Source organism: Cinclus cinclus, chromosome 9, assembly GCF_963662255.1.
Source record: "Cinclus cinclus chromosome 9, bCinCin1.1, whole genome shotgun sequence".
In the NCBI taxonomy this organism is placed as follows: domain Eukaryota; kingdom Metazoa; phylum Chordata; class Aves; order Passeriformes; family Cinclidae; genus Cinclus; species Cinclus cinclus.
The window spans coordinates 7,759,148-7,903,326 of NC_085054.1; the positions used below are offsets into that span (position 1 = coordinate 7,759,148).

Below are 144,179 nucleotides of genomic sequence, written 5' to 3' on the forward strand. Positions count from 1 at the left end.
CCAAACACTGATTTCTGCTTTGGCCCCTGTGACAACTGTGTTGTTGTGGGAAAGATCAGACATGACCTTTGGATGAAACTTCGTGGATTTAGCCTCTTAACCTGGGGGAACAAGAATCATTAGTTAACCTGGCATGAAAGCAAGAAACAAAGCTGGGGAGGGACAAGAACATAGTGCTGAACTGTACTTTTCTCTTTTTTTCTTGAGGAAAATAAAGAATTGTAATTGTCTTCTCTGCCTTACTTCAAGGGGCACACTGCAGACCAGGAGGGAGATCATATAGCATAACAATGTGTGATGACAGCAGCTAAAAGCTTCTTTTGACATGTTTCCAGCTCATAAATTGGGCTATATCATTCAGGGGAAAAGACCTATTAGTCTTCTCATTTCTTAAGCCTTTGAAGGAATACACCAGGATGCTGGATACTGAGGGAGAAGCTTTGTACCCTAGTTTTAAGGATATCAACACTGGAAATATGAAATGCTGTATCTGTTTCAACATTAGATGAGATTTTATGTTATAGGATTTATTTTTCAGTTGAAAGCATAGATTTACAGAAACAGGCAGATGTTAGAAAAGATGAAATAAGAGGGTGCATTATAAAGACAGTTAAAAATGACAGACATCTTGTTTAGTTACTCCAGTGTAGCCACTCACTAGCAAGGTTGCCTAATTAGCCTCCACCTCTTACCCCAGGGAAGAGAAGCTCTGAGAGCTGCTGCTTTCCTGCTCTTCCTCTTCGATGTGACAAACAGAAGCAGCCAAAGCAGCTGCTCTGAGCCACTGGCTCCTTCAAAGGTGAGAATAGAGTGAACACCTTCTACTGCTTGTTTACTCCTAGCTTGCATATAATATAGCTTATATTTTATAATTATATATATTTTTGTCCTTTATCTCTGAAACATCTCGATTACCATTGCTACTGAGTACTTTAAGGCATAGATCCAGGCCTTTTGAAGAGGTTTTGGAAGCCTTATGTTTTATGGTATGAGAAATATGAAAGCTTCTTAGTAGATTAATGACTGTTTCTTTCTAAAAGTTTTATAGAAAGAAGAATATTATTATTCTACTACTAATTCATTTCTGAATGAGTTATTCAGATTAGGAAATTTCTAAGAAAAATTTCTCATTAGTTTTAGAAGGAGGTCTTTTCAGGTCCTTTCCCATCACAATTCAAAATTACTTTGCAGGACAGATCTTGCTGAACTGACAGTCAAACCATGAATTTTTAGGTATGCAAAAATCATGTAATACTCAACATGTTTGATGTCATACTCAAGATGTTAGATGTAATACAATGCTAGGATAAAGTTTGTTTTAGCTATATGATAAAACATTACAATTAGAAAACACTTGGTAGCAATATAGAAAATTCACAAATATTTACAAATGCACACAGGCGACACAAATCAGACATCCCCTTTTTAATTTACACGTGCATTGGTGTTTTTTTAGACATCATATTACCATGCAGTAAAGCAGCCCAAATGACTTATCAAAAACTGCCAATGGAAAAAACCCAGATTTGTCACTTTGCTTGTGGTCTTAGCAGGTAAAGCAAAATTGCCACTATATATCATCCTTAAAAGAAAGACAATACCAAAGGGGAAGCTGCCAGGAGGTGCCATTTTCAGATGTCAAGATAAGGGATGGACATCGGAATTAATGCAAGACTTGTTGCATGTTTTCTGTAACAGACAACCTGGTGCTCTGCTAAAGGAGACAGTGATGCTTGTGCTTGGATGCATTTCTAGGGTGTATAACTGAAGGAACCTTAAGGAAACAAATACTAGTCATGGTATTCCTGGAGGTAACTGCTATGTGTTCCTTATGGTGCTGTAAGCTGTCCTTTTAAAGCTGTATGGAGAAACGAGGCAGAGATTGTATCCTGGGGGTAACAGTCCCTTGGAAAAAACCATTAACCCTAAGGGTATAAATTGAGAAGCCACCTTTGGCCCTCCTGGGACAAGGCCTTCTAGGAAAGCATAACTGGTGTCTGTGTTGTGCACAGACTGTGTAAGTACTGTGTGTCAGATACTGAGGGTGGGAATGCTGCTGCCATTAGCACAACAACTGAGTTAGCAGGCGTTGCAAGAAGCAATGACAGTAATGTAAGAACTACAGTGATCCTAGGGACGGGTGTTTCCTTGGCAAAACAAGTGCCCTCTAGGGCTGAGGTGGGTTTCTGCACATCAGGAAGCACAGGTCTGGAGGGGTTTTTTGTATGAGGTATAAATGTGACAAGATTACAAGAAGCACTTGTCTACAAAGCTACCTCTGCTCTTGGAAGTAAGGAAAACACCTTTGTGGAAGCTGCAATGCAGACTTAGGTTTACCTGGGTTTGCATGTAATAGCTTTCTGAACCTTTCTGTATGTCGTTAGTGCTTGAGTTTGCTGGACTTGAATACATTAACCAAGACAGTCTAAATCCTCAGCTGTGTTTGAGGGTAGATTTGCATCTATTAGGGAGTTCTGAAAATGGATGCAGATTAATCAATTTCATTTTGATGGGAAAATATGTTCCTCTGAGTGCCTGAGAAGTTAGAGTTAATATCATTTTGGCCATGAACTTTTCTAAAAAGTTAGTGTCCGACAATCCAAAGCCTCTTGAATGTATCATTCTTAAACTGAAGAGTCTGTCTGTACTGCTTTCCTTTCCTATGTCTCTACCTTGTTATATTTTCAAGTTGTTGTTCTGTCGCCAGAATTTTATTTCTGGCACAAAAAAAAAGCCTGATGCCAGCTGGTCCCCTTTGCTGGAGTGTCCTCATGGCAGAGCCATAGGAGCATGGAGTCTCACCAAGTTCTCTGTGTATCTCATTTTATTTAGAGAGATGAAGGGTCCAGAGCAGAGGTATGTTTGAATGGGACACCTTGGTACCCTGGAGCTCAGACCTGCTTCACCACAGCACTGCAGAGCCAGCAGGAACAGGACAGTCACATGCCATAACTGTAAAATGTCCTGTGACTCTCCTGCCAGTGTTAAGGCTGGTATTTCTGCAAAGCCGTAATATGTTTTTTCAAAATTAATTTAAAGAATTACCATCTCTTCAGTAAAACAAGTGTAAATCCTGAAAACTCCTCTGATACTGGGAGTTGTGGCTGAGTTTGTCTGTACTGAGAGAACTGAAAGCAGAAAGCAGAATTTAAATGTTAGTCATATTCTTTCACCTGCAACCATGCTTCGTTTGGCCCTAAAGTCAGCTTCAAGAAGAGAGTGTTGTAGTGTTAAATATAGTTAACTGCTGAATCTTTGAATTTTCACTGGTCATGTACAAAGCCAGAGTAATACCTGAATTACATTTCTACTGACTTACACTCTTCATAAAAGAAAGCTGGTGAGATGACTTGCTAACTCATGCAGTAATTAATCTTCAAGAGGGTAAAAGTACAGCATTAAATTGGAGCTCAGGTTACAGAGATGAAATCAAATGAACAAGTTCAGTATCTCTAACATCTTACCACTTATTCCACAAGCTGTCTAAGTACATCAAGAAATTTAATTAATTCAAATATTCCCTGATCAGTTGTAGGGTAAAAAAGACAAAACACAGAATATGGCAAAAGAGTTCTAATCAGACTGACCTTCTACATGGCACCAGAATTATCAGTGTACTCTGTATACATGCTGCATATGATACACTGTCTCTGTATAAGACTGTGCTGAGATTCAGACCTTCTCCACAAATTCCAGTACTCAGAAGGGCATTTGGAAGAACCTGAGATAACCTTAACTGACCAATTTGTCAAGTTAAAAACATTCACCATGAGAGTTTAAATATGAACCAAGTTTCTCACAAAAATGCAAGACACTCCCAGCAAGTAAAAGCTCTTTCTGTGGATTAACTAAGATTTCTGTGCTGGCCACTCACTTCCCCAGCACAAACCCTGTAAAAGCCAAGCCCTGCAGACAGCTCAGGCCTCTGTGGAGGAATGAGTGAGGCTTGAAACTGCCCCAAGTGGGAAGGAAAGACCTCTTCCCTGCACTGTATCTAACTAGACAGAAGGGTTTTCCCTGTCTGTGGCCAAGAGCTCAGCAGAGAGTGGTGTCACCTGCTGGGGTCTGTGCCTGTCCTGCCCCAGGGGAAGCTGCCTGAGCACCATGGGAGCAGCAGGTCAGGTCTGGCTTGGGGAAGCACCTTCAGGTTCTGGTCTAATTACCTGCTCCTTTGACTTCTGCAAAAGAGTGGAAGTATTTTTTTGAGATATGGCAGGTTTAGACAGAAATCGTAGTGTGCTGGGGAGTTTAAGTGGGGCATGGCTTATTTAATTCTCTTTTTTTCACATAGCAGCTCGGCTTTGTATTCCAACTAATTTAGGTAGGAAGCTTGTTTTTATTTCATTAACTTGCAGCATGAATTTCACCAACCATAGCTGATAATAGTGACCACTGCCAGAAAGTCACCAACACATTTACGTTTGTGGATTCACAGTACTCCTTATTATGCCTGTAAAACATATACCAGTGAATCTACACTATGTATTCTAGAACAGGAACTACCTAATGCTCAACTATGCTAAAAATGCAAAAGTGAAAGAAACTTGATCTTGCCTCCATCTCTCCAACAGCTGCTGTCACTGGGGAAGAACCAACTTCAGAGCCTGTGAAAGTGTTTTCTGATGAGCTATTGGCACATTAGAGACCTACATGTTCACCTGGGGAGGAGCACACCTGTTCAGTCAGCCCATGTGCATGATAACGTATGATAATTGTGCATCAGTGCTTCTGGGGACTCTGTCATTGCACCCAGACTGCTGAGAGATCCTCCCATCTGTAATGTCAATGTGAGGTCCTACACGCAGAATAATGTTGGAGCTTGTTTGTTACTCTTTTCACATACTAGTTTTGGTAAGGAAAGTCAACAAGGTCAAAATCTAAATTCTCAATGGTCTTTTGATTTCAGAAGAGCTTTACCAATCTACAGGAGCTGAGAATTTGGCCAGCTTTCTACATCATGTTGATTGTTTAAGGACTATGCAGATTGATGTTTTTTCTTTAGAGGCTGATAAGTTCAGTCTTCTGAAGAAGCTGTTGAGTACCATTAGTGGTGGGTTCATTTGTTCTCTGCTGGACACTGTCGGCCAGCAGGGGTTTACGCTGTTGTGCAGCTCCCGGCTCAATTATTTCTCAGGGCTCTTTGTTTAATATAATGGGGTCAAATTCAGACTGTAGGTGGCTGATGATTTCTGGTCCAATTTACAATAGCCTGTCTGCAAGCCCACCTTGAATCCAGTTAATCTCTTTCATAAAATGAAGTGAAAACTCTTCGTTTTTATAATGTGAGTTACTTAGCAATTTTTCCCATTCAGAGTGGTTCTGACATGTTTATACAGCTGTGTTGACAGAGAGATTACATTTATTTCCCATATTATAATGCACTGCAATGGGAAATTCTTCTGCTGAAAGATCAAGAAATGGGAACAGGTTGACTACCAATATCTACCACTGACTGTTTTGTAAACCTCCAGTTTACAATTTATCATATGCTCCTGATCACTGTTAAGAGTGTAATTTGATTTTTAGGAGGCCACAGTGCTCTGGTTTGTCAGTATATAGGCATTGTACCTGGCCAGTTGGCTTTTTAGAGAAGATATTATGTTGCCACCTTGGCTGTCTCACAAACACTGAAAAGGTCTGTGAGTCTTAACTGCTCCAGCTCAGCCCAAATCTTTAAGGCTGGAAAACATTACTGCAGGGAGTAGGTGTGATACTTACCCCAGGGATGATGCAGAAAGCTCTGGGAATTCAAGGATCTTTGCAGAATAAACTGCTCCATTTATTTCTATGTTTTATGGAAGGGCTGAAACAAAAGGTTCTCAATCTCACACTGTCTAAACAGAGCAGCAATGAGTCTGCTTATCATCTTCTGGATTCAGGCTCTAATCCAGACTGTAACTCAGTGCACAGGGATACAGAGAGCACTTGACATTTTGTGATTTTTGCAATGAGGCAGATGATAAGACCTTCAGAGAGCTTCAGCAGTGGTGATCCAGAATGCAGGCTACACTCCTGTATCAGGCTATTTCTACTAGGAGGTACAGAGTTTAAGTTGGACCTGATGTAGTGTGTTACAAATCTTCGTTTTGCTGAAGCAACAACATCTAACTGCAGAGACAATTTATGGCAGATTTTGTGTATAGACCTAGTGATTGACATTACCACCTGCTTGCAAAGGCAGCATAGGAAGGCTTTGCAGTTTTATGGCATATAGCACCTTTTCCTCTCAAATTAGTCTTTTCTAGAGCAGTCAAAGCAGTAGAAACAACACTGTACCAAAGCAGCATTTTTGTTTAATATGAGCTAGGTGTCATAGTACCCCCCTCTCTTGCATTCACTTCAATCCATGGACTGTATTTCTTTCATACATATGCAAATCTGAGCACTTGCTAGTCTTTGTAGGGCAGGAAAAAGAGGCAGATATTTTGCTTATATTGCAGTTATCTGATTTTACTTGTTTACAAATAGAAAGGCTTAATTTTTATTATTGTATCAAGAACCTGCAGCTTAGAGATGCTTTCTAAATATAACAAAACAGTTAACAGAGTAACTTAAAATGTAAACTAAGGTAAGTATAGAATTCTAAATATATTTGATTTTTTGTAAAATAAAGTAAGACCTATTTGCTGATTCCACAGTTGGTGAGAAAAGATAGAACACCAATTCCCCTTTATTTCCCTTTGCAGGTAAACACATGAACGTTGATTCTCTGCCCATGAGATAAACCTTCCTTGTGGCAGTAATACATGCAGCTTGCAAACAGGAAAGGAGGGAAGTAAGAAAAAAACCCACAAAGCTTACTTATTCAGAAGGAAAATGAAAACATATATTTTATCTTTGAAAGTTATCTCACTATTGAGTAAATAAAATGTCAAAACTAACTGTAGTCTTGGCTCAGCTTCTGTTCCGTTCTTCCTTAGGAATATTGAATAAAAAGTTTGAAACTCATTAAAGCCTATAAGGACATGAGCAGAGGGAAGCAATTTTGGAAAAACACTGGAGAGATTTCTAGATGACTCAGTATTTAATACTTATATTTTATATGTTTTTATTTCATATCTTAATTATTATTCCTTATTTCTACACTTTACTTTGAGCATTTGTATTCAAGTTAAGTTCTAAAAACTTCTAGAGTTTTGAAGAAAAAGTAAATATTTCCTTTTTTTTTCTTTTTCCTGGATGAGAGTGCTTTTGTTGCCCTTTCACTCTCCTTCAGTTCTGAAGAGTTCTATAAGAAGTAGAATACAGTCTTATGAGAAGTTGAGACCCCTGAAGATAAAAAGCAAAAAAAGTAAACGTGGCACCATGAGTAAAAGGTGTTGAAGCAGCAGTTCAGCTAAGGTGCAGTGTCTCAGAAATGTCAATGAAACTTTGGAAAAAGAATAAGATGAATAAGAAACTGGCTAAAGAGTAGATATTTAGCTGAGCTGAAAGGGAAAGTTCTTGGAAAGAGGGTATTGGTTCAAAGGCTGACCAAATATAAAGGGCTGAAAACATGTTTTGATGACTACTGTGACACAAAACAGATGTATTAATTTGCATCACATTTGCAAATTTTGAAGGCACTGATGGTTTGGAACATGCCTAGACTATTATATAGTCAAAACTTAGGGAAATAAAAGTTTGAAATAAAACTAAATGCAGCATTAAAAGGAACTCTAGCTGTAATATGGAATTCCATCAGAAACATCAGATGAAGTGAAAGGACCCTTTAATCAGTCAGCATGTGCAAGTTCAAGCCCCAAATGCAAGAGGTGTATGAAGATGTAAATGTTCAGGGCTCCCTCTATGTTTCTGTGTGTTGTATTTCAGAATATGGACGTGCTCCAGGTGTACAGGGTCTGTCTAGCCTACTAATAATAAAGCTGAGGAGGATCTATAATTCCAGCTTTGTGTATTAAAAAAAAAAACCAGAAATAAGGAAATAAGATTCCATTAAAATATTATTCTAAATAGAAAAAGACTAATTTCAGGCCAATTTAAAATTTAAATGGAAAATGAGAAGAAGGTCCATCCAGTTTACCAGAAACCTGAGTTTTAAGGAAATCAGAATATATGGAGAGTGATTGTTAAGGTGGATCACTTACAAAGACATGATTATTATTTAGGACTTCAAAGCCCTCTGAGTGGTGTTTTCTTCATTTGACGGTTTGGCTGAATTTCAGTAGCACTTTTGGGTGCATCTTCAGCTCTTCTCAGAAATCAAACTGGCCATAAAACTCAGTATCCAGAAAAGATTGTAAAAACTCTTTTTGTCTGCACATTGTGTTGACAACTTTCTGCAAACGCACAGTCTTGCAAGTGCAGCTCTTGATATATTGACAAGTCAGTTTTACCTTTTGAATCCTCTGTTTGCGCATCTGTGCGGTGAAAAGGATGTTTTCCTGAGTTCCTGACCTCGGGCATAGTTTTCACAAATGTTTAGGCAAACTAACTGCAAGGATGACATGGCTGAGGAAGAGAGAGCACCAGCATCCCTGTGGAAGGGATGAGGTGTCACTGTTTTGCTGCTTGATCAATAGATACCCATGAGCTGCCAGAGCTTTCCTGCCTGGAGCTCTTCCTGGCAGGCACCCAAGAATGGCATGCTGTGGCTGTACACCGTGGTTTTCACACTCAAGGGAGGAAGACATTCCCCTGAGATGTCATATGTTTTCCACAGGTTTAGTTCTAGCTGAGTTGCCAGTGGCAATGCCAAACAGCCAGGGCTGCTCTTGATTCTCCAGGGTGACTGTGCAGTAGGCTGCACAAGGTGCCTTCAGCTCAGTAGAACCTTCATACCACATAACTGCTTAGAGAAACATGCTTGGAAAGATGTTGTATCAACCTTTTTTTTTCTTTTTTTCCCCCAAATTGTCAGCTACCTCTTAAGTATTTTGTATGTGTGAGTCACCCTTTGGGCACTTGGTGGAGAAAAACTTCCCAACTGTCAGAAAGTCAGAAAAACTGCTGGACCTTTTGGTACAAAAGATCATCCTCTTAAGGATATTTAATGGCTGGGTAGCAGTCTCCTGTGTGAATGTACCCAAGCAATTATAGCTTAAAGTTGTGCTAATCACTCCTAATAGAGATGGACTCTTACCCCTGCTGTGTCCCTCACTGCTCCCAGATGAGAACTATCCCAACAACTTGGGATTAGCAAAAACACTTGTTATACTATTATCTTCATAACTTTATTAACATCTTTGATTATAGAACAGATGGATGAAGGCTAATCATTCTATAATGGCAGATTAAATAGCTTACACTGTATCAATCATGTTTAAGTCTTTGCTTAATAAAACAATAATTTAACTTGGGTCATGGGTAGTGTTTGAACCCCAGGCCCTCAGATTAGCTGCCGACTTCTTCCATTAAAAGAGTAAACCCATTAGCTGCTTGCAGTTGTACACTTATGCCTGTGTACACTAGGCATTAAAATATATGACTCATGCTGTGCTGGTGGATTACACATTCAATTTTGAGATTAAGAATTCCTAGGCTCCTTTTGTGCCTCTCAGAAGGAGTTTTGCCCCCTGAAAAGAGTAGGCCATGAGAAATGGGTCAGCTAGTGATAGTGTTGTTATGTTTTTACATAAAACTGGTATAAGCATGCAGATATCAAAAGATTTTATAAAAATGTTTGGTATGGTTACCATTGGTTCAGAGATCCTTAAGAGCCAAATGAGTGTATTTGGTGTGTGGACTTTGAGATCCAGACAAAAAGAGAGTTACTGAATTCCCATCCTGTCATTATGAGCAGAATATAACTGTGAGACTACAGTAAAAACTGCAGGGATTTCTTGCAGTATACTTTTTATCATCTAATTCAGCTTAACAGGTTCACTGTAAACAAAAGTTCTTAGTGGATTGTTTTCCTTCTATGCCATTTTTTGCTGTGCTACTTAAACCTTAGGTAACCTTAGGCACTTTTCGTGACCTCCCTTAGAGTCTATGCTGATTTGCACTGACTCAGAATTCTGAGTGCCGCTTATTAAAGCCCTTTATCTGCTGCCTTTCCAGAAACAGCACATCAAACTTCACTGAAGGTGACAAATCATGCCATTGACTGGAGATAAGTTGTGTAATTCTCTGAACATTGAATGAAAGAACCGGTGGAGAAAGGCTTAACAAATCTAATGTGAATAAGAGGTCTTCAATCTTAACTGTAAATTTGAATGCAGTGTGATTACAATGCCAGTCTACAGCAGGCTTTAGTTTCATGGCTGCGTGCAGAGAACTGACTTGCTCGTTTTAGTAAATAAACAGACAATGTGTGACTTGACACTATTAACACAGAGCTACACTGCCAAAACTGAAGGCAGAGTGTGGCAAATTAAAGATCAGCCACTAATACAGAGTTTGAGAATATCACCTCTGAAAGCTAAAAGCTCAAGAGCACACTTAGTGGGAACAGAAACTACTAATTCCTCATTAAAAAAACCCCACTTCCTATGGCACCATTTGGCTTCCTTGGCGGGGAGGGGGAAGGTCTAGAAGCAGGTCAAACTCTAGTTAACTTTGTAAAGTTCACAGTAAAAAGTACAATTGCATAGGTGCTCCATAGCTGTATATTAAATCCTATTATTCTGCAAACTTTGCAAGTTTGCCCATCAGTCTTCCTCAAAACTTTACGTACCTACTTAAGATTAAAATTTTATTTGGAGATGTCATTTCACTTTACTGCGAATCAGTACCTCAGCTCTTCTATAAGTGCACTCAGTTACTCCCTGAAGAGAGAGAAACTTAGCAGTGGTATATATATTTCCTGCTTATTACACTGTAAAAACCCTTGGAGGACTGATACATTGATTAGTACGAGTCAGAAGTGCATCTTTGCCTTGATCAATACATTTGTGTGTTGTGGGCTGGCTAATGGCAAGTGTCAGAGTGCCCACCTGTTTGGAATAATTGCAGGATACAAACATTAGCCTATTGAAAGAATGCATTTATTGGGCACAAAGAAAAATTTATGATCTTCAACTATACAGCCTGTGCAATAACAGTGACTGCCAAGTAGAGAAAAGATAGTTCAGCTATATTAAAATAGCAGGTAAATCTGGATTCTGGGGTTTGCTCCAGGTATTTAAAGACCTGAGCAGAGCATAATGAAGGAACAGATGTACCACTTCAAGCCAGTCTGGTACATGAGTAGCCTCAGAGGAGCATTGGAACACAAAACAAGAAAAGAGACAACTCTGCTCAAAAATATGTATCAAAAGGCTAGGAAATACAAATACCTGCTTACAGAGCTCCTCTATATGGATCCTTCAAATTTGGATATATATATGTTGTAACTGTAATTCATGTCCTTCTCTCAGGGGAGGGTATTTTTTTTATGCTCTTGTAAGTTATTTTATTTCTTAAATAGATTTTCCAGGTGAACTGCAACACTGCTCTGTGGTCCTTTGAAGTCCTTCTTCTGATGCTTCTGACTGGCCATGTTTTCATTTGAAACACACAAAACAGAGGAGGAGCTCTCTCTTTTTTTTTTTTTTTCTTGTAATCCTGTAAACCAGGAGATGCAAAGTTTTCACTGGAGGTTAGGTTGTGTTGTTGGAATGCAAGAATTAAATATTTCCTGGGAAAACATTGAACCACAACAGTAAGGTTATTCTAAGATGACCTGCTTTCAGTATTTTCTGCTGCTACTCCATTCCATACACAGCAGGAGATAACTATTGTCTGATGGTTCCACATGTCACTTGGTATTCTAATTTTGACTACTCCAAACTACTCCAAAGAGGCATGAATTTCCAAGCAGAGCAGAGGAGACTCACAGCAGCTGAGCTGCCAAGAGCCCTGGATCAGCCTAGCCCTCTTGCCTTTCTTGGAGGGTACAAGAGATGGCTGACCACATCCTGAAGTACAAAGATGGAAAGTGAGGAACTTCCAATAAGAGGCAGCATATATTGGACTGAGATACCCTAGATATTTCATACAGTTCTAGGGATGAGCCCTGAAACTCCACAGCTGCCAAAGCTGAATTGTTTTGCCCAGGGAAACATGAATTGCAGGAAAGAATCATGTGAGGAAAGCACATGGTCAAGTGGTGGTACCCTGAGTGAGTGTCCTGACTTCCCTCGGAAGAGCCTGATACAGAAATTATTGGCTTGATCTGAAACTAGATAAATTTGTGTTGTTGCAAGAGGATCTCTTTCCATGTTGGAGCAACTAAACAACTACATTTTCCCAGTTTGTTTAATACAAACTGTTTCCACTGTTCTGTCTCAGAGGCTGTAGCACTGTGGCCTCCTCCTGTCCCAGTCAGCTGGACCACCTTATCAGGTGAGAGCAGGAAGACTGGAGCTTGTACATCCATCCAGTTTTAGTGTGATTAGGGATCAAGACCTGCACTAAGCATCAGGCATGGCTGTTTGAGATTGTTCTCTGAAGTTCCATGGAGATGAAGATACAACCTTAATCCTCTTAATTACAGGTTAAGAGCTGACACCTGAAATCAGAATCAGCACCTTGGATTTAGTCCTTGGAATAAACTCAAATAGGTAATGGTAACTCAAGAAGCTCATGTTTGAGAACTTAGTGGGGTAAGTGCTCCTCATATTAAAGTAAGAAAATAATTATTAGAAAGTGTAATGTCAGGCTTTTTCTACTCCATTTCTTTAGTGCTAAGTTTGTAGGAGAGAAAATTTACACTTCTTGGGTATCTGGGAAGTGCTTTTAAGTATTCCTAACATGTCTGGGAGAATCTGGGAATGCTTTAGTTACAAAGAACTAAAACTGGTAAGGTTTTTGGTTGCTTGTTCTTTAACTTCTGCTAGTATAGTTCTCTCTAGCCACATTGAGGTTAGTTATATAGATAACAGAAATTTTCTCTTTTATGAGAATATCAGACCACAGGGTTCTGTTGCTGTAACAGAAAATAAATGCAGTGCCATGGTTAAAGTGTGTAGTTCTCCTGCAATCCAAAAAGGTACAGGAAAGTAGGATGGATTTTCAACAGTGATTAAAAGGGAATACTGAATTAACAAAGCAGCAAAATTACTCCCTCATCCTGCAGTTTCGTTGTTTACGTGAGAAATCCTGTAAATACTAGTGTTATTTTAGCTCTATTTTCACTAACTCCAGGCTGTTGCATTCATTCTTCAGCAAAAGCCATCCCCTGAGTGCTGTGACAAGTGTCTGTGCTAATTGGAAAGTTCCCTTTGGGACCCTTCTGTGCTTGGGACAGTACACCTGCCTTTCTCAGTTCGGAGAGCTCCAGGTTTTGAGGCAGGCTTTAACCAAGCATAACATGTTTCAGGAAGGTGGCAGCAAGTAGCACAAATGGACTGGGCTGCTGAGTTAGATGACCCTCTGATACCTGCTGGAAGGAGTTCTTGTGCATCCAAGAGGAGCAGGACAAGGTAGGACACTGGTGATGCAGGTTGTGGGAGAACATTTCAGACCCACTTATTTGTTTGTGGACTCTGGCTGGTGAAATAGTCTGCTTTTGTCTTCTTGCTGTCCACAGTAGCACATCTAATACAGAAACTCTGATTTAGTTGTGCAATTGTTCATGTGAAGTTCAGTGCTTTTGTTTGGATGCTCTGCTTTGCAGTAATGAATGCAGTTTCAGGTGGGAGCTATGCTGGCCAGGTACATGTAGAATGTCATGTGTCTTCTGTATCTTAGCTGTGTCACCAACTTGCTAAAACCCCATTTTATTGGTGTCCGTGAGTGATGCCTGCCCAGGGAGAAGAGAGCCCAGGAACACAACTCTACAGCCTGAGGGGAGAAAGGGTACTAGCACCCTCTCAAAAATGCACAGGAAGGTGTTTCCTGCTTGATACTTGGGCATAGAAAAGCCTATTGCACGCAATGTAACTCCTGTAGGAGTGTATGATCCTCCTGTTTAGAGAGTTTGTCTGCAGTATTCAGCTGCTCATGTATGTCTGGACTCAACTGTGAGTCTGCACTGCAAATGTGAGCCTTGTTCAGCCTATAACCTGTAAGAGAGTCATCCATTATACTACAATTCATTGCATTTTCTTACATACCTTTTACACAACCTCCAAATTTCACTGGGTGGATGATTTCCAAGAAGCAAGATAACTTCTCAACATGGCTTTTAGATCTCTTCACCATGTGAGTCCATGCCAGTCTGCCTGATCTTCACCTTCTGAACTAGGTAAGGAAACATTGCCATAGGGATCTTATAGAGTTATAACTTCTTACTGATAATTTATGCATATTCAAATCCCTTTTGGGATATGTATGTAACAGAATCTTCCATTACATTATCTTACCTAATTTTGACGTGAAACTCCAATCCCACTGGATGTTTCCCAGGACCTGGGACAAGTGCTTAACAAAGTAATTATTGCCATAGGGGTTTTTCAGAGATACAGCTTGGTGTTGTATTCAGTTTGGAAATTGCCTTTATACTGTGTAGGCAGATAGGCAAGCTGAAAAAAGCAGACTTAATCTCAATTAATTTTGGGTACTTCTAAAATATTCTGCTTTGGAAATGCAAGACACTTTTGGAAAGATTGAGACTGTGTTTATAGAAATGCTTGAGCATCAGATGTTTAAGCTGCATGATGACTCTGAAGCACAGGTTCATAAGCTTTATTTTGATCAATTTATACATGAAGAACATAAAGAAAAGAAAATTACTTACCAAGAGGAGTATATAGCCCAAAAAAAACCCAAATCAAAGTCAATTTTAAACTTGGGGCTTCCTGTTATTGGCACATCGTACCCTTCTTTTTACAAATTTATTACTCCAACTGCATGTGTGTTTAATATGTTTGAAATATGCATAGTTGCCAAACTTTGTTTTGCAAATAGATGATAGTGAATGTTCTCCGGGATAACCTTGGTCAGGGATGCAAGTTACCAGTGCTGTTCATGTGGATGGGTTTTCAGGTTGGTGCTAGCTTTTGCTGGACATTTTCTTCCCTGCCATATTCCAGATTTACACTTCATGCAGTGGTATAGCTCTCAGTTGCACTACTGTTTCCATTTCTCCTCAGCATGAGGGAAATAACTCGAATCCTGGCTTGCAATCTGTCTCACTAATGCTTAAGCTGGTGTTCACAGCCCTCAGGGCTTGTAGGCAATCTAATTACATTCATTTCATAATTTCAAGTGATGGTATTTTGTAAACATTTTTAATGTATCATCATTAATATGCTAAGGGAAGAAATCTATTTCTGCCAAGAAAGAAGAAATAAATCTTCACTATCTCTTTAGTCCACTAGTTTATGTTTAGCATAGAATACCTTTTCTGAAAAGCTGTTGGAGACATATGCTCCCATTATTATCTCACAGTGATTTATCACTAACTCTAAAGTAAACATTATATCTAACTTACCTGCTTTCTACTGCCCTTTCTATGCAGTTTCAGAATATCTTAATATGAACTGATATGAGTTTGTTGCGTTTGGGTTTTCTGTTTTTTGCCTGCACTCTGTTTTAGTATTGTTCCCACATTTATGTTTTCAAATTTTATTAAGCAAAAGGGAAAGAAACAAAAATAGAATTGTCAGCTGAAATCCTATCTAGAGAAGGCAAACTCACACACAGAAGCCAGTGCTGAAATTTTCTCATTAGAAGGATGCTGAGTTGAAAAATTTTCACATACTAGGGGAAAGGGAAAAGTCACTAAAATATAGGGTATGCTATATTCTACAGGCTAAGAGGATCTTTTCATCTACATATTTGGGTCTGGGTGAGTCTTTGCAACCCTCAGTAGCTTGAAACAGGCACAGACCATGGTTTAAGTTGCAATTCTGCTGTTAGATGCCCAGAATGTCTGTCTCTGAAATCAGCCATCTGTTTTCCACTTCCAGCAATTTTTGCAAGCAGTAAACAACCCTGCTTGCCGCAGAGCTGAGAAGGTGATTTCTTGTAGCTGAAAGATCATGGTGACCTGAGGCATAAGACAAGTAGAACCTGTGGTTCTCTGCCTTGGCACAAGTTGCCTGCCTCTTGGTTAGCAAATCACAGGCTGTACCCACTTCAGAATTACTCTGTTGAATTATTGCTGGTTATTTATATTTGAGATAAGAGTCCAGTGATCCTCTCAGTCTATGGGATGTTATTATGCCAGACAACCAACAATAATTAACTTACAACTTACCTTGAACTGATATTCAGGAAGAGTGCATAACAAGGAAGAGGGTGGGTTGGGGGAAGTTATACTTCTGTGGCTACATTTTAAAAGAGAAAAATGACTGGTTGCTACTGGAGTACTTCCTGGTGGTAATTTTTTTTTCTTTTTCTTTTTTTTTTTCTTTTTTTTTTGTTTTGTTTTGTTTTGTTTTAAATGTTTGATCTGCATTGCAAATCCAGTTCTCACGCTCTGTACAGAATGAGAGATCAATTAAAGATTTGGCCACAGGATGCATCATTGCTCCAACTTGAAAAATGAGGAAAAAGAGGGGGGAAGGTCACTCATCTCCTTGTTACTGTACCATTTTCTCCTTTGTTTTGGTGATCGTTGTTAAAAATAGTTATGTGGGAAGCTAGCCAAGCTGAAGCATCTCTGCTCTTTCACTAAAATCTTCACCCAGTGTCAGTAATTCTTCATTTAAGCCTTTTTGTTAAATGTTTCAGGCAGTGGATTAAGCCTGAGCATTTAGGATATTTGTCTCCCTTTTGGAAAAGCTGGTTAAGGCCCACAAAGGTCTTTCACTGCAGGAAACAGTGCTGTTCTCTGCTTCCAGTTTGTTCTGAGGTTGTGCAGTGGCAAAACTGCTCTGCAGAAATTCTGGGATGGTTATTTGAAAAAATAACAAATAATTGCCATTGGGTAGAAAACCGAGTGCATTGGAGAGTACTGCTTTAGGATCATTAGAATATTACCTCATGGTTTTAAAGCATTGAGAAGAATTGCCTTTTTACCATGTTTAAATGGTAAAAACTGATGTATGCAAATTCAAAACCTGAAGGATTGCCAATCACTATTTACAAGATACAGTGTAAATAATGCTATGAGGTACTAGAGCAACGCTGCATCTTACCCTGTGGAGGCAAGCCCTGCGTTGCATATTCTTTTACTTAAAATGTTTCCTATTTTTCACCATCATCTCTCCAGTTATTTTATCGGGTAGCTCTTTAGTATAAAATATAGACACGCGGCACAGAATACCACAGTGAGTTTTTCTGACAAAAATGCATGTAGCCTCCTAGAAGACAGGAGCTGAGCTTAAAAATAGTATGTGACAGTGCAAGGTGGGGATTTGGGAGTTTAAGACACTCTAATTATTCACTAGACCAGTATGCTGCTGTCATCTTCACCAATTCAGAATAACACTTGGAAAAAACAAGTGACCCTCACTATCATACATAATGTGGCAGCTTAATTGGCAAGAAGAAGGTGAAAAGTAGGCTAGGAAAACCCTTTGAGACTGATGGAGCATATTTCAGTGGCTTCATCAAGATAATGTCCCCCAGGTGATTGAAAGCAGCAAATATTTCATCAGGAAAAAGATATAAAGGTGCTTCAACTGCAGAACCCCAAACATATTATTACAACTCCTTTTTTTTTTTTCCAGAAGCTTTTCATACCCTACATATCTAGAGGAAAAGTAGAAGAAAATGATTAATTTTAATACCCATAAATTTTGGTGCTAGTGTACCTAAAGATACCTTGCATTTGCAGTGAGATTTCACTCAGCTAGGCTCTGTGACCATGATATTAAGGGTACTTCAGTGTTATTTCTGTTCTGGACATGTGTGCTAAAGGGCATGCTATGCAGTAACCTGCACAAAAATGGAAGCAAATATATGTTACAACTGGAAATCTAACAAGAGCCATTAGGCTCACAAAAGCTCACATTTCTTCAATATCCAGTTTACAGGCAGATTCTATAAATAATGCTTTAAGTGTAAACAATGTAGATGACAAATCACAAAGTAAATGAATACTTTTTTGTTGTTGTTATGACTTTCTAGATAGCACAATATAACTACAGAAAAAGGAACTTCTGGAATTTCCTGGACACAAGTTTAAATAAATAGTCAACTTTAAATATCTATTTTAAACAAAATTCATAGTCCCATTATTAGAAGAGGTATGTGTCCCCACATAAATGTAAAGTTAATAATACATATTTTTCAGTCATATTTACTATCAAAAATACACCATTATGGGTATTTTGCTTCTTTAACATTACTAACATGGCAACTACAATAAGCAACAGCTTTGACCCAACAAAACACGCAGGAAAATGGAAAACATTCTCCTGTCATTACCTGTGCACATAATGGAGGCTGTTGCCACTGAAGGTGCCATGCTCAAATGAGCAGACTTGGTGCTCTAGAAAGTCTGGATTAACTTGGATGCAGCTTTAAATCACTTAATCATGTTCGAAATGGAAATGTGTTAGCTAGTTTTTAAATGCCAGTTAAAATAATTCCTGATCAGTAGCAACTGATAAATAAACTCAACTGAAATAAAAATATTTGAGGGTAATAGTGTTAATCCCAGTTTTTTGGACTATGTGTTTGCATCCTAAGATCACACATCCACATATATGCTCTGTGCAGAGGGAATGAGTCGAGTAGCTGGAAGGGCCTGCCTGGAGTATCTTCTTGGTTTAAGACATGTTCACAGATGGTCTGAGCATTGTTTATGCTACTGGAAAAAGAAAAAAAAATATTTCACAACCAGAAAAAATTGAAATAGGAATTTTGTCTGATACTGTAAGTACAGATATTTATGACCACCATGATCAGTGTTGAGATACAATTAGGGATATTATATTTATATTTTACTGGTTCACTGATACCTACAGCTTTGACCTGAAAGTAGACAGTGTCATTATACTGGACCATACAGGATCAGAGATGTCTCTTTCCAGCTCTATTTCTTCTAGCAATTTTCAAGGCTGATAAAATTTTTATTCCTGAATCCAATCAGTAAATAAAAAGTACAAGGGGATGTCTTAATTACACAAATCTGTCAACCCATCCAAAGAACTAAACATTTCTTAAATTGACTGCTGTGTGGTATGGTAATTAGTCATCACCAGAGAATGAAGGGCCCCATTAACAGACAGGTGCGTGTGAGACAATGTTAAAGGAATATATATGCATGGAGCCTTAAATCTAACCACCTTATTTGCAATCTGTTCCTGATCTAGAATTTAGTTAAACATCTTGAAGATGTAGAAAATCTCTTGTAGAGGGGGCACTGGCTCTTAAGTAATTGGCAGCAGTGCTACTCATTAGAATAGCCTCTCATCTGAGATGCCAAATGTGCCCTGGGTTGAGCTGTTCAATAATCAGCACCCAATCACTCCTCACATCACTCAGCATGACAACTCAGTGATATTAACCACATGGGTTAAGGCAAATGCCAGTCATTGTTTACATCTCAGGTTAGCCAGTTCTCTTTCAATCAATACAAGGTCTCTAAAAATACAATACAAATAGACTGGTGGTGTAGTCTTCATAAAAAAAAAATCACATGGTTTCTCCACATTTCAAAAACAAAACAATAAATTGTAGAAGTGCACTACAAACGGTGATATGAAACTGGCTATATTTAACTTGAAGTATGTAGGGACTACACTCCACAAAGGAACTGGTTGCTGCATTTGCCAGGTTGTAGGAAATACCGAAATCTAGAGTTTTAGAGTAACAGATTTTAAAATGTCCATGTAGAGGAAGCCCCTTAGCTTTTCTCACAGAGTCAGCCTGTTAGCAGTACATTCACCCCGACAATGCCCAAGCCCTCCTCCAAAGCAATTGGACTTAAAAGATGAGAAGCCTGGAGTGTTCTTTCTTGCCTGTGTTACTTCGCCTGGGTTAGCAGTGGATTTCAAACACTGTTGCACGTCTTGTATTTCCCTTAGTTAAGTTCCTCTCAAACTCACAGCCTTCCCTAATCTTTACATGGCTGAATAATTTAGCATGTTTTGGCTGTGTAATCTGTGCCTTTTATCACCTCAAGTGCTCACCTGTGGTCAAAGATCACTGATAAATAAGGAAAGCGATGGAACTGGTAAATCAAGCAGTACTGTCTGCTGCCTTACTGTGCCAGCCCTAGCCATGAGGGCAAGCATCTGTTTGCCCTTATCCACAGCATATTGCTGATCATCCCTCGGTCCTGGCATACAGCAGCGCTGTGCTTTCCACTCTTTCACTTCCTGACTTAAGCAACAGCACCTCAGAGAAACGAGCAATGAATCAGGGACTGAAATGTTTACTTGGCAACAATTAAATTCCATATTATTCTAGTTTTGTAAGCAGCATTGTTGGAAACCCACAAAGTACTGTGACTATCCCAAATTTAAAATGCAGATAATGTGCTTGTGTATGCATACCAAATCCTGCTGATTCTGTCAGTTGGGAAGGAGCTGCAGGCTACGTGGAGCAGGGTGATGTGCTCTGAAGTTAACTGAAAGGACATGAATCATAATTCTAAAGAGAAAAGCTGGAGAGAAGGACAAGGAAAAGTAGCCAGTAATATTAGAAATTTCTTGAGCTCTCTGTTCCTAAACAATGTGTAAGGTGTGACAAAGAGGCATTCCCCTTGTTCTGCACAAGATGTTTTTCACCTGCTGAATCTTGTCCCTGCAGCCAAAGACAGTAACATTTCAGCTCACCTACTTCAGTGCCCAGGTGTCCACTTTTAGCCAAAGTCCTGCAGCTGGTTCCATTCTGAAATGGCATCATTTTTTCTCCAGCTTTGCTTTCGTTGGTAACAATAACACAAGAGCAAGAGAGGGCTCCTCAAGTAGTGCCTGTTACAGGGTCTGGCTGCAGGCTGAGCAGTAACACAGCACTCGTTACCTGGTGGTGGTATCTCAGTGTGGCTCCTTGTCTCTCTGTTTTCCCCCTCCTCTCTCTTATTCCCTTCATTACGTATAAACACAGTCACTTGATTTCAAAAGTTTTTATAACATTGCTTTTCGTCTGAATTTTGACTTTATTTCCTGTTTCTGTTCTGTTGCACAAAGATTTTGTTATACTGCTTTTGGTTCACTCTCCACAAAAAGGGAGTAAAAATCTGTATGCCACGTTTAAGTATGTATTTCTTATTTCTGTTAAGTAGTATAGACACTAGAGAAAATAAAAGGCAGAATTTGATGCTCAAAAAAAAATCATCAAATACTCATAGGGGCTATTATTAAAAGTACATTCATCCAGAATGACAATGGTCTCCCTGAGCATAACTCCCTGGTGCAGCAAACGAAGCACTACTCTGGGAAAATGCAATGTGGAGGGGATTTTTTTGCTTATGATGGGAATAATAACATAAGAAATACATTCTGAGATGATCAGGATAGCTATTACTGTGCTGTGGCAAGCTTGGGCCTTTAAATGTCTAGCCATTTTTCTTTTTTTAATGGCTCATTTTATATACAGTTCGTCATTGTACCAGTGACCTTTTCTGTTCTGACTTGCGCTGATGACATCATGGAAGTGACAAGATTACCAGGAGCAATGGAAATAGGTGCTTATCATTGTACAAATTAGCAAAGAGCTGGCAGCAACAGGAACATGGTAGGCTGCTATGTCTGCTCTGGTGCAGATGAGAAAGCCACTTCTCAACCATCTAAAATTGGCAGTCAGAATTCAGCTAGGGACAAAAGTTCCTCTCTGTCCAGGAGCTTCTTTCATTGTGGGAGCCTCCAGATGAAAATGTGTGATTATCATCTATTACAGTATGAAGTTAAGCTATTTTTCAGCTTCAATAGATAAATAACACAATTGCTTATCAGTATCTCCCTTTTTAAATGTGGATCTTAAACATATTTTCTGGGCAGGATTTCAATAATTACTTCCACATAAGAACCTCCCCACTCATTTTAATTCCCTTATTCAGTTTTACAGTTACAGTAAGCACTGATATGCTTTAACTGTATTTCACAGTGGTTTTAAAGTTTTCATAACATAGGGTTCCTGTGCTATTATTTGAACTGCATTGATATTCCCGAGATGTTAGCCTTGACTCAGTAATATTATTAGGCTTGTAGCAAAGCTTTATTAGTAGATTCATACTCATGGTAAAATTTAGGAATGGTCTTAGTACTGTATTGAACTGGGGCCTGGGAAATATGACAGTTGATTTACTAGGATAGCGCTGCAGAGTGAATAAAATAGTTAAATAGATGTCAGCTAGGTAAGAGGATCATACAGAACCAAATACTTGTGTAGTCACACTCTGGCTGTGATGGGAACAAAAAGAATATTTTGAGTTGTGTTACCTAGATGATCTGCTGTTCTAACAAACCTCCTCTGACTTCTGTCCCTGTCACTACCATCCCTCCAACAAATCCAAACAGGAGACAAGAAAAGCAAAACTGCATGCTGTTTTCTGTTTACAAAATTGTTTCCTGTGCATTATCAGAAGTTGCAGGTAACTATGGAGTAGGTGAGGTGAGGATTAGACTGCAGCAGGTCATTCCAAGGCTACTCAGGTGCAGCTCGTATTGAGTGTAGCGATGACTGCAGGTAGAAAAGGAGATTGCAGTTTTCTTAATAGCACTGTAGTGGTTTTTTGTGGTGGTCTCAGCACCTGCTGAGAATGTTTGCTTTTTATCATTCACAAACAGGTAAATGTTTCTGTAAGAAAAGGCTTTTCCTTTATGCTCAGTATAATAGTTTTTACTACCTCAAGACTCAGACTAAGGAAGAAACCACAGTCAAATATACAGTGAAAAGAACTCTTTTCCTCAGAAGGTCACAATGAAGTAATAAGAAATGTCCTTCAGTGGTCTTTGTGATTTTAAGGTAAATAATTATGTAGTGCCTTCTGCCTTTGCTTTGTCAGAATTCCCTGTAGCATTCTTCTGTCCTGTGTTTGTACTGCTCCTGTGGGTCCTGCATGTGGTGTTAGTGAGACTGAACGAGCTGTACTGGGTAGCCCAGTGCTCTGTGACTTTGTCAACAAAAAAGGTGGCAGAACAGCACCTGTTTCTCTGACTGCAGGCACTCTGGTACTTTATCTGTATGTTCATAGCTGGAGGCTATACTAGAGGTATACTGGAGGCTGTACTAGATCTCTTTGCTCTTGTGGTTTGGTAATTCCAACAGCAGGTAGCTTTTGGCAGCATTTCATATCCATAATTGTCTCAGTGACTGTCTCTAAGTGGAGTGGATGTGCTCGTTTCCACCCATGATTCTTTTTTCCTAATTGAATAACTGGAGCTCACTGATATCCAGCATGACTCAAACTGCAGACTGGGTGATGGCCTTCAGAGCACTGTGCCACATCAGGGCTTTCCTACTGCTTTTAGATCTCCCTATGAACAGTAAAAGAAACCTATGGGCTCCCTGCCTGCGTTGTCACCTCCTTGGGAAGTGGCTCTGTGCAGCTACTTAAATTAATTAGTATACACAGGGAAGGAGGGAGCAAGGGGTTTGGGGGAAAATACCAGCTTTAATGTAGGCAGGCTCATCTTCCTCTGTAGTCAGTGAAAAGGAAAAGGTCTCCTCCATAAGCAGTTCTCGTTTTTCAAAATATTAAGTGACTATGCCAGGCATCACAATTCCCCTTGAGTTTTCAATATTTTTTTTAGCAGGCAGCTTAAAATTAGGTAGCAATGACTATGTAAACAATAATGAATATCAGCAGTCTTAGTTCAAATAAGGAATTACCAAAAACCATCAGATTACTGTCATTAAATGCAAGGTAATCATCAAATTCACCAATATATGAAAGTCAGTAACTTTCAGAAAATGTGTCCAAGTCCCTGACCCACTCATAGCTCTCTGAACTCAGTCAAATAGGCTGTTGGTTGAAGTGCTTAGAATAGCACATGTGTAAAGTTTATTGCTGAGTCTTTCAGCCTTTCATTCTGTATGTGACAGGAGATGCTTCCATTTGGGGTCTTCATTTGTCTCACAAAAGTGTGGCTGTGAGTCTCTTCCCATCACACTCCATACAAGCAGTCTCAACAGACTTGCTTCCCAGGATAGCATTAGGCTTTTGGAGATCCCTCAGTGTATTTATTTCTTGTAAAGATCCTATTGCACTGTCAGCACTTAGCACCAGATAATAATTCTAGAGCCAGACGCTCCCATCACAGGCCACAAGTCACTTCTATTGATTTCAAATACAGTGCAGCTTTTATCTCCATTCCATTCAGGAAGGAATGTGGTTGGGCCACCCTCACTATGAGAGTAACACAAGGAACACGTTGGAGGAACTTACAGGCAAAGCTGCTTTATCTTAATTTCTAGAATGGGACACATAAAAATAAGGATTTTTCTTTTTTATCTGAAAGTGAGATATTAATTCAAATAAAATATGGGAGTTTTGTTGCTGCCTTCAATATACATGGGATATGATAAATTTTCTTCTTCAACTTGTAAGTCTTTTGAGAAGCTGGTTAATAGTTACTAGGCTTCATAAGTGGCAAGAAAGAAAACGTTACATCTTAACCCCAAGCTAGCTGTGTAAAAACCAAACCATTTCAGTGAACAAGATTCTCTTTAGGAAGTCTAGTTTAATCAGGTTCCTTCACTATAATCAGAAGGAGAAAAAATGTACATGGAGTGACACAAGTACCACGCTACCACATGAGTGAGGGGGGCATATTTCAGAACTTAGCATGTGTCTTGCTTTGCAGTCAATCAGAATGACTAATGATGGGGAAGAGGGAATTAGAAGGGAATCTTTATCTATACACAGTACCAAGAAAAAAAGGGTGTTATTAAGGCACCAGTAGAATCTGAAGTTACAGACAGCCATTAGACATGGCTGCTCACAGCAGGACCCAGGTGCCCAACTAGAAAAGATACATAATGCTTCCCATAGCAGCATCTGGCTTTTTGGCAGAGTCTACACACTTGGGCATTGATGACTCTGAATTTGCTTTGTACTCTCTCAAACAGTTGCATTGCAGTGGCCCTGGGCAAAACTGCAGAACCTCTTCCTCCATAGCACATAATTTCACATAGCATTTCACAAAAGAATTACCACTGAAAATGAACATAGTCTGTGCAATTAGTCTGATAATTAAGACTTAAGTACTGGACAGAGATCAAAGTGCTTGTAATCTGCAATAAAGTTCCTAGAGTTGTAAGGATTTTCAAAATGTTAGCTCGTGCTTTATTGCACCTTCCATTTATTGTGTACCCATGATAGCAGCAAACACATTTTCCCAGTGGATATCAGCATGTATAACTGCAACACCTGTTACTACAGCAGCCTGGTATTTCTCACAATATGATTACTCTGTCAACGACTGCCATAAAAGGTGGCATCTGTATTCATCAAAAAGAGTTATCAGTAAATGTAAAGCCATACCAAAATTAGAGATCTCCAAGGAAGAACAAATCCAACCAAAAAAAAAGTCAGCGACAGTATTTAATTACTAAGATTGTTAATCAATAAAATGCCTTCATAACTTTTAATTAAATTTTTATTTGAACTGGATGTTTAGAAAATCTGATTCTTTGTTTTTGTTTCATTTAACAGTTGCACTACTAAAGTACTGGTGGCATCTGTGAACAACCTTCCTCGAGGGGACACTTTATGTCTGTAACTGCATTTTGTCACCTACAGAGGGTGTTAAGAATCTTGTTAAAAATAAAGGAAATAGTTCGGAGACATCTCACTGTAGCCATTATTATAGTGCAAATTACCAGGTAGAGTAATCCAGAAGCTGTCACAAAAGGTTAGTAAGAAACAGTGTCAGGAAATCAACCATAGAGCAATTCATCATGGCCTAACACCAGCTCTAAACTGAAAGCTTTTAAAAGGCATTGTTTTATGAAGTAAGGGACATTATCTTTTTTTTTTTTCCTTTTTTTTCAGCCCTCAATAAAGAAAACTAGGAGAGTGGTTCTCTCATGAAAGATATAAAGACATAATGATGAAAAATGTCAATTATTTTATGGCACAAGTCTGCAGGCAAAGTAAAAAACAGAGAGGTTTCTACAATTGAAGGAGGCCATTGCAATAAAATACCTCACCTTTATTTTCATTTTAATTTTGAAATATGCTGTCTGATTTTTGCAATCCTTATTCAGACAACAAATGACAGGCTTTCTGGATTACCAGTCCAACCTCTAGAGGCTCTGTAAGATGTCATGAAAACACAAAATTTGCCTTTCAGGAAGTTTTTACAAGTGCAGTCTTGATACTGATTATAACACAGATTGCCATTGTTTTATTGAGGGGTATTAGAATAGCGTGTTGCCATTTTTCTTGTAGGTAAATAAATGCTATCTGCCTCTTCCTTTGACTTCCAGGTTTAGCTAGGGAGTGAGTGCCTCCTGATGATGGCTCTCAGTCGTGGCTCTCCACTGCTGCAGTGCCACTGAGGAGGCCACAGCTGCTCTCTAAGATGTGAGATCTCCATGGGACATTGGCTGAGGAACGCCATTGCTGCTGTTTGGGAGTTTGTTGGCTCACCTTCAGAGTGATGTCAGAGCACTAGACACAAAACATTTTCCTTTATAAAGCACTACAGTTGTACTTGGGGTTAGGGGTGGAGCCAAGCACAAAAACTCTCCAAACAGCCAAAGTACTGAACCAGTGAAAACCCAATAGTTTGCATAGACCAGTAGTGTTTTCCTGGTTCATCACAGCTGGGTGAAGTGTTAGGAAGGCAGTAGAGCTTGCTGGAGCCACGCTCAAAATTTCCCTTTAAAAAGAGAAAAAGTAGACAAACATTTCCTGAAAAACTGATGTTCAGAGGCTTGGTTAGTTGCCAGCACCTCTAGGGCTCTAAAATTGCTTTATAATACTTAAGAAGCAGAACTCTGTCAGAAAAGATGACCAAAAACCTATCTTTGTATTCCATATGAAAATGTCTCAAGAAGTACCAGTAACCAGGGATTGCACTAGCATTAATAAATACATAACTGTTAAAAGACAGTTGTCTCAGATTGAAAGCATCCCATAAGTTTAAGGGATAGCTGGAAGAGCTGTGAAGATGATAAACAGAAATAGTAATGGGCAGAAGATTGTATAGGATGGCAAGTTTGATCGTACCACACTTTCCTGAAGTCTCTGAAAGGTCTTGGTAATCTATACAACCCTATGTAAAACCATGGAGAAGAATGATGCAATTATTAATTAAGATTTTTTTTTTTTTAAATGGGGCTGACTGATGCTTAGATGGCAGAAAGTTTAATTACAAGGACAAACTCACATCAAGTTTGCATTGCTGGTAAAAGGTTTTATTTATATCCAGCCTTAGTGTGCTAGCAAAGACTAGTAGTCTTCATTTGCAATGTTAGTGATATTTTCTGAGGACTTGTCAGAATGGAGCACTCACTTCCCATAGATATAAAAATATCCTTATGAACAGATAATAGCATCAATCACTTTTAGTATTTGAATGTCAGATATGTATGAAAACCCTGCTAACTACCTTCAATAAAGAACTTTAAAAATTGCTCCTCAAAATACATATACATGTATTTTAATTCACAGGAGAACAGATTAAGAGAACTCTCCTTCCATGACACATTGGATGAGAATCTGTCTTGTTGCAATGCAAAAAATTCTCAATCCGTCAACTAAATGCAGATTCAGGGCACCATCTCGTATTTCCTTGTCAAATAAATTATGCCTTATATCAAAGACCACACAGATTCCTACTTAACAAAACAGGGGTATGTCTGAACATATCATAAATGTGAAATATGAAAGAGAGCAAAATGAGACAGCCAATAAAATGTAAGATTTGTAAGTCAGATAGCATATACCTTAGAAATAATGTTACCAATACTCAGAATCTGTGATTAAAGAAATATTCATAATCTGTCATTAATTTTCCACAGAGATTGAATTTTTTTATAATACTAACCTGAAAATGTCTGAGGGAAATTAAAAGAAGAAAAGTAGCAGTTGAAATGGTGTCTAAATGTACATTTTTCTGTATTTTCATCCGTATAAAGATATTTTCCTACATTTCTCCTTTTTTTTTTTTTAATTTTTTCAATTAACAACTAAGCTGGGGAAAGGGTGCATGCTATCCAAGGACAAAGCTTGAAGATATACAATTATTGAGAATAGTCAAGTGTAAAACCATAAATAGAAATTGCCCGCAGCTGTCATAATAACTGTCTCAGTAATAAAATGGTAGCTAAAATTCAATAAGGGCAAAATAACATGGTAAAGTGTATGAAGAAATCAGCTCTGAGCAAACTACTGCCACTCAAGTAAAGCATCTTGGTTTGGGTTGCTTCATAAAACCATGAACTTGGTATTCGTTAGTTTTCATAAAGCAAACTCTGTCAAGAAAAATTTGGAAAGGGATTTCAAAGAAAATACTGATTAGATTTCTGATGTCCTTGTCTTGGATATAGCTTATTGTTCTGGTCATAGTATAATAAAAAGTTACAGCAGAACTGATCTCTAATCAACTGAAAACTACATTTATGATGTGTGCTTTCCTAACAGAATGAATGTTCTTCATTTTGTTTCCATTTATTAGGAGCTCTGCGTACTGAAGCAGCTTTCACAGAGGAAGACTCTAAAGAAGCTCTGGCTAAACCAGAAAACCAGCTATAAGGTAAGAATTCTAAAGTATGTAGATAATTAGGTAATTATTTTTTTTAGTGTTTTGGGTAATATGCTGCACTTTATGGACAATTGGCTTCTGTCAATAGACTTCCACGCTGATATTGCAAAAAAATTATCATATACATTGTTTTCTGATTAAAAATGAAGTTCTGTGGTGTATAACTGAACAATAGCTCATTCAGCCAAACCAATAAACGTCTTCAAAACTCTCTTCTTTAATCTTTATATGAATAGGCAGACATACTCATTCTCCAGGAGCTCACACAGCAATGATCTGTATTGCTCTTATTAATCCTTCATCAACCCTGCATTCATCTGATAGTACCTGGGCTCCTGCATAAAACAGGCAGTAGAAGTTCACTTAACAGTCCATGCATCAAGCTTCTGAATTCTTGGCAAGATAACCTGCTTCTTCAGGCTGACATTAAACTTGATATGAAATCTTCAGATGAAGATGGATCTGCCATGTGGAAATAGTTCCAGCATTTAAGTACCCTTTGCACTTGATTCTTGCTTCATGCTTCACTGTCTTTTCTCCAATCATTAGGTTTTCCTACACTTGTGTCTGTTTATAGGTATCAGATGTCTTCATCTGTAGATAATTATGGACCATGATCAAATTTTCTCTTAATTAACTGAACTAAATAGACTGAGCTTATTCCAAATCTCTACAGTAAGGTAGGTTCACAATTTTCAGAGGGTTTTTTTTTCCCTTAGAGTTTTTCTGAGATGTCAGCATACTTCCCAAGGGTGGGTACATCCCATGCCAAACACAGTGCCTCAGAAATAGATTTGATGTCTCATGTATCACTGTTATTACCAACCTCCACATTTTTCCCAGTATTTCCATCTAAATGTTGGAGAACCACGATAGGTCTTTCTTTGTCCTTCTGTGATATCTTTTCCAGCTGCTTTTCAGCAATGACTTCCAAATCTCCACAGCCCCTACTTTTCAAGCATTGTTTTCTGTTCTTCTAACAACTGGTGCATCACCCCCAGCTCTTCATTATTTCCTTTGTTTCACTTTTCTATTACTCCTATACCCAGAAAATAATATATGAAAAAACCAACCTTCCTGAAAATTAAAATAAACCAATATGTGAATATATGATATCTACCCTAAGTTTTTGAAATGCAGTTACAATTTCTTTCTATCCTCACCACTACAAAAATATCTTCCAGTTGAGAAGGAAGTGTGATACGAGGGAGGTATCATGGGATGGAAAAAATACTTTGTTTCTTGATTACAGTGTGAACCTTTTCTGTTTTGACAATTTCCCTCACATTTCATCCTAAGTAGATGAGCAAGCACAGCATACACATGTTTTCAAACACAAAAGAAGCATGTGAATTATATGCTAATGATAGGGGTGGTGGGAATAGAGAGGAGATGGCAGTTAATTACTTAAGTTCGTTAATCAAAACTGTTTGAGCTCCTGTCCATGAGATCTTGTGGGTCTCTTTGGGCAATATGACCTGGCTTTACTATAAGGTTCTTGTAAGAAATGGGTGATCATTTTTTCCCCTAATTTGAGATCAGACAACAGTGATAAGGATTGTACCAGCTTTGGATAATATTATTATATTGATAGCAGTAATATCACGTCTCATATTCATGCAAGTGAATGAATGAAATTGGCTAAATTGTTCAACAGTGTGCTCCACCATCCTGGTGTTTCCTATCATATCAAGGTCAAAAATTTTTGCTCAGAGAGGCAGCAATATATGCACCTATATGGTGGAGATGAAAATGGTTTATGGTATAATGCACATGTACAATTTTAGGAGCTGTCTGTCTGCTGTTTGGTCAGCTGTAGCCGATTACAGGAAGGAGGAAAGCACCATGCTCCTTCACAGAGGCTTCATTTCTGCTTTCACTTTAATCTGGAGTTACAATGCTTTGGCTGACAGAGGTGTTTTGTCTCTGTGGGGAAAAGTATGACTGAGATCTTAAGAACCTTATTGTGACTCAGTGAAAGATCCATCTCATCAGCTGCAAGTGAAGTTAAGCTGCTAAAGGAGAACATATATAGAAAAGAAACTTTTCTCTGGCTATATAAAACATCACTGTAGATAATATCAGATCCTGTATTTAGCAGCTGCAGTAAAGCTCTGAAAGCATTTTCTCTCTCATTCTTTGTGACCATTCCTACCCGAGGTAGGTCTTGCATCAAAGACAGCTGTCTCCTCTATTTCTGCTCATCCTTTCATTGCAAAATGTTATATTAATGCTGATCATTCCAACAAAGTCTTAACTACAGAAATAACAGAAAAATTAGAAAAGTAGGGCAAACACTTTCTATTTTATTTAATACAATTTCTTCCTTCTTACAACATGTGTTTGGTCATCTTGGTATATGGGCCAAGAAAAATCAATTTTCACAAAAATCTGCTGAAATTCTAGCCCAGAACTCTCCCAGTGGAGGACCTGGCTAAGTCACAGACAGGACTACAGTCTTCCATGGCATTCTCTCTTCCTCTCAATTATCTGAGTTTTCTGAAAAGCTGAGCATCTGATATGAACATGTGAAGGTGAGAACTGATACCAAGCAAAGTAGGTGTCTTTCTTGCTCAGTAAGCCTGAATAAAGGTATACATTTAGATTTAGAAGTCCTTTTTTATTTGTTTGTTTTTCCTACTCTACTCTGTGTTTCTTTTCAAAGATTGTGAGGGAAAATATGTAATAGGGACTTTCCCATATATATTGCTGAATTTTAGAAGCAGGAATGGGAATGAAATGTTTGGATCATCCCTGCTGTTACTTCTGAGTCTTGACTACTGCTGTTCACTTCCTTATCATTAATAAAAGATCACAGAGACTGTGGTGAGAAACAGCAAGTCTGTTTTGACATGAATTTCCCAGAATAATTCTCTTTCTGTATTGATGCTAAAGTCTCACACAGGGAGGTTTTCTATTGGTTGAGTATGCACCAAAGAATGTTAATAAGGGAGATGGTTGAGTTAGTAATTCTCTTTCAGAAACACTCTGGCAGTGTGCACCACTGGGGTTTTTTGGAGGGGTATGTATAGTACAGGCATGATGGACACTGATTATCTATCTGCATTGCTGCAAAGTAACTAACATTCTAGATCTGCCACATCCTTGCACAGTGAAGTATGAGTGCACCCAGTGTGCAAGATATCCATGTGCTCCCTTCGTCTCTGCCAGTGGGTGGCAATCTTAAAATTGTGAAGAGAATAAGGAGTAACAACTATAGGACTGAAAATTTCCTGAGTATTAATGAAAGGAATCAGCATACCATTTTTACCCAGAGATCTTTAAGGGACTTTTATGATCCAGTGACTCTAAAATATAGATGTACAAAGAAGTTGAATGCCTAGCTCTTTGTGGCTTTTTTGAAAATTCAAGGAAAAGGTGCAGTCAAGGTTAAGGAAAAGGTGCAGTGTTGATTTCTTGGTGTCTCTGTGAAGAACACGTGCATGGTTCCTAACCTGATTTGATGATCCCTGAAAGGTGGACATACACACACAGCACAGTGTGTACAGCACAGTGGAATATTCATCAATAAAATAGGTAAGTGTTATTTAAATTTTAAACAGCCATGAATAAAAATGTAGCAGAGGGCTCTTACAGGCTGTTGCAATCTACTGAACTAATCACCTCCTAATTAAATTTTCCATAGCTTGTCTTTGGAAAACTACCCAGAAGCATCCTTCGGTATTTGTTCAAGGCACATTTTTCTGATAAGGGGATTACATGGGATTTTAAGAAAATTAATATCAAGTAAATAATAAAATTATAAATTTAATATCAAGTGGAGATTACCAATAATAGAAATTACAAAGGGGCTTTCTCATATTACTCAACCTTGTTGTTACAGAGCTGTTTTCACAACATTTTGTGCTAGCTTTTTTCTGTTAGGATTTTTCTGCATATTGAGAATTGATGACAGCATGTTTCTTACCAAGTTGAACATTGTAAGTAGTTTAGAATCTCTGACATTTTAGCCACGTTGACCAGAAATGGTGATACATTAAAGGAACTCCATCACCTGTGGATTCACTGTAGATCACTGTCCCCACAGTCTTAGAGGACAGTGAGCCACAAAACCAATAATAATAATTAGGACTCCTAGCTGAGGTGAAAAGCTATTGCCTCATGGAACTATTTTCCAATCCTCCTCCTTCCAGCTGAGCTGGACTAGTGATGCTATAAAATAGCAATTAAAAGACTCAAGTTTAAAAATACCTTCAGCTTCCCAGGTCCCACAATGGCAAAGGTTAAGTGGATTATGTGGAGATAATTCACTCAGCTCCAGGGGGAGGGTGCTGATTGCCAGGGCTGTTGGTTACCTCCCTCTCCCCTCCTCACTTGCCAAAGCAGTGATTGTTACAGTAGTGTCAGTTTTGCCAACCTAAAACAAGAAAAGACTTGGAAAACTTTCCAAACGGACCCTGCAGTTACTAATGGGCACTGGCTGGTACTTGCAAATTTCTCTTTGATACAGCCTTGAAAGCTGAGCATGGAAGTGGACAGTAGTCCTTAGCTAACATCTTAATGCTATTGACCATTCATGCAAGTCTTCCAGTAAAAACACCCTGTTTCTTCAAGGGAAAAGGAATATGAAAAATGCTGGCCTTACATGAACAGCTACTCTCCCCCGTGCTCCAACTGAATTAAAACCACCAATTACACCTCTAGTTGTGTGGCAACACCTACACTGTGTTTCCAATTAACTTTGTAAGTTTTTAATCAGTGACAAATGCATTTTTGTAAATTCAATTTGCCTTTTATTGCAGCACCTATAAAATGTCTTGCAGCATTCCGGAACTTTGTGAAGGTTTTACTTGCTACTGACATAACGCAGCTGTCGGACCTACAACAAAGGCTAAGGTTTATGAGCAACTTGAATTAGGATGTAGGTTAAGCAATTAAAGTTCAAGGAGGGGGAGGGGGAAATGGTTTCCCAAAATTTGCACTTGCCAATTTAACAAAGCACACCAAAACCATGCTGTATACTAGGATGGGAGAAGCTAAAGTAGCTAAGGAGACTATACTCAGCTTTAGAGTTGCTATTTTGAGAGTGTTCCATATGTGAAAAGGTCACCCAGATTTCATTAATAAAGCCTCTCTGCTGTTTGTTTTCTTTTTTAATCAAACTCAAATGCATCCTGTTAAAGGGCTGAGTGATTAGATCATAAATCTGGATGTCCTTGAAGATGATGAAGAAAATGCATGTCTGTAAAGCAGTCATCATACTGCCAGTTCTATCATTTACACGTTTTTACATGTGCTGGAAAAATGGTTTAATTTTAAATAATTTGCTTGAATTTTTGGGTAAGAAAAAAAGTCTTGCAGAATTTACAGTTAAAAGAGCAACTGGATTACTTGTGGCATATGGAAAGAACCCATTACATCTAATCTTCTGTATCTAAATTCAGGGTATTAAAACAATCAATGTTCATAATAAACATGAATTAATATTTCATCTTAGTATAACTCAACTCTCAGTACATTAACTTCTGGTTCCTGTGATATGATACAATTCTCCTAAATTCAACAACTCTGAAATTATTCCATTTTAACGGGACCTGAGTATAAATTTGCTTTGCTGAGTTTTATATGGACTGGTAGAGGCGATCCAAATGAAATTACCAACTCTATTTTTGTTATATTAATGCATGGAAATCCTTGTTCTGTGGGGTCCAAACATTACATACTGTGCTAGATTTCTCGTTTCTTCTTTTTTTTTTCCTTTTTTTTCTCTTTTTTTTATTTTCTTTGCATCTTGATTTTTCCTTTGTTTGCAAAGTATTTATGCCGTACTTCTGGCAGTATATTTTTCTGTTATAAGCATAATTAGGAAATTGCTGCAACTTCTCATGTGTGCATTTGGATCTTAGAGCTGATTTGTCACTTTGCCTGAACGCAACTATGGCCAGCACTAGCAGCATATTTAGCTATTGCACTGCTAGCAGAAGTTGGGAAATGAATGTCTCTTTGGAACTTTATTAAAACAGCGGATGTGGAAAATGATTCTTGTGGATTTATAAACATTCTTACAAAAGGAATGAGATAGTGAGCATATTTTGAGGTGGGTAAACACATGTTGCAATTTTTTATCTGACTGCATGACCTGCTTGAACTTTGACATAAACCCCATCTAGTTTGATTCAGTGGAGCCATTTGCATTTCTGGAGACTTGATCCATAGAGGTAAAAGTTACAAGGTAAGTCTGTTTGGCATTGCTGCTAGTGCCAAAATGTGGCTCTGTGGAATTTAACACAGTGCACGTTATCTGATGACAGTGGATGTGTTGCATTATTTAGTGCATAGAATGTCCACCCTGCGAAGATTTATGTGTTTATTTAACTTTGTTCTGTCTGGTTAATTACAGTCACAGAAGATCCTTACATGTTTTATTCTCAAAATATTTTTAAAATTACTTGCTTAATTGTTTGTTAGTTGAAAAGGCACTATAGTAAAATCTTATTGTACTTACCAAAGGTCTGAGGTTGCTAAATTGTATTTTCCCTGTAGACCATAGTGAGCAGAGGGAGTAACAGCATCATTCTAAAATTTGTATGGATGCACTCATATGCACCTAACTTTACTTCACACAATTTTCTTTAACTGACATTTATAAACATTATTTTTATTTGCTTTGTTGTAGACCCTGCGATCCTCTCCTCATAAATGCAAACGCTAACTTAAATTGAGTTCAGCAAGCCAGTTTTGAGCTGCATGCAGAGAAGATTAAAAGAAATAGTACAAAATCCTCTCCTGGGAAAGATCAAATGGTTACTGAAATGAAAGCAGCCTAAAACTGTAGGGTTTAGCCCAGAGGGGGGGAGGGGACTTGGGCATTTAGCTATAATTAACACCTTCTACTTACACTCTCCAGTGTTTCAAACAGATTGTTTTTTATTATAGGTAGCTGCTCACAAACCTGAAAACACTTTATTAAAAAAAAACAAAATTAAAAAAAATATTAGCAACTAAAGCTAAATTCAAGTGTTCACTCTTCACACAATGGTTCTGTAATCCTCAGACTTCTATAGTTAGCCATAAAGTCATCAAGCATTAGTTACATATAAAAAAGACACTATTTCTCTGTGAATATGTGATGCAGAGAAAAATCACACTTTTTTTTCTGCTTTCCCACAGAACTTGCAGAGAAATGTTGCTTGGATGAGCACTGTATTAGTTTATTTGAAGCTTGAGATTAGCAACTTTATCCAGGATGTTTTATGTATTCTTGATGCTATTTCTTTGACCCTCCTTTATTTCTGCCAATGTTGCTTAAAAATATTTCAGACAGGTACCTAGAAAATTTTAAATGAAGATATTGTAGCTCTTCATTTTTTCAGTTTGTCTTGATAGATAAAGTTCCCAAAGAAACAGAAATTCTGACCAGCTTCCTTACTTGGCTTTCAGAGACCTTGCTCAGTGTTTTTGGTATGTTGCCTGCTGGAATTTGAAATACAACTTATTTTCTCTCCCTTTCTTCTATCATGAATCAATCATTGCCAGGTCAATTGCTACTGATGATTCAGTCCCTCACTTTGGTGCCACAGAAGTACCTGTTTCTCCAAAAAATGACTATGCTGCTACCCTGCATCAGCTGATTTTAAAGTAAGATTTTCTGTCTTTCTGAACTTTGATTTACATGTTGCTACTACTGTATTCCTTTGGCATTTATAAATTCATATCCTGTGTAGGTTCATATCCTGCTCCTGTAATGCTTTGCAGGCTTTTAACATACTTCTTCAACTGGTGGAGATAAACACCGATAGTGCATCATAAAAATAAATCCTGGTTCACATGTGTATTAAAGAAAATATAATCTATATATTCTGAGATTACAAGACAGTGGAATTTGTTGTGGAATTCTTACATAACTGCAGAAGTGCCTCAAAATCATCACCTCTCCTTTTGCCCTCTCCTGCTGAGCTGTACAAGGAACCCAAGAAGTGTGAACAGAGTGCAGATGTTCTCTGTTCACCACTGATCTACCCCTAAACAACTTACCTGGTGATTCTGATCAATTTATGCACATAACCTTATTCAAAGACTAGCACTTTTATCTCTGTGTGAAGCCAAGATCCCCAATACCAGGAGTTTTGGGGGGATACAGTGGGTAGGGAGGTGACAGATAGCACTTACTGGTGTCAGTGATCCATAGTAGTGCATGCTGAATTATTTCAGTGTGTAAGAGGAAATACGGTGTTTAAGAAAGAAGTTGATAAAACTAAGATTGTAATGTTGGTTCCTTTCTTCTGTGGCTGAAGTGTATGAGATATGTAGATTTTGTCCCAGGTTTTTTTTTGTTTTTTGACTATATTGACTATTAACTTACTTGAAGTAATTTCCTCTGCAGATAAGGCTAATGCTTGAGCTTGCTCTTCCATGCCTAGGGGGTGTAACACATATGGTAAGTAACAATGAAATACTGATCTGACTGTACAACTTTATGTAAGGCATGTGTGACTAAAACCTGAGGAATAAAATTTCCTTTCCTGCTCAGACAGAATTGTATATGCCTGTCATATTTTATTGGTTGTTAAATGGCACATACACTTATGGATCACAACCAAAACCAGCCAGCCTGTGGTATCATTGCATATTTGTCATCTTCAATGAAAACAGTGCAGCAGATTTCTGTGTACTTGGGCAAATTCAGCTATAGGAAAGAAACAATCATGTTGCTGATGAATGTGTATGCACTTCAAGCACATGGAAACTTTAGCCCTTCAGTACTAGTGGCAAAAAAATGTTTCTGGTTTTAGAAACACATGCAGTGATCAGAAAGATCAAAGGCAATACATTTTAAAGACACCTTTATCAGATAGAGACAAAAATAGTTTATAGATCCAACAAAATAAACCCATTTTAGCTGCATTAGTAAATACCATGTAATTCATTAACATCCAGTGACTAGAGCTATATGAAAGAGATACAGAAACTTCAGTTACTGACTTGATATTAGTATCACTGTTAACAGTGTTCCTCATTCTTCTGAATTCTGAAATTGTTGGTTCTTTTCCTACATGGCAGACAATTCCGGAAAATTATAAAAATTATTTTAAAAATTCGAGAGGAATCACATATAAAAAAAGTTTAAAAACAGATTGCGTTAAATATACAGTGAAATTGTGCTTTAAATTCCCTTTTATGGAATCCAATGGCAAAAATTCATGACAGTTATTTCAGTATTAGTTATTAATATGAATACATATACATTAATAATATCGCATGCTGCAAACCGAACTGCACTGTTGCATTGTGTGATAAACAGAATAAAGGATACAGTTACGCTTGTAATACATCCTCTGCCCGTTCTTCAAAGGGGCTAAAATTATATTTATTTAATGACAAATAAAGCCCTGTGACTTTTATTTAGCCCATATGGCAGTGTAGCCCACTGAATAAGCTGTTTGGACACAGCAACACTGACCTTCATCAGAGATCCCCTTGGTCAGGAAAGATAACAGATTTCTTTCTTTGCAGCCCTCAAACTAATAAGTAACTGGGAGTACCATGCTGATCTGAGTTCTGAAGAGTGGTGTGTCATTATTGTAAAGCCTCCCAAGGGAAGAAGATTTAATTTTTTCATGTTCTTGACACCAATAACTAAGAAGATACTCCAGTGACAGTGATATGTCAAGAAACAGTGTGGATAAATGATATTTTGGTGACTACGCGTAATTTACTTACACAACGCTGTGAACATTTTGGATAGCATGTGCCAGGCATTCTTAGCAGATTCTTAGCAGGTTAGACAGGCTGAGAGCAACCTGCAGTAGTGCTTCCTTAGGCACTGTCTCCCTCAGCCAGGCAAGTGATGGAAAACCAAGAGCAGGAGAACTCTGATATCCCCCAATTCTGTTCCTGCAAAACCACTGCCAAAACCCTTGATCTTTCTCAGCCTGTAATATGAAGGCTCATAACTACCATTTCCCCCAGTATGATCACTGCTTTACATTCATCAGAAATGATGTCATAAAAGTCAGGCTGATGATGATAGGCTTACAGTTTTAGATGGCTGGTTTTGGGATGAGCTGAACTGACATGATCCTGGGCAGGGACTGAGCTGCTGGGTTTGTCCTGGCTGTGTTTATAGTCAGGTTTGTAGTCAGGGTGTCTCCTATTAGAGCTGCTGGTAAGGTTAAAGGAAAACAGGGTTCATGTGCACAGTGTCATCCTCTAGTCTACAATGTCTTTTTTAGGGTGATGTTTGTGGGATACATACATCAGCTTAACTCTCAAATTCCTTCCTATTAAATGTTTTTGCTGTTTGGAGAAAATGTGGAAGAATAAGCTTAACTGACAATAGTATATAGGTGTTCATATTTGGTGAAGATGATTACTGAAGTGGGTAAAATGTCAAAGCTGACTAAAATATTCCCTGGCATATTAGGACTCAGTTAAGAGTTGTGTAACAGAGGGTCTCTCTACTGCTTTCCCCCAGCAGAAATGCTCAAACCTAGAGCTTTCAAGATGGGTGACACTGCTTTAAGTTCAATCTTCTCTTACATTTTTTTTAACAGCTGTGAATTTCCATTTTTTTGCTAGATTGGTTGCATGAAAATGCTGAAATGTCTGTTGAGGACAGATTTGATGATTCTGACACTTTTAAACACTGTCTGAAAGTAAACTGCAACAACTGACAATTTTGAAATACACTCTAACATCTTTCAAAATCTTAGGTTTTGAGTAACTATAGTTTTCATGTTTGAAATATGTCTTCCCACAGAACTGAGGTTTGAGTTGCAAAATCAGAAAGAGAGTTTGCTAACATTTGCTAATATTTTTGAAGCATTATTTTAGCTTATGAGATGTGACAGCCGTGGTCAGTGTGGTCAGGTCTCTGATCTTATTCCAAAGACCTATCATATGCCATGTATTTTTCACAAACTGTAAATGTGATGCTGCTCTTTTAATTGGGGGCTGCACAAGAGTTTATTTTGAAGAAAATAGGAATATTTAGGTGTATTCACTCCTATCCTCAGACATTCTTCCTTGCTTCCTGCTGGTAGCACAATTTTCAGGGTGTTTGCTGAGGGAATTTGGCTTGATGGAGCTGATGAAACCCCCATGGTTTGTGCAGCTCAGTCACTGCTGCTCCCTCTGCTGGTGGTGAAAGATGAAATTACAATTAACATCCTGGAGTTGTAACTGTTCCAAAATACAAAGCAAAATATTCACGGTTTATATGTGTAAATTAGATAATATCCACGATCTTTTTGAGATTTTTTATTATCTGATGTGTTCTGTGTGGCATACCTACTGCAATATCATGTATTTTCAACCATGATTTTTTTTTATAAAGTGCTGAAGTATCTCATGTAAAAAAACTCCTCATTTCGAAGCAGTCATTAGATAAAAATCAGGATGTAAGCTAGCATCCAGAATGGATTCTGCCCAAAACTCTGTGAATGTATGACCAATACCCTGTTGCCAACAGAAACTGTTCAGAAGTACAATAACTGAGACATTAAGCATCTTAATAGTCACAGGTTTTCCCAGCCAAGACACTCCACATCTTCTAACAAATCTTTGTTTAACACTGTGTGTATGAAAAGTATTCTTATGTCCATCATATGAACATGGTAAAGGGCTAAAGGATTGAATTACAGTAAACTGATAATACTTTAAACTAAAATTCTCATCAGAGGCAAATGGATGCTAGGTCATATTATTTTAGAATATAATCTGTGCACCCAACTTTCACTCGCTGCTACAGAAGTTGCACGTGTGGCTCTGTAGGAAGAATCTGAGCCTGAGGTTCGTGTTCAGCACACAGCTTGTACCTTCACACAGGCAGGAAAGCACACAGCAATGTGAGTGTTGATCATTCACACACAAGGCGTGTGTATTTCCCACTCATTATTCCCTAAACTGAAGGGCATAAATACCAACAGCCAAATGCCTTTAAGTCACAAGAAAATGTGTCTCCCCTCTTTAATTTTATGGATAAGGGAGCTTTCAAGAAAATGTAATAGCACAGCTAAAACTAAAGATCCAACTCTACTTAAGGCGCCTTAGCAAAATAGGTTTGTTGGTCTTGCATCAGTGCATATTGCAAAAATATTTCTACTCAGCTGATAGTCTCCATTTGAGCTGAGCTTTTTGTACTGAAATAATAGGAAGATCTACATAACTAAGTTACTTTCACCTCAAGAGATATTTTTGTCTGTGAGGGTACACTTGGAAGCAGTGACCTGGTCATAGGAGCGCTGACTACACATTTGCATGCAGGTACACGAGGAGCCAGGCTTAGATTAGTGATCTGAGCTATTAACATTAAAATACAGTTTTATGATAAATACAGAAAAGCTTTTGAATTACTCATAATTCTTACAGTGGCTGTCCAGCAAAAAAAGCACCACCAGTGGCAGCAACAGCGTCTTTGAGAGTAATGCCAAGGAAACTATAGATGGTTCCAGTTTTTTGACTTAGTCACTTATAGGTTACTTTAGGTCTCTTAGCTTACTTTAACCTAATTTCAATGCATGTTTCCATGTGGGTATCCGAGGGATCATCCAAGGAAGCACCACATTTTTCACAATCATAGAAAAATAACAGACATTCCAGGAAAGAAACTAAGTTTAAGTAAGGTTAAAAATTTAGCATAATGAACATCACTCTGTTTTTCCCGATTGAAAATATTTATTCAAGGCCATCACACCCATATCAGTTTTAAAGAAAAATAAAAGCTAAAGGACTGTTTGTTTTCTACACAGTATTTATGAGTGGAATAAAGGACACTCTTGCTCAGTTTGATTTCTTGTGAAATACAAAGTCAGCATACTATGAACATGATGTTTTTCTAGTGCACTCTGGACTAAGACACTCCTTTACTGCAATTTCTGCTAGGAAGAGTTTGTATTTTTGTCAATCCATTATTTTATCTCACCAGGCAGGAAATATCCATAGGATGTTTAAAGCACCAAGAGAACAACCTCCCCAAAGCTCTTCATATCACGCAGCTTTGCATGCTTCAATTAGTGCAAATTTTCTGAGTATTTTTATTTTTTGTAAATAAGTAAATAAAAACAACTTCTTTTTCTCACCACACTGAACAGTCCACTTCATGGTAGGAGACCACCTTATCTTGCATCTCTGGATGTAGGTTATCACATCTTACAGGGAGACCATAAATAACTGCATGGAATTTTCTTCCATAAAGAGAAAAAGTGAAATATTTTGATATTGGAGACAGGATTTTCAAGTGTGTGTAGGGAAATTCCATATTTCAATGAAAGCTTAATTCCTTGGACTCTTAACCCATACTGACATACAATTAGTATTTTATGCAGTTCTTGAGCAGCAAAATGACTCACAAGTAAATTGAAGTTTACGATATGCAGTAATATGAGTTATTAACAGAGAACCTATTCTAGGACTGGGAGGTACAGGATATTTTGCACTCCAAGAATTATGTTTCAGAAGATGAATCCTTAAGTTTGAAAATATTCCAGCTGTAATCCTACTGAGTAATGCTTCCTGAGTGAAGTCATGGTATTGCTTCTGGGAATAATCCAGCCCTGGAACTTGGTCATTTTGCTATCTAAGATTAGATGAGCCAATTTCTTTAACACAGTTCTACTATGACTGCTGTTTTACTTTTTTCCAAACTTTTGGTGTCTCATTATCTCTGGCATTTACTAAATGCCTGGAATTAAAAACAAATTTTATGTTTACTCTGTGTCAAGTTATCACGGGAACACAAGGGAAAAAAATGAGAGAAAAAACTCAATAATGTAGTCTCTGTGAAGAAAAAAGTAGTAGTATTCAATTGAAAAAGGAAGGCTGGCTCTTTCTGCCCCCTGCAGAAAGGTTGACTTGCTTTGGCAGTGCTTCCCTCGTGCTGCTGGGCAGGGGAAGGCACCAGCTGAACCTGCTGCATCGTGGCAGGTCTCCCTACACACACCGTGCCTGGCTGTGCTCACACGTCCTGCGTGGCATCCTGCCTGCTGCAGGCTGCCTATGTCAGCAGCAGCACTCTTACTGCACGCTAATTTCTCAAAAGGAAGAAAAAAACCCGGCTTCCCCCTAGGCCAGCGCTGGGTCCAAATTTAGTGATTGCTTTAGAAATCTAGTCATTAAATGCAAGGTGATTGTGTTGTATGATACGCACTTTAACGACTTCAGCTTTTTGCATGATGCATGGGTACATTAGGTGAAGATTTTTAAACACCAACAGCTTCAGCTAAGCATTAAAAATGCAAAGCGTAATATAACAGGTGCAAAAGCAGTTCTTTAATGTTCTTGTGCTTTCCTCATGAGTTAGGTGGATACAGTATATTCCAAAAGGATAAGCTGCTAGTTTAATATACCAGCTTAACTTCCACTTAGGAACTCTGGAGCAGCGATATATTATACAGCTACTAATTTTTCTTTACCTCATTTCTTCTGAGAAAGATGAATTTTCTTTGCTGAAGTTCTCTCAGCTATAATTTGGGTTTCTGTTTCTCAAAAAAAAGCTTTCTGCATTAACTCGGATGTAAACGGTCTGATAAGCTATCTCTTGCTGTTACCAAAAGATAAAAAGATAGTAGTTAATATGGAAGACTCTTTTTTATTACGCTTGTCAGTCTACTTCCACTAGTGGCTAAAGTATAATTTAACATTATCTCATTTTTCTTCTCTGTTTGTGGTGTTTTGTTTTTTTATTCTACCAGTCTACTTGTTTTGTGTGACTCAAAGGATACCTTACTGATAAACAGAGAAATGAACTCTGTGATACTCTTCAGCAGTTACAGACAGCCAAAGGGGAGGTCTTTGTCCATGATTTGACTTAGAAAAGCGTAATATAAATAGTGAATTTAATGTTAGTAAGTAAGTATGTATCTTCTCCGACCAAAATCAGCAGTTACAAACAAAGGCCAGTTTGCTTCATCCTTGCAGCACTGTAATCAAATGTAGTGCTTTTCCCAGTCCAGTTTTCAATGATCAATCAAAGGGGGTTTCCACTGTTTCCTATTTGCAGAAAAGTCTACTGTTTTTTAATTTTCAGTTTCAAACTAATTTAAAAGTTCCTCCCTTTGATTATATTCCATCACTAAACTTCCAGGGGGAAAGAAAAATTAAAAGAAGGGAAGAAGAAAAAAAAAAAAAAAGGAAGAACTATCAGCAAACAACTTTGTCATTATAATTTTCTGTAAACCTGCAGATTCTCTGCAGCTCCAATAATTATTTTGTTTATATTTCTGATTTTTTAGTTAAACATTCAGTGCTTCCTGTGTTTCCTACTCTATCTTTAAAAGCCTCTGGATGTTTTTCCCAAATGGACTTTTCTGAAGGATGCTTCTGAATTCAGATGTCCCATACCCATAAAATGAATAGAATAAAAAATGAATTTGATGATGTAGGAACCACACAATTGTCCCAGATCTCCTTTCAAAAGCAAAAGCAAGTGTTGGTCCTAGAGAGATTTTAACTGAAGTAAAAACATATGAAGAGTGTGGAAGGCCAGGAAAGCCAAGTGTCTGCTACATGCACTTCAATGAGATTGCCAAGTCAGTCTTTGATTTTTCAGTCTGACTATTTTCTCAAGTATAGATTATCCTTTAAAAATATTTAAAGGCTGGCAACTGAAGACATGGAAAGAAATTTTCAGCAACACTGTGTAGCTACCAGTTCCTTGAAATTCAATATTGTAGAGAAGGAACTCATTAGGATATATAAAAGCTGAAATCTGTTTTCCAGGAATAAGATTACAGGGTCTATAACCACTCCTTTTCTGTGAATACAATAGAATCTGGTTAAAGAAAAATAAATAGTGTATTGGTAAAATTCATGGAGGGTACAGACTGAGGGAGAATACTCCTGGATGGCTATTATTCATTTATTTTTTCCTAATACCATACAGAAATATTTTTAAATATATGTTCTAATAAATGCAACAAAGACATTTCAATGTACATTTCATTATGTGTTCTAATAACATAAATATGTAAACATACATTTTCTAGTCATCTTGAAGCGCACATAAAAATCACTTTCGAAATTAAATCAGAATCTCACTTAGGAATTTCACTTTCTTTGGAAACTATTAAGAATACTCATGAGTCACATCCATTGCTTGCTTCTAGCACAGAGCTACAGTGTAAAGGAAGTTTCTTTTACTCTGTAGGGATTGACTCTCCCTTGAAGCCTGGATAAAATCGTTTCAATGCTACCTGAAGGATCAGTAGAGGATAGCACTTCAATTACAAGCAAGAACCTGGGCCAAAAAGCAGCTCTTGGTAATTCTCACAGTGCTCATTACGTTTGGCTTTCTGCCTTAACAACTGGCATGTTCTATACCAGGTATATAAATGTTCTGTGTGGTTGTTGTGTATTCTCCACACCTGACCTCACTTGGCAGAGCTCTGTCTCCACCTCTGCTGCTTTCACCCTGGGAAATCATTATATCGTTTACATTTAGGGAAGGCTGGTCCACACCACTTCTGAGTTACAAGCCTTTAAATGGCACCCTCTTTGCAAAGGTGTGAGTGGCCCCACAAGGGAAAAGGAAACAGAATTCCTTCCACAGAATCCGGTTTTCTGAGCTGTGCTTGCCTTGATTTTAATAGCAAGAATTCCTCAACAGAAGTGGTGCAGCTGAAACAAACACCAGTGAAAGCTTTCCAATTCACTCTTTATATGAGCTCATAAAAATGACCTTTGTGTGAATTTGCCAGGGAAAAATGTTTCTATCTATAGGATGTACAGATCTGGAGATGTCGAGAATATAAACTCAAACAACATTCTGGTTGTGCATCTGGCTTATATTAGTCAGTAGTATATGATGTGATAGTATAACAGAAGTAAAGAGCGCATGGAGGGATTCGAACGCTCAGTTACCACATCTGTCTCTCTGCATTATCATCATTAGAGTGTTTAAGTGCAATTTATCTCCCTTTCCATTTGGAAGATTCATGTTCCCTCCTATGAACCGGGCATCAGCCCAACCATGATGGGTTGTGTCCACGGGGGAATGCCTTCATTTTGACACCTGCTAGTAGCCATCATCTGCCCAGCAAGCTCTGCTTGGCTTGTTTATGTTTGCAATATTTAGGCAACCAAGGAAGGAACCAGTGTATATTTGGCTGATATGGAAACAGGAGGGGAAACTAGGGGAAAGAAAGATAAAGGTATGTCCACTCTTCCACAGCTGACAGATTTTACAACTCTGACATACCAAAATTAACAAGGCTGGGCTCTGCTTTTAGTTTTAAGTAGAGAAGAAGGATGCTGCTGGGTTTAAGGCTATTGGCTAAGGCACAAGAGATGAAGAGTGAGTCGTTGGCAATGGCCACAATCTCACAGTGGACAAATCAACCTCTCCATCCCAAAATTACCAAAGAAACTTGTGTATTTAGAGTTTATATTCTTTTGCACAGGGATTGACTTTTACTATGTTTTTTGCCAGAATCCAGTACCCTGAGTCTCTGATCTCAATGGGATCGTCTGGTTATTATCATAATGCAAACTGTCCCATCCAATGTCTCTGCCCTCAGGCCTAGGTCTTACTAAAAAAAGTGCATGCAGAAAGGAACTGAGGAAAATACCTAGACGGAGGACAGAGAATTTTTCTTTGGGTCAAAATTTCTATTATGCTAGACCCAAATGGCTTTTTTGCTAATTAAGGCACAGTGTGTAAAATTGGAACTGGAGCGATTCCCTTTGTCCAGCTCCCTGGCATTGATGGCAAAATCAAAAAGCACTAAGTGATCAGAAGGTTCAGAGTACTGTTGTGGTGCATGTTGTTATATCTGAAAACTTCTTCTGGAGATGGTTGTTAAAATATGCTTTCAAGGAAGGTACAAGTTTCCCTATTTTCTCAGCCTTACACTAGGGAGGAGAACGTAGGAGGGTCTGCATTTCTGCGAAGTCTCATCTTACTGGGATGTGTAAGTGGGTGTGATTCCTGCAGTGTGTGTAGGAGTTATCACGCGAGCTTTAATCTAGAAACTGGCCTGTGCAGGCTGTGATGACACATCCAGTTGCAGCATACACAGATGTTAGATACAAAAGAAGTCTAATTTGAACCACGAGATCTGGGTTCTGTTAGTGACTCTGCCATATATTTCCTGTATTGCTCTAGGCAAGGCATTCAGAGCCTGATCAAGTCTCCATTTAATGCCACAGCACCCCTTTCTCTGGTAGTACTCTGAGCTGGATTAGACTCCTATTTTATCACTTTCCCAGGCTGTCCATATTCCTCAAGGGCATAATCTTACCTGCTCACTCCATAGGTGTCTGATATAGCTTAAACCATTTAAGCTATGTCTGAAGTGATTTGCTACTTAGATATGGCATGAATATGCCATTGAATTAAATTCTCAAGTCAGCCAAAGCCTAAACCTTTAATGAACTTCAATCAAGTCAACACATACTGGAAAATTTCAGGTTCTGTGTCATTAGGTGTTTATACATACTCTTAAAAATTCAAGAAGGTAAATTATTTCATTGGCACTTAGGGGCCTAAGATGAAGCATACGTCAAAGTACATTGCTCAAGGCCCTATTACCTGTCATTACTCGTAGACAGGTACTTAAAGTTAAGCATATCCTTACGTATGATCAATTAATCCCTAAAAGCATAATACTGATATGATTTTTATCACAGAAAACATATTTGAGCCAAGAAAATACTAAAAGTAATCCACCTTTAATTATATTAAATGTCACAAATTATTAGTTTAATGTTTTTAATAAATCTAAAGAAACAAAGAAAATGTAAGGTCATGTAGCCCATATTAATTTCCAGGAATCTTGGTTACAGTTTACGTAACAATGAAATCACAATACGGATGTGTATTTTGAAGTAATTGTGTTGGTGGTCTCTTCGTGCTTTCTGAACATCTAACAGTTAGCTAAGCAAACACACATGACTGATTAAAAGAAGAAAGGGAACTATTTTTACAGGGACCATTAAACTTTAACTGCCATCTGGCAGGGAATGATTAGAGAAGATCAAAATTAAGGCAGTCAACACAAATACTGTGTGGATACCTCAGGGAATTAATGTGGATAGAAGACGGTGGACTTGTGGCTCTGTTAAGAGACAGACAGAGAAGGAAGTGGTGAACACATCCTTTATGACTGCTGCCCTAATGGCCACAGTCACAGCACCAGAAGCAGAGAAGGAAGAAATCAAAACCACCTGGGAATAATCAGACGCTTGCTGTCATAAAAAAAGAAAGTTAAAGCGTTGTACAAGAGCCACACCATCCTTGTTCCCCAACAAGCCAGGAAGGAAATTTTTATTGTGGAGGTGTGTTGCAGTTGGCAGGTTATCTACTATCTTTACATAGGCATTTTAAATAGGCTCTGTAATAAATCTTTTAATTGAAAGGCTTTACAGAACACAGACCTGTGGTTGATCTAACTGAACACTGGATGTCACTATTTATACACACTATTAGTCATTTTAGAGGTATTAAAAACACAGTCCAGCCATGAACAGGAGCAATCCAGACATGTCTTTTTTAAAATCAATTATCTTTAATTATTGTTGCTCTAGAGATAGCAGTTTCCACGAACCAAAGCTTCCAAGCTGCCTAGACATGCACCCATCGTTTTTTACAACTACTCAGATGTGTGCCCTGGCAATGCTGCTGGTAGGTATTTACTAACAAGGGTACCACATCTGATTTCATATGTTAGGGGAAAGACTTGAGGTTTGTATAGAGAGATAATGGACTGACTGTTCACTGCAACATCTCTGAGCTGAGACTCTGACCAGGCAGCCTTATAACGTTGCTGTTATGGCTGGTAAGAAACAACCAAATTACAACTCACCCCTAAGTGCAACAGCCCTCCCATGAGGCAGCTCCTGGTCTGGCTGTGCTGGAGTAGAACCTTCTTTTCACCCCTCATGAGCTATTGGGTTCTCTCAAGCATATGACTTGAAGTTTTTCATTCCATGGCACTAATAACATAGACCTCTTCTGCCACCGCTGCCCTTACCTGAGGGTGCCTTCTCAGGTATACAATTATAATGAGAGAGCATTTTTAAGAGACTTACTTTCCCTTATCTTTAGAGAAGATAAGAAAAGGAAAAAGTATCTCTGAGTCCAAGTGGCATGGAAAACAAATCAGTGCTGACAGCCCACAAGGTCAGGTTAGTTGCTAAAAAGACTAAGGACAGAAGACAGGCGAGAGGACACAAAGCTTAGTTGCAATTGATAAGTAATGTACTGTGAAATGAGGCTTATTTTTTTGTTTCTTGAGCTCAGTACAGTATTTTGAAGTTATCAATAGCATAGGAAAAGCACATTAAGTATGCTTCAAAGCCTATGAAATCTTGTCAATTGTACCCAATTTCAGAAACGTGCTAAACAACAAAATTACCAAAAATTACTACTACACGTTACTGCTCTGAAATGTACAGTCAGTAGAAATGTTTGGTTATTTTAGACCTTGGCTCCCAACAGAAATTTTCAATATACTCATGTGTCTACTTGTCACTCTGAATCCTTGAAATGCTAGGACTCTAAAGAACATTTGACTCTTCTGCACACTGTTAGATTCGACATTTTTTAGGAAGAGGTAAAGTACAACTAAAAACAGCCCTAGGTGGTTTTTGCTAGTAAAGGGAGCAACTGCAAATACCTTTCCTGATTTGTAAAAATACATTTCTATAGACAACATGTGAACCAGGGTCTTCCTAGTCTTCCTAGCCTTCCTTTGGCTATTCAGCCAAAGCACTATGAGTGTCAAGGGGGTTGCATGTTTCGGTTTATTTTCCACAGATCCTGACTGCACAATGGAATATCTAAGAGTCAGAAATTATGACTGGAAACACATGGCTGGAATGTACTCTGAATCTTACTTTATTCCAAATAGTATTTTCTGGGATATATGCTGGGCAAAATATTCACTTGCTTAACTCCAAAGTTATATTTTAACATCTGAGCATAAGGGGCTGTTTAGTTGAGGCTTATGAAAAGGTTTTGTTCTTTCCTAAACTATTTCCAGCCTTTATACAGTACAGTGGAATTCTGCTAACAAAAGTAATCTGTTCAGAGGCAAAACAGAAGTCAAGTGCAGCTACAATATACTAATTGATACTAATGTGATATGTATAATATTTCAATACAATATAATGTAGCTTATATAGAGCCTTATATAACTAGTACTCGCACTAGTAACTTTAATAAACAGCATTAATGTTGCTGTACATATGTGCCAATTTACAAATGGGCGGGGGCAGAACATGCCCTACACAAAAATCTGTTGAGAACCTAGAAAGGAAATGGCTGTGGAGCAAAAGGCAATGTTCTCTCACTCTCTCCTTAGAATATACTACAGACACAAAGCAGTAAAAAGGCACCTGAAAGAAACAGAACAGCTCTGGTAAACTTGTGCAGTTTGCTGTCCCACCTTTGATGCAGTAACCTGTTAATACTGCTCAGAGGATTTAACAGCCTATGGCTCACTCCTGTGAATAAGGTGCAAAGCATTCATTCTCCACATGCAAAATTCCAAGCACTAAGCCAAACTGTAAGAGAAATACAGTAGACATTTGTTGATTTTTTTTTTTAATAATACCCATAAGCATCTACAGATGTGAGCCCATGTAATGAAGCATGTGGCCTTAAGCTGGAATTATTTGCAAACAGCAGGATCTCCTGGCAAAAGAGATGGCACTTGCTGTGTTATGAAAGCTGTCCCTCTAAAAGCATGTTTGGTTAGCACCTATGCCCTGTTGAAACTGGCATAGATAATTCTGAGTGGGAACAATGCCAGCACAACAGATGGGAATGAATGCAGGCGTGCCAGAGAACCAGGATGTTCATTGAGTCTGAGTATTAGGGACAGAGCCCTTTCCAAGAATTTAGAAATGGAAGGCTGTCCAGAGTTTCTCTGCTTTAGGTACAAAACATGATATATATATACATATATATGATACATATGATCTCTTCTGTAACTATGAACAAAATCAACTACAGTAATTTAAAAACAGCTCATCTGAGCCGCGCAAAGCATGACAGTAGGCAGCTGAATTTGAGCAACGTTTTGTCATGATTCAGACTGGCACCAGGTCCTAGAGGGCAGAACCTGTGCACTGGAGTCAAAAGGGTTCCACAGGTTTTCTGCTAAGTGGTTCAGACTGAAAAGCTTTCAGGTGATAATGAATATTGTCTATTTGTACACTGCCTTTCAGGCTGTGAGCCCAAAGCAATTTGCAGGGATATGAGAGTCTAAACTCATAGCTGGGAGGTGTGTGCCATTTACAGCTAAGCAGATGAATCTTGCATGCATTAATGAGCTATAGTCCCATCTCCCCTCCAACCAGAGATCATCAGGTGGAAGTAGAGCCTCTGTGAAGAAGGTGGAAGAAGGCAAAATCCTTCTGCCACAGTCCTGTGTGCCCTGCTTTTGCTCTTTACATGGCACAAATAGTCATAACAGATCAGTTATCCAAAACACTAATTTAGTCTCCAAACAAGATTTACTAATTCCTGTGGGGTTTTTTTTGAGCACTGAACAGCTACATTTCCTATTTCTCTTTTCAGATTATGAACAGCCAAAATGTATTAAACAAAAAAAACTAGTCCAGGATAATTTACATCATTCTGGGAAACAGGAAAAACAACAAATCTAAGAAAAAATGCTTAGGTATTTCTGTTTAAAAACTAAAAATCTGCTGCAATTTTCCCTGCACAAAAAGCCTGTATTTCCAGAAGAGCCCACTAAGAAAACATTCCTCCATTTTGGATTTCTTCAACTTCATCTATGAAAATTTATGTATACTTCTGACACAAAACATCTCTAATCTGGGCAAAGTCTTGGCTGCCTGTACTGTGTATTATAAGAAAGGTGTTAAAATTGGATTGCCAATGTTGTGCTCTAATCAGTGCAGCCTATAGTGTCATCTGACAAGGTGTTTAACACTGTTAGTAGCAAAAAAAGCATCACTGAATTTAGTTTAATTTAATCCAGTTATGTTTTGTAAGCTAGAAATCCACATCTGTGTTAACCAGTGAACTGACTCACTATTTCAGGTATCAGCTGTTTTCTGCAACACAGCCTTGAGGAATATCATGAGTCATCTGAGTAAGAAACCTGGGTTAACATTTAGTTAAAGGAATTCATGTTCTAAAGCAGTACATGAAGAGCTATGTTCATTCTAAATGTTCTGAATATTCTTATAAAAAATTATTGAAATTACTTTGATTAAATATCAGTGGATTGTTGTATTACAGATTTTCCTCAAAAATCAATTTCCAAAAAATATTGTGCAGATACATAATAATAACAACAGTTTTTAAATACATGAGATTTCACCCTGAATGTGGCAATCCTGACACACACAGTGTAATAGATGTGAAGCATAAAGTGGAACTATTCATAAACCTGAGATTTCCTTCCACTTTTACTTACATTGCAAAGGTTAATGGTTAGACTCTATAATCTCCGAGGTCTTTTCCAATTTTAAAATTCTATGATTGTATGAAATACAAATAAAAGTTGCATTAAAATAGGGATTCATAATTTTGTAGTCCAATTGCAGTTTTTGCTCGCATATAAAATTAATTTTAAGAGTACAGGATTGTCTCCCACCTTGTGACATTCTGGGTTTTATGAAACGCTGGATGTATTTTTAATGTTTATACTGTTGTACAGCATCACAAAAGTAACCAGTAGAACCTGAATGCTAGACAATAGGGCCTGTTATCCAGAAGGAAAGCAGCTCTACCAGTCTTTTCTGGCAAGGTTCCTTGAAGCCTTGATGTCACTTGCCACCAGAATCCAATAGCTAGGATGAAGATGAGTACACCTCTTTTCCATATTGAATTTCTGCTGAAGCAGAACGTTTTTGTTCTTGATATCATCCCATTTTGACATATATAGGCTATGGTGCAGTAGACCCTACTTATATAATCATTGTGATATTTAAAGTAGATCTTAAAGACCCCAAAATTACATGATAAGCATTATAATGATCTCCCATTCAAATTCCATGAATGTTCTCAACAGTATTAGCACACATTTCAAATCTTGCCTAATATGAACATAGCATGATGTTTGTGGCTAATGTAATCCATTTCTAGGACTCAGGTGTTAAAAAAATCAATGATCTGTTGAAGCAGAATTCTCTACAGCCTAAATTAGCTCTACTTTGTTAATTGCCTCCTGCTCTCCACTGAAAGAAGCCATTGAGACCATAAAAAAAAAAAACAAATTAAAAAAAAATTGCTTGAGTAAGTACTCTTGGGGACAAAGATCACTGAAGACACAGTGATGTCTTTCCCTTGTGAAGGAGAAGTTTAGAATTTAGAGAAAAAACTTTATCATCTGTATTCCTATGAACCATTCTTATGATCCAGCCAACTCTGCAATTAAAACAACATTACTTATGTCAAAATTGGCCAACTGCTAATAATCAGTAAGGTAAACAGGTATTAAGAGAGGGCTACCAAGAGAATTTCTACTAAAAGCAGAGCCATCTAATAATGGCCTTCTTCCCAGAGCAAAAATGGTTTCAATACTCTGGAGCATATTAATTCTGCTCTCTATGTACCTTCTTTCCACAAGCCATTGCTCCAGTTCTGTGAGTTCTGAACAGGAAGATTCTGTCCTGAACAGGAAGATTCAACCACACAGCTGTGAATGGAAGAGGTAGAACGGAAACATGGCCCAGGCTGTGAAAAACACTGAAAACCCCTGACTTTGTAAATCAATATCAATCAATGGCCTGCAAAGTACATCATAAATCTGGATGTTCAAAAGAGCTAACCCTGAGGTAATACACCTTAAGTTTTAAAATATTTCACAAACATTAGGAGAATCTCAGGAGGCCTTTGATCCAATTTCATCCTTTGGGGGTCTTCCAACAATTAAGAGTTATTGGAATATATTGGTTTTCCAGACACATCTCCTCTTCAAAACAGATTTAAAAAAAAAAAAAAGACTAGTGTGAATGTGTGACATGTTTTGAGTTAATAATCCTCTGCTGGGAGATAAAATTTAACCTGAAGGAATAGGTTTCGATCCAGCAGCAGAACATTTTATTTAGGCTTTGGACAATGGGATCTCTCTTAACTAGCCAAGATTTCTCCTTCAGCAAATATAGAACATTCAGATATAGACATTCATCTTTTATAAGTTATTAATAATAAATGTTGAATTCTGGCAGACCCTCCAGTGCAAAGCACGCTGGACATGCTCATTTATTTAGCGTAGCACAGGATTGTACTTGTTCAAATGAACCAGTATGCAGCTACCATCATTTGTCTGTACCTGGAGGAAAACCAACCCATATCTATCAGGCAGGCATTCCAGTTTATGGGTACTGTGCCCAGTTGCCTTGTTACCCGCTTTCTGGACAGATACAAGGCTTGATAGCACTCTCTAAGAAGTCACCAGAAATACGACATTTGCATGCCACATCCATTCCGCTGATACTTGTGTGCGGTAACGTTCAGAGCCTGATATGTGAAGATATCTTCATTCATTTCAGGGTTAGAAAGTGAAAGATGTCACTGTAGGACTGATCCATGGCACAAGTGAACCTAGGAAATGAGCTGCTTGGCAGTGAGGGTAAAACAGATGTTGCTTTTCTAAAAGTAAGGACAAAAAGACTAGGAGAAGTTTATGGTTCCAGGAGAGGTTTTTAGAAAGCTTGGAAATTTGGGATGACCTCTTCTCTTTCCTTTCTGGGAAAGGAGAAGGCCACACTGGTGGAACCACAGCTATTTGTCACTTACTGTCCTGAGACAAACCTGGCTGAGCAGCAGGGAATTGTAAGGCCACAGGAGCTGAGGGAGAGGACTGGACTGGCTCTTCAGGCACCGTGTACTCCTCAATCATCTGCACTTTACCTTCTTTGCCAGAGGCAAAATGGGGAGAAAACCTCCTCTGGCATCCTGGCTACTGCCCACCTGCATAACTGGTCCTGACAGGGAGAGACAATGGGAAAACTGGGAACCTGCTCAGACTTTCAGAAATGTGGTGAGCAAGTAGAAATTACACTGTCTTTAGTGCACTGGTGCCTTTCCTTGGGGACCTACCAGCAGGTCAGCCATAGGATAGGAAACAGTGTGAGATTGACAAGTGTTTCTTTATGAAGACCTGCTTGAATTAAACTCAGCCTGGCCCCCAGAGATCAGTAGCAGCTCTTCAAAGTCCTCCTGAAAGGAGCAGCTGGGTCACATCCAAAATACAGTATCAGACTTATTATGCCTTAAAAGCAACAATAAACCAGTGTTTAATAGTGGTTTTGCCACTGATCACAACAAATGGCTTGTGAATGCATTTTCTGCGAACATTCTGGGGTGGGAATTGTGACAGAAGAGGGCACTTCTTTTGTGAAAGAAGAGGGTTTCTGTTAAATGCTGTTTTGAATCCACATGACTTTGTGCTGTGTGTACACAGGAGTGTAATTTCCACTCTTCTCCATTCTTGACAGCTGGGGGAAGATTTGTTTCATGCCTGGAGGTCCAGACCTCCAGTTTCCCAAGAGAAAGCAGGTCTCTAACTGCTGCGCTGCCTCCCATGAAGAAATGAATGTCTTTGTTGCAGACACCCGGCTTGCTGCTGCACTTTCTAAGGTGAAGTCCCTGTCTTCAGAAATGGGGTACTCTGAATGTCACTGTACAGCAGCACGTCTCACTGAAGTAATTCCAACACTACAGCATTCACCTTTGCTTTATGGTTTTATTCATGGTGCTGGAAACACTTATTCCCACAATAGCATACGGACTGGGTTTTTTTTTTTTTAATTGAAAAATTCTGCCTAACCATTAAAAGGTTTTGCCATTGATACTTATTTCTTAGTGTTTGTCTATAGAAGTACCACATGGCAGATATGGCAAATCTGTCCATGCACTTCAGCTATCAAAAACTGTGTGTATGCTGTGAAAAGAAAAAAAAAAAAAGCAAAACAAAAACAAAAACACTGGCTTATAAGGTCTTTTGCTGCCCTTTCCAAACTGACTTTTTACTGCTCTGTTACTTAGACTCTGGATGCACACTGGAACCAAACCGAGCTTGCTGCTGCATTGAGGCAGGGAGCAGAAGGCTGGGAAATTCGAATTGCACTGTTGTCTCTCACCTTCAGACCTACAACTGAGTACACCTCCCCTGTACCTAAGGATCAGAAGACACTGCACTGTAGGTTGTAAAAGCAACATTACGATTAACACTGGCACGCAGCTGTTGGAAGCACCTATTGATCGTGTTTGTTGGGGGGTGTTCAAGCTGCTGATACGGAGCATGTCTCAGCTTTGTGGCACCTGTGGTTTAAGCAGTGACAGCGACATCAATCGTCCTGTAAATTTGCAGGAGCCCAGTACCCATTCTGAGATTGTTCCCATCCCAAAATACAGCACACGCAGCCCCTTACTTGGTCCATTGGAGACCGTTTGCAACACACGATTTCAGAATTTGTTTTTATGGCACAGATCGGATCAAATGAAAATCGTACGACTTAAATAAATGTTTCCCAGTGTTTTACTCACAACGTCGATTTTTCAGCATCTTTACTAGTTGGCACTAGTACCATTTACAATAGTAAATGGCCATTAAAACAATGATCCCGTTATCAAATGAAAAACACGAAAGCACATGTAAGTGATTAAAGCGGGAATCTCGGGAACACGCGCTCAGGTCAGTGAAGATAATCCTGTTTCGGTTAATCTTGATTAAAAAGGATTCTTCCGTTACTTGGGTGTGAATCTGCTCATCGCGCAGCGGTGACTAATTGAACAGCAGGGGCTTTTAGCACACAGGAGGCGTCCTCGGGCGCGCCCCTTTCCCCTGCCGTGACCCGAGCCCTGGGGGCGGCGGCGCAACACCGACACTGCCACAGCGACAGCGACATTGTCACCGTCCTTGGCAGCGCCACCCTCGCGGTGACACCCTCACGGGGACAGACACCCTCACTGTGACACCCTCACGAGGGATGACACACCCTCACGGCGGAACCTCCCCCACGCGAGGCGGGCGTACTGCGGCTGCGCGGGGAAGCGGCGCGCAGCACCCCACGCCCCCCGCCGCCTCCAATGGCGCCGGCACAAAGTGACCTTGGCCGCGCCCCGCCCTTTCCGCCGCCCTGCCCCGCCGCGCTTGCGCAGACCGACCCAGCCCGCCCGCCCGTCGGCCCGAGCGCGGCACCGCAGCGGTGAGAGCCGCGCCGCTCGCGCCATCCGCGCCCATCGCCGCCCCCTCCCGCCGTACCCTCACCCTCTCCCTCTCTCCGCAGAGACGCCGGATCGTGACCCCCGGGACGCCGCCCGCTAAGATGTTCGCTTGCGCCAAGCTCGCCACTTCGCCCTCCCTGGTGAGTGGGTGCGGGGGGGCGCCTGCGTCTCTTCACGGGCCCCGTCCCTGTCGGCGGCGGGGTCGGTGACGGCCGCGGGTCGATCGTGGCTTGGGCGGCCTCCGAGTCCCGCGGCAGCGCCCCGGGACGAGCCCGTAGCGAGCGCTGCCCGCCCGAGAGCGGGGGGCGGGAGGCGGGGGTCGGGCCGGGCCTCCTGCGGCAGGGCCGCGGTCTCCTTCCTGCCTCCTTGGCGCGGCCAGGGCCCCGTGCCAAGGTGAGGGGCCTTCGCACACGGGCGGCGAAGGAGGGGGAGGTCAGCGCAGCCGACGGCTCCTGGGCCTACTGCGCTCTGTGTCTCGCTGTAGGTCAAACTCCAGCCTGTTGCTTGTCGTGTGCAAGGCCGGGATTTTTTGCCCTTGCGGAGATAAGAGACTGTCCTGCATGAATATGCTCTCTCTGGCCTGCAGAAGGTCTCATTTTGCATGGTCCAGGCCTAGGTTTCCCCTGCAGGAAGAGCTCTGTGCAAGAGTCGATATGACCTTAGGCTGCTGGGAGCCCAAGGACACATGCAGGCCGCTTGTGAAAGAGGATTCATTCATTTGTGCCTCGCTAAATTCAAAAGTCTATGTTACATCTGTGCATTTAACAACTCTGAAATTCATTTTGATGGCTTTTGTTTATTCATTTCAAAATGTGTTTCACTGCCTTCTGGTAGGTCAGGCTTTTTTGTCGCTGTTTTGCTCTCTTTTCTGCTGGCATAATGCATGTATATGTTCACTGAATGATATGGCTATTTACAATATAGCTCATGAAAACACAGCTGTCAGATTGCATGGCAGTGCTTGCTTCTGTATAGTTTATTTTATATCCAGCTATTCAGACACTGCTGTCTTTCAAGGAAGACAAATGGCTTAGTACCTAATAGTCTTCTTACCTTACAGATTATTGTATGGCACAGCTGTGATCAAATGTTTCTTTTTTTATAGTTTTTTTTCTCCTCTTACAGATCCGTGCTGGATCAAGAATCTTGTACAGACCAATTTCGGCGTCTGTGTTGTCTAGGCCAGAGGTCAAGAATGGAGAGGTACCTTATAAACAAAATTCTGTATCTTCCTAAATTACCTGGTGAGCCTAAATGTCCTCAATCTAGAGTTCACTTGTACTAACTCAAATACCTGTAGTGCAAAGCTTGCTTTAAGTCAAACACGTAATAATACTTGTTGCTGTCTTGCTGTTTCCCCTGAGAAGTCTTTCACGTTTAAAGTTGATTGTTTCAGGTGGAACAGGTAACATTCTGAAGTTTGTGACTTACAGTCTCATCACTCTGATTAATAAGTAGACATTGGATCTAATACAGTTTTTAAAACTGCATAATTACACTGTCACGTGGTCTTTTGTCTGAATATAATGCTTTTTCATATTCTGTTTCCATAGGGCAAGTCAACAGTTAATGGGGCCCAAAATACTGTCTCCCAGCTAGCACTTAGAGAATTCCAGACTAGTGCTATCAGCAGGGACATTGACACTGCTGCCAAATTCATTGGTGCTGGTGCAGCCACAGTAGGTGTGGCTGGTTCTGGTGCTGGTATTGGAACAGTCTTCGGTAGTCTAATCATTGGTTATGCCAGGTAATCAATCTCTCTCTTTAAAACCTCTTTAATTGTATTTAGATGTATCTTGAGACTGCTGAACCTGTAGAAAAGAAAATGGCACTGTAATAATTTCTGTTAATGATTACTGTTACTGATACATATGGCTGAAGAGAATAGTATGAAACTGTGCCATATTCATCAGGATGGCTCTGTTGTTAAATTCAGAACTTTGTACACTCTTCCTGGAGGAGAGCCATGAAAGAAGTTGCATCATTAGACTTGGTCGGTATTTCAGTCACTGAAGTCCGGTGTTCAAGCATTCAGCTTCAGAACTGAACTAAAAATCCAGCCTGTATCTTTTCCCATGTAAGAGAAAAAGTCCTAAAGAAAAACAGTCTGAGAACTCGTAGTAAGCAATGAGAGTCCATGTGCTTTAGTTTTCATAGTCAGAATCGTTTAGGAATGGATGCCTGACTTTTCTTTATGAACATATTTCAGCTTTGCGTCTCGGAATATGCAGTTATTTTAGCAAATGAGTTATCATTTCTTCTAGAAATCTGAAGGAGGCAAGGGTGACAATTTTGTAGTAGGGATGAATTTTCAGGTAATTTTACAATATTCCTGAAATAGAAGTAGGTAAAAACAAAACTGATACAGGCATAAAAGAGGTTTCATGTACTTCACTACTTTTTCAACCAGTTAAGTCTTACTTCTTAATAAAGATGTTTAAGCTTTATTAAAGACAAAGAAGTTCACTTTTCACTTGAAGAAACAATTTTTTTCAGTACAAAATTAATATATCAAGTTTTGAATTTGGAGGCTGTAGAACACTGATTCATAGCTTTATGTGGGAGATTTTCCCTTCTTTTTTCTGTTTTTTTTCCCCTGCTCTTAAGTGGTTTCAGTTCCCACATTTGCCTTGAGAGCTGCTTAAAACATGATACACATGAAATTCCTTGGAGCATAGTTCTCGTGTTACAGATGTGAAATAAATTTCTAAAGGCTAGTGCTGATAGTTTCTGCATGGGAGGATGTAGAGAAGTCAAATTCAAAAGTTATATGACTGTAGTCAGAAAAACTGTGCTCATTTGGAAAACTTTCACACCATCTACAGAACCTGAGTCTAGTCTTAATTGCCAACTAATTTGTCTTCATTGAAGTCCTTTCAAAAATTGCTTGAATCTACTGGATTTTCCTGTTACAGAATCTGTAGCAAGGAAGTATGAGGTTCAACTGCTTGAAAAACATCTTAATTGTAAGGATAAAAAGCTCTTACACCTTCTCTTTCTTGTAGAAATCCTTCTCTGAAGCAGCAGCTGTTCTCATATGCTATCCTGGGATTCGCCCTGTCTGAAGCTATGGGTCTCTTCTGTCTGATGGTTGCTTTCTTGATCCTGTTTGCCATGTGAATGGAGATCTGCCTGTACTATTGGCATTGGAATGTAACTGCATTTTATGGGACTCCCAAAATGTTGGTGTCATGGAAATTGATGCTATTTCCAAAGTCATTTCATTAAAGATAACAACTCTAACTGTCAACTTGTTGCCTTCATTTCTTGTCTTTCTCACTAGGATTATCTAGAAAATGGCATTTTGTAATTCGGTCTCCGTGGATTACTCCTGATAATGACGTATTGCATAGAACCCTTCCAGTCAAACATTTTATTTATTAAAATTAACGTGGCACATGCTTGAAAGATCAAAGGATGCAGGTATTAAGTGTGACAGGCTGTACTGTTGGCCTTGTTCCTTCACTCATGTTTTTGTTTTGACCTAAGGTAGCTGACACACGTGTTGTGGCACCTCTTGATAGAAGGAGCCAAACACAAATCCATGAAAGCAGTAGGAAATTTCTCTTTGTATCAGCTTTCAGCTACACTACATAGATTGATTCCCATGGTAGGTTTTCCACTTGGATCTGACCAGTGACCCCACTGAGCTAGATAAACAGCTGCTCTAGTATGGTCCAAGGCATTTAGTTGTGACACATGGACATTATATTTCATATAGTTACTATGTTTTTGGCATCACCTAATTAAAAGAGATCTTCCAGCTTTCCAATTTTGTAGTCAGCCTTGCATTATCTCTCACATTCTTTTAAGAGCATTAGGATTAAAGCATTTTGGTTAAAAAAAGAAATAGCTGCAGTATCTACCTTCACTCCTCTTGTAGCAGTCTGAATGCATTTATGGTGACATCTGTACTTGGAGGAAAACAGTGTGCTACTATACTTACCTGGTGGGGAGATTGATAGCATCTCAAAGCTTATCTAGAATATTAAGTAATCTGATCATACAACAAATAAAAGCTGAATTTTTTAAGAATGTAAGCCAAGCTTGTTAAACGTTTTGTCATCTTGGTGTTAAGTGATTACTGAATTAAATATAGGAAACTTTATTGGAGGAAGTGGAGAAATGATTAATGACTCAGATAAGTGCAAGGTGTGGGTAAGACTTCGTTTTAATCAGAAATAAAAAGTACCAAGTGGGTTTTCAAAGAGATATGGTTTAGTGGACTTTAGTCCACTTTAGTTTATGGTGGACTTTGCAGTGTTAACAGTTGGACTTAATGATCTTAAAGGTGTAAAACACCTTTCTTTAAAGATGTTTCCCAACCTAACTGATGATAGAATTTGTGTAGCAAAATTCTAGAACCTAGCATGAGAAATAACTTTCTCCACATGTTCTTAGTAGAAAACAGAAATCGAATACAGAGAATGTTCTTTTATATATGTGAATTTTGGAATGTAGCATATGAAGTATCTTAAATCAGTAGCCTTAGAACAATATTAGTAGTGCCTTACATGACTAGATTAGGAAGTGGGGGTTTTGAGGAATGAGAGGGGGTAGGAGGTGAAGGATATTGCAGGTAACTTCCATGTGTCTGCTCATGCAGTGGTGATTTTAGGGACTTGCTATTACCTGTTCTTGGAAGCTGTTGATCTGCAAAGCTGACAGTGCATTTGTCCTGGCTGCAAGGTATTCTAGACTAAAGCTCATCTATGTACTGTTGTCCTGGTAGATGATGAACTTTCTCCTTTCAGCAGAGCAGGGATCTCTCTACAGGCATATGAGGTGGCAACCTGTATTTCCTAAAATCATGGACAGTTCAGTGGACTAGCTTAATTCAAGCTTCAGGTTTCCGTCTCACTGGGATTTGGCCAAACAGGCATCTTCAGAGCTGTCTTGGTCAAGTCCAGCTCCAACTCTGCTAATTCTTTACAATTTGTTTGCATATAAAATGTTTCTGCTGAGCTGTAATGGTATTTGGTGCAGACAGAATACCTGGCTGAATTATTGCCCCATAACTTCACTAAGAAATCCACCTGAGTCACCGTGAGTTACTTGAATCAGGTTTGAATAATGATTTTTAGATTTACATCCCATCTTTTACCAAGTGCACTACAACATGAACCCTTTTCCTGTGATCAGCCTGCCTGAAATGCAGTGGACATCTTGGGTGATCCTGTATGTGGATGTGAAGGTTGTTTTAGCAGTAGCATCACCCCAGTCTTGGTGCCTTTTAACTCGCTCTTAGACTGGTGAGCATGGGCCAAGCTCAGGGTAAGTGGCTGTTTAGTTATACCAGTCATGATAGAATCATCTGGGTTCTACAGATAAAGATTAATCAAGGACTTTCAAAACAAGGCAACAAACCTTCACACACAGGATTATCCTCCTTACAGACAATAAGGGGCTTAGAGATAATGAGCGATGGGCAGATACTGACAGGTGGACTATTACAGGGCACATGGAATCCCCTTCCAACAGAGCTTTGTTGGCCAGTTTGAGTGGTCTGACAGTCCCCTCAGTTTTCCTAAAATGCTCACAAAAGTAACAATTATAAATGTGTAAAATACTTTCTTTCTTACAAAAAAAAACCCCAACCCAGTCTCTTTGCATTAATAAGGCAGCAACAGACCAAGGTCTCTTGATCTTCCTGTAAGAGTTTACATCAAGAAATGTTCCTGTAGGTAGGAGAAACCAAACTTAAGTTTCATGAGGTGTTACTGTAGGCTTTACTTCCCTGAAACCTTTTTCAGTTTCTTCTGACATAGATTGTCCTGAACTTAGAGATGGTCAGCCCATGAAAATTTGTCTTGTAGGTTCTCCAGATTGAAAGACTGACTGTTCATGTTCCATTGTTGAAGATGAAGCCAGCTAAAGTGGAGTTCTTAATTGTCTTCGAATAACTATGATCTCTGTTCAGCAGATCAGACATCACACCACCTCTGAAACAGCCAAGTTGTTTTAATGGAAAGTTAAGGAAATGTTAAAGTTATCAATTATGCTCTTAAGTTATTGCTGCAGGTAAAAGTGATTCATCCCTTGCTGCAGGTGAAATTGAACATCCTGCTGCTGTTTTTTTCCTTTTTCCTGCTTTCCCTCTTTGATTTTTACATCAATTTCACACTGAAGAAAGGCACCAGCAGTTCAGCTTTTTAGTCCAGGCTTTGAATGGCTGCTGCTACTGAAATACTTGTTTCTAATACAGGTCTTAGTTATTCTCTGAAGAAAGAAGTAAGATCTCTATTCCTCTCTTCTACATGTACAAATGACTCCTTGCAACATGCTACTTTAAAGAATAATTCCACCTTTAAGTAAATAGCGTATTTTTATGCAGTGCTTTCTATCCTACCATATTATAAAGAACTTTGCAGAAGTGCTGTACAGTGCTCACCAAAACCATACAGAAGAAATGAAACATACCATACTCTTGTGTAAGTTCAGAGAAACTCAGCCAAAATGTGTTTTACTGGAACTGATACTTTTTAGAAGTACTCTTATCGTTAGGGCCTTGCACTCTCAGATCAGTCTCAGAACCAGACCAAATGATAGCCATGTACAGAATTAAAGCTTCATGTGTGATGCAGAGCACACACTACCTAAATTGTGTTGCCATGTAGGCTTATGCTACTTTTTTAACGAATCCAAAATTATTTCAGTTCTTGCTGTGTAAAATACAGACGTTTGCCATTGTTCTACAGCGCTGCAACATTCTTGATACATTAATCAAGATGAACGTTTAGCACAACCGTGGTTTCAGGCACACACCTCGCTCCTGCCCCGAGTCGGGGTGTGTTGAGAGATGGGGAATCTCGCCTGTACAGGCCTTTGGAGCCCTGATTAAGGGCATCCAAAAGTCAGATGTGACAAGCGCAGGAACGCTTCCCGCTGAGCGAAGCCTTGCAGTGGTTTAGTCCCTACGTGGTGCCCGCTATCCTCAGCTGCCGGCCCTCCTGCAGATCCCGCCGCAGAGGGGGCACCTCATCCTGAGCTGCCCTCCGCCACGGCCGCACAAACCCCGCTCCAGCACGGCCGGCGAGCCCGGCCCGCCGTGCCGAGCGCGGCGCAGGCTCTGCCCGGACAGCGCGGGGGTCGCTGTGGGGAGCGGGGAGCGGCCCCGGCCCCGCCCCCGCGCCGCGTGACCGCCCCGCCCCGCCCCGCGGAGGTGTCAGCGCGGCTCTCGCGAGAGGTGACGGAAGCCCGCGGGGGACCCGGCCTTTAATGTGCGGTTCGGCCGCGTTGCGGGTGAGTTTGTAAACACGGCCCGGCCCGGCTCGGCCCGGCGCGGCGGCTCCTCCTCCTCCTCCGCGCTGCGGCGGCGCCGGGCGGGCGGGGGCGGCGGGGCGGGAGCGGCACGGCGCGGCGGTGGGCGGGGGATGCCCGGGAGGCAGTAACATGGCGCCGCCGCTCCTCTCCGCGGCAGCCCCCTCCCCCAGCGCGGCCTGCGGCTCCCGCCGCCCCTAGAGCGGGGCGGGGCGGCCCGGCCGGCGCCGTGGACACCGGTACCCGCCCGGAGGTAGGGCCCGGCGGGCGGCCCGGGACGCAGGGCGGCGGGGCGAGTGGGTGGGTGGGTGAAGAGGGCTGCAGCGCATCCGGGAGCGGGGTGCCCCACGGGGGCATCGCCGGGAGCTGCCCCGGGCCCGGCCCGCGGCGCGGAGGGCGGGAGGAGGGGGCAGCCAGGCCTCGCCTTTCCGCCTCGCCTCTTCTCCAAGGAGGCCTCCGTCTGCATCCATCTTCGTCTCTGAAGGAGAACTTGGTCCGTGCCGGTGCTGGTGCGGAGAAGGGTACGGGTGTGGGGGATGCCGGGCGGGGGTGAGAACAGCTTTTCTGCACCGGAGGGAGGTGATGGCCTGCCTGTATCTGACCGTGAACCTCCCGGACCAGTTACCTTACTGACTTTGCCTGTTACCGTGCATAATGCCTCTCGAATTGTCAAATGAAAGGTCTCTGAAGCTTTCACGTGAAAACACATGTCACAGACCCCGATTAGTGATAGCTGCACGGTGTTCTAGGCCCAAATGTTTTATGTCAAGATGTGACTTCATGTTTGGAGTTAGGGGAAATGTGTGCTGCCATATTGCTTCTGCAGTCTTACTCATTCTACAGCGTTTTTGCATCCCTGCTCTTGGGGGGAGATCCCTTAGTGTGTTTTTATGCCCTGTTCATGCACTCTATGTCACTCACTTGCTTTTCATTCTGTTGCATTCTCCCAGAGCTGTTTATTTTCCAATAGTGATGCTGTCACCTGTTTTCTTGCACTGAAACGAGAAGTTTGACTAATCTGAACATTCTGAATCATCCCCTACTTTCCGAACAGTGACCACAAACATGGCGGAAATGTATTTTATTTACCACCTTTTGAAACAGTGGTTTTGTTTTCTTTTTGACGTGTTCTGCTCATGGCAGTGAATGTCGTATCCCCACTTCTTGCTGAGCATAAAGCCAGATAAGAGGTAATGATAACAAATGTTCGGAAGTTTGGGTCCTAAGACTGCTAGGTCTGATTAAATGCTAAATGCTAAATTCAGCACGAGCTGATAGGATCAGACCAGTCCTTGTGGTTTTTGCCTTCCTCAGGTGTTCCAGGTGGAATTTCTTCAGCCATCCACTGAAGCAGGTTGCTGTCTGTTAATGGACATAATTTCAGGGGACCAAACTGTAGTCCAGTTTGGTATTCACTTGAGTTAACTCTGTAGTGTGTATATTTATCCAGTCCAGAATCAAAATTGTCATCTTATTAAAAAACAAAGCAGTAATTTTGTCAGGGACTGGTTGTTATATAATGCTTCAAAAAAGCTGTCAAATAATAAGAAACTTTAATGTGTGCATAGAGCGAAGCAGCTCTTTTAAAAATCCATTGGGATTTTATGTTTCAATACTGACATTACATGCTGATGTTTAATCAAGTAGTTGAGATTTTGATCTTCTCCACAATGTAGTTGGTATTTCTACCCTGACTTGAATTCTAGAAATATTAATATGTTTGTTAGCTCTTTTTCCAGAAACTTCTAGACTATGCAGTATCTAATATAAGGTGCTTTCAGATCTTCAAGTTCATCATTCATACTTTGATTAATAATCTTGTTTTTCATGCCACTTTTCTTTTGTGACCACTTTGAACAGCATGAACTATGGTATTATTTTCATACTTGTTTCATTAAATTTTGAATGTGCCTAAAAAACTCCTTTTTTAATCAGCTTTTTAAATTACTGTTAATTAATTTGAACTTAAGAATTTACCTCTGTAAAGTTTTCCTAACTTAGTTATATTATCAAAGTTTTTAATAATTTCTTAATGTAGTCTTGATTTGCTGTATAAAAATGATGCATTTTCTACTTGCAAAGGAGAAAATGTGATTCGATGCTTTTAACTTTTAATATTTAATAGATTTCAAGTTATCATTGTTTTGCAAAACTGTATTTTTTCACATATAATATGCACTCTAAGGAGGCTTTGGATATAGTTAGTGATAGAAGATTAGTCAATATTTAATAATTATGCAATAAATGCCCTTTTTTCACATTTATGATGTACTGTTTGCAGTTTTCTTCAGTATCAGCTTCAGTTCAGTTCAGTTACAGTTTTTCTATTAGCTTCACTTCAGATAAGAGCTTCTCTTCAGTGAGGCATTCCAAGCAATATATTTTGTTTCCTTCCGAGGTAAATTCAATGGTCATTTATGTAAGTGCTTACAGGAAAGAAAAAGATAATTCTCTTTTTAATGGGCAAGAGGAATCCTGTAGTGAGATATTTGATATATTTAAAGATTTTTGGAATTAAATTCTTAATTCAATTTTAGACTTCAGGGATGCAATCTAAGAAAAAGTGAAAAGCAAGTAACTTTTTCTTGAGCTTTTTTTTTTTTTTTTCATTTGTTGAAACAGGTGTAGGAAATTGAGGTTGGATTTGTAAGGTTTGTTAGGTTGAAGACGTGCAAACCTAGATAAATGAACTGGGGAAAACAAGCCCTAATATCTCTGTAAGCAAATTGTGAGAAGATGGGAGGGATATTAACCCCTCTGTATTTCTCTCATGAAGTTCATTGATGTTTTGCCTATCTATAAGAACTGTGTTCACACAGTCTGAATTTTTACTAAGTTAAGGAAAGGTCGGGTGTTGCTGTAAAATACTTAAGCCAGAGGGCTGAATTAGAAACCACCATGTTCAGCCAACAGGAACTGTTAGGCCTAAGGACCTTTCTGCGTGCCATTAGTGCTCTCTGTTTACCAGAAATGTATCTTCTTGTGGAAGAAGCCACTCCTACAGCTGAAGGAGTTTAGTTGCTTTGTTTCTGTATATGTAACTACCTGTCCCACTGGCTTTCTTGTTCTTAGTGGAACTTGTTAAGTCAATCATCCTTTCTTTTGTCTTTAAGTCAACCATCTTTTCTCCTTGTCTGGATGCTCTGCCCTTTATAGGGTTTATACAAATGCTGGAAGGTATGGAATTAACTTTAGACATCAGATTCTAGCAGTTGACTAATAATATCAGCAAAAAGTGGCTAACGTCTGATTTTTTTAAAAGAAAAAAATTGAGCCTTATGCTAGCAGTGTAATTGGAGAAGGAGCTCCTGTTTTCCTGTTTGCCAGCTATTGCTGGTTAAGAACTTTAGATATTCTGGACTATGGTTTATGGTTTTCTTGCAGAATCTACAAGGTTACTTTCTGCCAATCCCACTTTCATTATGAGGGGGAATGTTTTAATTTTTCAAGTTCTGTCCCCTCCTTCAGTTTTATTATTTAGGAATGCCAAATTTAACAGTGTTGCACAAATACAGTCAAATTACTTCCAGACGTGCCCTTTAATGGTCAGGTATTAATTACACTGCTTTTCCTTCACCTTTCTTCTTTTGCTTTATAGGGAACAGAAAATATAGCTCCAGTCTCTCCAGGTAAGTAGACCAATGGGGTTTACTTCCTTTTAAAATACAAATTACTTTTTTTTTTTTTTTTGATTTACATCACTTCTTAAGTGGTGTATTCTACTTCTGATTTTTACTGAAATCTCAAATTGCAAATCTACCTGTATAGAAAATCGTGGAAATAAAGATAGGCTCAAATGTGGGAAGTGATTAAAATTTATTATGTGAATGATGTATGCAGGTGTTGAAAGTATAAAGACACCATGTTAATTTTGATTTTTGTTGTTATTTGGTTGTATTTTAAAAAAAGTCTTAATTGTGAGGTGTTTACATTTAGGAAACAAAAATAGCTACCTCCCCATCTAAAAGATACCTTGGAAGCTAAGAAAAACATTAAATTAATTTCTCCAGGTAACTATTAAGAGAATGCTATCCTTTACTGTGGCAAATACGTTCAGTTCACTTTACTTTGAATAGATATGTACTCCAAGTAAAACTCCTAAAAGTTAAAAATTTTGACCTGGTTTTTTTTATGCCTCAGTTTCCTATTATAAAATAAAGCTTTAAGGTAAAGTCTTACATTACCTGAAGTAGTTATACACTATGATGAGATCAGCAGAAAAGTTTAGTAAGAGTTAATAGTTCTCTATACAGTAAGGCTTTGTATCTTGCAGTAACAGGGGGCACAATCCCAGATCCAGTGTAATGAATCAAAGGAAATGTTGACTAGATGTGGTCGGTCTTGAGGAAATGCAAACATCCGTAGGAAAATGCATTGCTGGTACTGTAACATAAGCACTTTGTAGTGTTTGGACTCGGAGGAGACAGAGTGCTGATGGACTGCTTTAATTCTGACTTGTCTCAGTGGCCTGATAAGTGTTTGTCCAACTTTCATCTTTTTCAAACCAGAATGTACAGATGTTTCTTGGGTTGGAGCCACATGCAAGTGGTCAATGTAGCTGCAAGGCTTGGGTGTGCTTCTCATGTAAGCAGTAGGAGATGAATCAGCTGCTGCTGTAGCTGCAGGCTGACAGATTGTCCTCTGTGGACTGTCCAGTTTAGGAGGGTGACACACTTGAGACAATATGCATCTTTTCTTGCACGTTGGCCAGAAGAAGAATGCTGTCATTCAAAAGTCGTATGGTTTTTGTTTGTTCGTGGGGTTATGTGTGCTCCCAGCTGTCTTTTCTGTATTCTGTTCTGGCAGTTTTCTTCTGTGCTGTTTGTGTCAGCCCTGGTGTTACAGGAGGGCAGTCTCTGTGTTGCTACAGTGCTTAAAATAACTAATCACAGGGTAAGACTGCACAGCCTGTGAGCAGCTCCGTGCATGGACGTCTTTTCGCACACACCTTGTTTTCCACAGGTGAAGTAGAGGCTTTAGCAGCAAGTCTGGTGAGTCTTTACTGGGTATGTGTGAAGAGTTACTTTTCTCAGTAAATTTGAAGAAGTTTTTGTGAGGACTGTTGATACGTATACATTTTAAACAGCTGCTTAAATAGATTTAATTAATAAATTGCTTCAGTAGAAAAATTTAGAAACAAGGTGTCAGTTGTAGTTTCCATGCTACTGTGTGTAGGCAATTAAGAGAAAACATTAGTCTTTACCAGTTAAATAAACCAACAAGACATGGCTTAAGTTAATGTAGGCTTCTATTCTTTGTAGAATTGTCTTTTGAAAAGTATTTTGGAAGCAAGCCTCAGACTGTGTAGTAATAGTTTCCACCAAGTGTACCCAAGGTGTTTAATTAAAATCTTATGGAAATATGCAGATAATTGTTGAAGCTATTTTTGTATTGCATTTAGATACACATTAATGTGATATTTTATAGAGACATTTTTATTTCTTTAAATAAGCACACTGCCTTAAATATTAGTGAATTACTTGCAAACTCATTTTTATTTCTCCATATTATATGTATTTTAAAGATGGATATATACTTATTTATATATTTTATTGTACCGTTTGAATTTCAAGCATCATAAGAGAGGCTTGCTACACTTCAAATAGGCATGATGTGAATGTATTTTACTTTTGTGTTGAAAGTATGGAGCAAACACCAAGAAAGTGAGATTATTAGTCTGATTTTAGTACTGAAATTGGTTATACTGTCAAGATTATTTCAGGTTGTTCCTATGTTGAGCTCCGATGCTCCTACTGTGTGCATGGAATTCTGCATATGGATTTGTTTATGCTACTGAAAGGAATGTAGGGTTTGAAGCTTACAGGAGAAAGTTGCAGTTCAGTGGACTGTAGTGAGAATCACTTCACTGAATGTCCATTTTATCTGAAGAGATGAGTTAAGGCTGGAGCTTCACACTTATATTGGATTCCTTCAGGAACCATCTTTTTTTTTTCTGTGGGACAAGGTGTTAGCTGTTGTCTCAGTAGCAGTCCAGAGTGACTGTAATTCCCCTCTAGTGACAGGGTTATCACTTCATGTATTACATTTCTCATTTGGTTGGGTGAGTAACATTTTTGTCAAGATGGCGTCTAAGTTGCTATTCTGTTTTTTGGTGGAAAGGTATTTTCTAAATTCTTCTTTCTTACTGTGATATTCTCACTTTGTGCAATCAGTCTACAACAGAGAGAGCCTCTTTTGCAATTAGAGTGGCAATTACAAACGTTTTTTCTGAAAATTTGCCTTCTCTGTGTTAGTTTTGTTATCTCTGTCAGGCAACATGCTATCCAGAAGGAAAAGAGGAGGCAAAGGATGGGGTTTGTGTGTGTTTTGCAGCAGCAACAGCTTTTTGACCAGGCAGAGTCTTCTAAAGGTGTCAGAACATTACCCAAGTTAGGATTGTCCATTGTAGTTGTTCCATCTTTTTTCCTTGCTGTATCATCTTTATGGTATGCTTTAAATTTCAGAGTTATCTTGGATTGCTCAGAATTTCATCCAGTCAAATTTTTAATTTCTGCATGGCTGAGATTCCACAACCCCACTTGGCAACCTGTTTCAGTGGTCAGCAAGCCCTCACTGTGGGATTTGGTTTTTTTCAGTGCTGTTTTCCTCTTTCTCTACACTTGCTCTTAACTTTCTTGGTATGTCTTATGAGCGTTGTACCTCATCCTTTTATTCTGTTCTGCCTGAAATCTGGATCTGACTTCTCTGTATCAATACATTAGATAGTTTAAGACAGCAACCAGATCCTTAGCACTCCTCCATTCTGAACAAACTTTGCTTCCTCTTATTATGTAATAGCTCAGGCTCCTAACAATTTTGGTGGGGCCCCAGATGTTTTCCCTCTGGTTCATCTGCTCTCTTGAGGGGCTCAACTCTGCATATGGCACTTCAGCTGTAGTCTTTGAGTGCCAGATAAAGGACAATAACCACTTCCCTTCATCTCTCTGCTGTGCCTTTGCTACTTCATCCAGGTAGCCTCTTGTCTTTCAGTGCTACAAGTGACATGATGTTGAATTGTGTTGTTTTTTTTGTCCACCAGGCATTGCAGGTTCTGCCCCAAAGCTGCTTGACAGCCAGTTGCCCCTCAGCCTCCACTGTTGCATGGAGTTATTTTGTTCTAAGTGCAAGCCTTGCATTTGTCTTTGTAATAGGTAAATACAGTCTTTAGCAGTATGGCTGCACTAACGAATGTGAGCCCTTTGTTTTCCCATCCTTTCAGGTCCCGTTTCTGTTTAGATTTAAAATGTCCAAGGTCTTGCTTGGAACATGAGTGGACTTCTTTTTTCTTTTAGGTACAAAAATTTCAGTGCTTCAACGTAATTTTTTTCCTCAGATGTTATCCAGAATCTCTTTGCAAGGGATTACCTCACAGATTTCCATGTGGCCTGCAGTCAGATAATGTTGAAAAGATGAGAAAATGAATTTATCTCCAACTTTTTTTCCAGTAAGTTTGCCAGAAGGACAGTGCTGCTTTTCTTTTTCACAAGGATTGATTTTTTTTGTTTTTTACTTGTATATCAGGCATTCAAAATTCACAGGCTTCACAAACTAAGACATGGAATCAGCTAAGAACTTCACATGCAAATATGAGCTTTGGTAATGTTCCTTGAAAAGAGAAAATGAATGGACCTTAAACGTTTACATCTTCTCACCTGTGAAAAATACTGACAGCATGGAGGGAGTAGATTTTATGGCTGAAACTGTATCTCAGAGACTGACAGTAAGACATAGTAACAGAGTGGAAAAAAATGTCCTACATGCACTTTGGTTAATCAAAATCTTCATGCTTTGGATTAAAAATGCCCAAATCATAGTTGTCTCTTCCACCATTAGACATTTGTGATATGGATATTATTGTCTACTCATAATACATATCCATATGTGCATATTGGCATATGTAGCCATTAAATAAGTGTACAGTGCCCTGTGGTTGCAGGTTTTAAAAAATCAAATTCCTCTTGAGATCTAAACAAGACTAACTCTGTTAGTTTGAGCCTGCATTTAAAGAAATGAGATTGTTGCATAGCTGAGGAAGAGTAATAAGCTTGTGGGATAATTTTTAACTCTGTTGAAGTTCCACATATTGTAAGGATATATTCTTAAAAGTGTCATGGACAAGGACCTTATTTGTTATCCTGAAGCCTTACTCATGATTATTCAGACTTGCCCATAATCTCATTAATATTCCTTATTAGTGAAAATACCAAGTTTGCAGTTTGAACAGTTTAAAAAATACTTCATTCCTTCAGAAACTTGAGACGAGTTATGAACTCTTTGCAAAGAACAGTGGAATAGTCTTCAACCCTGATTTGCTTTGGCATCCTTCCTTTGGGATGTAAATGTTTCCCTGAGCTGTCAGTGCCAGACTAAAGTTTCTGGCAGCCATTCATATCTTTTCAACCTCTGATCTCAGCTCAGTATCCTCATTCCTTGAAACATATATATTTAGAAGTGACAGTTTAGAATCTCCTGCATGCCATATTTTTCTTGTTTTGCTGTTGGGTGTAGATTACTGTGGACACTGGGATCTCCTCCTCTTTGAAGGAATATTCAAACAGGTCTGTACACAATATGTTTTTACTGTACAGGTACATCCAGAAGGATCAGATACTGTGTTTCCTACAGATCTCTGAGGTAGTAAGTCAGAAATTATTTGCTTCTGCTTACTTGATATGTCTTGTATCTAGTGCCCAGATGTGTACCAGAAATGTGCATTCTTAGGATGGTTAGACAGTTTGGGAATCCTTGCAACTCTACATGACCAGCATGCTGGGGAAGAGATGGATTTACTCTGCCTGTGATCTTTAATCGTAAAAGCATCTTTATTCATCTTTATTTGCTTCATCAGTCTAGGTAGTGTTCAGAACTAACACTGTTAGTTCCCTATACAAATACTCATTTAAAGACTAATGTAATTCCTCCAGGGTAAAGCCACAGATGCCACAACTAATTAGAGGGTGTATTGAAGAAAACCATTTCTTTGAAAAACTGTTGTGTTTTATGAATGAATAGTGGACATGTTATTGTTTATCTTTACAAAATCATTTATTATTATATTTTTAGCATACATAGTAATTAATATCTTCTTTTAGTTACAGTTCATTGCCATGAAAAGGAGGATATGATAGTTTGCCCTATGAAACAGGTTTACAAGTGAAATCTGGCAGGTATGTGTATTAGTATGTGGGGTGAGTATGCAAAACGGCACCAAATATCATTAATACCTTACTTCTTTCTGAAGTATTTTTAGCCTGTCAGTAATTAAATAGCTGAAACATTACTGAAGTATATGTTTTTGTAATTAAGTTTGTTAACAATTTACACAAAGGGCTGTGTGCCAACTTATCTCTAATGTTGAGCTTTAAATAAAGATTTTGAAAAGGCTGAGGAATGAACACTTCTTTCTCCCCTGTTGGCACCAGAGCCTTGACTGCGTGGTGGTGTCTGCCACTTTGATCTCTGTGAGAATTGGATCATTATTACAATGTATTTGATTTCAGTGACAGGCTGTTCTTACTGTGTTTTCAGATACTTTGTGCAATTAGTCTTGTTACATGTGAACATGTGGATTTCTGATTGAGGTGTACCTTCAGAAACTGCTGTGGTGGCTTTAATGTGCCTTCCTGACAGGGCTTGAAATCCATACTCCGTTTGAATCGTGGCTGTTTGGAATATTAGTATAGCCAGAAGGCAGAAATTCTTGTCCATAGAATATTAAAATAGCCTAAAGATGTTGATACATTGATAATTTGTTGCATTATTTGTAAAATTTGTTCCATTCCAATTTTAATACAGGTAGCACAACGACCTGTGGAATATGAGTGATGACAAACCCTTTTTATGTACTGCCCCTGGATGTGGCCAGGTAATGGTCTGAACTGAAGTTATGAGCATTGTAAAAATGAAAGTGAAACAGTGAAATGTATTTTTAAGGATTGAAGAAAAGGGGCTTATGGTAATTGCTACAAAGTACTTATGTTTTGCTGAAAAGCAAGAATTTGTAGCGTGTTGTGAGTTTATCCAAAATGCTAACCATAGAAGAAAAAGCAAATTATCCTTTCTGTGCTAAACCCAATTTCATTTGTTAGCCCTACTTTATTTTCTTTCATTATAAAAATAATCAACAGGTTACCTGCATTTCCTAGAATATTTCATTGTTGGTGGGGTGCTCAATGTGAAGGTTGCTTGTCACTAATCTTCATAGCTATGGTGATTGCAGATATTTAATGGTGATGCAGATGTTTTATGTATGTTGTTGTTTATAGGAAAATTATAGCAATATGCATGCCACAAAATATATTCCAATTCCTATAGCAGTTTTAATGTATTCTAGAAAATAGTATTAGTGTATACATATATAGGTGAACCTGAGCAGAAAGATAAAAATATTGTGGAGTATTTTAGGACATGGTTGCTTAAAAGGAAGCTGTCTTAACACTTATATTTAGTAATCTGAAAATAAGTGCATTTGCATTATCTTCTGCATGAGATAGACATTCCTGCATCTTTTGAGTAAAATTAATTTCGTAAGCTGATTGTTTTTCATACTATAATGGCTGCTGCCTTTATATAGAATTGATTTCTTAAACAAGATGTTTATATTTGTGTACTTTGTTTTATTAGGCTTTTGAATTCAAAATACTCTTTTTATTCTGGAAACTTAGTTTTTATGGTGAATGACAGCATTAATGTTATATTAATGTAGTCTTCTATATTTAAAGCAGAGGAGGACTAAGATTTCTTGTTTCTAAGATGTCTAGTATGTTCAGAGACATGATAAGGAACAGAAGAGGACTGCTCTCTCCTAAGCAACGTTTGTCCCCATCCTGTTTGAATCTCATTGCAGTGTCATAAACTTTGGTAACTAACTCTCACAGAAGACATATCATGGGTCTACAGTAGCCCATGGTTCCAGGGAAGGTCAAGGGAGAAGTTCATGTCCCAGCAAATGGGCAAGGCTTCTCCAGATGCCAGCTTTTTACTGTAGAACAGAGAGAGGGGTCAGGCTCTGGACATCCTCCTCCCTCTAGAAGAGCTTCTCCTCCACTTAGTGAGGACAGAAAGATGCACTCAAGTCTCTTAGCATGGTAGAATGCAGAAATTTCTGGCTTATGCAGTATGCAGAGACAGGACACAGGAGTTACAGAGAGCTGGGCATTTGCAACTCTGGGCAATAGAGTTCTAAGGGAAAAAACATCCCTTGCCTGTTTTACAGTGATACTGCATTTTTAATTTCCCTCACAGTTCCACATGCACACGTCTTTCTCATGGAAACAGTCTGAATTACTGTACTCTAAGGGCAATTCAGTTTATCTATGAGTTCCTGAGAGGAGATTTTTGGCACAGATTTGTTGTAAGATATATGTGGAGTGACTTAAATTATCGAGGTGTAACCAGAAACATAATTTGGGGCTCAAATGTTCACAAAGAAAATTAAGAATTCCAGTGTTTTGTGTAAAATGTGTTCTTTTTAGGAAAGCTGCATCTTGGGAAACATTTTCTTAGATTATGTCAATTGAAAGGCTTACTTCACCCGCAATTACAGATGCATAGCAAATTAGTGAAAATAAATAGTGAAAGAATATCTCTTACAGCACTCTAATTTGTCAGGTTACTGCTTTTTTAGAGCATATACTCCAAATTTTGGGGAAAGTATGCGTGAAATGAGCAAACCTGAGAGGTTTTTAAAATGCTAGTAGGTTTAGTTCATTCACAGCATTTCAGTTGTCTGGCATTGTTCTAATGTTTCCCATTCTGCCTGCCTCTTGTATGTAGTAAATGTACAGGGGCAGGAGCTACAATATATTTTATCTTTATGCTGTTAAATGCAGTGAAGTTTGTGATTACAGATTGGTTCTCATTAATGTGGTAATACACACAATGCAGTAATCAAATAGTGGTGATCAATTACTAGATGTTGTCAAGATCCAATAATACAGCAAATGGCTGTTTGCTGATGGTTGATGGAGGCTGCAGCACTCTGGAGTGTTATCTTGGACTTTTGATGGATGCAGGTACTTACACTGAAGTTTCTCTGGTATATTTAGTTATTATTAATATCGTTTGAGATTTATAATATTTCTGCTTGGTACTGTTGACCAAGAAACAAGAGATACCTGCCTCAGAGGGTTGATTTTGAACATAGTAATGGTACTTTTACGTGTTGCCAAAGTTGTTTTCAGTGGAATGGCATTTGTTGTGTTCACACTCCCAATTACAACTGTTTCTTAAAACTCTCTGCTGCAGCGTTTTACCAATGAGGATCATTTGGCTGTCCATAAACATAAACATGAGATGACACTGAAATTTGGTCCAGCTCGTAATGATAGTGTCATTGTGGCAGGTAAGTATGTACATTTATTAAGTGTGTTCACTTTTCTGCTGGGATGGACACGTGCTTTATACATTTCTTGTACATAATGCACAGATTTATATTAGGGAAATGTAATACATTTTCTTCTCTCTACTTGTCTGCAGTATGTACTGAGACAGTTTTTTCTTACATAATTTGTGTCAGAATTTGAAGCCAGTATTATTCTCCGTAAGTTACTTTTATTTGTATCTGATACATAGTCCAAATAAATTATCTGTACTTAAATAATTAATTAAATTATACAAGCTAATAAAGGTTATGCCAAAGAGGATCTGTAACTAAATTAGACTGTTTTTCAGTTTTAATTCACTGATATTACTTGTCTCTTAAATTTTAAAATATGTAGCATCTTTTACATATCATGTTGATATTAGAAGAATGAATCAGTGATTATTCTTCCAATGGTGTAGTGGAAGAAAAATCAAATATTTTGTTTTGATTTTGGCTTGAATTCTAAATACTTTATTGCCACCTTTGAATTCATGTTACACCCTTAGAGATTACAACTTTTGTCGAGGATAAGTAATCCCCAATGGATGATTGCATTACAAATTTGAGAGTTTTTGAGTGAAGATAGCATGTGCTAAGTATGCTGAAGTTACTGTCAGTCTGGGGTTTTTTTCAGTGGTGGCGCAGCCTAAATGAACTTCAGAAAGACTTTCAGACATTTTCTGGGTTCTTTAAAATTCTAAATGTGTTCCTTGTCAATTACACCACAAGAAAAGGGACTTTTCAAATAATCAGATGTTTAAAATTGAAACCATGAGAGTGTCTCTGCAGCCACACTCCAGTGTAGGAGCTGTTGTAGGCAGCAGGCTTAAAAATCCACATAATCATACCACTCCACAATATTTTAAATGCAAGTAACTTCATGGCAAGTGTGTTCAATTTTGATCTGATAATAACAGTGGAATAAGGCAAATTTATATGCTAACAGGAATTTTATATAAATGTGTTTTTGAAATTACTTAATGGAGTAGTCACCCAGATGCCAGCAGTCTTATGATTCCAGCTTGATACAGAGGCATCATAGGAGTCAATACAAACTTGTGCACAGAGTCTCACTTTCCTTTAGAAGTTCCATGCACTTGGAAGTAATCACTGTTGTTGCCAAATTGGGAACAGACAGAAGCAAACTGGTTTTGAGCTGTGCACTTTTCTCATTTGTTTTCTAATTAAAAGTCTTCATGTAGTCCATATCTTTATTTGAAAATAGAGCCTGCATGCTCATTGAAGCTGTGCACTTGAGAATAGTTCCCTGTGGTTCGTGGCCACACAAGAAATGCTGTGGTTCCCTGCCAGAATTGTCGGTGGTTTGCAGGCTCCGGGTGCTTGTCTCCAGCAGGTGGAGTTTGCCTGACAGCTGCCTCCCTGCAGGGCAGAATGCAGCCCGAAGGTTGCCAGCCATCTCCTCTCTCTTTCCATTTGTTTGTATTCTGAAAATTATTTATTACAAGTAGGTTCGTAAATGGTATTGTAAAAATAAAATTGTGGGGTTTTATACGTTTCTTTTCAGATCAGACACCAACACCAACTCGATTCTTGAAGAACTGTGAAGAAGTGGGCTTATTCAATGAATTAGCAAGTCCTTTTGAGAATGAATTTAAAAAGGCTTCTGAAGATGACATTAAGAAAGTATGTTCAAAACATTTTTTCCTCAGAGCTTCTACTTTTTTATATCAGAAATTCCCTTGAAAAAGCAAACTTCAGATTTATGTATTGCCTTCTAAACGATACCAATAATCCTGTTAGCTGCTTATATGTGTTGTATGTGAAGAATACAAATCTGTGGTTACTCTTTTGAAGGTTAGTTTGCCTGATTAATTTTGCATAGTTAGCATTGACAATGGGACACATTTGTCCTAATCATGTAGCTAGTCTATACCTGTTGAAGTTAACCACTAGTTTTGATTGAAATTCCCTTAGGTCCTGAATAAGCAAAAAGTAGTCTGAAAAGTAGAGAGTTTTTAGTAGGAGGAAAAACCCATGTGAAAACAATAGTGTGTGAAGACTGATCATTTTGATTAGTTTTGAAATACTGATGTTACTGTAAGAATCAGTCATCATGATAATGAGAATTAAGTACTGACTGAATTTAAAGAAGTTGTCAGTAATTTGATTATGATTATACTCATTGTGTGTTGAAATCACTTTTGCCTAGAATTATTGATTATAAAATAAAGATCTACTTATTTTTTAATGTACAGATCAAAATATAAGAAAAACTTGAACTGTATCTGCTTAGCAACCTCATATTTTTGGAGGAACTTGCCATACATTTAAGTGTGGCTCTTGTTATTTATTTTAGTGTTTCCCAGTCATAAGTGGTTAGGAGCCTAAACATTTGAATACTTGTGCAAGTAAAAATTTTTGTTCCTTGTTCCCTTTGAGTAATTTTATCTTATCTAGATGACTTTATATAGGTAGTGATTACTAATGGTTTCATTCTCATTTATATAGGTTTTGCATAATCAGTAGTTTAATTTTCTTTATTTCAGTGAAAGTTTTCAGGTGTACTTGTAAATAGGATGGATTATTATCCAGCCCTGACTTAGCCTCACCCTTGCTTTATAGCCACAGCTGTATCAAATAATGGATTTATAAGTTTACTCTTTTTAGTTGCTGTATGCTGTTTTCATAACATGACATATGGTAAAGTTGATTTTTAATTTACCAGGACTGTATTTTCTGTATAGCTCACCACTGTCTTGGAGAAGGTTGTATGTATTGCAAAGTATTTTAAACATATTGTTTATTGCTTAAATTGATACTAGTTTTCCAAGCTGCTCTCTGTGTTACAAGAAAAAAACAAGGTCTTGCCATACCTCTGGATGACTTGCATAAATAAACAATCATGGCAAAGTGGGGAAAAATGTACCATAGCAATACTCTTTCCAGGGGATGGATAGTTGAGTTTTTCCTATAGTATTTCATAGTCACTTGTGGTATGAGAAGAGATTCCACTTCTTACAGTCTTCCCAGTCTATTAGTAATATATTGCACAGGAAAACTAGGAATTTAATTGGAAAAGAAGCATTTGGAAAAATGCATCTGGGGAAAATTTCTTCCAAAAGTATTTGGATAGCAGACTAGACAGGAATATAGGCTTTCAATCTATAGTATTGTTTTAAGTACTTTTGTATCTCAGTTTCCTTAGGGCATTCCAGATTTCCTGGTGAATTTTACCCATGTGGTAATATAAAATTTGCTTTCTCAATAATTATTAGCTGCAATAAGCTTCAAATTTGTGTTTACTAACTTTCTCAATTTGGAAATGTGGTTAGGATTTTGTGCTTTGTGGCATGAGGTATTATAATGTACAAAAGGATAATGCGTTAATTTAGCTGTGATTTTTTTTTTTTGTTTAACTGTAACACAGTCCTTCCACAGCTGTAATTTTCTTAGGACCCTGGAAAATGGAAAACTTTAGGAATGTTTTTAATTCTCAAGAAGGAAATATTTAGTCTGACATTGGTGCTGAAAGACAATTGTGTTACTGAAGATTGATGTTCATGTAAGTGCTGTTAAAATAGCCTTGACTGGTAATGCATGTGCATCAAGATCTTTTAAACATCAGCACCTCTGTCTTGTAATGGGCTGATATTTCTCTTCAGTTATTTATATTTTCTTGCTCAGTTAAAGTTTTTAACCACTGAGTAATTTTGTTTTACATTGTTTTTGATAGATGCCTCTAGATCTGTCTCCTCTTGCAACACCAATTATAAGAAATAAAATTGAAGAACCTTCAGTTGTAGAGACAACTCATCAAGATAGTCCTTTACCTCATCCAGAGTCTACAACCAATGATGAAAAGGTCAGAACCTTTATTTTTATCTTTTTGGAATTTATTTTTCAACTTCCTGATGATCTGTAAATGTATTGTATATGGTGATAGCCACACTACTTAGATAGTTGAAAGGAAGAGAGTCTTCATTTGCCACATTCTGGTGGATGTATAAGTAACTTGTTCAATTCTTCAGTTAGAATAATTTTTTTGCCTCCAGTAAAGCTGACCATCCTGTAAAGCTGGCCATCCTGTAAAGCCAGAAAAGAAATAAGATTTAAATTTGTGCTATCTTAGAAAAGACTAAAAGAGCTCTTTGTTCTTATTTATGCATCATCATTAGTAATAATCACTTCAGTATGTGACTTGAAGTGTTTTCATCTTATGGAGTTCTCTTGAAGTTCAGAAAATGAAGCAAATCAGTGAATGAATTATTTCTAGTCTTCAATAAATACAGACATTAGGAGCAGACCATAATTAAGCATAGAGATGGCTTTAGTCAACCTTTATGTTCATTTTCAGTGGGCAGTCTGTGTATGAGGGGCTTAGGTGCCTTACTCCCAGAAATCAGCAAGACTTTTTAGGGTCACAGGTAATTTGGGTTGGAAGGGACTGCCAGATTTCCTGATCCAACTTTCTGCTCAAAGCAGGGTTTGCTTCTGAGACCAGACCAAGTTACTCAGCACTTTGCACAGTCTGGTCTTGAGACATCTGTGGGAGAGAGGCTGCACAGTCCCAGTGCCACCTGCTCCAGTACCAGGCTGTTCCTGTGGTCAGAATGTTTTACTTTGCATCCAGTCTGAACCTCTGTGGTTTCAGCACCTTCTCTTCTACTGCAATAGGAAGTAATGTGAGAACAACCTTAAGTGTGTGACAGAAGTTGAAAAGTTTCAAATAAGATTTGTCCTTACTAAGCTTTTCTGAGTTTCATTAGTTAGCAAGGATGAGTAATTGTGGGTAATCAAGGCTATCATGCAGTCTCAAAAATAGTAAAAGCATTTCAAAAAAACCTATGTAAAGAGCTGCCTGGATTAAGTGAATCATAGTCCAGATCTTAAGTCTTCTTTATTTCAGAGGTTAGTTTTTTTGGTTTTCTTTTTTTTTTTTTTTTGCTGCAAATACTTATTCTAAGTAATCTAACTTTGGCAGAAGATAGTACTATTATCTTCATATAATAGTGGTCCAGTATCTCATTAGCATCATTACCAGTGAAAATTCTATCTCAGTGCTTGGCAGTATTTATAAACTTGTCTCAGTGATGATGCAGTGCCAGTGTGTCACTGTGCTCAATGTGCTGCTGCTCAATGGTTGTAGAGACAAGCTGGGCAAGGCTGAGGGTGCTGCTTGGGGTGTACAGCTCAGCGTGACCTGCAGACGTGGAGAAATGTGAGCAGAGTGTTGCTCAGTTAGATTTTTGTGTTCTCCTTCTGCAGATGTATTGATGGAGAGAAGGGATTTTTTCAGGGCATAGCTGGTTTTAAAATACATGTGCCACTGTGACCATTTTGTTGGTTGCATATATTTTAGTAGTCTTCAATTATTACAGCCTATTAGTGTATGTGCAAGGCAGTTCTATTTGTTCTCAGTTACCAAAATAATTCCTTGGAAGCTCTTTAAAAAAAGTATGTTTAAATATTTTCCTAGTTTTCTAAGAGTTCAGTGACTTCTGTTAGGGTTCGTTAAGAGTTGATACTTTGCTTTGAACAGACTGAGATATCATTAGAAGTGTATGAAGTCTTTAGGCCTTAAAGTAATAAGAGTTTTCAAACATTACAGTTGTTTATTAACAGTACCTTAAAAGGGCGAACCTCAACAGAGATTTTAAAGTTGCTTGGTTGTTGCCAAGTAGCTAATTGCCTAATTTAATTACTTCCAAACCAATTGTTTTCTTATAGTAATAATCAAATATAGTATTAGTTCTGGCCCTCTATGTTTTTCTCTGAAGAATTCTGTGCATTTTTGATAGCCTTGGAAAGTTACTGCATGAAATTTGCTTTTAGATAGAAGATGCTTGCAAATATGTATATCTGAGAACACTTAAAGTAGCTATGCTGTTCTGTAATTTCCCATTCAGTGGGTTTTAGTTTCAAGAACAGGAATTGTAGGAGTTGGAGAAGTCCTTTTAATAAATCTTGTACCTTTGGGTGGGCTTAAACTTCTGTCCTATAGTGAAAGGTAGGTAAGGGTAAGGTCACTTTGATTTAATCCTACCATTGCAAATTTAACTTTGTATTTCTTGTTCTTTAGTGGAATGTAATTACAATGTATTTTATTCCAAACAAAGTTTATGCTTGCATTAGTGATCAATTAGAATCTTCCATCAGACTGTTGGGCATATGGTTTTGTTTTTATATGCTTTTAAAATGCCAGTTTCCTTTAAAGCCAAACTTCTTAAAACTGCAGCTTATGTTTTTGCCATGTTGTTCCAGTAACAGGCACCTGCATGCATTTTTCAGTGTAGCAAAGATCAAGTTAATGTAAAGAGGAAGTTAAATACTTCTTTAGCTGTATAAACACACTCATGAGTGAACATGTTCTTTTTTAATGGCCGAAGATCGTTTCTGATCCTGTAAACAAAGCATAAGTGACTTGAATAACACAGAATATCTTGAATTACACGGAAACAACTGTATGTGAGGCTTCCATTTTCAGAATTTTGCAGATTTATTTCAGAATGTTGTGTGTTAATCTTTGACTATTGTTGAAATCTGGTTTCCATAGAACATTGTCTAAAAATTTTGGATTGTCCTTTACCTGATAGAAAGCCAGGAAGAAACCTAGTTTTGCAGTCAGTATTTATTAGAACATGCATTAATTATGCTCCTGTTATGAACAGCACAGAAGTATTCACAGAATGCCATCACTTACTTGCTCACTTGTACATAGTTACCTGCAGCAGCAACTGGGAAACCAATCCCAGCTGCTTGCCCAGAGGTGTGAGGTGATGCTGACACACCACTGAACCCTGACTTCTAGATAGGCTTCAGAAAGTGCTCAGAGTCAGGCTGATTGGCACTCTGAGGAACCTCATCTCATGAAAAATGTTCCTAGCCATGGCAGAAGGGATGGATTGGAATGGTCACTTCCAGCTCCAAGCAATCTGTGACTCTGTGAAAGTCCTTCCAAGGGTCCATTCTTTATCAAGTGTACGTTTAATCTTGTAGTCTTTGTTCCCATGTAAGAACCACTGTGATTTTGCATGTTGCCTGAATTGTGCAGCTTGTTCATGCTAGCATACAGATTCAGCTGGTGTTCTGAGCTCTGAATTTCCCACAGTCAAGCAGTTCACTTATGTTTTTATGTTTTTCCTATGATTCTTGAGTAAGATCTGTAAGATGTTTTACCAAATTCCTTATTTGCAAAGAAGTGTTTTATCATGTCCTAACAGTATGATTGGGCTTTTTTTTTTTTGTTTTGTTTTTGTTTCCACAATTCTGTTCTGGTTCTCTTCTTTTTACTGAACACTCATCTGTAGTGCTAAGTGTGGTGTTCAAATATTGTACCCCAGATTGAGCAAAGTGAAATTCTTTTATTATCAACACAGCTCACTGTTATTCTCCAAAAACTCTCATTTGCTGTAAATTGTCTTTTAGGTCTCTTGGGAAAAAGCGTGAATGAACTAGTGAACACTGATGACAAATCTAGCCTCTCAGCTTTTGCAGGGAGAAAATTTCATCATCTAAGGTCTTTTCTTTTGTAAAGCCCACAGTTTGCCAGCAAGCTTACAGTTCTATGGATTGCTCAGAGGATCTCACATATTTGTGCATTAATATATGAAAAGACAAGCCACCTGCTAAGAGAGTTCAGACTTACTACTTAAAGCTGTGTGGATGAATTTTCAAAACTCAAGCTTCATTCAAAGGAGATAATAATCAGTGCAGTCTGTGTGACACATGTATAGAGATGTTCTCTTTGTATTACGGTTTACCAGCAGAGCAACTGAAGTTTGCTGGTCTCAAGAATGTGATTTTATTTGTCATTGATTTCAGTAGCCATTGTTAAAAGAATAACTTGGAAAAAAGCCTGTCTGAAGGTAAATTTGAAGTGTGGCAATATCCAGGGTTTCCTGAGAAGGGAGGCATTGGTTACAGTAAGGCCTTTTCTGGGTTTTCAGAAACAGCAAATAAGGTACAGTGTTCAATGCATAATGTACTTTACCTGATTGCTAAGCTAGGAGCTGTAGGGATTTATGTCTACTCTTTATTTGCACCTAGGAAAGTTTAATTTCTGTGCTCAAATAATTTTTTCTGCATCAGGATATGCATATATTTTGCAGAGCTCTGAATATAACATTCCAAGTACTTTTATCACTCTAGTTAGAGAGCTACAGATAAAAGGCTCAAATTTTTTTTGTCATTGTTGTTTTTACTGAACCATAAATGTCTTGTTTCTCTTGTTTAAATCCAGAACAGGAAGGAAACTGAAATGTACATAAGGACACCATAAAATATTTTCCTTATTCGGAGTGTGGGTAAACATGATAGTGCTGGTAGTACCATGGGTTTCTTGGGAATAAAAAAATTAAAGTCAGATCAAAACTGAATTAGAGGTAATAAGAAGTAATATTAGCCTTTGCATAAATTGAGACAGGTTTGTCATAAAACTGAAATCACTGTTGTTGAAACAGTTTTACTTTGGTGGTTTAAATGATTCATCCAGAGGGGTTCTTTGAATGTCTTTAGTTGTATAACTGATTCTATTTTGCATGATGTTACAGAAATTCTGATTTATTCCATCAAAATGCATTCTTTTAACAGTTGGAATTAGCAGTCTGTAATTGTATTTTACAAACTGATGAAGCTTTGTTTCCTCAGGAGGTGTCACTGCAGCAGACTGCACAGCCTACATCAACAATAGTTCGTCCAGCATCGCTGCAGGTTCCTAATGTACTGCTTACGAGTTCTGACTCAAGTGTTATTATTCAGCAGGCAATACCCTCACCAACTTCTAGTACTGTTATCACCCAAGCTCCATCATCTAACAGACCAATAGTGTAAGTTACATAAATCTTAGTAAAACGTTTTCTTGCAGAATTTGAAAATCTGACCTACTTTCAGTTACTGTTTCTGCAGTTAATATATGAATTTGAGATGCTTTGGTGTAATGTGGTGCTTTACTACACATGAAACATTGGACTTTCACTACATGTGGGATATAATGCCATGTTCTCCACATCACTAAGTTCATTTTTTAGATCTCCAAATAAATAATATTACATTACACCTGTAAAGAAACAAACCAATTTAAAATAATGTGTAAACTTGTTCTCTTTCTGGATAAGTTTTCTTTTATATAGTTCATTCCTTTTTCAGTCCAGTTCCAGGTCCTTTTCCTCTGCTGTTACATCTTCCTAATGGACAAACCATGCCTGTTGCTATTCCTGCATCTATCACAAATTCTAATGTGCATGTCCCTGCTGCAGTTCCAGTAAGTAAGCATGATGCTATATTAATTTGAAAGTGGAGCAGATTTGCATAAGTGCAGCATAGAACTTAGTTTTAAGCACCTTGATAGCTGTTTTGGCTTCAGAGGGTAGTGCTGTCAAATGCTCTCTATTATGATAACATACTCAGGTTTTCTTCATTTTTATACTTTATCTGGTCAGCTTGTTAGACCTGTCACCATGGTGCCTAGTATCCCAGGAATCCCAGGGCCTTCCTCCCCACAGCCAGTGCAGTCTGAGGCTAAATTGGTAAGTGAAAAACTCCATTATTCCTCAAGAAGAATAACTTGAGAAATTAATTAAATTCTATTGCTTTTTGAAACGGCTTTAGTTTTCTTTTATTAATCTAAATTCTGCAAGTACAAATTTAATAAAAACAGAAAAATAACAGCTGTATTTATTTTGAAGTTCTTTCCAATTCCAGCCCATGTTAGTTCTGTTCTTAATGGCCATTTTGATCTTATTTTTAGTCATCCTTTAAATAAATTTCTAACTAAACTCCTTCTTACTTCTCGTATCAGAGGATCAGAAATGCTAGCTGGGAGAAAGACAGACAAGATTAGTAGCATTTGAACATTTCCTTCAGAGAAGCAGAATGTTTCCTCCCAAAAGAATGATATTTCTTAAAAAACTAAGGAAAATATGGGTTTTTTTAAAAAATGTTTTTGGAATCTCAACTGAATATAGCCCATTTGGCAAGTTTTGCAATTAGATATGTAGTACTTATGTAGTTAACAAATTATTGTGTGTGGAGGTTGTTTCTGTTGTGTTGGGTGTTTTTGGGGGGAGTTGAACATTACTTGGAAAATGTCTAAAATAAGCAAAAAATTGTTCTGGTTTTTCTTTGATTGGGGGGGCTGTTCTTTTTGCTTAGTATTAGTCACCATTTATGGTGGTAGTTTGAATTAATCAATTTATTGAAATATTTTATGCACCATTAAGCCGTTGCTTCTCTTTTTTCTGTCTTGTTTGTTTCAAGTATTCTAAAGCAATATAAAATCTATTATTAAGCAGTAATTAACCCATTTATCTGTTCACAAGATGCCTCCATAAACAGTATCTATCCTGTGAAATAGTGTTCCTCTTCCTTCAGCTCTTACTTTGTGCTAAAAGAGAAATCAGGAGCACCTGCTAGATAAAATGTATTTTTCTGCATTGATATTGGTAAGTGGTAGGATGCCCTTAACATTCTAAGCTATCTCATTTCTCTTGATCTAAACCTTTCTTTCCTTACCTGTTTTCTCGAGCCACAGTATGAAAAACAGTGAGTCTGCTTTTTCTGGAGGTAAGGGATTCCAGTAGAGTGAGCACACCTGTACCACATTCACCAAATACTGAAACTGCTGTGGACAGGGACACTGACTCTGCCTAATGCTCTCTCATCTTCCTTCATTTCCCTGCTCTTTTGAACACAATGACTTCTGAAATGGTGCAGAGGAGGACATGAGGGAGGGTCTGTTTCTGTGCATCCTTGCCCATAGGAATGGGAAAATGAATCTTTAATACATCAGAAAATACTTAACTTTGTAAGAGCTAGTTACATTTATCTTAAATCCAGGAGAAAATAATGTAAAAGAAGTGAAAATAAATACTGTTTTCTTAGAAGCTGAACATGTTTTAGAGTCAGGAGACTCGCACTCTTAATTCTGTTTGGAATCCAGGAGGAATTGGTTCCAGATAATATTTTAGATGGGCAAGAAATTAGGATTTTAAGTGTATGACTGAGTGGTTTGCTCTTAGAATGATTTAAAGGCGGAAAGGAAATACATGTATGTGGTGAAGACTTTGATCTCACATTGGAAGAAGCAATCACTCAAATGCAAAGGAAAACAAAGATCATTAGACTTAAAATTTAACAGTCTCATTAGCCTTCTCGTTACAATTTAGCTAATATATGCACTTCAGTGATTGCTTGTCTTTTTTTTAAGTGAGATTGTAAAAAGGGCATTTGCAGTATTTCCTTTCCTTGTTCTTAATATGAAGCATGAGCAGAATTCAAGAATATCAGAATTATGTATATTTTTTATGCTCATTTACTTTTATATAGTGCCTATTCACAAAAATAAAAAACCTAATTTCTTATCCCTCTGAAAGTAAAAGCAATTTAATGAGAAGCTTAATGTTTATGTAGAAAAAGCCTCCAAGAGTAAGACTAATTCAATGTGCCATGGGATGCATTGGGAGATATGTGATGGTTTATTAACTGCAAAGTTCAATTTAATTTTTTAAATTTAAATCGTTGTGTTATCAAACCCTTTCTTTTCATGTCTCTCTTAAAAATAATTTTGCTTGTTGCATACTAAATTCTATGAAGGTCTACTAACCAGGTTTATTTTTCACTTTTTTTCCTGGTTAAGCCAACAGAAGACAATATTTAGTTTCACGGCTCGCTTTTCATTTCGTTCATAGTTTACATTTAATGTTGAAATATAAGCTCTTACACTGAAATTTAATAAATGAACAGTGTATGTTTCATGTATTAATGGTATACTGAAGTTTGTGGATTTATTGGTGCACTTAAGTTAGCTGAACACTGGGAACATGTCCTGTGTCCTTTTGCCTGTTAGGGCCATGTCTCTTCTTCATGCTGAGAGGCGGTTCTGAAGGGCAGAGGAGTCCAGGACATCCTTTAAGAAGTAAATCTTAAAGGTGCAGGAGCAGGCTGTCCCCATGTGCTGAAAGATGAGCCAGCAGTGAAGATTGGCCTGGCTGAACAGAGAGCCTTGGCTGGAGCACAGGAGAAATAGGGAAGTGTGTGACCTGTGGAAGGAGGGGCAGGCAACTCAGGAGGACTACATGGATATTATGAAGTTATGCAGGGCCAAAGCCCAGCTAAAACTTAATCTGGTTACTGCTGTAAAAGACAATTAAATATATTTCTGTAAGTACATCAGCAACAAAAGGAGGTCCGAGGAGAATCTCCATCCGTTATTGGATATGGGGGAAACAGAGTGACAAAGGGTGAGGAAAAGCAGAAGTACTTAATGCCTTTTTTTACTTCAGTCTTTAATAGTAAGACTAGTTCCTCTCTGGGTACCCAGCCCCTTGAGCTGGAAGACAGGCATGTGGAGGAGAGCAAAGCCTCTGTAATCCAACCTGCTACAGCACTAAGACATACAGAAGGTTATGGGGCTGCATGGGATCCCAAGGGTACTGAGGGAGCTAGGGAAGAAGCTCAGCATAGCCACTTTAAATAATTTACCAGCAGCCCTGGCTAACTGGGGAGGTCCCATGTGACCGGAGGTCAGTAAATGTGATGCTCATCTTCAGGAAGGGCTGGAAGGAGGATCCAGGGAACTGCAGGCCTGTCAGCTTGACCTCAGTGTAGATACTGAGGAAGGTCACAGAGCAGATGATCTTGATTGTCATAGCACACACAGAACAACCAGGGTCAGGTCCAGGCAGCGTGGATCCCCGACAGGCAGACTGCTTGACTGACCTGCTTGGCTTCTGTGACAAGGTGACCTACTTAGTGGATGAGGAAAATGCTGCCAGTGTTGTTTGTCTACATGGACTTTACTAAAGCCATTGATGCTGCCACAGCATTTCTCCTGGGGAAACTGCTCATGGCTTAGACAGATATACTCTGCTGGGTAAAAAAATTGGCTGGAGGACTGAGTCCAAAAAGTGGTAAACGGAGTTAAATCTTGCTTGTGTCCAGTTACAAATGGTGTTCCCCAGGGAACAGTGTTGGAGCCAGTTCTGCTTAGCGTCTCTATCCATGGTCAGGATGAGGGGCTGGGGTGCTCCCTCAGTCAGTTTGCAGATGGCACCAAGTTGGGCAAGAGTGTTGGTCTGCTGGAGGGTAGGAAGGCTCTGCAGAGGGATCTGGACAGGCTGAATCAGTGGGCTGAGGTCATTTGTATCAGGTTCTACGTGGTGAAGTGCCCAGTCCTGCACTTGGGTCACAACAATCTCAGGCAGCGCTGCAGGCTGTGGGCAAGGTGGCTGGAAAGCTGCTTGTTGGAAAAGGAGCTGGGTGTGCAGGTCAGCAGCCAGCTTAACATGAGCTAGCAGTGCCCAGGTGGCCAAGAAAACCAGTGGCACCCGGGCTTCTATCAGAACCAGCAGTAGTGTGGCCAGCAGGACCAGGGCAGGGATTGTCCCCCTGTACTTGGCAGTGATGAAACACCTCGAGTGCTGGGTCCAGTTCTGGGTCCCTCACTGCAAGACAGACATTGAGGTGTTGGAGCACGTCCAGAGAAGGGCAGTGGAGCAGGTGGGAGCTGGGGCTGTTCAGTGTGGAGAAAAAGCAGCTCAGGAGGGACCTCCTTGCTCTCTACAGCTACCTGAAAGGAAGGTGTAGCCAGGTGGGATTTGGCTTCTTCTAAATAGCAACTGATAGGATGAGAGGAAACAACCTCACGTTGCACCAGGGAAGGTTTAGATTGGATATTTAGGAAAAATTTCTTCTTGAAAAGGGTTGTCAAGTATTGGAACAGGCTGCCCGTGGAAGTGGTGAAGTCACTGTTCCTGGAGGTGTTTAAATGACATGGAGATGTGATGCTTAGGGCCATGGTTTAGTGGTGGACTTGGCAGTTCTGGGTTAATGGTCAGACTTGATCTTAAAGGTCTTTTACAGCCTAAACAATTTTATAAATCTATGGAGTGTGTCAGCATAGTATTCTTAGTGTATTTTGAACAAAAAGCCAGATGAAGGGGTGAAGCTGTGATGTTCCCTTCACGACATTTCCAGGAGTCTAGATATTTGGAATTTTTTTGGCTGTCACTTTATTTCTTACTATTTGAGAAAAGTTTTCGTTGTTCTTTATAGTTAGGCTTTGCAATCTCATAGTTTGTTTTTTTTTGTATTGCATTATAAAATGTAAGAATACAATATGTTGCAAATACAAAAAACATGCAGGAATAGATTCCTAGCTAACTTCCCTAACTTCCTTGGGTATTTAAGTAAGCATGGTACTGTATGGGATATAGAGTTTGGAAAATTAGTGTGGTTTTTTTGTATCTCTGAAGGGTTTTATCTCATCTGGCTTTGGCAGTTGTTGAACCTCTCCTGTGCTGAAAGACTGTACTTGCTATTACAGTGTTCTGCATTTTCTGCTATCATACCGAAATACTATTTCAAGGTATTGTAAGTTGACACAGATCGCCTAACTTCAGAGGTTGAGTAAAATTCCTGAAGAACTGGCTGTAGTAAATTTAATGTGAAATAGGACCAAGTTGTTGCACTGTTACCATATTTAGAGCTGTCCTGTGTAGAAAGTGCAGCTCTTTGTTTGAGATGAAATACCTGGTACGAACCAGGCACTTGGTTTTGTGCTTTGTACTTTTCTTTGCAGAGGCTATTTCTGCTTATTTCGAGGACCTAACGCATTTTATAGAGATTTATAGTAAGGAAAGACCTTTGTGCTCTGATTTCATTCCTCATTGAAATCATTCATTTCACTCTTACTTGCTTATAAAAGGCTACTGTTCTGTAGACTTTCTTTTTAAGGTGAACATGAGAAGTAGTTAGATAAGTCAAATTAGAGACTGTAGTGCTTGTTTCCTAATGCTCTGAAATTTAAATACGAATTTAGATAACTTCATTTCTGTATTTTTATTAACATGAGAACAACACATTTTTATTTTGATGAATGCCTGTTGTTTCCTTACGAGTTGCCAAATTGTACAAAGAAGAAATGTATTTCTTCTTTATATCTTTGTAAATTAACTTTAGTAAAACAGATTGATATTTTCGTTTCTAAAACTTAAAATACCTGGCAGGACATGTAGGTAATAGACATAGGATGCCTTCCTACAGCATAGTGAACATTTTTCTTCAGCTGTCCTAGAAGTCATAAAACCCTTTAAGGATAAGGGAGCTGAGGTACTTGCTGAGAATTTTTTCCCACAATGAACAGTTTTTGGAGACTTTTTACCTTTGCAGATCGTCTCTCTTAGAGCATTTGAAAGGATTTTTTGTTAGGTTGTCAGAGTTTAATGCAGAGTAATCAAAAGTGTGTATTTATTTCTATGTTTGATAAAGTTTTCAGTCTGAAATGTCAAACTCCATCAGCATGGCAGTTTTGGTTACTGATGCGAAGCGAGTTACTGAGATGTCACCTCTAGAGCTCCGTTCATTCTTTGCTGAAATGGTCTTTTCTCTGGTTACTGTTCAAGTTGCCTGACATTAAATGGTTGTATGAATTCCACAGAGGAACAGTTGTATGTGGGAGCAAGTTCACTGAGTGAAATAGATAGAAAAATGTATACCAACTGCAGGGACTAATAATTGGGAGGAAAAAATAGGCAAAAAAAAGGAATACATGAAAGTGATGACAGACAAAAATTTAGAAGTTGTCTGTGCAGTGGGCCAAATCCTTAGGATGGTGGCATTATTGCAAGAGGCTCTCAACTGAAACAGTTGACATTAAGTGAAAGAGTGCATTAAGCACAATCTTGGGGTCTTTTTCACCACAGAAACATACACAGTGCTTTGTGTGTTTTCAGTGCCGTAGAAGAATTGCATTAAATCAGATTGCGTTTTTAATTTTATTTCCCCAGTATTGAATTATTGTAGTGAACAGAGCTGGTCCATTCACAGCTATGAAAGGCACTGTTAATACAGTTTTGAGCATTCTTTGATCCTTTTTCTCTACGGCTTGTAGAACTGAAGTAAAAAATTACTAGAGATTTTATTCAGACACAGACTTGTCTCTTACTGCTATTATTTTGGAAATATTCTTACATCTTATACCAAGAATGACATTCAGTAAGAGTAAAAATGAGCTTCAGATTTCCGTGGCATACTTAGCATGAATTGTCAGTTTTTCTGACATGATTCCATATTTGTTGGTATGCTAAAGAAACTTTGACATATTTTAGTAAAATCACGTGTATGTTGGGTTTTGTGCTATTTTAGAGAGGCTTAGAAGTAGGTGCAATACATGTCTTTAAAAAAAGAAAGCCCAAAAAACTCAAAGCCACAAAAAAAACTTCCTTACTAAAGTAAGGAAGCATGATTCTAAATAGCTGTAGAATTGCTTCTGATGTTCTTATGAGAAGATCTGTAATTGTATACTTTGTGTATGAAACATGAACCTTGTGTGTGCAGCTTGTGGGTGCAAACTTAGACTCTTCAGCATGGATCGCTGAAGTTACTGAAGAATTTCAAAATTGCTTTAATATGGAATGTTTCCCTCTGTCTCCTCCTTCTCATGCAAAACTTTTTGTCACAATCTGAAAAATACCTTGCACTCAGTAGGCAACCAGTAGATTTTTGCAGGAGGTTTCTACTGAGAAGTGACAGAGGGCAGCCTGGCAAATGTTCAGAAGCCAACATTAACTTGCTGGAGCCCGGCATGGGACGTTGTGTTCAGCAGAATTCTTCTGACCTGTCTCTCTGCATGCCAGGCTAATCAGCAAACACCTAATGAGCCTACTCTCAAGGAACAGACCCTCTCACAACCTACTTCATTTTCATATGTTCTCTGGGGGTGGAGAGACAAGACTTCATAAGGACTGATGATGCTGCAAAGACCACAATAATGATAATTAACTTGCTGAATTTAGAAGATTATGCTGTTAATTAGTTGCAAAATAAAGATAAGTAATAGAAGAGCAGATGGTAGGATAACACCCAGGAGAAGGAGGGTTATTACTCTGATGAGCTTTTGTGGCAGATATGAAATATGGATCTGAGTTTTTCACAAATTGTTTCTGAAGTATATTATCTTGTTTCTGTGAGCTCTTGACGGAATGATCTAGTCCTCCCAAATTTTGACAGATGTGGTGAGGATTTGTTTTCAAGGATATATGTGAATGATAAAACTTTGCTAATCAAGATTTTAAAAGCTATTAATCTATCTCAAAATACCAGTTTTCATTTGCCTATAGCCACATAATATCAAAAACCTCAGTTGTCATCAAGTTTCCCCACATAAAAATGCTTATATCCATTTATTCTAATATATGTTTCTGTATTCTAGATTGTTAAAAATGAGATTCTCATTGAATTTGGGGTAACTTCTCCCTACTCCCAAGAAGCATGTCTATATAGTATTTTGCTCCAGCATTACCTTTTAAAATATGAAACCTACTGGTCACATAAGCTGAAAGTCTCCTAGTGAAAATCAGCAAATACATCTGCATTTGTGGATAATTTAATCCTAACTACTTTAATTTCAACTTTTAAACTTTGTAATATGAAATTAAATCTGATTATTTCCTATTCCTGTTTTCATAGTACATTACATTTAACAATGTAATTCTCAAAAGGAGTTAGTTTACTTATGATTTTACAGGATATAACGTTTAAATGTTAGCATTACAGTGAGTAAAGTCAAATCCAACTTTGTTTGCACATCCCAGTGCAGACACATCAATTACCATCGTGGGCAGAACAGATTCATCTTGAGGAAATCAGTTTTATTTATTACCAGTCACATCTGAGTAGGATAATGCACCCAAAAAACTTAAAAACAACTTCCCCCCCTTTTCTTCCTGGGTTTACTCTCTTCTGCCTTCTGCCCCTCAGCAGCACAGGGGGAAGGAGAATGATGATTGTGGTCAGTTCTTCAAACTTTTCTGCTACTCCTTCCTCTGCCTGGGGGGCATTCCTCTCACTTTTCACAGAATTGCAGCATGGGCCAAGTTGGAAAAGACCACAGAGTTCATCTGGTCCAACCCCCCCTGCTCCAGCAGGACCATCCCAGAGCACATGACACAGGATTGCATCCAGAAAGTTCTTGCCTGTCTCCAGTGAGGGAAGCCTCACATCCTGTCTGGGCAATCTGTTCCAGTGCTCGTTCACCTGCACAGCCAAGTCTGAAACTCTCCTAGTATGACAGCTTGAAATAAGAGAGCATACCCTTTAAATGATTTGTACTTTCACTGCTCTCTTGATTAGGACTGATGAAAACTTGTCATGTCCTGCTTAACAGCAAGTTATGATAAAAGAAATACTTGTAATTCAAATCATAAATGAAAATACACTGCAAAGAATCTTAAGAAATAGTTTTAAATTGAATGTATTATATTACAGTTTTAATAGGTTTCACCAAAAGTTGAATAAAATATTTTTCACCAGGCGGTCAATAAAATACTTCAAAATTGTCCATCGGGTTGTCAGTAACTCTTGGCTGTATTATATACTGCTGAATTTGGACATTACTGTCCTTCATAGAGGCTGTGTGCAATAAAGGAAGAACATCAAATGTTTTAGCAGTTATCTTTACATATAACCTGAAGCTTCTTAATAATTTGTACATCATTAAGATGTTTCAGCAAAGATCTTGGCTGTTACCTAATTGCCCTTTAGAAGGATTTCAGAGGTGAGTATTTGTAAAGACCATGAATTAGCAGAGGCATAACAAGCTATTTAAAAGTGATTAGAGATGGAGAGCACCAGAATTTTTAAAATTGAAAGGTGCTTATGTTCTGGTTACCTTTTTTCTTTCATGTGTCATTTTTACTTTTCTGGTACTACCAGTCTCAGCAACTGCTTATGTCCTTCCACTCATCTGTCAGCACAGCTCAGTACAGATGAGGCTTTCTGTTTACTTCTCCAGCAGTTTACCTTGCTTCCCTTTCTGGGGTCTTACGTAAACCTCATTTCTATTTTCACGTTTGCAGAAATTTACCCCCTGTTTTTAGGTGTATGCCTAGGTCACTGTTGAAAGCCTGTAAAAAGAAACAACTGTTTAAGAGTTGGAGTTCCTGTTTCCAGAGTGGAAGTAACTGCTTATATAAATGATTAATCGTTCAAGTTAGCATGATAGAATATTTCTTTCTTTTTCCTTCTTTATTTTCTGCTTTCAGAGATTGAAAGCAGCCTTGACCCAGCAGCACCCTCAGGTAACAAATGGAGATACTGCCAAGGGACATGCAAGTGGGTTGGTTAGGACTCAGTCAGAGGAGCCACGGCCACAGTCACTACAGCAGCCTGCAACTTCAACAACTGAAACGCCGGTACGACAGGAGTGGACGTGTGCCTCCTACCTCCTCCTTTCATTTTGCAAAGAAATATTCTTTTTTTCTATACTCTTGGTTTATAAAATAGAGATGAACAGACTCCTCTTTTACTCAGTAGCTTAATAGCAGTAAAATATTTTAATGCTTCTAAAATCTATTGTCCAAGATGATGTTTTCAAAACAGGTATTATCTATAGTGCAAATTTAGAACTAAGTCCTGGTTTCTGGAGTTCATTGATAGGAGATTCTGTGGTAGCTGAAATTTTTACAGCTGGTCAGTATATGTTTGAAACAATAAGTGCTTTTATTTTGTGTTGCTGTTGCATCTGTTTTATGTTTATTATATTTTATATCATAAATGTGCTTAGGAATTTTTTTATTGCATCAGGCATCGTGCTTATGCTAATTTGCTTGAAGGATCTTTTCTGGGCTGCTGCAGGAAGAGTTTCAGCTGTGTCATTAAGTGTACTTCATCATCTCAGGCTCTGCAAGGGGGGCTCTGGTTTTATGTGTGATTTGTTGTCCTTTTTGGATGATGCATCAGAACAGGGCAATAAAGGCAAAACCTCTGAGACAGACTGGAAGTGGGCCTGCTGCTGGAGGAAAGATACACTTGCTGGTGAATCCTGGAGGATTGTAGCTGTTCTGTTTCTAAAAACCTCTTGGAATGTGTTTTCAAAATGCTTTTAAAAATCTCAAATAGTCATTTTCAGAATTCATAGCATAATATTAATTTTATGAGAACTATATACCTGGCCCAGGACTAACGGGACTTACATCTGCAGTGAAAACCTCAGATTTTTACACTGGCCACTGAAATCAAGTAATTTATCAAAACAAATATGTTTGGAACAGAATGGGGGGGAAAAGTGACCCATCATAAAAGGATCTCTTTCTTAAGGCTGCTGTTTCCCCATACTGCCTTGAGGTTCTTTTAAAGAATATTTTCATAATATCACATAGCAGAATTTTGAAGATGAAAATTGCTGTTTGATTGTTTGAGTTATTTTGCAATTAGTATTAATCAAAAATAGCAAGTGTTTAATTCTTAAAATCCTGATTTGAGTTCCCAGGGGATTTTTATTCTAAGCTATTTAGAATTAACGCCCAAATGATATGCCAGCTGATACATGTTTGGGGGTTTTAATTTAAAAATAAAACTTTCTTGCTGGACTGGACTGAATGTGAAGTTGCACCTGCGAATGTCATGTGGACAGTTACATTCTGTCTATCTTGTCTCTTTGAAGGATTTTAACATCCATTATATTGTCACTATATTTCATTAAGTCTTTGTCTAGGGTCTGTACACAACTGTGAAATGAGTATAATATATAATTGAAAGCATAGAAGTATTTCGATAGTGTCATGTAATGTGGGTAGATTAAGGGAAATTGTTAGTCAGTGGTGGGGAAACACATCGAGTAGGAAATTGCTGTCTGGAGATCCAGGGATCAGGGAGCCTCAGCACTGCAAGCATCTGTCAAACAGCTTCTGTGCAGTGGGCATAAGCAGTTGTGTCATTTTTCAGTTGTGACTAGGTGTGTGGGAAGAGTCAAAAATAGAAAGTCCATTTCCCACTAAATGTAGCTTGAAAGCTATTTTGGATGTAATACATTATTGTGAGATGATCAGGAGTGTAAGTACGGGTAAAAATTTAGAACATCACTGTAGAGTTAAATGGGTACAGCTTTCAAAAAAAAATGTGTAACCTGAATGTATTTAGAAATGCCCTGAGTGCTTTTCTCAAGTTGTGATGGCTATTTATACCAGTGCTGTAGGCTAAGTCATGACTGTTTGCAGGCATCACCAGCTCAGCCCACACCACAAACACCAAATACAGGCGGTCGGCGAAGAAGAGCTGCCAATGAAGACCCTGATGAGAAAAGGAGAAAGTTCCTGGAGAGAAACCGAGCTGCTGCTTCCAGGTGCCGACAGAAACGGAAAGTCTGGGTGCAGTCATTGGAGAAAAAAGCTGAGGACCTGAGCTCACTGAATGGCCAGTTACAGGTATACTTTTGGTTTCAAGGAAAAATTAATAAGTATTTTGTTCTTACACAGTGATGCTTGATCAGTGGAGCTTAAAACTTTTGCATGAAATCTGAAATAGAAGTGGTTTTATAACTGGTGATTCAGCTCAGGCTTAAAATTCAGAACTAGTTGCATATAGCAGTAAAATTAGAGGATAAGAGCATACTCCTATTTCAGGATGTGTAAATTTAAGGATCATACCCTTCTATCCTTTGTTTCATTTGAAGGGCCTGTCAGACTATGACACTAAACTAAGATGACAAGATGTGTTGGAATAAACAGTTACAAGCACAGTAATAGTCTTACCTTGAACACATCTTGCTCTTAGTTTGTATCACAGCCTGGGTTATTAGAGGAAATTTTGGGCTCATTTGCTTTGGTTCTTTTTAACTTGACTTTTTTCCTTTAAAGTAATTATAATGCTCATGAAAGGTGCCAGGTTGACATCAGTGGATACTGTGGGCCTCTTTTGTCCACAGAATGGGCACGACAGTGGCAGTGCAAGTTTTTACCACCGCCACCTAAATCCTATAAAGATGAAGAGGGTAGGGCCAGTGTATGTTGCAGGTCTGTTTTCCACCTCATCTAATCTCAGAAAGCTGTCATGTGAATGTAGTTTTCCCCTGTAGAACAATCCATGATCCTTTTGTTGAAACTGCTAATAAATGTTAAAGCATACTTTCCTAATGTTTCCCAGCAGCACGTAAAAAAATGGCGCAAATTGCTGTTTTCAAAATAAAAGTCTAAAAGCTTCATTTTGAAAGTTGATGAAAGGAAAAACTATGTAATTCCTAAATGAAGCATTCATTTAGAAAATGCAGTGAGATGTGTTTTGGTATGTTAAAGTGTCACTTGTTTTTCTTCATCAGAGCTGTTCACTGAATCAGATTCACAGATCATCATCTTCCTATGAGAACTCACCTCTCGTGCTGTTCAGTATAGAAAACATCACAATTTGATCAACAGGAAAGTAGGGCATGTTGAGGTTATCTTTTATCATGTAATCAAAATTACAGTATATCAATCATCTTCATTTTTATGTCTTTAAAAATACTCGGCATCCTGGACCCTGAAAATTAAAAGATTTCTACTAAGCACACACTGTAAAATGGTTTCCTGTGTTCCAAGAATCATGACACTCTACACAAGCATTAGTTAAATTTCTTGCAAATACGTATTCTTCTCAAAGTTGTTCACAGTCTTTAGACATATTCATTTAATGCACAGTCCTCAATGAACTCCATTAATTACATAATTATATATAGCACTGTAGCTTAAATAATCAAAGAAGGCAGTGAAGAAGAATGAAAAAAATTCAGCCATAATTCAGTTCTTCAATGAAAGTAATGTTTGGCATCATGTGAATGCCTTTCACATACACATACCAAGTTTTGTAAAATAAAAATTATGTAAGTACCATAAACAAAATGTTTCCAAGTGCTAATTCAGTAATAGTGAATTCAAGCGAGATTTTCTTAGTCTCCCAAAAGAAAATCTGTTAACTGTTAAGAATAGAGTAACTTGAAAAGAAAATTGGATATCAGAGAAATAATTACACTGTACTTCATGTGAAAACATTAATCAACCCTATATTTCCATAATAATAACTTGACAGGCTAACACAGCTGGTCAGCAGAGTGGGCAGTAATGACCCATGAGTACTTACTTTATATTTAATAGAAAATTTCATGTGTTTGGAGTTTTGCCTTAATGCAGGTTTATAGACAGTGTTTGGGTTAGTAGTTGTTTAATGTTTAAGTGGCCTGCTCAGCTGAAATTACCAAGATGTCACATTTCCAGAGGCAGGTTCATACTGAAATGCCTGCATTGCATTGCTTCATGTAACAATTCTGACTCCTATTACTGGCTTTCTTGTAATGCCTGTGTCAGAGATTCCCATGTCAGTGTAAAGGTTTTTAAGACTGGAAGCTCACTAACAGTACATATGGATTTTGAAGAGGTTTACTTGGTTGGTGTATTTATTTTGTTCTGTAGATTAACTTTTGTCAAGTTCTTTTAAATGTTTGAAAGTAACTTCATTTTTTAAGCAGTATTTTTCAAATATTTGTTTAAGGGAAATTTTCAATCTATTCTATCACTATTAACATACATAGGTTAGGTAGGCTGTCTTTAGTATAGGCTCTGCTGTGTAAGTTGTCTTCATGCTTCCTACATTTTGAAGTTAATTTACTGTTTTGAGGACTGTGTTTTCTATTAATTGTTAACTTGTTTATTGATTTTAAATTTTATTCACCACCTTGTGTTGCCTCTGTGCCTTGCACAGTCCTGCAGGGTGTAAGAAGGTATTGACAATGTCTACAGTGGCCACTGAGCCACACTGCAGGATCAGATGACAAAGTGCATTCATTATATATCCTGTATTTGGTCCATGTTGCTTTAATAGTCTTAGAGGGTGAAGCTTTAGAAGAATGGCCTGTGTCTCTCATGAGGTCACAGTGGATTTTCAGTGAGCAGCAATTGAGTGATGGCTTGTAGTGATGCTGCAGAAGCTGTTTAGGAAGGCTAAATTATGCAAGTATGCCCATTCTTTCCCATAGAGGAAGTTACCCAAAAAGAAACAGGAAGAATGCTGTTTAACTCAGCCACAGACAATCCCCTATCCCCAGAAGTCACATTTACCTGCCTCTGATGACACTTGGAGTAATAACATATCACAAATGTTGTCCCACACCATGCTGAGTAAGGGCTGATGTGGTCCCATGGTCCCACTATTACATCTGCATTTTGGGTGCAGGGAGGAACAGGCTGATACAGAAGAATGTGTCATATACTGTGTCTTCCCTTCATGGGAATGCAGAAGGGAAAGCATCTTTTCAAAGACGGAGTGCAGGTACAAGTCAATACACTTTCCTCCAGAAACCTGCTTTCTCATGCTAGCACGTCTTGAAATGTGGGAACATAGAAATTCTCAGCAGCATGTGAGCTATATTACATTATATTACAATTCTTTAAGGAATTGTTGATGCCTGCACTTGGTTCTATCTCACTAATGAGGAGAGCCTTTCCCGTGTGAAAATTTGAAATTGTCTTTGTGCCACCTGTTACAAGTGTTTATTTAATGTGTTTCTTGGTAGCCTGTTTTCAATATGTTAGCCACATATTAAATGACTACCACACATTCACATGTTTTGAATGAGATGGAAAGACTTGCTGTTGTCATAAGCAAGATAATTAACTGCAATATGTATAAGAATAGGTTCTAAGCAGCCCCCCTTTACCAGTTGGAAGTGGTTCTTACTGGTAATACATAAATGGCAGCCATAGATTGCCTTCCTGTGACATTCCCCATCCATGTGTCTAGCAGACAGAACTCTGTTCTAGTGTCAGGAGTGGTGTGTGCATTGTACATAGTACAGTTGGCACAAGTGTTCTTGTTATGGAATATACAACTACCATTGTTCTAGAGATTGCCTCAGTCTCTTTTATATAGGAATGCTGATCCATGTTTTTCAAGTTTGCTTTATTGTAAGATAATGTACTTGCCTTTTGTATTTATGTTAGCAGTAGTCTTAATATTTTTAAAACAGCTGACATTGATCTGTAAACTCTTACAGAAATTTTTCATAAACATATAATCTTACTTCCACAGATGAACAGTAACTTCATACTTACATGTGCTGTTTGTATGTAAAATTCTTCCTTAAAACATGGGAGACAAGATTGGCAATCAGGAAGAGGTTTGCAGAAATTTTCTGAGTTCCTTTGAACAGACAGCACTGTATTTCATGGACACTGTTGCTTCTGTAGGTTATCAAGTGTCTTAAAACTACATCAGTGTGGTTTTTTTTCTACCCACTCTGTGTCAATTCTGTTCAGCTGCCTGTGTGGTATCAAGATTTGTGGCTCTTCAGTAAATTACATGGTGAACTAAGGGCAGACAGAGCTGGAGGCAGTAGTCCTGTGCTTTCTTAACAGCCTGTTTCAGGACATGTAATGCCACCTGGTAGAGAATTTGGGGAGCTTTTGGTTGGGTTTCTTTCGTTGCAAACCTTTTTGTTTGCGGTCACATTTTTCTTCCATTATAAAAGTCTGAAGTCAGAGTTTTGGGCATATTTCAGGTTTTGCTTTTAATAAAAAGTTTCTAAAGAGTATTCTACACGTAAAAGGACTGAATAGAAAAGGAGACCTCAAGAGGATTTTGCAGGTAAAAGGCTTGAAATTTGTTGTCTTCTAAATGGAGACAGAGAGAAGACACAAAACAGGAGCTTTACTTTGAACAGTATGATATTTTAGTTACTTTGTGTAATTAAACCTAACAAGTTCTGTTCTGGAAGAATTCATTTCTTTTGGAATCCTTTAACTTGTAATTCATCTCGTCTCTGACTGCATTGCCTTATTTCTCGCTTGCAAGTAAATAGGTTGACTTTCTTCTAGTTTATTTTGCAGATAATTTCAGATGCAATTCAGTTTTCCTCTGTTGGCTTTTTTCTTTAGCTTGCTCCTAAATGCATAAACATAAGCATTTACTAAACAATTATGTCACGTGTCATATATTACAATAATTCTTATACTTGGAAGTAACTTCAAGTGTTAACAGAAAATATTTATATCCAAAATAAAATAACCCATTAAAAACACATATTGTGTCCAGATATGGGGATCATAAACCCTTATAAATAATTTGATTCATAAATATTTTTCTACTCTACAAAGTAAAAATGGGTCTATCAGAATGCCATATCATTCTTAATTTGGATTGTCACATGCAATGCAGTTACCTAGCACTCCTCATCTCTAGACACCAAGCTGCTTTCCAGGAAAGGTAAGTATTGCTGTCCTCCAGTTTACAAATGGGGAAGGTGAAGCACAAAGCAGTGAAATGATCTTGCTCAAGGTCACCCAATAGTGGAAAGGAAGTCTGGAAATGAAGCCGGGCACTGGACTGTGCAGGTGCTGTCTCTTAGATTGCACTCTGCTTCAGCAACATGAGCTGGCATCTCCGGATTTTGTCATTATTATCAATGATTCCTTCAGAGAATATGTTTATGTATGGCTGCCAAAATAAGAATCAGTCTGGAGATCAACCAATATTTGCTACATTATTTTACAGTACGTAAGATTTTCTTTTTTGAAGTCCAAGTATAAATAGAGTGACTGAAAAATAATTCTGCATTGGCTTTTTGAATTTTCTTTTATATTTTTCCCTTTTTTAATGTTGGCTGTGACATCTGTTAAAATGTGTGTAGCTAAATGTAGGTTTACTCTGATTAGAATTCATCACAAACCCTTCCAGAAGAGTCTCTCAGTAGCTGGATCATGTGAATGAGACTATATGTAGACTCTGCATCTGCAAACTGAAAAACATATGTTGTATTTTTTTTTTAAAACCCAAGCATTTCCCAGTTAATGTAACAAAGCTAGCCAAGTTTCAGCTAATATTTGCATTTTCTAAGATAAAATAAAAATATACGTATTTGCAATATATACCGAATGGAAATTTCGTGTATTTCAGCTACCCCTAAATGAACAACTGAAAATCCTATAAAACCTAATGCTTACCTTCAAAACGTGTGTAGTTTGATCCTGGTAAAGTACATAACTTTCTTCTCCTTTAGAATGAAGTCACCCTGCTGAGAAATGAAGTGGCACAGCTGAAACAGCTTCTTCTGGCTCATAAAGATTGCCCTGTAACTGCCATGCAGAAGAAATCTGGCTATCATAGTGAGTAATGTTCCATTACCTGTAGCCTGAGGCTGCGTCAGTGAAATACTGCCAAAATGAACTGAATGAGCATTAAAATTGAGAAATGCAATTCTAACATTACATACATTGCATTAAAGACCATTTTTATATAATAGTGAAGTTACTGGAAGACAGGAGTTAATACATGATATTTAACAATACATGTTTAAGTCAAAATTAAATTGTTGGCTGACATTGAAAGGTTTATGTTAGTTTAATGAATGTGTATGATAATTACCATTTAAGGACTAGGGGTTGCTACACTTGCTTTGGAAAATATAATTATAGTATTAAGAGCACATGATAAACCATTTTTTTTTATACTTTTTCACAGCCTAATACAGTGAAAGGTCCTTGTGGGTGTTTTCCCTTCATTGTAATGAGATTTCAGTAGAGGTACTATAACAGCTGTCCTCATTTACCATAACATCCAGGATCAGTCAAGCCATTAAAATAATCAGATGCAGGTTCATGGCTCCTACTGTACAAGGTCTTCTGGATTGTTTTGATACCCACATTAAGTGACAGCTTTTCTGTGGAGAGGGTGTTTTTAAAATCAGTTCTAGTGTTGAAGGGAATACTGACACTTCAATAGCAATATTTTCTAATCCATATATTTATTTTAAGTTGTTCTATTGACTTTTCATCCTTCCAGCATTTTAAAGGTTAATAATGCTTTCCCGACTTGTAGCTTCCTTTTTGGCTGTTATACACAGTGCCAGAACCAGGTGCTGCTGCTGTAGAATAAATGGCCAATTTTGTCCATTGTACACAAATTTGTTACAAATAACTGAGCTGGGAATGCATTAGGCAACATTCATAATATATAACCCACAGCTTTCATTTTTATGATTTAGTGATATTTCAAGATATTTGTAAATGTGAAGATTGTTTCTGCCATATGTAGCCACTTCATTTTAATTTGCCAGTGTCAATAATTCAGGAGAATAAAGGAACACTTTGTACTGCATGCAAACAGATCCTCAGGTGCTTGCGATAAAACTTAATAGCCACCATCTTTACTTGTAGTCATTGTAAGCAATTTCATCAGAACGGGCAATATTTTTTAATTTAAAAGATTCAGGAGATTTAGCAACTCTGTATTGCCATATATATTTAGAATACTGATTTTGTCAGTTTTGAGCTTATAAATCTTAGTCCTTTGATCTCCAGTCATTTTGACAAGACAGAAAATAGCATCTTGGAGTAAATTGGAACAGTATAGAAATACGTTTGGGATTTATATTAACAATGATTGCTGCAGGGATGAGGCCATTATGGCTCCCATCTGACAGAACAACATAATTTCATACAGAAGCTACTAGGGGATAGCATTATGCATGCAAGGTTTTTAACAAAAAAAAAAAAAAAAAAGGAAAAAAGAAAACACTGTAGGTTTCTTGAATTTCTATGTTTTGGGGATTCATGTTCCTGAATTGGGATGTAAAATATTTCATCGTAAGTTATAAACTGTCTAAGTGATTCCATGCCAAGGATTTCTTTGTTGAAGGATAAGTGAATAGCCTGTGTAGTAGTGCTTGTTTTCAGCCCTCAGTAAAGGACTATAATGCTTCTGATTTAGTAAAGAATACAAAATGAATCAGACCTAAAATACTAGTCAGTGGCAAGAGCCAACGTTTAGAAAAAAATAGTATTGCACAAGGAAATTTGAAGCATATCAATTTCTTGAAAAGTCTTTTGAAAGTAAAAGCTTAACATGAATGATAGTTGTAATGCCATCCCTCTGAAAGGATTTTGTCACATTATCTCTGCATGAATATTGTTAGAAAACCATGTTGGCTAAGTGACATGCCCACAGTACAGTTTGAGAGAAAAAAATTGTTTCAGTTAATATGTTCATGAAAATGGTGTTCCTATAAAGTATATTTAAATAAACATATTACATTCATCAAATAATCAAAGTTGAATTGCTGCAAAACTGTAGTGAGCTTAAAGAGCTCCTGCAGGGCTGAATATTGTGCACTGCTTATACCACATTTTTATAGCCAAGTCCACAATTTGATGGCTTTTCATGTATTATGCTCTTAAATAGGAACAAATAATTTATCACTTGGGCCTTACCTTTACATATCTTTTAAGATCCTTTGTATTTCCCAGACACATTTGTTTTCTCAGCCCTTTCTTCTGAAATTGTTTTTGGGATCATATTTTCCTTATTTTGAAGTCTTGTGCCTGCTTCAAAAGAGGGTGTCATCAGGACAGAGAAACCAGAAAAATGTATACTATACTTTGAGTCAGCCTCAAAAAAACCTCAGCCAGCTTAAACTTCTTTATTTTCCAGAGAAGGGTGTTGTTAGTTCTGACTGCATCTTCAGCTATGGTGTGGAAATTCATACAAGAAATCTAGATGCTGTTCATTTATTTTTCATGTTATCTTCTGTACTAGATTATTTCTAAAAGTCTTCTACAATACTCCTGAATTTTGTCAGGATTTTTCTGGGCTTGTAGTAGGACAAAGGCGAAAACTGGTGAGAAGAAAATGTGTTTTGGTATTCTGAGGGGTTTTTTTTTTTAAAAAAAGCAGTAATAGTTTTTTAGGGTTTTTTTCATATTTTTTGACAACGACATTCTAATATCCAAGAGCATTTGTTCAAAGCAGAATATAAAAGAAGATGAATAGAGGCTGTGGTGTAAGGGGTGTTAAATGAGGGGGGTTGTATTCTTTCTGTAGCTAGTTTTAATAAAGGAATATAGAAGGTGACTAACCAGTTTGAAACCTGGAATGATTTGAACCTCTCAAACCACTGTGTTCCTGCAGCCTGTTCTAGACAGGCAAGGGTTCTTCAGTGCTTGCAGGGGATATTCACAAAGGACAGCTCCCTGGAAAAAAGCATTTCTAGGCTTAGGTCCCTCTGTAGTCCCTGAATGGCCTGATGAGCATTTACCATGAGGCTTCTTCCTTGTTAGTGATTATCAGGGGAGTGAAAGGAATTCAGGATCACGTCAGTGCTTGTGTACTCACTTCACTCCTGTTTTGGTGTAGGTGGGTTTTTTCTTCTGAAGTCTGAAATTCCTCCCTCTTTGTCTGCTTACCTTACTGAAAGCTATTGGTAAGCAATGCTTACCAACACCACTGCTAAGAACCAAATAGCACACTTGACTACTTCAAAAGGGTACTTTTTAGTACATCCTTAAAAGTCTGTCTGTTTTGGTGTTCTTTAAATCTTTCCTATAGCCCATGATGTGTTCCATATCCAAAGTGGCTTGCTCCTCTTGACACAACCTGTCTAGGAATGATGTAGCCTTCGGGAAAAGTCCATGTGATGTAGCTCTGTAAATTTTCAGCCTTCTACTGTGCAGCAAACATTTCTGTGAATTAATTTCTAATTTGCATGGTGCAATTTCCTTGATTGCAGGCAAAGCTGGGGGAGCCATTCAAAAGCTAAAATGCTTCAGTTGCACTCTTGAAAACACAGTCCTGTGCCTGGCAATTCTTTGATGAACTAAGAAAAAAAAAATCTGACAAAATTTAAGCATGACTTTGCTGTGTTCTTCTAAAAGCAGTTGAAAATACATTGAAGAAAATTCAAATAGCTATTCTTTAGGGTGTCACTTCATTTCTAAGTATTGGTTTGTAGTTATTAAAGGGTTTATGCTTCCAGTCCAGTTTATTGCCATAAATTAGTGTTAGGTCTGTGTCTTATATAATCACCTGTCTGCTGTAAGCTCCTGTTCTCTGGCCCCTGGCATCTGAAAATACCTGAATTGTGTAGTTTTGTGTCTTCAACACAGAGTGTTTATCTACTCTTATGATATGATCACTGCTCTTTTACATTAGTGGTCATCTCTGTACTCATAATGGTTTCTTACATTGCTTATAGGATCTTCCAGAGCCCATCCAAGTCAGAAAACCAGGCCTTTCTCATGTTCTTTACCACTGTGGTATTATTACAGACATTTCTTTTGAGTTAAGAAATACGTGTTAAGGAAGACAGAACAGTGGAAGACCTTCCTTCTCTGGCTGAAAGATAGTGATCTGCTTTGACTTCTTCTTTATCTCTGCTTCATCCCATTTAAAACTAACCATTTGTATTGAGAATGAGGAGGTTTTGGACAACACAGACATTGGGAATCAGCAAAAGAAGATGATAGGAAGATTGAGATTCATAGGATAATAACAGCAGTTCTGAAGAGGAAGGAGCAGGTGTTACAGCAGAGAGACTGTATTTGATACATGTCATCCCACTTGCTACCATTTCATTCTGTCTGAGGAAAAAATATGCTGCTCTCATAATTAGGAATGGAGTGTTTTTCAGGAAGTGGCACTAGAGTTTCTGTTTTTAGCAAAGTTTGCATTGTGTTCCTTCTTGCTTCATGTAAAAAAAAAAAAGATCTTTTTCATGAAATCTTTTAGGTCTTGTTAGAGGTATGGTGAAGATGACATCCTGTTGAATACTTTTAACTGAATTGACACTTGTTAGTATTCTTTCTGTTCTTGAATGGATAAAGTCTCCTAAGGGTCACAAATGCCTCTTGGAAATGTCTTCATTTTCTTTCACTTGCTGTATACAGTTATTATGAAGCCTTTGGATGTACAGTCCTTGTCAGCAGATCTAGTTCAGTGTCATCAGTATCTCTCTCCTTTAACATTTGAAAGATCTGTTTTTGAAAGAGTGCAGGATCTGCAAAACAGTTGGCCTTGTGGATAAGAGCATTCTAACTTCCAAGCTATTAGGTCCATACTCTTTTAGTAGAGTTGTAGGAGAGGTAGCCACCTTGCTCCTGTAGGCAATATTTCTTAGAAAAAAATACAGTAGTTTCCTTGCATTCCCATACTTTTTGACCTTAACATTCTTTTCTAGAGGCAATCAATAATAGAACAGTTCTCAGGCTTTGAAGAGGAGTTTGTTCTTAGAATGTGTAGGGCGGCTCAAAGATCTTTATATTGAGGTCTTGACTAGCTAAGTTAGTAAATTTTCTTTCTAGCATGTCATATAAACCTCAGAAAAACATCAACTTGAATTCATGACTGGTTCTTGACACTTAATGTTCCTTATGGTTGCTTCTGTTAGCCTGGCTTTCTGTGGAAATGAGGACATGATACCACAGCATTGCTTGTCTCCTCATGTTAGTGTTGTCCTTTCCCATCATTTCTCTGAGACACTTCTGAACTTGTGGGCCAATCTCAAGCAATTCTGAAAGGGATTGCAAAGACAAGACAAGAGAAGGTGAAGCTTTGTTCCGTTGCTTTGTCCCAAGCAGTAGTTCATGCCTGCTTCTGGCTATGTTTGTATCACAACAGTCAGTAGTATTTAAAAGGGTCTTCCAATATTCCACCTGGGTACTGGTTTTGGTTAGTTTATAAAACTGATGTGAAAAGTACTTGCAAACATTAAGTAGCACAAAGTGATAGAAAAAAGTTATAATGAAATTCAGCTTTAGTATTTCTATTTTTGAGTGAAAAACAGTTTCACTCAAAATTATCAAAGGATCGTTTTCTGTTGGTTTTTTACTTTTGATCCCAGCTTTTAGTTTGGCAGTGTTCGCATAATACCTTGGGTAACTTCAGCAGCTCTGAAAAAAAAGGATGATTTTAGCATGACTAGAATGTCTGTGCAAGAAAGACATTTTAAGTCATGATCATTTTGGAAATTCCAGTTTTGCTCAGTGATAACGTTTTTTAACCTGCTTACCCTCTGTTGTGGGGGGAAAATGATGTAATTCTTTGGCCAATTCACTTTGGTTTTGTGGAGAACACCTGAAATACTCTTAAAATTATTTTTAAAACCAGTTTTAACAAGTTTAAAACGTGCTGAGAGGCTTTTGTAAAGTTACGCAACTTCATTCTGTTAAAAGAACGGGGGCTGAAAAGTTGTGTAAATATTGTCCAGTAAATATAGCAGTGTAGGAAATACTGTTTCAGATGTCTTACTCATGATCACAAATATTTCTAACTGGATGTAGAATTATTCTTGTTTGATTACGAAGCAGACCCTTTTTGGTCTGTGAATAGTGCTTACTGTTGTGAACGTGCATCATTAGAATTAGGCATAGTATCTGCTGGCTGATTTACTAGGCAGGAAATTTTAATTTAGGCTTTGAAGATGTGAAAGTGATCTGGTTTCCCAAACAGTCCAGTTTTTCTGCTTACCAAGTAATATTTCCTTTTTAAAACAATGGAAACTGTGACTTTTTGTTGTGTTCCCTGCCCAGTTGTCGGGCAGGGGGAAGTTACAAGGTTTGTGAGTGCTGGCCTTTCAGGCACTTAGCTTCTCACAGAAACCTGCAGTTTCCAGCTGGCATAAAAAGACCGGGAGAGCAGCTCAGACGTTTTCCACAGGCTTTATTATCATCCGTGAAGGGGTCAGGCTACAAATCCAAAGATGGGGGATCACACGTGTGATTTTATAGGGTTTGAGGGAGATCACAAGTAAACCAACGGAAAACAGGGTTAACACATTTTGTCCAACTACATTATCTTTCTTTGTTTGGGACAACCAATTATAAAGAACCAAACCTAACCAATAATATTCTAAAAAGATAAGAAGAAGAGCTTGCATTTTCCTAACATGAGTCATTCTAAGCAAGTAGTTTTTCTTATCTCAAAGAAAATTCCAGGGGGCTGTCACAGGACTGATTGCAGAGGGATTCATCTCCTCTACAGGAAATAAGGTTGCGTTGCAGTCTGTGCTGCATTCCAGCACGAACTGCAGATACTTAGGGGGTGATGGCTGTTGCTGGGATGAGGAGGCTCGCCCTCGGAGGGCAGAATAACCGAATTGTTGTCGTTCAGCTGCAGATAAAGACGACAGCTCGGAGGACATCTCGGTGCCCAGCAGCCCGCACGCCGAGGCCATCCAGCACAGCTCCGTCAGCACTTCCAACGGCGTCAGCTCCACGTCCAAGGCGGAGGCGGTGGCCACCTCGGTGCTCACGCAGATGGCGGACCAGAGCACGGAGCCTGTGCTGTCCCAGATCGTCCTGGCGCCTCCCTCCCAGGCACAGCCCTCGGGAAGTTGATTAAAAACTTGCGTCGCATCAGTTCCTTAGATACGCATCTGTGACTTGAAAGGGAAACCAACGACAGACCAGTCTCCATCTAGGAGAAATTGTAGCTTAAAATTATTGATTTTTAAAAATCCAACTTCAATTTGGCTTTAACGATTGGCAGGTGGAGATAAGACGGAACACCAGTTCTAGTCTCTTTGCAAAAGACTTTTTTTTTTAAGTATTAGTTTTACTAGTTATTTTTTGTGCTTAATGTGTAAAGTGTGTGTACAGTACAATGTGGTTTATTTCATTTTTAATTTGGTATTATTTTAACAAACATTGGGGTGAATTACTGAAGGTCATCCTCAAGACTGTGATAGGAATATTACGTGACATTTTTATACCAAAGTTCTGCATAGTCCCTATTGACTTTGTAAAGCTAGCAAGGTCATAAAGCACTAGGCAAGAGAAAGACAGTAACAGTAAATTTGCTTTTAGTCTTTTTGCCTTTTTGTTGTTTTGCACATTATGAGAGGAAGAACATTGGAGGAAAAACGTTTGGGTTTTTTATGTATATCATTTTGTTTGGCTTTTAACTGTCGGGGTTTTTAATTTGTTTAATAGGGCCAGTACAGTATACGAGATACAGTACTTATGCACATACCAATCCTAGATGAGGATCATTACTAAATAGATTGGATTTTTTTTTAATTGATATCAGGTGGGGTTTTTTCCCACTCTAACACTTGATTCTGGTGGGAGGAGAGCTTTAATTCTCCAGTCAGAATAGATATCTATAACCACCCCTTGTTGCAAGGCTGAAACCAGTAAGCATATTGTAAAATACAGGGTTATCAAATATGGAATACTTGGTATTCCAAAGTAGGTTGATATTTTGTGGATTTTTGAGTTGCAGACTAAGGAGTTTACTCATGGTTTTGGATGCCAGAAAAGCCTAAAATCCTTCTTCAGACAACTCGACTTTTTTTTGTCATTGTCTTGTATTTGCAAGCTAACTTGTACTTAATTCTTGTGTAAGCACTGTCATCTTTTAGTAGCAAAAATTTTGATACCTTTCTTGTGGAAAAAAAAAAAAATCAGTATCTACCGTATCTTGGAAACAATGTAATTATAATGTGGTGTGTGTGGTGTGTGTGTGAGAATGGTTCAGTAGTTAATGCCAGCAGTCTTTTGCTTGAATGTTTAAAGATGCCTTCAATGTGATGCTGGCTGATAGGTGATTGCAGTTTTAAAATGTTATTTACTGTGCGAACTTGGATAACTAACATTCCATGATGTAGTTTGTTTCTGATGAGATGATTGTAGGTACACTTTTTCTCATTATCCAATCATCTGTAGGATATTGAGTTTTTTAAATGTGCCATTATCTATTTTGATTCTGTACTCATGTTCAAAATACAGTACAATATTTTACAATAGATTAAGTTGTTTTAAAAAACGTAGATGTGTGCTTTCAGGTCAGAAAACTTTGTATAATAGCAAAAACAGATGCATAAGTAGCAACTGGCAGAAAAGCAGGATTCCATTATGTATATAACAAAGATTTAATGCATTTATAATGGGTTGTGTAGTTCATTTGCTCTTCCTTCTCCACACTATACCATGCGTTTCTAAGTGTCAGTGCCATCAAATTTCTATTTGGTTCAGTTTTAAATCTAAAAATGTAATTGATCCACAGGAAGATATAATTTCTGCAATATATATATACACAACCATACTGTAATGAAAACTGGACAAAGAAGTATCTAAGTCATATATGTATCATTGCAGGACTTTAAGCATGAGAATATTAGGGATTCTAAATATTTTGTATTTTAAAACTAAGAAAGTTGTGTTGATAACCTCATGTGTTTAAAAGTCTTACTTTCCCAATTTCAAGATAAAAAGCTTGTAACAGTTACTGAACGTTTCCAGGATGGTTAAATACAATGGACCTCTTGCGAGAAAGAAATTAATTGTGAAGGCACAAAATACGAATTCTGCAAGAAAGCTCTACAGTCACTTTTCATTGTAGTTTTGGTGGACTAGATGCAGCCTCATTGATTATACTATAATTTGCTCTCCTAAACACAAAAGCTTTTAAATCATGTAAGTGGAATTTTTTTTTAATAACAAAACTGTTGCGCTTGTAAAATAAGTCTACATAAGTGTGTAGGAGATGTGTAAACAGTTAATTTAACAGTGAGGCTGGAAAAAGAACCATTAAAATCTGTGTTCAGCAAATAGAGAAAAGGTATTAGCCGTACTACCATGGATTCCGTTTTGAGACGTTGTCACACTACTTCTGTACTTAGCATTTTGGGTCTTTACATTTGACATGTTTCACAAACTGTACTGTTTTCTTTTATGTGCAGTTTGCATGAGTAAATCATCAAAGAGAATAAAATCTATCTTTAAGTTATGTTCCTATTTTAATGAAATTATAATTGTTCTAAAAGGCAGCACTGTCTTCAGACTTATTTTTTCATCCTTGCAATTATCAGTGTTTTTCTGAAAGTCATTACTGTAATGTCAAAGTAATGTTATGTAAATGAGAGCACGTATGTTTCTTGAGAAAATAAGTCAAATACCACTGCTCTGCAGCTGAGCTCCAGTAGCTCCCGAGGAACAAGCATTGTATCATTAGTTCCAGGAGCCCTAGGTAATCCACAGATAAATGAGTTCATAAACAGTTTGGTGGTTCCCAGATGTTGCTCAGCCATTCCTGGTTGCCCTGAGTTCCACAGCAAAAGCATAGCATGTAATCAGAATTTCCACCTAACTTCCAGTTATTTTAATCTTATTTCAGTATACATGAAGCTAGAAATAACAGCTGTGATGAAATAAATGGTTCACAGTTGTGTTGTCAAAGGTTCAGAAAAAATCATGCCGTCACGCCTGATGTTTAGAATAGTAAAATTCAGTCGGGCTTATTAATGGATGTTGGAAAATTGCATGGAATGGCATACTCTTGTTATCATTTGAAAAGCTCCCCAATACAGAGGTTTTGGAGGAAACAAAAAGGTAAAATTGCTGTGTGTCTGCATTTGTTCCATGTACGTACCAAACAAAGTGAAGCTGCACACAACCCAATATGAGAAAAATGTTTGAGGCCTCCCTTGCTTCATTCTGTTCTTTTTCTGAATTGTGCTTGTGACTCCAAGGGAACAAAAGGCTGTATACCAGGAGTACTTGGGATAAGGGGTGTGAGGGGTGGAGAACCAACCCAATTCTTAGTGTCTTATATATAGTGTCTTGTCAGGTTTATATCTTAACTATTCAGTCTAAGTAAGGGGCTTTTTCTGTTTATAGTGGTAGGAGAGGCTGGGCAACAGAAGATAGTACACAAGAGAAGGAGATTACATAAGTGTGGGATGAGAGGTGCTTTTAGCTACCTGAATTACAGGAGTAATTTGCTTAGAGACAGACACAAACATTTTAATTGGCCATCATAAAGGATAATGAGGAGAAAGCATGGTGAAATTAAGTGCATCCTAATAAAGTAGGGTATGTTAAATTATAGTGAAGGAAACTTGAGCAATGCTTCTTGACATGATTAATACACTCATGACAATGTGTCTAATGAAGGCTGTTTGCCTTTATATGCTGCCTGTTGCTTCCCTCAGTAGAGACATAATTGGAACTGTGCTCATTTGCCCTGCAGAACAGTCAATGTAAGATTGGCTTGCAGTACGTTTGTTTTTAACCATTGTATCAAAAGTAACACAGGTATGATTTATTTAACACTGTGTAGGGTTGGTTTGGACAATTTTATAATGAAATTTTCAAATTTTCATATTCTGCAATGGTACTTCTCGTTTTCATTTTTTCCCTTTTTTTTTTTCCTTTTTTCTTCCCCTTCTTTTATGGAATGTGGGGTCATGACCTTCCTTTTTCTTTACTTTGTTCCTCTTCAAAATATTTTTATTTGTGTGATGAGCCCCGGAAAGACCTTACATATTCATTGTGGAATTCTTCCTTTTTTCATATTGCTTTCTCCTTGGATGTGTTAACCCTCTATAGTAAACTTCTATTTCTAGAAGTTAGAAGTCAGAAAAGGAATTTCTGCACACTGTACCTTGTGTTCAGCTAAAATAGATAGAAGTTTATGTTATCTTGATATTTACATCTTCCTAAACTAAGATGCATTATGAAATATATATTTAGGCATGGAAGGACTTCTGAGTGTCACAAAATATTTCATTACAGATGCTGTTCACTACTAATTGAGTGCAGGTTGTGTGCTGAAGGCTTCATAACTCTGCAAAGTGCAACCCTCTCCAAAAAAGGAGTTTTTAACTTTCTAAGTGTGGGGTGATTTATCATCTAATCACATGGCTGTCAGTAGAACAAGAAGACGCATAAACTTGATCCAGTTTCTGTATTTACTGTACTTTAACCCTTGCTCAAAATCTTTTTCCCTCTTCTATAACCATTTTCTATAACTTTGTGTGTTGTTATAAGCACTATATCCTACTTGTTTTTTGGGGAAGAGGAGGAACGGGAGAGGAGGTTCTTAGGTTTTTAGATAAACTGCCTGTAACTTAATTTAATCAGGGATGAATTGTTAATCAGAAAAATGTCATAAAATCATTATGCAAGGACCACTATTATTTTTAGTTCTTAGGTAAAGAAACAGTAGCCTAAGCTGCATAGATGGACTAGAAATGTTAACAAGCATAGAAGGTGCAGAACAGCTTGAAGCAGAGAAAAGGAGTCATGCTTCTAGGAACTCTTTGGTTTTCACACCAATCACAGAAACAGAGCCGGGTGGAGAGTGGGCACTATTTGTAATCACCCAGGGCAGCAGGGCCTGGTGATACTCAGTTTGCAATTAAGGAGCTTGAAGGAGAATATTCTGGCTCGGGAAGGACTGTCAGTGCTGGGCTGAGATGAGCTTCAGGAATGAGGTCACTGCCAGGGATTGCAGGTGGCCAAGGTTTTCTCACCTCCCTCTTGCCTGTGGCTATCTCAATGCAGCAGAGCACAAACGGGAGCAATTACAACTCCATTTCACACCATCTGTGCCCAGGTGGATGAAATGTGCTGAAAGCTGGTCTGATGGCTGTGTTTAGCTACCTGAAAGACCACAGTTAAGGTCTGTTTTCTTCCTACTGCCTAAAATGTTCCTTCTCTCGTTTTGCTGCAAGCTAGTGCTGGCACGGTCCTTGAATAGTATTTCCCTCTCTTTAGCTGTATCACTTGTTCTAGACCATTATGGGAGGCAAAAATATTGCCTTTGAGAAACAACTGGGCTGCTGCATTTTCTTAACTGAATGATTTCAAGAAGCCTACTAATTTGCTTATGTTTAAAAAGAAAATGGGAAAATACATCTGTCCTACATCTGGGATTCTAATCAGGAGAAAAAGGAGATGAGCAAGGAGAGAACGAGCCCTCTGCCTTAGAAAACAAAATAAACTTCCCTGAATAAACTGAGAAAATGAAACTGAGGGGGGAAAACGTCTGCACCAAGAAGGTGCTGCATTTCACTGCTCAGTTATAGCAGCCCTTTCCTCTGACACAATGACGCATTCTGTGAAGATCTGTTTCTTCCAAATGTTTACAGTGATGTTGGAAATGTTTTGACCTCACTTGAGGTAAGTAGTATAAACATCCTGTTATGTATAATGCTGTGTTGAGAAAGATACTTTTCAAGGTGATATAATGTGTAGTACAGTCATTCTGGCTGTCTGTAAAATGCCAAGATACTTTATAGTCAGACTGGCTATGATTTGAAAACAAGCAAAAGGCTAATATTTCAATTTTCTTGCTTTCTGTCCTTTTACTCAGCAGAGTTGCTGCAGAGGGCTAATGATTTTTTTGCTGAAAAAAATATATAATCTTTGTAAATACCGAGGAGATGTGTATTCCACTGAATGACATTTTGAGCACTTGCTCATTTTTTTGACTGTGTAATGACTCTTAAGCTATTAAGTTCACAATTTATGACTTGAATACATGTGTGAATATGCAAAATATTTCTTTATCCTGTATTTAACTATCTACCCAAACTTTTTTCAGAGTCCTGATTGTAATAGGACTTTTTTTCTTCTCTAAATTATGCAGCACTCTCTTGAGTGCTGTGTAGGAAGGTTGCTGGCCATAGAGCCGTGAGCTCTGTTCCCAGTCACCATACAACCAGAACGCTGTTTCTGAGTTGACAGCAGGGCTGTATTTGTCTCATGTGGCTTCACAGCATTTGCTTCTTGGGATGGAAACGCATTATACTGACTTGGATGTTTCCCTTATAAGTATCAGTTTGTTGTATAAATTCTGCACTTCTTCTTGTTACAAAGTTTCCTTGTTTCTTTTGTTTCAAGAAAGAAACTCCAGATCTTTACCTGCTCTTGTGACTTCATGTCTAGTTTAGGTTTTGTTGTTTTCACATATTGGATAGGGGCACACACCCCTCCTTCATGGAACTGTACTTTATAATGTGTCAGGCACTTCGCATGTTCTGGAGGGTGCATAAATTCCACAGGTCTTGTCTATTGAAGAAAATGTCATTCCTTTGTCAGAGTTGTTAAAAACTTTCATGGATTGAAAACTTTAGGTTTGACATGTCTACTGATTTATTCTAGTCCAGTTTTTTTTTTTTTCTGGAGAATAGTACTAAGCTAAATTTAAACTTAAAAAAAAGTGCAGGTATAAACAATATAAAGCTTGTTGCAGCACACAGTTTCTTATAATATTTGACTTAAAGCAGCTTTTCTACATCAGCAACTTCAAAGAAGCTAGTGCCTGCTTTATGAAGGGGCGAGGATTAATTTTATCTTAGTGAAGTAAGGTTCCTTCTATAATGACTTTTCCAAGCAAGTGCGAGAGCAGGATCTGAATGAGAAACTGCTAATGACCATCAGTGCTTCTGTCAGTAAGCATAATTTAGTCAAAGAAAATTTGAGCAGTGCACAGACTTGCTGTGCATCATCATGCACAGTCTCCTTACTCCTGCTGCAGAGTAAGGGAAATACTCCTGCTTGGTTTAATCTGACACAGAGGTTTACAGATGCCAAACAATATTGTGTTAAACAATGCCACCCTACATGTCACCCCAAGTTGTACCCAGCGGAGCTTCATTGCACCTCTGGGTATGACACATTGTGCCCTGCAGAGATTAAAAACCTAGATAATTATAGCTTGTACAAGCTGAAACTAAAATGAAACACAGAAAAGTATAATGTTAATAAGTGAATATTATTAAATTGTTATTTTGTAATAAGGAAGTTGTAACAGCTCTCTTCCTGAATGGAAACTCTTTTTTTAATACTGCAATCTGTTTTAAGGATTTATCCAAAAATAACACAGGAAATACTGTATATATGGTTACTGGAGCAAGACATTTCTGGCAGATTTCCATGGCATGCTCAAAGTCTGTGACCTGGCCTACATTTGTCTTTCATTTAAAGTGTGGAAGAGATTTTTGGTAAGTGCTGACAACAGCTCAAATCCCTCCCTACCTACTGAGTGGAGGGTTGAAGAGTCATAAACTATGGTTAAATAAATGGGATTTATCAATCTGCAAATGAACTATCTTTTGTTAGTAATGTTTTGCTTATACAAAACAATGGATGTTAAATTATTAACCGAACGAAGTAATGCCATTTTGTACTGTTTCCTGCTTTGTGTAACAATCCCAAATCCGCGAGTTTCTGATTTCTCAGGAGTAAAATGCCATCTAGTGGTAACTACTGGATATTTTTAGCAAATACCTTTTTTATATTGACATCAAGTTTTCGTATTTTTCCCCTGGTATTCTACACTTTGCAGCACATTAAGGCTTTGAGAGAAGATGAGGAGTTCGAGGGAAGGTACAGTTCCCCCAAGCTGGGCCAGCAGTGGCAGGGGTGCCATGCTGCCCAGCTACTTGGGAGCTCTTTTTATGCCTCTGCAGCTGGCCTAAGGCAGGTCAGGGAGGTTTCCCTTGCAAGGGTTGGATAAAATTTCATACCTAGTTGGTAACCACACATTACTGTTACTTGCTACTAAAATACAGTTTTGGCCATTGCTGTATGAAAAGAGCTCTGAAAGCCATCTCTGCTTCCCTGGCTGCTCATTTGTCTCTCCTGGTAGGATGCTTTTCCATCTGGGTTTTCTCCAAGGAGCTCAGGGGAAGCCATCACTTCTGCTCTTCTCATGAACTACCAGGGAATGGTATAAGCTTCTCCATGACACAGTTTGACTCCTTAGAGTAGAGTGTAAACTCTGAAAACAAATTAATAAAACTAAAGTCTGGCATCTGGAATAGACTCCTGGAAAAGTAACTGCCATAAACAGGCTTTTAGAGTTGAATAACAAATGTTATTTGTACAGAAAGAATAAATAATAAAACCTTATGATTCTATTTAAATATTTTCATAAATGTAAACGGGGCATAGGAGCCTGCAGGTGATAGGACCCCAGTGATGGAGATAGTCTGGTTTTATACATGGAACCGACCAAAGAGAGCTCTGCAGCATTTCATCTTTCTGTGGGTTTGCACTTCATTGAGATAGGGGTTGAGTTGTTGTTTATGGATCTGCTTTCTCCTTGCATTGTTTGAGTTCCTGCACCTGCTAGTCCATGTTGCCCTGTCCCATTGCACGATGCTGGCAACAGCACTGCCAGGGCTGCCATTAGACTGAGGGTCCCTGAGATGTGTTCTGCAGGCTGGTGCAGAAATCTAATCTGTCCCACTGATGTCAATGTAGAAGTCTCTGAAGATGGCATGATACCAGTTTGGTGTTGGGGAGGAGTTTGTGGGTGGGTAAAGAAACCCTTAACCTTGACACTTGTTTTGCCATTTGTATTTGAAGTAAACTGCAGCAGACTAAAGAGTCTGATTAACAAGGGCGCGCATAGCACAGGTCATTAAAAGGGTCATCTGAGAGTTTGGGCTGCTCTGCGGTCACTGCTGTTGCTGTTGCAGCACTCCTGCACTCATCTGTCCCTCTAGAGTGCTGCTGGTTATTTTCCTGGACACTGGCATTGGCCAACAGCCAGTGCAGCTGCAGAGAAAGAGGAGGGAGCAGAAACAGGACCAGAGCAGTGCTGGTTTAGTGGGAGTAAATTGTCATGGAAGCACGTTTAGGTAGGCAGAATAAGAAGAGTATGGGGAGCCCTGGCAAATGTATTCTGAAAAGCACCAAGAAATCTGTCTTGTTTGTACTTGCTAAAAATAGATGAGGAAATCCCTAGATCTAAGGCAATTTCTTAAAGCTAGAATAGGCTTTCTCTGAGAAACAGCTGCAGTCATGCAGCTGTTGCAGCTGCAATCTGCCCTTCACTCTCAAGTTTTCAGAACAGCAGGATGCTTTAAGGAGGTTATGATTCTCCACAATCAGAAGGAAGGAATTCTGTTGTGCACACAGTAAAGAAATGTTAAGATCAAACCTTGAAACAAAGGAGAAAGAATAGAGAAAACAACTGTTCAGTAACAATCAGCCTGAACTTTGCATATGTTTTTGAAGCTGTTCAGCTCCGTACAAAAACAAGTCAAATAGAATATCGTGCCTACACAATATTTTTCATTCCTTCAAGGAACTGGGCAGAATGCAGAATGCAGTGTTTTAGTGGGGTTTTTTTATATGGCTAAGGGTTATATGCTGTAAGAAGAAAAATTATTTTAATGTCCTGTAACATTATAATCTGGATTATTGCTTTTGATTTGAGCAGTCAGAAAATAAACCAATTGGATTTTTGTGGCCCTTGTTACCCTAGAACAGTTTGTCATGAAAATGCATCCATGTGGGAGCAGAAAGGAGAGCAGTTTTCCCCTGGGGAGCCCAAGAAGCTGTTTTCTGACAACAAGCAGCAAAGCTGCAGCTGAAACATTGCTGCAATGCCCACAGAAATGGTGAGGGCCTGGGTTCCTCTGCTCCTGAAATATTGCACAGGGTCTGCCAAAGAGCTCTGCTTGGCTTTTCAAACTGTATTTTCTTGACTTACTGGCCTTTAAGAAAAAAAGGAAAAAACAAACCCAACCCTCTTTGGAAAGTGTTTCCCTTAGCAGTGGCTCGTTGGTGCAGATAAACTGTGAATTCTGAAGTCATTGTGCTTGCATGGAAAGCATTGGTATCATATCTCTGCATTGAAAACCACTAGAAAGTGAGTGTTGGAAGAATTCAACCAGGAATTAGTGTCCTGTATATGTGCTTGATTGAGGATTTCATGATTTTATAATTGAATACATGAGGTTGAATTCCAGATCTGAGCTTGGTGTTGTGATGTGCAAGTCAGGTTGCAAGTTCAGTTATCACTGATTTTGTTTAAAATAGAACTTTTGCTTGCACTGATAAAAAGTTGCCAAGTCTTAGTCTAATTTAATTTTGATTTGCTAAGGGGCCTTCTTTGTTTACGAAAAGAAAAATGTGCACCACCATGGGATGTAATTATTTTATTATTAAAGAAAGGGAAAATAATGTGGGTTTTTTCTGCCTTCCTTCTTTCCTTCTCCCCCAGAAAAACACAGTGATGTTAGGTACAGAAAAAAGAAAATTCTCTCTGTGTGGGCAACGTAGTAAATAACATATTTTGGCACAGTCAAGGGCTCAGAAGAAATCAGCTAATTCTCTCCTTTCATAAGGAATCTTACTGTTGTAAACTTAACAGTTCACTAAAACTACTGTGAAACTGGCAGATAAATTAATGCATAGTGAAAAATCTCAAATCCTACTTAATCCCACTATTACTTCCAGGACTGGTTTATCTTCTTTCCAGGAATACTTGATTTGAGCAGCTTGTTTAAGAGGAAGAGCTATTGATCCCTTCAATAACACTTTAGAATCATTAAGAGGAAAACTTTAATCTCCTTCAGGTCTTTGAAGCTGTTTTGGTTAATGTCATCTGTCTGTGATGCTGAAGAGCTAATAATGCTCTTGAAAGATATTTCCAGCATTATTCTCTCTTGCCTTTTGTGCCCTGCTGCCATTACCTGGCTGCTCACAGAGTTAGGTGTGCAGCAAAGCAGGAAGGTGCCAGCAGTGCATATGCTTGCCTGCTCAGTTTGGTAGGTTTTCTATTCTCCTTCAGGAGTTTTCCTGGTGGAAGCAAACTTATGTATCAGAGATATTTTGAACTCCAGATTAGTTATCCAGTGCTTCTGCTATCTCAGTATTTTGAGGCTTGGACTAAGAAGTATCTTCAAATCATTAAATTTCATTCTACAAAGGCCCTTGATAACATGATTGCATATGTCTCTACACCAGGAAATTCCCACTGTTTCTAGATTTCATGTCTTATTTATTTTTCTAAACTATTACATAAACCTCAAATCTGATACAGTTTGCTTTACCAGGGCCTGCACACACCCTTGTTCATGTAAAGTGCATTACTGAGCCTTAAAATACCTTTAAATGTTTAATGTGATCTGAATCATGGTCATTATCTCAAAAAACCCTAAACATTCTAGAAGGTGCAACTCTGAGAAGCAAGTTGCATGGGATAGCTAATACCCTCATTAAAAATATTATTTTGACTGGCTTCAGTGGCACATACATTGGCTTCTGTAGGAATGTAGAAATGACTTTCAGGGACTGATACTAGAAAATCAAATAATTGCCCCAAGAGTGTGTTGGTTCCATACAGCACTTCAGAATTGCTGAAATGTTATGAGAAAATTCAATTTCTTTAAAAGTCCTCAAATCCATCCAGGGGATCTAGAAGTGGGTCCAGTAGTTCTAGAAACCTCAATGGATTGCATGCAGAGCCACTGCCAGTTCTGTGGCACAGCTCACATAGGAGATCATCACTCAGGGTTACAGACATTTTGAAGGATGGGACTAGAAGTGTCTTGCAGAGTTTTATATTTTTTGATGGCTAGCTTGTTCTTAGTTTTTAGTGTTTATGTCTGAAATTATAGTCGTAACAGTTTATTCCTAGAACTGTTCTGCCAGTGGCTTGCCTTCTGTTTTTTAACTTGCAATTACCGTGGGGTTTTTTTCCAAATACATACAAGCACTACTTCAACTAATGCTAATTATGAATTTCTAAGCATGATGTAAAAACAAAATATTATGAAAGTTAAATGGAAGGTATAAGCTGCATTTTATAGCCAGCATAAACACACTCGGGTGTTATATAGCCATCAGTATTATCTCCTTTGACACTTGAGGCTTGTCCCTGGGAGACAGAAAGCAGAAACTTCCTGGAATTTCTTTAATTAGCCTGTTCATTTCACTTAATAAAACAAGAAATCAAAACCATATTGTGTTTCTTACACAGGACCCTTAGAAAATGTAAATTAGAGTATGTAGCTCTTATATCTGAGCAAAAGTGCAAGCAGTTTTGAGATTTCCTAGTATTTTAATAATTCTGTTACTAGCTTATTTCACATCAGAAGTCTGTGCTTATGGGATATGCCAGTAAGTCTGCACATGAACATTAAGAAAGCTCATAAAAAGTGTGGTATTAAAGTGCATTCAGAGCAGCTGCAAATTAAAAAAACATATATATATATATATATAAGCCCTTTTGCGATTTTACAGTTATAAATAGTTTTGATAATGTTGGCTCTAAACATCACCTAGAACCTGCTTCAAGAGAAATGCTGTGTAGATCAGATTCAAAGTTTAAGATCATGTGATTTTGCCAGTAGTGGTGATTTTGCCTGTGTAGTGATGCTACACAGGTAGCATCAACTATATCTTATGCACAGTGCCTGTTTATGATGTAATTCTCACCACATTTATCCACATCTTGGAAATCCAGTTAAGTGCAGTCATGATGTAAAATTCCTTAAGAATTCTTTAATTAAGTGCTTTGTTCAGGAAACACAGGTAAGAGGGAACTTTTTCCTTTGATGCAGTTCCATTAAAAAATGGCATAATTTCTCATAACTTCAGTCTAAACACAGCACATTCTTTAAATTTCAAGTAAGCAGCATTAGTTTAGCTTTAAAATAAAGACTGTGTTCATGTGCTCTTCCTGTTGGATCTTATGGCATTCACATCTACTGTAACCAGGAAAAAAATCCAACTCTAAAGGTTGTCATTGTCACCTATTTGTCAAGCATTTTTTCATGATGCAGAGAGGCAAAAGCAGGTGTGTTAAGCCCATTTTTAATTCCACTGATGTACACCACACGCTGTATACCAAACTGCTCTAAGCTGTTGTGGGACATAGTGCAAGTCGTGTGGATCAGGACAGGATGCCAAATGTGATTATGTCTGATTTGCAAAGGTTGTTCATAGCTGCTGAAGTTGATGCAGGATTCTCTCTCTATGCCTGTACAGTGTTTGGTAATATCTGGCTTAAATTACTTTGCCATTAATAATGAACAGCAGCATCCAAAAGACAGGCTTAAATGGCAGTTCTCTCATCAAAGGGAGAAAGATTATCCAAAATGCTGGCAATGTGCAATGGCCATTCTGGGTTTGGTAATAGGCTTGATGGTGTATTCAAATATCTGTCATCTATATAAGTATTAATTATAACTAGCAAGCTGGCTGGTCAACCTCCTAACTTTTTATTGATGACTTTTAAATTAGCTAAAATAGTTGAATTTATCTTACTGAACAGGAGGTAGAAATCTGCCTTGCTGTTTTCCAAGGAGTAAATGTTCCATTGCAGATACTGTGAACTACAAACCTGCTTGGTAAGGCAGCCCTTGGCCACTTCCCTGCCTGCCCTACAGACTTCCAGCAATTACACATTAAAAGCTAAATTAAATTCTGCATATGACAAGGCTTTTACAAATGCATGTTTTCCTGCTGTCAAGGGATCTGTAGCAGGAAGACACTAACTGTGATAAGATGCTACCCCTATTCATCAGGTAACATCTCACCATGTCTTCACTTTTACTGCTTCCCATTAATACAGGACAGCTTTAATTTATGGTGGGTTGGGGTTTATTTCCTTCACACAACATTATATTTACTAGCTGGGAACCTGTTTTACAGTTGTGTATAAATCTTTAAAAATGTCAGTGATTAATTTTAAAATCTCATTTATCACTATATGATTAGTGAATTAGTTAAGGTTTGAAGAATAAATGTCAAGTAATGAGAAGCAATTTTGTACCAGACTCTCAGACAAGGTGATAGATCACAGAAAAGCCACTGGAAAATGGGCCACTGGTCCCACGGTGCTCAGCACCCAGAGCAAGACAGAAAAGGAGAGGAGCCGAAACAAAAGAAAAAAACAACCTAAACACTAGAAACCAACCCCAAACCTCAGTTTAGCTGTAATAATAATGAAGCTAAATAATGAAGCTGTAGTAACTGACTGCAGTTTCTAAAGAACTTTGAGGTTTGAAAGATGAGGCAAGAAACCTCTGAAGGACAATGAGAAGGCCAAAAAAATAGCATTTTACACGTGTATTTCTCTTCTGGAGCCTTTATCCCTGAGGTACACTTCGTAAATACACCCACAAATATTCCTACCAGGTGTCAAATACAATAGCACCTTTGCTACACAATGTGATGCTAACAAGCCAGTTTTGGAAGGGAGGGCTTTTCAAGGGCTAAAGATCCAGGGGAACAAAACACCAAGCTCATCCTTGCTGCCACTTAAACCCAGGTCGTGCGCAGCGGGGTTCTCTTTTGTTCTCTCCCCTGCGGAAGAGCAAACCTAAGAGCTGGGCTCTGTGGAAGGAGCAGGGCCGGGTGGGAGCTGCGTGCCGGCTGCTCCCGAGCATCCGCATTCCCTGCCTTGGTCCCTGTGCGCGGCCGTGGGGGCTGCTGCTCGGGAAGCTCCAGCTCTTCTCCGATCAAATTCCCAGAGCTGTAGTTAAGCCATTGTTACCGCTTGTGCGTAAGATGTGCTGGCTTGATAAGGCATCACGTAATTTTAAGATAATGTTTTGTTAAAGGGAAATGTCCATGAGGATTTCAGGTCCGTTCAAAAGCGGGATGCGGTGGCAGGGACCTTCGCCTGGTGAATTTCGGGCTAATGTGTTTTTCTGCTTTGCACGTTTGATTTGCTCCCGCTGTGCTGAGGCTGTCAGCTCTTGTGAAGCCGGAGCTGCCCTGGGCAGGGTGGTGCAGATGTGTACGGGCACACTCCGTGCCAGCACCCCTGAGGGCTCATGGAGAAGTCCTTCCAAAAGCTGCTGCTGTTCCCTGAGGGCTGCTGGAGCCGGGGCCAAAACATCTTCCTAAGCCAAGCAAAGAATCTAATCGGAAATAAGGACTGAGCTATGTTTTGAAAACTCTGATCAGCTACTCTTCCAGGCGCAGTAAAATATAGTAACTGTGAAACGACAACACACTTCCCTGGGTTTTAGCAATAACTGCACTTACAGCAAAGGCATTAGCAGACAATTGATCAAACCGCTCAGGCTGATCTTAACTCTAGCACTGATACTGTCTATTACGAAAAATGGTTTTACACTCTGAACAGGAAAGCGTTTTTAATGTAAACATGCAGTTGAATAGTTAGCAAAAAAAAAGGTTTGGGAGTAGTGGAAGAGTAAAAGCTGGCCATTTAATTGAAGGAAGTTGGAATGAAAGCTTGGGATTTAATTCCAGGAAACGTAAGGGGGGAAAGAATCTGAAGATGCAACTTATTTCCAAAAAGTCAAGGAAAACACTATATGCACTCAAAGGTCAAATCACGTAGGCAGAGCTGCAAAGATTTTTTTGCATTTCTTTTTTCCAAACTAGTTTTCATCTATTTTTAACCTTCTTTGAACCGTGCAATTAAAATATTATTTCTTGGTAGTCCATCTGCTCAGTAAATGTTTGCACTTTATACATGCAAAATGAAAAAGTTTTGTGAAATCAGGTCAATCATGCTAGAATTTATTTGGGAAGGCATAAAAAGAAGGAAACAATCACTCTCGCATTTATTTTTTTAACTTAGCACGCTAAGTGAAGTACACAAACGTAAAAACCCGTGTTTTGAAATATATGACAGACATAACAAATGCCATGTTTTTGTCTTGAGGGATCTTTAGATATATTGAGAACTCCCCGCAATGTTTTCCTCCAGTTCTCTACAACAAAGATTAGGCAGAATTTTGTGCGTGAAAACCCGAGTGCAGCCAACTGCATAAACCACCTGTTTATTCACACAGGCCTTCATGCTTTAGCTGTCTCATGGAAGGAAGGGTGTTTTATTCACTGGCTGACCCTGAGCTGCATTCACAGAACCGAAACCATTAATTGCAGCCTACATGCGTGCCCTTCTTCCTTCAGGCTCTTCCCTGCCTAGAGCCTTGTCTCGAGAGCAGGCAGCCTTCCCGCTGCACAGGCTCCGTGAGAGCACCGGCAAAGCCCGCTTGCCCCGGCTGAGGTGTGCGGGGGCTGAGCTGAAGGCGGTGGATCTGCACAGAGGCAGAGGATCCAACTCGCGGGTCGGGATGCTCAGCGCGCACCGGGAGCGGAGCGGGAGCGCTGATCGCCGGGCGCCCTGCGGGGCTGGCTGAGCTCCGAACGCCGCCCGCGCCAGCGGCTCAAGCCAGCAACGGCGCTGCCCTTCCAGCGCTGAAATTTACAGTCCTGGACAGCGAAAAACGATGACAGCTGGGCCGCCTGAAATTTCCCGCACGAAATATGTTGAGGGGAAATCTGCGTGTTCTCTCTCGTCGCCTTTGCTGGCGTATAAGCGGAAATCTTCACCCCGCTTTAAAGAGTCGCGTTTCTCACAGGACCGCAGGCTGTCCGGCCGGACCGGGCAGGCGCAGCCCGGGGACCGGTGCTTTCCACGGGGCATCTCCTCAGACCAGCGGCGGTGCCCGGGGATGGACCCGGCGGTCCTCGGGGATGGACCCGGCGGTCCCCGGGGATGGACCCGGCGGTGCCCGGGGATGATCCCGGCGGTCCCCGGGGATGGACCCGGCGGTCCCCGGGGATGATCCCGGCGGTGCCCGGGGATGGACCCGGCGGTCCCCGGGGATGATCCCGGCGGTCCCCGGGGATGGACCCGGCGGTCCCCGGGGATGATCCCGGCGGTGCCCGGGGATGGGCCCGGCGGTCCCCGCGGGCGGGACGCCCTTCCCTTTGTGCCCGGCGGCGGGGCGGCCGCGTTGCCATGGGAACGGTCCCGGAGGGCGGAGGCGGGCCGCGCGCGGCGCAAGATGGCTCCCCGAGGCGGCGGGACGCAGCGTGAGCGGCGGGCGGGGGGCGGGCAGGGCCGCCCCGGTACCGCGCGTCCCCGGCCGCCGTCCCCGACATCCCCCGGCCCGGCCCGGCCTTACCCAGCCCCTCCCCTTCCCCGCGGGCCGCCCCCGCCCCGCCCCGCCCCGCGGCGGCAAGTGGCAGCGGCCGCCGGTGCCGCGGGGCGCGCTGACGGCCCCGCGCCCAACTTGTGTTGCAGGCGCGCCCCGCCGCTGATGCGAGAGCCGCCGCCGCGCCAATGCCAGCGCCGCGCCGCCCGGCCAGCCCTCGCCGCCGCCCCCCCGGCCCGCCCCGCCGCCGCCGCGATGGCTCTGACCTTGTTCGGTGAGTGAAGCGCCGCCGCCCCCGTTCCCCCATTGTCTGCGGCGCGGCGGCGCCTGGGCGTGGGCGCCGCCCGCAGGGCCGGGCCCGGGGTCGCGGCGGCGCTGCTGCCGGGGCTCGGCTGCCTCGGGAAGCCGCGGCCGACGAGGGGCTGGCCCCGGGCGAAGCGCGGAGCGCTCGGGGAGGGGGGGCGGCTGCCCTCGGTGAGCTGTGCCTTCCAGCCGCGGTCAGTCCGGGAAAAGAGGCTCTGGGAGCGCTGCTCCGGCCGTGCTTCACAGCCTGGGACGGCGTGCTGCGAGCCGGCTGGAGAAAACTCTAGTGTAAGCTGTTGAACCTGTGGGTTCCGCCAAGTAACGTTATTAAATTAGGGTTGCTTATGCTTAACGTGCGCAGTTTTACGGCGGGAAAACAAACAAAAAGGCTTCAAATTGTGTCTGACAACATTAGCTAAATGCAGCAATGCAAAGGGAAACAGAAATTAGTGCCGCTAAGGTCAGTACAGAGCTAACAGGATAATCGGGATACCCTTCCTTGAAAGAACTCGTGCGCCACAAGTGATTTCCATGGAATAGAGGATGCGAAATCTGTTCATTGTGTTGAGACTGTGGATTTTATTTCATATGTAAACAAATGGCTTGCTTTCATTCGTTTCCTAATTCTTGGACTGGTACAATTTCTTAAAAGACTAAACCCTTTTGTTGTTGTTGTTGTTGTTTTCTTAAAAAATTGACACCTGCTATATTATTCTGCATATTCAGCCTCATCTAAGAAGAACTTTAGCACGTGTTATAAGATAGCTCTCTGCAAATACAACCTTTGCTGTACTGGATTTAGCTACAGTTTTTTCTCCGGTGTTTATGTTTCTTGCTCGAGTTTTTCAGGATGCAAAAGGTTCATAGGTCACAGTAAACTCCCTCTGTCCTTATATGCCAGATCTTGTCACTGAGTTCCCGGGACATCAGGAGGGGCAGGCAGGGGGCCCTGCAGGTTGTCAGGTGTAGGGCGAGGGTCAAGCTCTTTAACTTGGGAGTGAAAGTGAGCACAGAGATCAAATGGCAGATTGGCTGCGCATGTTACATTGTATCGTTTTGAATTAGACTGTTAGAAAAGATGTCGTTTGTTACACTGGCACTGGAGGTAATTATTGGAGTTTTCCCTAACCGAAGCAACAGTTCTTAGGATGAAATACACACGTTCTCTATGCTGAGTGTCATTGTCAACTTTGCCTGCAAAAATTAAGAATATTTTAATTTTAACTTTAAAAGAAGTAGCATTCCTATATCAGGTACTTTTTTTTTTTTAACTTATGTGAATATTTTCCAATTTACATGTGTTTGATCGACTGCATGACGTATTCTATTAATACAAATTTGCATTACAAAGTAACTCGGTGGTTTTTTGTGTTATCACATCTGTTGTTACAGTAAATGTCATTGATACATGTAAAAGATAATGAGTCAAGAGAAGATAGAGTGGGGTGCTCTGCTGTGTCTGTCTGGTTTTTAAACATTAACTTGCTGAGGGCAAAACCTTAGGATTGCACCCTTTTAAGAAAACAAAAAGTGACCATAAAACAATGCAACAAATATGCCTCATATGCATCAACAAAGGAACATGATGCCTTTTCACAAATGTAAAAGCTCTACAATATGCCTTAAACTATGAATGCGAGAGTGAGTTGTGTAAATGCAGAAACGTGTGTGAGTACAAAATGTTTGCAGATGTGGTTGTGATTAATTTATGGTGGAGCTAGCACTGCTTACTATGTTGCTCTGAGTCCTCTGAGCTGGGGTAGCTTGCCACACTTGGTCTCAGCACGTAACAAAGACAGACTACAACATGCTTGCTTTGAGCTTCAGGAACAGTGTTCAGCCTTTATTATAAATGCTGGCTGCCAGTGGGTAGTTTCATTTTCAGTTACTGCACTGGAGATGACCCATAGTAAATCATTAAAAACATAACCCACAAAAGAGGGGTGTTCTGTTTATTTCAACATAACCCCCTACCAAAGCAATATCAGGAAATCCGAGGAAAGGCAAAATAAATGTCTGAATTAATGTATCTGTTTTAAGGCATTAAGCAGCTGTAACTGCACAATTTTAAATTCACGTCTATCTTATACAGGTAAAAGTGTCCTGAGTAAACAGGTCTCAGGTGAGTGGTTTCTTTGGTTCTGCTCACTCATGTAAATTCTAGGCCCAATATTGCATTTTTATTTTCCCTAGCCCATAATGATATATCACGCTGAACCAAATCTCACCGTTCTCAATCTGCTTCTAATAACTTGTGCTCCAAAAGCTTGTAAAATTTGAGATAAATTGCCGTGTCAGCTTTGGGGGAGAAAATTGCCCGGGTTTCCTGGGTCCCTTTCAATCAGTGTGTACTTGTGTGAGCACAGCAAGGGAGAGGAGAGGGTTGGGAAATGTCATAACCTGCTTTCTCCACACTCTTGGGAGTGTTTGATGGCTCTTTCAGTGCATAGTCCAAAGACTCTACTAGAAGGGGGCAGGTCTAGAGAGCAGGCTGGTGGTGTTGCAGATCCTGGATTAGCAGGGACACACGCTTATTGAGCAGCTGAAAGTCGGGTCCTGTTGGAGATCACCCTTTGCCATTGTCCTCAGAGCAGCCCCACATTGCCACAGAAGCGCTGTCTGCAGTTTGCACCTTTGAGGTGGCAGCTTGAGACTCTTGGGAAAGTTGGTTGTGAAAAGAGCTTCTAGTATTAACAATGTATTAGCAGCATTTTTCTGTAGAAAACCACATAAAGCCTAAGGGATTCCTATCTTACCCCTTTTCAGTTACAGGTTATTGGCAAGATTATGATGAAACAATAAAGTGTACGAGGGAAGAAAATATTAAGACGTCACTTTATCAGTTTTAGTTATTTTGAAATTCTTTTCTTTATCCTGTCATTGTCTCTCACTCATGACCTTCCAAGATGTCCTGTGCTGACAGCTGGCTGTATGGAAGATATGTAGGGGGGCTGCTCGTGTTCCCCTCGTACAGTGGTACAGATGTGTCTGTTTGTGGTGTGGGTATGGCAAAGAGAAGTTCAGCTGCTCCACAGATGGGAAGAGGAAGAGCAGCCCCTGTTGGAATTAGTCAGCAATGGGAGAGCCTGGAAGTTGTTAGCTGGAAGCATACCTCTGTTACCTCAGTCATGCTGGCTACTTCAGGCAAACTTGTCATCCCAGCAGGGTTCATAGCGACACAGAGTTAACACTCACAGACATATGCTGTGGTTTTGGCCTGTTCAGGGCCAGAACTTGGGCTCCATGATCCTTTTGGGATCCCACTCAGGATATTTAATGACTGTGTGATAAAGTTACAGTGGCAGAAACAGCCTGTTGTGACCGTAGGTTGTCACCCATATGTACCATGCCTTTCCATGCTTCCAGCCAAGGCAGGGTTTCACCAGTAGATTCAGTTTGTGTTCCAGTGGCCAAGCACTTGGAATGCAAGCTTGATCTAGCAGTGGAAAACAGGTCCTGCACAAGAATTGCATCAGCAAAAGACTGGAAGACAGGTACTTTCTCTGAGAAGCAAAAAAAATGTTGTCTGGTCCTTTTGTTTGCTGCAAGTAATAGATGCAATAGGTTTGATATCCACATGAGTTGCCTGTTAAGAGTTGGTGGGGATTTTAAAAGCATCTTAGTCCACACAAAGTGTGCATTTTCACATGCAGTGTGTGTAAATGTCTGGAACTCCAGCAGATGTCCAGTTCTAGTGCTGTTTTTCCTCTTACAGTATGGTCATATTGCCTTGCAGAAGGTTATGGTGATTACAGGTGTAGCCTCCTTTTTCTCTCTGTTTCTTGCTGCCTGATGCAGCAGCTGGAATGGTGTATAAGCCAGTGTCCTTCTCTGCCATCTCAGCACAAAGTCTGGTGGCTGCATGCCCAGCTTTCGGGAAGCTGGGCTGAAGCCACTTGCCTGGCTTAGCGGAGAGGTGGCTCAGGGATACCCACCAGTCCTGCTGTGCTGAATCCCTGCGGGGTAGCAGCTTCCTAGTGACAGGAAGTGCAATCACTCATGTTTCTATGGCTAGACTTCCTAGAGCCATCTGTTAATACCCTAAGATGGGAGATCACACAGTGACAGGGCTGAGGTGCTTGCTGTCATTCCACTTGGATGACTCAACTGCTGGAAAGATAACAAACATTATAGAAGGAAAAGGAGGGGACATATTAAGTTATCCCACTGTTTGCTTGTGTCTTTGAATATCCTGAAAAGTGTTTAAAGAAAGTCAACACTTTACTTTGAAAAAAAAAATAGTTTTGTTATGTTTAGCGCTTGCGAGTTGTCCTTGTCTTCTATGAATTCCCTTCCCGTTCATTTATTTGCTCATCAACTCTCTTGTGTAAACAAAGAGAGACATTTCAAAACAGCCAGGAGAGATCTTCATGGACATATTTGTCATTAGTTATTCATGCTCTTGCCTTCTTGCTCAGAGCCTGCCAATGGATGAAAACTCATCCCTGAGTATTGGTGGTTAAGAAATGAGAAGCAAAGCAATTCTCTTTTAATCTTCAAAGTGCTTGCACTCTGATGGGTGGCTACAGATGAATGGGATTAGAGATAGTGCTGTAGTCGGCGTGACAGATAATAGTTTTATAGGGAGATGATGAACAAGGGCAATTTTTAGAGAAATCTTTAGGGAAAATATCAGAATAAAAGAAACAAGCAATACACTGCTGCAGGCAGAAAGGGCAGTGACAAAGAAGCCAATGATACCTCTGTGTCAGGTGTTCATGCATTTCTGAAAGAGCACATAAATAGTAATTTGCTCACTTAACAGAATTGCTTCCACAGCTGTGAGCTCTGATGTCATACTACACAGAATTATTTTTCTATGACTATTTAATACTATGGGTACGAAGTGAGCCCTTTGAAATAAGTTCTTCCACACTTGAAATACTAATTAACAAATTACTGTTTCAAGTTCTATGCATCTGCGCTTACTGTTCTCCATGCAAACTGTGCTTACTGACTCATGGCTGCTTCAAAAGGTAGTATATACTTATATTGGTTCAAGCATATATTTTCTAATGTGTCAGTCTTAAAGAGAGAAATTTTACTCTAAATAAATGTTTTCTTTGCTTGGGAAAGGGCATTAAATTTGAGAGTGCTTGGTTAGTACACATAGAGAGAAAGTAAGTGTTCCTCTAAAAAAATGACTCACAATAGGTAATGCTGCAGATTCTCTGTAGGATAGGAAATGCTCAAAAATGAATCTGCTTATTTCTTGTCTTGTGTTCAGAGCCTTCTAAGAATAGGAAATAAACAGATCACCTGCAATTCAGGTTCTTCTCGATATTTGTGTATGTGACCCTGAGCTATGGTTAAAACCTGTGATTATAGATTTTACTGACAGAGCCCCTTAACTAAACAGTCCAGTTGTACCAGAAAAATGATCTCTGAGTATTTTCCTTAACTGAAGTAGTTAATGGCAGCTTGATCATGGAATTGGGACATTGATTGTAGGGCTTTTGTCACTACAGGGAACATAAATATAGAATGATAGGAACGGTACCTATCATGGATGCTTCTCAGGCCAAAAGAAAAGAAAAGTAAATCTAAAAAAAACTGTTTGAAGAGCATAAGGTGAGCAACAAGGTGAATAAATATCCCATGTGGCACTGCCTGTGCTAGGTGTTTTTCACCAGAAAAGCAATGGATTGAAGGTGATCTTTTTGACCTGGTTGCAACAGATACTGTTGAAGTGGTTGGCCCTTGCTTAAAAAAAAAAACAACAAAAAACAAAAACAACAGACTTGGACTTCATCCAATACTGACTGATACCAAGCTAATTTTAGAGGACATTTAAGCAATTCAACATCTAGTCACAATGGGAACTACAAATAGTTTAATTAGATGAAACTATTTAGGGATATTAGTACAATGTTTAGGTTTGTGGGTTTTTTAACAGTTAAAAATGAAGGTGATTTGTTAAAAATTGAAACTATTTTAGAGAAAACTAGACCTTCCAACTCCCATTCATGCATCTGGGAGGAAAAGTGTCCAAGTGCTGGGAGTCATCACAATATTTTATCCTTGGTGCTGTGCTAAGCTTTCATGATTTATAGAATCTAATGAAACAAATAAGGAGAGCAGGCTTGAAAAGGTTTTGCCAGCAATACAATGAAAAGAAAAACTTGTATAGGATCTATTAACTAGTAAATTGGTATAAATTGATCAAAATACCAGAGAAGTGACACTAACAGTATAGACAAGGATGAAAAAATTTGAGTCATGGCTTCTCAATTTAGTGCTTAGAAGTGTGCTTCACAGAGTGGCTAGTATAAAATTGTATTTCCTTTCAGTTGTGAATATTGTGTAAGAATCTGAAGAAATCACAAGTTTAAGGATTGTTGCTGCAACTGGAAAGGACGTGTCCAGTTGTGTGCTCAAGAAATGAATTAAGGTGAGATTTCTGAATTTTCTGCAGGGAGATTCTCTTATGCTGTCATCAGCTCAGGCACATCATTGAACAGTTGCATCCCTTCCCTCCTTGACACCAGCAGACCCACTAAGACTGGAGACAGTCTGTAACAGAGTCTCATCTGATGGTGTTGAAGTGAAAGACACTCTGAATGTGAGGATCTAGGAAGCTTTCCTGATGTGCACTGCACGTTGGCCGAGGGCTGATGTTTCAGGTGTAAACATGGGGTTTCTTCTGTTTGCTTTGGACTCAGCTGATTCTTTTTATGTCAGGTTTTGGGACTTTATTCTCTCACCAGTTCTCTCCAGGAGGTTTTTTTAGGTGTACAGAAAGTTTTCCATTGACAGAAAGCACATCTCAGTGTCAAGAAGAGATTGTGTTTACTCACAGTGGTAGTGCCATAGCAATAGTTTAAATACTGCTCTAATCAGTAAACTCAAAGCACAAGCCTTTTGGAGGACTATGCTATTTCTCTTGAATAAAGGCAGATTAATCAGGATCCCCCAGGGGTGCAGACATAGGGAGCTGCTCTGTGCAGTCTAAGCTGAACGAGCATTGTTGGACAATTCTGGTTTTTCTGAACGTGGGGTATAGCATCCAGGGCTCAGGCTACTGAGCTGCTCCACCCTGTGGATAGAGATTGTACAGTTGTGCACACAAATGTCGTCACATTGAAACAAAACAGACCCAGGACCTGGCCCAAGGGCACTTCTGTAGTTATTAGCAGATGAGATGATTCCTCCTCCCTCATAAAATCATAAACTGGCTTGGTTTTTCTTTCAGTGCCATGGATTGTATCTGACTTGTACATCTTCACAAATGATGGCAGAAAATTCAAAACCATCCATATGTTGCTTTTTTGAGCCTGAGTTGAAAGAAGGAAAAGTGCCATTTAAGGTCTCTGAAATATTTGGTCTTTTAAAGCATTTAACAATATAGCCAGGACTTGGGAATTACATAACACCTGTGCCTCAAGCACCCTCTCTGGCCATGCCCAGGAAGATGCTGGGAAGAGTTCCTGCAGTTCTCCACACTGTTCTGGGGGTTTAGCTGTGTGTGGAGTGAGTGATTTTTCATTGTTCTGATTCTAGTCAGGGGAGGGAAGAAGGTTGGTAACACCCAGCTGGGAAGCCAATAGTATTTTCTGTGTGTGCAGCAGCCTCTGTGAATGTGTAAGAATTGTTTGGCGTTTGACATTTACGGCACTCTGAAAGAAAAAGGTATATAAAATGAAAATTATATATGAAGTGATTTCAAAGTTACTGGAAATTGTGCTCATAAAATTCTATTTATTCCTCTGTGAGTCTAATTTCGGTGATATATTTTGATACATTCATCCCTGAATTTCTTTTTATTACTTTATTAGCTGTTCCATGTTAAGCATCATGGAAGGCTGGTCATGTCAGGGCTGGCTTGCTTTTGGTTAAAATTTTGTCAGTGCTGACAGGATGTGATAAAGTGGTCTGTTTTTCATGTGACTGAATCTTAGCCTCTTGGGAGAATGCATTAGGAAAACTGCATCCTCTTGTTGTGGATGTCTGAAGAAGTTGCAGGCTAGACCTTCCTGCTCACAGTGAGCAGGTAACTCACTGGTGGCTTGCTTTTGGTCCCTGTCAGTTCTGTAAGGAAGCCCACTGTCACACCCAGCTTTGGTGCAGGAGGCAGGATCTGGCTCTGTTGAAGCACCACGTGCTTGTTTCTGGACTCCTGATGCTGGTGGGAGCTGGTGGTTTCCTCTCTGCTGCAGCCCTCATCTCCATCTCCTTCCTGCTTCCTTTGGTGCAAGAGCACTCTTGCCATTTTAGAGGCTGAAATAAAAGTACCTATTTTCTGCTTCTGACCAGAAAGAGACTGTCCCAAGGCAGCTTGTTTGTGTGAAATTTCACTCTAAACACAAAGGTAAAACTCTGCTTCCTAAATACTAGAAAATTGTTGCCCACTGCATTGTGGCATGCTACCACAGCTGCAACCATTTAAATTACATAGCAAGTGCAATAAAGCATCATAGAATCATGTAGGGGTTTCAGCTGGAAGGAACCTTCAAGGACATCTAGTTCCTACAGCCCTTGCCATGGGCAGGGACACCTTCCACTGGAACAGAGCCCTGTCCAACCTGGCCTTGAACACTTTTAGAGATGGGACAGCCACAGCTCCTCTGGGCAACCTGTTCCAGTGCCTCAGCACCCTCACAGTAAAGTATTTCACATAGGAAAGTTTTAGAGTGCTGCTGCTGCAGTGGATAAGGAGAGACTCAGTTATTTCTTGTGCAGTGTAAATAGTGGACTGTGAAATAAAGAGGAGAGCAGTTGTTGAAAACCAACTCAGTGCCTCAGTGCAGTAGCTGACCATTCCTTGTGCTTGCATTGGCAGGGTACAAGTCAGACTCCTCAGTGCTGAATTAGTATCTGATACATATGCAGTCCAGAGCAGACTGCAGACTACAAAAGTTGCTGATAATTATTTGGTAGGGCCAGTCTTCCAGTGTTTTTCAGCTGTGCTTTATGGTTTCCATGTGAATCTGGACACAATGTTTCAGTGCAATCTTGGATCATTTTTCATTTAAAAAAAAAAAAAAGCCTGCAAAAAATCTCCAAACAGGATGTACTTCTTCCTCACCTTTCTCTTACAGGCAGAATGTGCACATGTGGGTTTATCCTTCCAATAACGGAAGCATGATTTTGACACAGCAATTAAATCTACTGATTTCCTTTTTGGCCCTTTTTTTTTTTTTTTCTTTAAGCAGTATATTTATAAATGGGACTTAACAAATATTAAGAAAAATCTTGAGTGGTTTAATAGAAACAGAAGGAGAGGAAGCTTGTCACAGCATTCATTTCCAGTGGTGAGCTCATGTGCCTGTAGCTGTGCTGTTGCTTTCTTGGGGTGCTCAGAGAGCTCCTGACTGACCTGTGTCTCTGCCCAGTGCCACATCATGTCAAAGCAAGTTGTGGTCACAGTCCCCTCCCAGCTCCCATGTGTGCCCCTCCTCAGTGGCAGAGCAGCAAGCACAGCAGTAACTCGGTGGAGCATCTTCTACTCCTTATATTTTATTGAAATTGTACTATACTAAGAAGATACCCCCCCCCCCCCCCCACCTACCTGCAGTAGATCAAAGATGATAATTTAGTCTCAACTTGCTCTTTTGCAGGCTCAGAATTAGCAGGATCTGAGCTGTAGCTCCTGTATCCCACCTGTCCCAAAGCATGGTGAGCCCCAGGGTGGAACAGAGCATGCAGCACTCCTGGGACAGGAATCCAGGGAGCCTGAGATGAGTGAGTTGCAGACTGCTCTGTCAGAGGGAGAGCTCATTCTGGCTAACTCAGCGTGTTGACTTTTTTCCTCACTTTTTTTCTCAGTAGAAAGGTCTGTGAGAAGCAGAAAGATCTTTTTAAAATGCTTTTTTGGTGGGGTGCTGTTGATGCTGCTGCTAGTCATGACTTTTAAATGTAAAAAATTGGCATCTTCCTTCTCCTACTGCTGTGCAAGACACGGGCAGGGCTTGCCATGTCTCAGAGCTGTCTTAGCATTTCCCTTCTTTCTGTACAAAAATCCTGTGTATCACAGTCTCTGACAATTGCTTGCAACATTCTGCCTCACAGCAGTTTTCACCAAGCTGTCTCAGGCCAGGACCATTTTTAAATTATAAAATGGATTTATGATCTCTCACACCCTATCACTATCCTTGTGTCTGTCTATGTGTGTTTTCCTGTGCTGTCAATTGCCACGATAGGGCTCTTTTTAAACAGTCAAAGTGGGGCTGAAGACACCAAAAAAAGCTAGTATCCAGAGAGACCATGCTGGCTGGGGGAATACTGGTTTAGCAAGGCTTGGGAGTACAAATACTGTTCTTTCTGTGATGAACTCATCTACAAGAGCCTCTGCTTCTCTCACCAGCTACTGCTCCTATTTTCTGTTTGGACATCTTATTATGTAGGACTAAGTCTGCTTTTCACTTGTGGACATTTCCATGGGATCTTCCTTCCAGTAATGATGCTTTGATATCCTAGAAGTACAGCTAATAATTGTTGGAAATCTGTTAATGTAGTGCCATGATAATATGAGAGCTAATAACCCAAGTTTCCATTACTTGTGGAGCAATTGGTCTTTCTTCTAATTAGTGGGAGAAAAGGAGAAAGAAGACAATTTCAAGACAAGAAAACCATCTGAGTTTATCTCCTGTAAGGGGAAAGAAACACAGAGTTACCTGAAGAAGGACTTGGAGGTTATTTCTGAGAATCAATCATATCAAGCTTTCCAGCTATTTTTTCCCATTCCTTCAGGGCAGTGCCAAGCATCTGCTCAGCTCTCTTTCCAGCAGCCTGTTCCCAGCTCCCCGATCTGCTTTTCTCTTCCCAAACCCAGAAGGAGCTGAGGACAAAGGGGAAGCCCATGCAGAAAAGCTCTCAGTGCTTGCAGAGCTGCTGAAGCACCTCTGAGCCCGTTTGGCTGTTGCTGCAATCCCACAGTGTGCTGGGTGATGTCAGAGTGGAGCCAGAGCACAGCTTCTCCATGGACTGGCCCCGCTCTCTGTCCTTTGTCTGGGTCCTGTAGTGCAGCAGATGAACCTGCCAAGGAGGAAAATCATTATGAAGAAGATGGATGTAATGCTATAAGCAGGGAGGGGCTGTTGGTGTAAAACTTTCACCACAGTTTTTTGGCTGCAGTTATAATAGTGAGCTATGGCATTACCAAGAAGAAATGTGAAGTTTTCAGCTTTTCTACCTGGAGCATCCTAATTCATTTCTTTGGAGCCCTCTTGAATGTTTTATATGAGAACTGAAGAGGTAAGGAGTGGTACATCTCTCAGACTAGGGAGAAGCTCACAGCAATCAGAGAATGCCTTTTAGGAATAAAAACTTAAATTCCAATTAAAGAAAAGGCATCCTACCACATTTTTTCCGCTTCCTGTCTCAGATCCTGCCAATATTTTTTTTAGAACTTTCCTTCATGGCACTATAAAAAGCAATCATGATCCTGGGCAGGGGTACTTTAGTTGGTAGTCGCATCTGTTCAGAAAATAAGGATGTAAATGCAAACCATATTTTTGCCTGAGCAACGGTGTGTGTTATCAACAACCGTTTTAGAAAATGAAAAATCTGTTTTTGATAGGAATCATAATAGGTTTGTTATACCTTGATGGTCTAAGAGTTTAAATAGGTCAAGTTTGAGGAAGGAGAAGCTACGTCTATTTGACCATCTGGCATAGTTGGAGAGATGTGCTTTGGAGCATGTGAGTCTGTCTTGACACCAGTTATAACAGTAGTCAGGAATCAGATCTGCTCTTCTCTGGAAGGCTCTGTTTTGCCTGGGCTGCTAATGGGTGGTTTAGTTTAGGGTTTGTTTTTTTTTTTTACCCCAGGAGGATAATGAATGCACAGCAGCTATCTTGGTCTGAAATGCAAGGGTGGACAAGTTCTCAGCAGGCTTTTACCAAGGGGTAGGGTGGCAGAGTCAGTCTTGTGCTCTTTTATTGAGGTTTAGCTTACAATACCACAATGCTCTACTTCAAGGTGTGTTTTAGAGTAGAAAAGTGAACTTATGTTCATTATGTTGGTGTGTGTGTGGAAAAACAAATCAAAGCAGCCAAGCAAACAGTGATAAAGCATGTCTCCCCATTCAGCAAATTAGAGCATTATGCAATGGATGGAGGGGCTGCATTTCAAAAGGGCTTGTCCTTTTTTTAGGGTCTCTTCTGCTCAACTTTCACTAGACAGACATTGTACTCAGGGGAGAAGAATTTACAGCTAGAAGACACTTTTATACCTTGTATTGTTCTTTTTCAGTAGTAGGGTAACTGTTCAGAATATTTGTGTAATCAAACTCCAATCAATATTCCCTGTGAGATGGGTAAGAGAAATGAAGACAAAAAAAGTATTTCTGTGAATGGCTTGAGGCCGTGGCTATTGCAGTTGTCACTAGCTTGAAGTTATGGTAAAACTGACGTGCTCCTGCTAGTATTATTAATGTTTGGAAAAAGTGAAGCAGGCGATGGGAAATGAGCTTTGTCTCTGTGCAGGCAGACTTTTAAAACAGGAGACAAAGAAGGATTTGCAGAAGGCAAAATAGAAAAGGAAATGTCAAAGGGTGAATGTTTTCTCCTGTATTATCCCTTGCTATGATTGGAATGAGAGACTGTAAGAGCGATAGCCTCAACAGATATTTCTCCAGCCTTCTCTGCAAACTTCACTGGCCATGACCAAAACAGTGTGTACAAAGAAGACCAGTCTGAGTTTAAGAACAAAGAAGTCTGATTGCAGTGTTTGAGCTTGTGTAACCTGACATTTATCTGAATTTACAATGAATAGGAGTTCACTTTACTGATCTAAAAGACAATCAGAAAATTTTCCTGTTAAATCTGAAAGAGGAAATTCATCCAATAAAGTCTATTCCTGAGAATTTTGACCTTGCAAAATTATTTGAAAGGTCTGTTGCAGACTAACTCATAGGGAGGATGGGAAACTGCCAAACTCATTGATCCATCTCTTCAGGGCTGCAGAGAGACATGGTCAGTTTTGTCACAGTGAATTTAAAAGAAAAATAGGCTGTTTTTCTTTTGAATAGGTACATTAGAGAGGCATATTTTATTTTGACAACATCTTCAGTTGGAAGTTGTTTACTGTGTAAATTAGACATTTCAGGATACATGTGGTGATGTAAATCAGAGGGTTACAAGGCAGCCTTTGGCCTGACTGTTGTTTTACCTGCAGCTGACCTGCAGAGCCATGTCAGGAAGCAATTCCCATCGTGTCTATCTTTTCTTAGAGAGCAAAGGCAGTGTTCCCAGTAATAATGAAAATCAGCAGCAGCCTGTTGTCTGGAGACTGCCATAGCCCCTCAGAAACAGAAAGCAACATTGAATTCCGTCTTTATTAAATGCCCACAAGGTGGCACTTGTCATCTTTTTAACCTCTCTGAGAGCCAATTTTTTTTTTTTTAATATATATATACTTTCTGCAACGCTAGTAAATAATAGTAGATGTTTTGAAATTTATCTTAAGCAGTAAGCTACCTGTGCTTTCATGGGATATTTCCCCATCCCTCCATTAAACTACTGTCAAGAGAAAGATAAAAACAACTGTTTTGCTTGTTAACATTTCATATGTGAAAATTTCACCTTAAATTTTAAGATTAATTTAAATGTTTTTGCTGTAAAGGATTTTAAAAAAATGTATTTCTCATCACATATGCAGTCATATACCAGTATTTATCTGGCAAAGAGGAGGAAAAATAAGTACTTGCTTCCCTTGCTTTGGTTAAATGAAAATCTAGAAATGAATGATTTGCAGCCTGGTCTAATCACTTAGAGGATGACTTCATTTCACTGCAGCAGTGCTTGTGATAAGCAAAATATTACTTTTCAAAATTTCCCATCATTCATAAAGAGGCAATAATAGTAGACCTGATCATAAAAGGCATTGAACTCTGGCCGTTTTCAGTGGGTCTCTCATTCAACCCCATTAGAAACATTCCCACAGAATTTATTGTTGCCAGATCAGACGTTTGTAGAAGCAGGATGGCAGTGTGATCCATTTTTTCTGTCCCCCTCAGCACTGATGTAATTATCAGAGCATGCCCTTCTTTAGGCCCCTTCACTTTTGCTGAGTTTGCTTTCTTGTCTCCCCCTTGGTCACATCAGAGAAATGCCATTAGCCCTTGTAGCTTTCTGGGGCATTGTTCACACTGACTTTCAGTTAATCATTTTTTCTCCAGTAATAATTAGAAACCTAATTGTACGTTTTAGAAGTGGTAGAAGTGAAAGCACGAGAGGATAAAAGAGCAAATAAAAAGAAGTTTTGTCCTATTAAAAATTCCTGGGGTGCAGTGTGTGTGATATAGTGCCATCTTGCAACTGAAGGGATGCTTTCGTTATTGGTGCCTGTTTTCAGTGCTCAGAGCAGGGGATGCTCTGCTGGGAGGGTGAGCTGTCTGCACACCCCTGAGATCCATGCTGAGCTCTAACACCTTTGCCAGCATGTTGAACTGGATGCCTGTCTGGTGTCTTTTGCCTACCTGAGGAAGGTGGAGAAAATAGATAGTGGTTTATTTGGAGATTTTTGCACTGAAGCTCCTTCCAGCGTTGGTGTCTTAGGAAGAGCCTTGATATGTCTAAAAGTTTGCAAAGCATTTTTCTCTTTCTTAATTCAATGGAAATTGTCTGCCAAAGATAACATTAAAGAAGGATCAAAGACTAGATAACATTCTAGAAGTATCAGTTATCATTGCTGATTGACATACAGAAATGTGGTGCATATTGCCTGGGGTCTTCTCAGCCCTGTGGGGATCTTCCTGGAAACAAAGGAAATTCTGTGATGCCCCAGTTTTGAAACCCTAAGCATTTTCCACATGGCCCCAGGCCATATGTATAATCAGGTTCTTGTCATTAATGTCTTTGTTTTAAATCACTAATAGAACAACATTATATTTGGGTTAACATTACTTATTCACTGACTTCTAAACCCCAACTTTTTTTTTTTTTTTTTTTTTTTTTTTTTGTAAAATAACAGTATAAGAGATGGGTTTTTTTAAGAGAAAAGGAATATTCCAAAAATCTGCATGTCATATCTTTAAAAATGTGCTGTAAACCCACACAAGATATTTTGGCCAACAAGCTTGTTGCCCCTTTGCTTTGGAAAGCTGAAGGCATGACAGGATTGAGCCAGAGGATCATTTCCCTTTTTGTCTTCATGTGAAGGACTTAAATGCTAAAAAAGTAATTGTTTCTAAGGAAACAACTCTTGCCAGGTAAGAAAGCGTGGCCACAACTTTCTGCTGTGTTTCTCGACAGTGGCTGAAGTGCAGCTCTCTGCAGCCTTTGGCAGCTGTGTGTGCACCCTGAAGCCAGGGCAGGGGGATGGTTTCTGCAGGACCTCACTCAAGGGCAGTAACCAGGCATGTGACACTTGCTCTTTGCATCCAGGTCCTGCTCCTGCCCACCACCCCATTACAGATTGCCATCTGACTCACTGCTCCTGGTGGCAGAGGGGTGCAGAGAGGCCTTGTGCAAAGAAAGGGGCATCCCGAGGACTTGTCTAGGAGCAATGAAGGATGTTAGTTGTGTGTCCCTTACTTCTTCACTGCACATGCTATAGACAGGGATGATTTGGTGTTTTCTGCACCCTGCTGCCCCTCTCCAGAAGCTGTCTGGCTTTATCTTCCCCTCCTGCTGCCAGCTGCACAGAGACTTCTGTAAAAGCTTCCAGTGCTGCTGCAGCCAAGGATTAGCCTCTCATATTTACCCTGAAACCATGGAGTTGTAGCCCATCTGGTTTAGTGCTGCTGCCTAGGGCAGTGGCTGTATTCACCCTTCAATTAGCTCAGTGCTGTTTGAGTTTTAGTTTGGTTGGAGTGTGTAAAAGCCCTCAGTGCTAGGGTCTGCTTGGCTGCTGCTGCAAACATTTTGTGATGGCTTGAGCTTAGTTTCTGAAATTCTGTTGGCACTTATACTCTGAAAAACAGAAATGAAGTGACATTTTCTGTTCAACTGTGCTGTTTTGTGTGGCTTGAGAATCTCACCAGCAAATAAATTATGGCTTTTTTTTTCCTCTAAGTCAAGTGATTTTTATTTTTTTTTTATGTGCATCCTTTATGCATAGAGAAGGTGCTAATAAGGAAGATCTGGGGGCTGGAGACAAATTTTCCAGAAGTTGCTTTTCAGGCACAAAAAAAGGAGTCTGTTGGCCACATCCACTGGGCAGGTCATGTATGTCTCCAGGAGCTAATTTTTTATATATGCTGCTGCCAAACAAAGCAAGATTAGCATCTTATGACACACACTTTCTGGTTAGTGCCTAACTGTAGCTTATGGAAGAATGTTTATGCTTTCTTGCATCTTTTCATATTTGTGACTTACACACTCTTTGGTCCTACATCAGTTCAGAACATGAAATCAGACATTTTTTTCTCCTGATCATGTTGGTATTTGGTTCACATGGCTGAGAACTGGCCTCTCCTACAAAGTTCCCCACCTGAGGCCTCACCTGTATTCAATAGAGATATTATCAAATAAAACCAAAGGTTGGAGTAAGAGCTGCTGTCTGAGCAGCTACATTATTATTTCCTCCCAGACAGCATTAGTCTGTGATGTTAGAGATGACCAAGGTGCAGCTACTGACACCCAGTAAAAGAAAACTAAAACTGAATTTTCTACAAGAAATCTCTCTGTAAGTCCTACATGGCTTTATGGGGTCACCATGCAGATTTAAGCTGCTGCTGCTCCTCTACCCTTGAACTGGCTGATCTCTGGTGGGGAGAGAAACCATTTCAAGCAGAGGTAAACATTTTTATTCTTCCTTTAAAAGGAATACACAAAGACAAGCACTCTAAACAGTTTGAGGCAATAGTAACAGTGTTCATATCTGCAGTTAAAATGTACACTATGAAAGTACTGCAGTTGTCCA

The 144,179-nt window shown here is 39.2% G+C and overlaps 3 protein-coding genes across 10 annotated transcripts in view; all 3 read left to right on the plus strand.

Annotated features, from left to right (window-relative positions):
* The first annotated feature begins 56,472 nt into the window (after positions 1–56,472).
* Positions 56,473–59,779, plus strand: ATP5MC3 (ATP synthase membrane subunit c locus 3). The gene is made up of 5 exons (XM_062498259.1): positions 56,473–56,510; positions 56,592–56,669; positions 57,655–57,732; positions 58,083–58,276; positions 59,535–59,779. The coding sequence occupies exons 2-5, from the start codon at positions 56,631–56,633 to the stop codon at positions 59,647–59,649; spliced, it is 426 nt and encodes a 141-aa protein (XP_062354243.1). The 5' UTR covers positions 56,473–56,510; positions 56,592–56,630; the 3' UTR covers positions 59,650–59,779.
* Positions 59,780–63,726: 3,947 nt separating this feature from the next.
* On the plus strand, positions 63,727–112,448 carry ATF2 (activating transcription factor 2). 8 transcript variants are annotated; one of them, XM_062498512.1, is made up of 14 exons: positions 63,727–63,771; positions 67,388–67,418; positions 72,882–72,956; positions 73,585–73,654; positions 76,036–76,132; positions 77,679–77,797; positions 79,848–79,976; positions 84,761–84,939; positions 85,259–85,373; positions 85,552–85,638; positions 95,152–95,301; positions 97,105–97,311; positions 102,909–103,014; positions 109,790–112,448. In XM_062498512.1, exons 4-14 carry the CDS (start codon positions 73,607–73,609, stop codon positions 110,014–110,016), a joined length of 1,464 nt encoding a protein of 487 aa, XP_062354496.1. In that variant the 5' UTR covers positions 63,727–63,771; positions 67,388–67,418; positions 72,882–72,956; positions 73,585–73,606; the 3' UTR covers positions 110,017–112,448. The 8 variants fall into 8 exon arrangements, 7 of the variants coding, with proteins under 7 accessions (XP_062354496.1, XP_062354497.1, XP_062354499.1 ...); XM_062498513.1 differs by lacking the exon at positions 63,727–63,771 and adding an exon at positions 63,973–64,042; XM_062498515.1 differs by lacking the exon at positions 63,727–63,771 and adding an exon at positions 64,293–64,310.
* A 13,971-nt stretch (positions 112,449–126,419) lies between these two features.
* CHN1 (chimerin 1) overlaps positions 126,420–144,179 on the plus strand; it is a 93,295-nt gene continuing 75,535 nt past the window's right edge. Inside the window, exons 1-2 of the mRNA XM_062498217.1 lie at positions 126,420–126,502; positions 127,550–127,551. Coding sequence (XP_062354201.1) covers positions 126,420–126,502; positions 127,550–127,551 — 85 coding nt within the window. The remainder of the gene's footprint in view (positions 126,503–127,549; positions 127,552–144,179) is intronic.

Bases quoted from the DNA above. Each gene is read 5' to 3' on its own strand.
- ATP5MC3 (XM_062498259.1), top strand. From the start codon at position 56,631: ATGTTCGCTTGCGCCAAGCTCGCCACTTCGCCCTCCCTG. The intron at 56,670-57,654 runs GTGAGTGGGTGC...CTCCTCTTACAG, and splicing joins TCGCCACTTCGCCCTCCCTG to ATCCGTGCTGGATCAAGAAT. The intron at 57,733-58,082 runs GTACCTTATAAA...CTGTTTCCATAG, and splicing joins CAGAGGTCAAGAATGGAGAG to GGCAAGTCAACAGTTAATGG.
- ATF2 (XM_062498512.1), top strand. From the start codon at position 73,607: ATGAGTGATGACAAACCCTTTTTATGTACTGCCCCTGGATGTGGCCAG. The intron at 97,312-102,908 runs GTATACTTTTGG...CTTCTCCTTTAG, and splicing joins CACTGAATGGCCAGTTACAG to AATGAAGTCACCCTGCTGAG. The intron at 103,015-109,789 runs GTGAGTAATGTT...GTTGTCGTTCAG, and splicing joins GAAGAAATCTGGCTATCATA to CTGCAGATAAAGACGACAGC.